Here is a 144,179-nt window from a genome sequence, read left to right as displayed (position 1 = left end):
AACACTCAAGATAAATTTGATACTGCAATTTTATATGCACAAGCTGCTGCTAAATTGTTTGAGATTAATTCTGTGTTTCAGGGGTTTCTAGTGCTGATTGGGGTGTGAGTTACAGTCCTTCACACATCTGTGCACTAAAGGACTCAACAGTGATAATGAGATGCACTTATAAATACCCTACTGGATATAAGATCATGAAAGTGTTCTGGACAAAAGGCCCAATACTACAGGGTGTTGAGCTTCTAGATCTGTCTAATGACCCTGAATACAGTCAGAGGCTTCAGTATCTGGGAGATAAACAGCAGAACTGCACCGTCAGACTGAGTCATGTGACACTGAAGGATTCACGCAAGTACTATTTCAGATTCATCACTGATAAACCTGATGGAAAATATACTGGTTATCCTGGAGTGACTCTTACTGTCATTGGTGAGATTGCATTATGTTGAATAATAATCAGTGTGTGACAGCAGCACTAGATATAATGTGTGTGTTGTGTTCAGATCTTCAGGTGGAGTCTCCTGAGAGAGTGACAGAGGGAGATTCAGTCAATCTGAGATGTAAAAGCAGCTGCGCTCTGACTGACAGAGCAACATTCATCTGGTACAGAAACTCACAGCCATTAACTGAGAGAAGAGACAGAAACAATGAACTCCTGCTGCAGTCAGTCAGAAGAGAGGATTCAGGCAGATATAGCTGTGCTGTAGACGGACACACTCACATCTCTCCTGATGTTCAGATCAATGTCATGTGTGAGTACTGTCAGAGTTTTGTCACTTCTGTTTGGGTTACATCTTGTGTTGGTGACAGAGCTCTGGCATTCCCGGTCTGTCATGCGTTGGGTATAGTCTGGTTTGTTGTGAGCACATGGCTTGTCATGTATTTCCTTGTGCCATGTGCTCTCCTGTCAATTGTCTGGCCCCTCCCATCTTGCTACCTGATTATTGATTCATTTGCCCCACCTGCCTTTCCCGTTACCCTCTTTTGTTTGCTTCCTATTTAGTCTCCCTGTGTTTGCAGTCCTGTGCTGGTTTGTTGTTTAAGTTCCCTTGTGTTTCCTGTTCCTGCTGATGCCTGTCCTGTTTTCTCCCATGGGGAGTTTTTGTTTGTAGTTTTTTATTTCTTTTGTTAATAAATATCCATTTGTTTTCTGCACTAGAGTCCTTGCTCCTTTCACCAACCCAGTCTGTGACAAGTACAGATTGACTTTTTGTTCTTTTTAAAACTAGGAGATCGTGTTTGAATTAGATGATTTAGGGTTTCAATTTTTGTCCTTTTTAGACCCTCCAAAGAGCGTCTCAGTGTCCATCAGTCCATCTGGTGTAATAGTGGAGGGAGATTCAGTGACTCTGAACTGCATCAGTGACTCAAACCCTCCTGCAGAAATCAGCTGGATTAAAAGGAGAACAATTATAGGATCAGGAAGAATCTACAGAATCTCAAAGATCAGCTCTGATGACAGTGGAAAATACAAGTGCAAGTCCACCAATGAACATGGAGAGAAATATTCTGATGCTGTGACTTTAAACGTCATGTGTGAGTTATTGATGGTTCGGTAACAGTTGTAGAAATAAGGCTGTGTTTTCCCGAAGCATTGTGAGTCTGAAGATCTGTTCTTGTTCACACTAAAACAAAAGTTTGTGCTTCTGGTACCAGAGTAACAGAGTTATTTACATTTATTTTACATTTACATTTACATTTATTCATTTAGCTGACGCTTTTATCCAAAGCGACTTACAATTGCTATATATGTCAGAGGTCGCACGCCTCTGGAGCAACTAGGGGTTAAGTGTCTTGCTCAGGGACACATTGGTGTCTCACAGTGGATTCGAACCCGGGTCTCTCACACCAAAGGCAGGTGTCTTATCCATTGCGCCACACCACCCCATTTCTCATCAATATTTCTTATTTCTTCTTTTCTGTAAGCACCACCTATTTGCATTTCATTCAGCCCATCTGCCTTTTTTCCACATCAGTATTAAAAGACATTTTGGCATGCAAAATAAGACTGAATTTTCATGCATAAGATTTGTGTTGGATTTAACAGGCCTAAAGTCAATCGTAGAGACCATTGGTACCAGTGATTTATACAATCTACCTAGGCTTACAATGCTTTGGGGAAAACAGAACAGAAAAAAAAGATTATACAATTTTGTTTTGTTAGATCCTCCCAGGAGCGTCTCAGTGTTGATAAGTGGATCTGGTGTAATAGTGGAGGGAGATTCAGTGACTCTGAACTGCATCAGTGACTCAAACCCTCCTGCTCTGAACTTCAGCTGGTTTAAAGGAGGAACGATTGTAAGATCTGGAAGAATCTTCAGCATCTCAAAGATCAGTTCGGATGACAGTGGAGAATACAAGTGCAAGTCCATCAATAAACATGGGGAGAAATACTCTCATGCTGTGACTTTAAATGTCATGTGTGAGTTAATGATCACCAGTTTATTTTTTAAAAAATTCAAAATGTATAATTTTGTAATATTTATTATGAATTTTATTTTTTGTCCTTTTTAGTCCCTCCCAGGAGCGTCTCAGTGTCCATCAGTCCATCTGGTGTAATAGTGGAGGGAGATTCAGTGACTCTGAACTGCATCAGTGACTCAAACCCTCCTGCAGAAATCAGCTGGATTAAAGAAGGAACGATTGTAGGATCTGGAAGAATCTTCAGCATTTCAAAGATCAGCTCTGGTGACAGTGGAGAATACAAGTGCAAGTCCATCAATGAACATGGAGAGAAATACTCTGATGCTGTGACTTTAAATGTCATGTGTGAGTTAATGATGGTTCAGTAAATGTGACATTAAATCCTCTAAACATTGTCAGTAATGTGATTTTTTTTCTGCTTTAGACCCGCCAAAGAATGTCTTAGTGTCTGTTTCTGGTGAAATAGTGGAGGAAGATTCAGTGACTCTGAACTGCACCAGTGACTCAAACCCTCCTGCTCTGAACTTCAGCTGGTTTAAGGAGAATGAAACCTCAGCTGTTGGATCTGGACAGAGTTTCAGTGCACTACAGAGTGGGCGCTTCTACTGTCAGGCTCACAATCAACATGGATCTCAGAGATCAGACGCTGTAACTGTCACTGTTAAAGGTAGAGCAGCTCATATACTTACATTACTCTTTCTATAGTGACTCAAATGAATCTGTTCAGACGTTTTACTCTTTTGTCTCAGTTGCAGGACGTCTGGTGATATTATACATATCCATTGGAGGAGTTTGTGGAGCTGCAGTGATCATTACGATGTTAGTGATTTGGTAAGATGTGTGTTTGTGGTACTCTCTCGTGTGTGAATGAATGACTGAGTTAGAAAGTTGTGAATTCAGTGAGACGTCATGAACTAATAAAATAATAAAATAGAGATTAAACAGCTTGTTCCTGTCACTACCACACAAAGTACAGTTTTTATGGTGACAGTCCATCATAAATATGAATATTATCAGATGTATTGTATCTTCTTCTATAAAGATGAAGATTGACATTTTGTTAATTAAAAAATTAGCACTTTATGTTTATGTTAAAAACATATTTTAGAAGGGCCTCATTAACTAATTTTCCCTGGGACCCACACACTTAAAGGGGACATATTGTGCAAAATTCACTTTTGCATGCTGTTTGGACATAAATGTGTGTTGGCAGTGTGTGTACACAACCAGCCAATAGTGATACAAATCCACTCACTCCTTTTTTATTAATCCCCATAAATCATCAGCAGTGTCTCCCAACGACCTGTTTTCAGAATGCAGCTTTAGTGACGTCACTAAAGCCACAGGCCCCGCCCACGAGTGTTGACAGACACTGCCGTTTCAACATAGACCCGCCCTGATCGAGTTCACAGCGAGTTGTACACATCCGCCATTGCTGCACTGACAAGAATGTCTCCCAAGCGTTGTAGGTGTTGTGTGGCTGGATGTATTAATCCACATAGCTCTCTCTATTTACTCCCGACATCTGAGGCAGCCGCTGAAGACGAAGTGGAATTACTTTGTTTTCAATGAAAATGCTCCCTCAACTCTACCGAAATTCGTTTATGTAACGTTACTTAGGCACTTCTTATACTGTGTTTACTCAGCTCTTACGGTGATTTTCTGGACTCAAACTGACGCTTCATCTTTTGTGTGATGTACAATAAACTTTATTAAACTCATCAGTATATGTTTGATCATCATTCAGAGCTGGTCCGAAACAGCAGACTTGTAGGCTATTAATAGTGGATACATACAAGCAGATGACAAATACGTTATAACCGTAATTAAACTACTAAACTATACCTGTTCCATCTCCATACAGCACTCTGACTCTGTAGGCATTATTCTCCGACTCTGGGTCGAAATGAACTCCGTTACTGAGAGTTTCTGATATTATCATCATTCTGTGAGATGAAATTGTCCTGAGACGGAGTGCAAGCTCATGAAGCTCCGCCCCCTGTGCCGTGCAGCAGCAGCTTATTTGCATTTAAAGGGCACACACTAAAACAGCGCGTTTTTTCTGAGCACCAAAAAGTGACAATTTAAACATTCTGTAAAAAAATATGTGTGGGTATTTTGAGCTAAAACTTCACATACACACTCTGGGGACATCAGAGATTTATTTTACATCTTGTGAAAAGGAGCATAATGTTGTTATATAGTAATTTGCCAATAGGTGTCACTGTTGTATTGCCAGTGTGTGTAAGGGTGGAATTCCTGCAGTGGTTCATGCTGCAAGAACTGCCGAATGACTAAAGAAACATTATTGGCAAGATAGTAGAAAGCTGCACATTTCTTGTCTATTACCACCCACTGCCACTTATACCAACGACGGAAATACGTGCAGTTACAATAGCTTAATATTTGTGGGAGAGCATTGCTATAGATAGTGATGATATTGTATTGCAATATGTAGCACTTCAAAGTCAATACCAAATCAAAACTAGTTAGTACATTAGTTGCAATTGAAAAGGTTTAATGACAAATTATGGTTATGGTTACACTTAAAATAGTTACAAAATATATGAGATGAGATGATGATAACTTATACTATTAATTGTACCCAGCATATATGAAAAATGTTACCAGAGAGAGAGAGAGAGAGAGAGAGAGAGAGAGAGAGAGAGAGAGAGAGAGAGAGCGAAGAGGAGGCCCCAAGAAAGGGACCCAGAGAAGAAGATAGCCAGAGCATCAAAGAGACAGAGCAACAGTAACAAACTTCCTTTATCCTTTCCTTGACCATGTGACTAAAACCCAACTGTGAGACATTCAAACTGACCAATCAGATAATTACACTTCCCCCACCGTACTAAAGGTGTGACAATTCATCGACCCCCAAAGTACAAACATTTGGCCTGCAGGCCTAGATCACTATCAGTCCCTCTGTGCCTTAGGAACTCCAAATGGTCATTGTGGTAGGAAGAGGGGGTAGAAAAACAGTCAAGCAAATATCTTTGTTCATTTAAAATATCTTGGATTATTTTCAATCCTACATGAAACTTGGTGATGGCAGAGTGGTTGACGCTCTAGGACTTGGTAACGTTAAACTAAGAATGACATTAAAAATCAGTGATGTAAAAAATGTCACAATGTTTGATGTGCTGTATGTTCCCAAGTTATCCGGGAATCTTTTCTTAGTGGGAGCTGCTGTAAAAAAAGGAAATACGGTGCAGTTCAAGAAGTCTCGCTGTTCCATCCGTTATAAAAATGGAAATCTCAGAGGAATGGGAACACAAAGATCTGATGGATTGTATCAGCTGGATGACGAGGGAAGTTCGCCCGTCTGTCACTGTGCATAAAGTGCATTAATAGCAGCCAGTTTGTGGCACCAGCGATTGGGTCACACCACTAAGTTGAAGGAACTTAAAAAACTGGTGAATGGAGTGGACCTTCCTGCTGAGAAAGAAGTTCCCTTCTGTGAAGCATGTGTGGAAGGCAAGCTGTCTAGGAAGCCACATAAGCCAGTGGGAGAGATCCGTTCCAAACATAAACTACAGTTGGTTCATAGTGACGTCTGTGGTCCCATGCAGACTGAATCTGTAGGTGGATCAAAGTACTTTGTGACTTTTATTGATGACTATATTCTAGATGTTGCAAGGTATACTTTATGAAACAGAAGAGTGGAGTTCTTTGCAAATTCAAGGAATTTGAGAAAATATTATCCAATGAGTGCGGACTGAAAATGGCAAGACTTAGAACGGATAATGCACATCCAAAGAATTTCAAGAATACTTGAAGGATCAAGGTATCCACCATGAGACAACTGTACCGCACACACCTCAGCAAAATGGTGTTGCAGAAAGAAAAAATAGGACATTAATTGAAGCAGCGAGAACCATGCTCTCTCACGCTAAATTACCAAAGTCGTACTGGGCAGAGGCTGTACTAGCGACCGCAGCTTACATACAGAACAGACTCCCCACATCTGTACTGAAACAAGTGATGCCCTACCAGAGATGGTGCGACAAACAGCCAAATGTGAGTCACATGAAAGTGTTTGGTTGAGTAGCTTATGCACATGTCCTAGACACAGAAAGAAGAAAACTGGACAAGAAGGCTGTGAAGCTTCGTTTCGTGGGATATGCCAACAATGCCAAGGGCTATCGCTTGTTCGATAAAGAAAAGAGGATTCTAATTCGTCGGGATGTGATCTTTAACAAATCAGACTTTGACTTGAAACAAGAAGTGGACATTTCTTGTTCGGAGAACGAAGTTATTGTGAAAACCGACGAGAGAACACCAGTCGATGCTACTGTCGATGAAACTGCTAGAGAAGGTGGCGGAATCAGAAAACCACCTAAGAGATATGGTTATGATGAGTTTGCCGACCTGGTGACTGTGGATCATTATGCAAGTGTTTGTTTTGTTGCAGAACCAAGCACACTGAAAGAGGCAATGATGAGTCCTAATGCAAAAGAATGGCAGGAGGCGGCTGACTTGGAACATGAATCACTGCTGGAAAATACTGCTGGAGACGTGGGATTTAGTGAAATTGCCAAAGGATCGGAAGGCCATAGGATCGAGATGGGTGTTTAAAGTATATATATATATGGAAATATATATGGAGCAACCAGAGGGATACATCAGACCAGGGGAGGAAAGTTTGGTGTGCAAGCTGAAGAAGTCAGTATATGGACTTGAAGCAGTCCCCTCTCTGCTGGAGTAAAACTTTCACAGAGTTCATGAGGAACATTGGCATCAAACAGAGTACATCAGACCCGTGTGTGTTCGTGAGATCTCGACAGGAGCTGGAGATATTAGCGGCGTATTTTGATGATCTAATTCTGATCATAGAGTCGATGGAAAGCATGGAAGAGATGAAACTCGCTCTTAAGAAGCACTACAAGATGAAGGACATGAGATAACTGTCCTACTGTATATCTTGGGGACCTCTGGCACACGACCCGACATAGCACAAGCAGTGAGCGTTGTGTAAAAGTTCAATGCAAATCCAAGTGTTGCACATCTGACTGCGGTGAAGAGAATTCTACGGTACTTGAAGGGAACACTGAAACTCACTCTCAAGTATGAGCGGTCAGAGTCTGGAACTTTGGTCGGTTTCTCAGATGCTGACTGGGCTGGAGACCAGGACGATCGTCGCTCTACAACCGGTAATGTGTTCTTACTGGGTGGAGGAGCGCTGAGTTGGCTCAGCAAGAAACAGTCAACTGTTGCTCTTTCAACAGCAGAGGCTGAGTTTGTTGCACTTAGCCAAGCAGCTCAGGAATGTGTCTGGCTAAGACGACTACTAAGTGATCTTGGAATAGATGCTACTCCTGTGGTGATCCTGGAGGACAACCAAGGAGCAATAGCAATCGCAAAGAATCCAGTTGATCATTCAAGAACCAAGCACATTGACATTTGCTACCATTACATTTGTGAATGTGTGCAGAATGGACAAATACAACTGCAGAATTGTCCCACAGATGACATGAAGGCAGATATCTTGACCAAACCATTGGTAAGACAGAAGTTTGAGTATCTTAGGAGTGAGATTGGACTCGGTTTCATTTAATTCTCTTTAGTCTGATCTTAAATTGCTAAACTGTGTTTAGTGTTAAATATGTTATGGGTGTAAAACGATTAACATGGAAAAAAAGGACTAAGAAATGTTTTTTTTTTTTGTGTGTGTGTGTGTGTGTGTGTGTGTGTTAATATAATTTACTAAGAAATGGCTTAGTCCTACTGTAAAATTAAGTGGGAGTGTTGTTAAATTGTAATTTGCCAACATCTAGTGTGTCACTACAGTTCTGTTATTCATTCTTCTTCGTTGTTTTTCCTGCTTTGTTGGATATAATAAAAAAGCATGTGAAACTTCAATAAATAATAGGTCCCCTCTAATGTAGGTTTGTCTCTGGTCGTGATGAACGTGAACTTAAGGCAAAATTTCCCATTCTTTCTTTCCACACTGACGGCTACTCAGTTAGTTATTGAATAATGAAATCTGAAGCTCACATCATTACTCCATAAATCCTGAAGATGGACCAGATTTCATCACATTCAAAGTGGCAGTGCCATGTCCTATAGAGAAATACCTTCAGTTAAAATCATATCTGTGTATTAAACATCAAATCATTTCTGAATCTTAAAACATGTAGATCAGGAGCGCTTCCCGGATTCACTTATCTTGGTAGAGGTGCTCTTTGGAAGAGGTAGAGTAGATTTTAAACAAAAGAAAAACTCCAAGGCACTCTCCTGGAATATTCAAAATGCCTTTATTTTATGGCATAGTCAAAAAAAGCATAGTTTTTTTTTTTTTTGTTTTTTTTTTTTTTGACTATGCCATAAAATAAAGGCATTTTTAATATTCCAGGAGAGTGCCTTGGAGTTTTTCTTTTGTTTAAAATCATTTCTGAATCTGATTGGTTGTAATTGTGTCAAATCACTGTCTTTAAAGGGGAATCAGGAGGATGAAAAAGAGAAATGACACACAGGAGTCTCAGGTGAGAATAATTATCAGAAGTTTACTGATCAGGGAAATGATTTGGTATCTAAATGATTGAAAGTCTGAATGTAGCAGAGACTTTTTCTAGTGAGCTGTTTATAGACGTTATTTATTTTCTCTTTATTCTGTTTTTTTCTTTAATGGCAAAGATGAATCATTACAGACCTGATCATGACAGACACAACGATTATGATATTGAATTGAGTGATCCTGTGTATGAGAATGTAACGGTAAGTGTTGCAAGTGTTTCCTACAGAAGACTAAACTCTCTTCACCTTTAGCCAAAAGGAATTAAACGCTCAATGTCAGTGTGGAAATATCTATATAGGGGAATTTAATTAACACACTCCTGTTTTTACTTTGCCTTCATTCATAAAGGCTGCTCAACTTGATGATTGTAAACCCGAACTGGACTCGCCTCTGTATGAAAATCTACTAGTAAGTAAGAATACCCACTAGATAGAGACAAAACCCAATCTATTAGCCTTTCCTCTTGACAAATGTTGTTGATACTTTTATTTAAAAGCAGTGTGTGAACAGTGTGAACATATCTATATTGACTAAGTATATGGAGATTTAAATAACACACTCCTGTTTTTACTTTGTCTTCATTCATAAAGACTGCTCAACTTGATGATTGTAAACCCGAACTGGACTCGTCTCTGTATGAAAATCTTCCAGTAAGTAAGAATACCCACTAGATAGAGACTAAACCCAATCTATTAGCCTTTCCTCTTGACAAATGTTGTTGATGCTTTTATTTAAATATTTAAATATTAATGTTTTCTCTTTCTTTCTTTCTTTCTTTCTTTCTTTCTTTCTTTCTTTCTTTCTTTCTTTCTTTCTTTTTCAGCCTAACAAGAAGAGGCTGTAGTGTTTTGGACACAGTAAATATTACAGCCATAATGCATCTCTTTGTGGGAGGAGCCCTGAATGATTGACAGGAGTGCCATGATGACGTGTGACTGAAGTAATCAGGCGATCATTTTAAAGATTGATGTGCGATAATGAAAGTAAATGGTTTACGAATTATGTATAAGTGTGTAATCACTATAGTGTGTTTTTCTTTATGCTTTTTTTATGATGTATGAATCTTACTTCATTGAGACTATTAATGTTTTAAAACTTGGGTATCCATATTGTTCATGTTTCCAATAAAAGTTAGAAAACAATAAGGCTCTAGTTGTAAAATTCCACACTTTTCTGACATTCAATAAATTAGAATAACAGCATAACAAATATTAAAGGCCATTACACTGAGATTGCAAGAGAGAGAAAAAATAGATTGAAATAGATAAGATTATTGTTTCAAGGATTACTGCTTGAGTGCTTGAGATAAAAAGTGTCTATGAATTGTATGACAAGAAGAGAAAGGCCTCTGAAGAAAGAAACAAGTCCAGAGTGTTTTTGGGAGAATATTTCACATGCTGGCATGCGCTAAAAGCACAGGTTGGGCTTCCCACTGATGCCTCAGTCGCGAAGTTTCTAATCTAATGCAAATCTTCTTTTGGAAAGTAGGCTTGTATGAGGCATGCCGACAGCAACTTGTAAACAGAGCGTGCACGAAGAGAACTAGGCTCGTGCATGCCCGTTCTCATCCTAGGGCGTCATATACTGATGCTTTTGACATTTCGTCTACATCCAACGCACATGGCACCCTTTAGCGTCAATATGAGACACAAATAGATATGGGCCAGAGGGCGCCTCTTAGCGGTCTAACTCTAACCCTACCCTAGACCTAAACCTACCCATAACCGAACAAAGCTCTGTGCGTCTCATATTGACGCTAAAGGGTGCCATGTGCGTTCGATGTAGACGAAATGTCAAAAGCGTCAGTATATGACGCCCTAGGATGAGAATGTGTTGCTTGTGCACACGTTTAATAGGCGTTCCCTTTCGGGAGCAGGTAGAGTGTTGCACATGTGTATTTTTTCAAAAAGTGGAGAGGGCGGTTCTTATCTAAAATTCGGGAAAATCCTCCACTATACCTTTAAATGACTTGCATATGATAGCATTTTTTTATCTGGGGAGTAGCAGAAACACAGCATTAATACAATTTTGTGTTGAATTTTGGAGGGAAATGGGGTGCTCCCATAACGTAGAATACAGTTACAGCAACGACCATTTGCAGCAAATTTCTGTAAATGTATGTTGGAGAGACGGCATTACATTAATATGGAAGCCCGTTTCCGCCACGTTGAGTAAAAAAAAAAAGATTCTTTAAGTCATAATAATGAGAAACTTTCTCATAATAATGACTTAACATCTCATAATAATGAGAAACTTTCTCATAATAATGACTTAACATCTCATAATAATGAGAAACTTTCTCATAATAATGAGAAACTTTCTCGTAATAATGACTTAACATCTCATAATAATGAGAAACTTTCTCGTAATTATGACTTAAACATCTCGTAATAATGAGAAACTTTCTCATAATAATGACTTAACATCTCGTAATAATGAGAAACTTTCTCATAATAATGACTTAACATCTCGTAATAATGAGAAACTTTCTCATAATAATGACTTAACATCTCGTAATAATGAGAAACTTTCTCGAAATAATGACTTAACATCTCGTAATAATGAGAAACTTTCTCATAATAATGACTTAACATCTCGTAATAATGAGAAACTTTCTCGAAATAATGACTTAACATCTCGTAATAATGAGAAACTTTCTCATAATAATGACTTAACATCTCGTAATAATGAGAAACTTTCTCGAAATAATGACTTAACATCTCGTAATAATGAGAAACTTTCTCGTAATAATGACTTAACATCTCATAATAATGAGAAACTTTCTCGTAATAATGACTTAACATCTCGTAATAATGAGAAACTTTCTCGTAATAATGACTTAACATCTCATAATAATGAGAAACTTTCTCGTAATAATGACTTATTTTCTCGCACTTCTACGCATGCGCAAAGCAGCGGAGCAGAAGGGCGTGCCACACTAGCGACATCCGCTGGTCAAAGCCGTGTAAATGCATCACAGCAAACTTGGCACGCTCTGCAAAACAGTTGTTTTCATTAAAGTCAGTTTGATTTACTAAGTGCAATCTGTAGTATCATTAAATAACATCATCAGTAGGCCTATCTTCCATACTTTTCCATGCGCACGATAAGGTGTAAAAGTGGAATGCAGAAGCAGGACGGTTACCATGGTAACGAAGGACGCCTGCTTGTGCACACCGATGGAAATTGTAAACATGAATTTACAAAACTATCAGATTAAAGTTGGAATATTACATTTATTCGTCAAGTTTAAGTGTAACACATATGTGTGTTAATATAACACGTATTTTGCAGATGCTTCTAGGATATTTGATGTGCAGGTTCATCTGGAAGATATCAATACAGAAATCACCTTTAAGATGTTTATGACTTTGGGGACATTTAAACATAAGTGGGCAGTGGAATGGGGGAAAACGCAAGGTCGAGACGTGTTTTTAAAAGCTGAACTTCTTTTCAATTTAGAACGCCGTGTCATGCGCAAGACGCTGCAGAAGAGCGAGCGCAACGTCCGTCTAGTGCGCGTTTGCCTAGAAAAGCAATGAAAAAGCGCGTTCTGTATGAACGGACCCTTACACAGATTTCCAGATGAAGTGTTCTTAAACAGATTTGGAAAGGTGTGCTGTCTTATCATCCCTCCGTCTATTTGAAATCCATGGATCACCCTTGTATTGCTGCTTGTTCATACACAAAAATACAAATGAATATTACAAATGAATAAAAGACTATCTAGTATGGAAGCCTGTCTCATATACTGATCATTTATCTTTAATGTTATTCACTGCAGAGCGTGCCAAGTTTGCTGTGATGCATTTACATGGCTTTGACCAGCGGATGTCGCTAGTGTGGCACGCCCTTCTGCTCCGCTGCTTTGCGCATGCGTAGAAGTGCGAGAAAATAAGTCATTATTATGAGAAAGTTTCTCATTATTACGAGAAAGTTTCTCATTATTACGAGATGTTAAGTCATTATTATGAGAAAGTTTCTCATTATTACGAGAAAGTTTCTCATTATTACGAGATGTTAAGTCATAATTATGAGAAAGTTTCTCATTATTACGAGATGTTAAGTCATTATTACGAGAAAGTTTCTCATTATTACGAGAAAGTTTCTCATTATTACGAGAAAGTTTCTCATTATTACGAGATGTTAAGTCATTATTATGAGAAAGTTTCTCATTATTACGAGATGTTAAGTCATTATTACGAGAAAGTTTCTCATTATTATGAGAAAGTTTCTCATTATTACGAGATGTTAAGTCATTATTACGAGAAAGTTTCTCATTATTACGAGATGTTAAGTCATAATTATGAGAAAGTTTCTCATTATTATGACTTAAAGAATCTTTATTTTTTTACTCAATGTGGCGGAAACGGGCTTCCATACATTAACATTGTGGTTAGTAAAAAAAAAAAAAAAAACCTTGAGATATGGTTACTGAGTGGAATAACTATGTTCATAACATTAACGTTAGGTTACTGTTAATGGGATTCATTTCAGTATATTTACATGTACACATACTGTACACAGTACATCGTATGCATGTATTTGTGTGTGTTCTGATGAATGGTTTGAAAGGATGTAGAGGTACATTAGCCATACTAAAATGAATCCTTTAACAGTAATGTTAATGTTATGGATCATATTTAGAAACATAGTTATTTCACTCAGTAACCATCTCTCCAGTTACACACACACACACACACACACACACACGTGTATATGTATGTATGTACGCGATAACTTGCCCAGCCCTAATATATATATATATATATATATATATATATATATATATATATATATATATATATATATATATATATATATATATATATATGCATACTCTACCAGTCAAAAGTTTTGTTTAATGTTTTTAAAATAAAATAATACAAAAAAATATATATTTAAAATGTAATTTATTCCTGTGGTCAAAGCTGAATTTTCAGCATCATTACTCCAGTCTTCAGTGTCACATGATCCTTCAGAAATCATTCTAATATGTGGATTTGATGCTCAAAAAACATTCATTATTATTATCAATATTGAAAACAGTTGTGTATTTTTTTTCAGGATTCTTTGATGAATAGGACTTTTGATCAATTTAATTAATCCTTGATGAATAAAAGTATTGATTTCTTTTATTTATTTTCCCCCAAAAACAAAATAGAAATTCCTACTGACCCCAAAAATTTTGAACGGTAGTGTGTAATGTTACAAAAGCTTTCTATTTCAGATAAATGTTGTTCTTTTGAACTTTCTATGCATCAAATAATCCTGAAATAAAAATGTAAATAACCTTTTCAACATTGAATAATAATGAGATATGTTTCTTGACCATCAAATCATCCTATTAGAGTGATTTCTGAAGGATCATGTGACACTGAAGACTGGAGTAATGATGCTGAAAATTCAGCTTTGATCTCAGGAATACATTACACTTTACTATATATTCACATAGAAAACAGCTGTTTTAAATTGTAATTATATTTTTTTATTATTATTTTTTAATCAAATAAATGCAACTTTGGTGAGCAGAAGAGACTTCTTTTAAAAACATAAAAAAATCTTACCGAGGGCTTCTGGTTGGAACATCAGCCATGACGTCGCACAGTAGAGAGCTCTCGATAGAACCTGCGAAATTCGAACAAAAGCCCCTTTTATAAAGATGATAAAATACAGTTTAACTTAGAGGACGGGGCAAGACACTACCGTGAACATTTAATTTTTTTCTGAGGCGTCTTGAGCAGTGAAATACAGTTTTATCCTCGACGATCAAGGCTTACTAACATCTAATAGTATTTAGCAAAAGATGACAGATGCAGAGATTTTGCAAGAACTGAGGCAATTTCGCCAGGAGAACAGACAGCAATTTGAGGAACTAAGAAGCGACATATCGGGTCTCAATAAAAGACTGGGAGAGGCCGAAGACCGGATCGAAAAGGCCGAAGAGCGGATACAAACCTCAGAAGACGCAGCATTGGAGAGGCTAAAGCTACATATGAGGGTAGATGAGAAGCTAACAGAAATGGAGAGCCACAGCAGACGCGTGCAAACAGAATAATATTCTGTTAACATGCTATCTTTTGTAGACAAACTTCTTCGTGAGGGCCTTCAACTGTCTGAAGAAATGCCTGATTTGCAAATTCAGAGGGCACATCGCTCGCTAGGCCTTCAGCCAGCAGCTGGTGCACCGCCTCGCTCTATTGTGGTCAAGTTTTTGAGTTTTAAAGTGAAGGAGATGCTGCTGCATAAAGCGTGGCAAATAAGAGGATTCAAGTGGAGAGACAATCATGTAAACCTCGATCATGATTATCCACCATCCATCATTGCTTAACGGAAGGAATATGCGGAAATTCTGAAGGTTCTGAAAGCTAATAATGTTAAGTTTCAAACTCTATTCCCCGCCAGGCTACGTGTGATGCACGAAGATGGAACCGGAATATACGATTCACCGACTGAAGCAGCCAAAGATCTTGTGAAAAGAGGCTACGTGATCACAACAATGCCAGCACTGCCACCGGCATCATTGACTGAACGGATAAAACAGTTGTCCTGGACCCGAGTGAATCGGCGCGCTACGAAGGCTACACACGACCCCACTCGAGACACCAGCTACAAGGAGAAGCTTCGCACATTTCGGAGGACCACCCCAGGAACGACAACGGATTAAATTGAAACGAAGTGATGTGGAAAACATCCAAGCGATTTTAGTTATTATTAAGACACGGTGGTGAGTAGATTGTGATTTTTGAATAGATGGGTTATGTAGGTAGAGCTTTCAAGATGCTGTGAACCAACAAGGACCCCCTTCATTGAACCCAGTTGAAGGGTTTTGCCTTAGAACGGCCCGTGGACCTATTAGGGTCTAAAGCAGGGGTGGGCAAACTACGGCCCGCGGGCCACATGCGGCCCGTTAGGCTGTTTAATCCAGCCCGCCGAGTATTTAAAAAAATTGTCTTAAGATCGCATTAATTTTGCCTTTTTTCTTGCAATACTTTGCCTTATATATTGCGTTGCATATATCTGACAATCGGAATATCAGATATTGCATGCATGCCATAGCTAACAAATGTAAAAAAGGAAAAATGACATAAAGGCTGATCATCATTCATTCAGTGCTGTTGTGGCTGCGGTGCGTCACGTAACAAGCAATGACGCGTCACCATGGAAACCAAACAGACAGCGACTTAAGCCAGACTGGTTGCACGTTAATGTTTTTTCCTTTTTTGGAAGCTCACAGAGAAAAAAATGTTTGGTAACCGCTTGCACACCTGAGTTTTTCCTTTGATTTGTCTGCTATTTATTTTTAGTTATTTTAAATATAAGTTATTTAGCTCCTCTGGATTTGTGGATGTATCCTGACTGATTCCGTTATCGCCCGGCTTTCGACTACGCTCGTGTCTGCCATGTAGTGCTACAGAACCCGTTTTTTTTTTTTTTCATTAAATGTTCTGATCTACCTTTGCTTTTTATGTTTTAATTTATTATTCTTAAAATAAATTTGTTTCGTTTATTTCGTTTTTTTTTCCACAAATGACTTTTGGAAGTGCAAATTGCCATGCAGTTTTGATAAAGGTGAATTAACGTAGGCCTAACCTTCTGTCATTTTTACTCTTCTAAGTGTACACTTGCAGGTATTTTGTTTCTAATTTACTGTTAGGCCCATGAAATAATAATAAGAATAAACAATATTTAAAAAGTATAGGCTATCTAACATCTGACTAATTAAAAATTAACATCAAGACATAACATGCTAAATGGGGGATATCTAACATAAAAAAAGTATTGTCAGAATGTCGTCTCTCAGTTGTTGAATTTCGCGCAGACGTTGCCACAACGTAAATGTGTTTGCTCAGCCCGATCTCATGAAAGTGCGAATACCACGAATTGTATTTGTAGTGCTTATGATACGCAAATTTCGCGTGCATATGATACGCACTTTATGGCATGTAATAGGCATGCACTCCGCACCCCTAATCCTAACCAAGGGGTTTACAGTGCAGCATATGCACGAAAAAAAAAAAAAAAAAAACCTTTTTGCCGTATAAATGGCACGAGAAATAAAATTTGTGGTATAGATACGCACTTTCATGAGATTGTGCTTCATAATCTGCTACTGGGCCGGCCCTCTGTCAAATTTTAAAACCCAGTGTGGCCCTTGAGCCAAAAAGTTTGCCCACCCCTGGTCTAAAGGGTAGACCCCTACATAGGAAGTCACCTCTTTGTCATTTTGGTATATTTTATGTTGTTCTGTATGTTCATATTTTGCGTATGTTTCTTTGTTTGTTATACTCTGCTGTTCTGCGCAGAAAAGGGAAGAGTACTGTGTCTAATTGTTCGGTTAACCATTAATACAGTCACATGTTTAATAGACCTATAAATCTTGTATCACTTTACATAAATGGCATATTTAACCCAGTTAAGAAGTCAAAAATATTTCTCCTCACATGACTCAGGTAGACGTAGAGGAGTGGCGATTTTGTTGTGCAGTGCGGTAAATTTCGAATACATATCTGAACACAAAGATAAAGAGGAGAGGTACATTATGGTAATTGGTAAAATTGAGGGAACCTTAGTGAGTCTGTTCAATGTCTATATTCCACCAGGGAGTGACTGGTCATTTTACAAACAAGTACTTGAAACATTGACAACAAAGAGTCAGGGCGTTCTAATATGTGGGGGAGATTTTAACATTAGATTAAATCCGAAAAAGGACAGTTCAAATGGCAAACCCGACACCAAAAAAATGTATAAAAAAGTAAATAATTTCATGAAAGAAGTGGGAATAGTAGATATATGGAGGGAAATTATCCCGACAGGGCGGGATTACACTCACTATTCTGGGGCGCACAATGTCTACTCCAAAATAGACTTATTCCTAATGTTTAAAAATATGTTTCGTGTGATAAATTGTGACATAGGAATAAGTGCATTCTCGGACCACAATCCGGTATATCTGTATCTTAACCTTAATGGTAAAATAAAGTCTACTCTATGGAGATTAAATAGGAATATTCTGAATGACAAGGAAATCATGAATAAATTGAAATTTGAAATTGAATCCTATCTGGAATACAATGACAATGATGCAGTCTCACCAGTTATATTATGGGATGCTTTAAAAGCAGTGCTTCATGGGGAAATTATTGCAATTTCTTTTACGGTAAAGAAATTGAAAAAACAAAAATTACTAGATCTCGAGACTAAACTTAAAGAAGTACAGAAAGAACATTCATCTTCTCTACAGGACTCAGTGAAAGTAAAAATGTTCGAAGTAAAGAAGGAGATAAAATAAATAAACACACAGGACATTCAAAAAAAGCTTCTTTTTACAAAGCAACAATATTACAATACTGGAGGGAAAGCCCTTAAACTTTTGTCATATAGATTAAGGAAACAACAGGCAGAGAGAAACATTTTCAAAATTAAACATCCCGAAACTAACCTAGAACAAATACAACAGTGTTTTGAGGAGTATTATCGGAAACTATATTCTCAGCCTCAATTAAGAAGTGCTACTGAAATTGATTCATTTTTATCTCCACTAAATTTACCTAAAGTCACAAATGACCAGAACAAGAAGCTAATCTCCAAAATTACTAAGGAAGAAATTATATCCGCAATTAAGAGATTAAAAAACGGAAAAGCCCCTGGTGCAGACGGATTCAATTCCGAATGGTATAAACTCATGTAAGATCACTTGGCACCGACATTAATGAAAGCATTTAACGGGGTACTTGAAACGAAGACTATTCCTCCATTGTGGAGAGAAGCCATCATTTATATTATCCCCAAAGAAAATAAAGACAAACTAGACTGTGGAAACTATCACCCCGTGAGTGTACTCAGTACCGATTACAAATTATTTACTTCCATATTATGTAAACGTCTCGAGGTAATGTTACCTGAACTCATACATAAAGACCAGACAGGCTTTATTAGACAGAGACAGACGCAAGACAATATTAGGAAAGCGCTTCTGATAATGAAACATGTCAGGCAATGCAAATTAGAAAAAATAAGTTTGGATGCAGAAAAAGCGTTTGATTCAGTACGATGGACATTTTTATATAAAGTAATGGATGCATTTGGCTTTCATTCTGACTTGGTTGAGACATTTTGTGCACTGTACAAAAAACCTACTGCCAGAGTTAAAATAAACGGGGATTTATCCAAATCTATTAAATTAGAAAGAGGAACCCGCCAGGGCTGTGGAGCATTGGCACTACTTTTCTCTTTGTTTATTGAACCCTTAGCCCAGTGGATTAGGCAGAGCACAGAAATTCAAGGGGTTACTTTAAAATCAGGGGAACAAAAATGTAGCGTTTATACGCCCGTATAAATATAATTAATTATTATTCATAACGGATTATTATATCAATAATTAATAATTTAATTATTTTCAGAATTTACTGTAGCAGAATCAATAGTATGATCAGTTTATCAGTTCATCCAATGAACAGAAAGCATAAACAATTATTAACTCTAGGAAATATAATATCTTCCTGGCCAAGAAAGAATAATCCCCAGCCAACAGTAAATTAAGAAATAAATCAAGGGTAAAAGCATAGGTAACTTAGATCACATTTCAAGACAATAAATTCGTAAGCACATAACACAAGTAATACTTCTCTTTTCAAATACAAACAATACTTTATTGATTATATACTAACACATAAAACTAATATCTAACACAAACACACCCACACACACACATTCATACGAGTTGCAGCAAGAAAGAGAGTGAGGAAAGAATGAGTTTTAAGAGTGAGATGATGAAATCCCAAGTTTCTATATGCACTTATAAGACATGACCTGAACGAACCATCAAACATTAATTTAACCTTTCTATCGTTTCGTAGGTTATTAAAGCTATATCAAAATACACCAGTTCAGCTTTAGAGTCTGGAGGTTACTTGCTCGTTTTGCTTTTGGGAATTCCTTTGGTCGGTGTCAACGGGGGTTTCCCGAGTTCGTTCGTTGGCTGGTGTCCCCGTGCTTGGATAGATGGGGCGGCCAGTCATGTGGTGTGAATGAAAGTCTTTGTTGAAGCTGGCTTTGCAGAAGAAACGTGGACCGAAATCTTGCTGCAAAACTTAACTTAGAACCGAGACTCACAACGGAAAATAAAGGAAAACTCAGAAAAGAAAGAAAATTGAGACGAGAGTAGTAAGAAGGCTTGAAAAAGCTGTTGAACCCGTTCTTCTGATCTTAATTTGGGTTCTTTGTCTCTTCGCGTCTACATGGTTACTGATCTGGTTTAGATCTACATCTCCCCGCTGCATTTTTGTTCTGCCCAACTTAACTAACGCTCTGCGCTGGGTTTTTAAAGGGTTTTTTAAAACAACAAAAAAAGGTTTGTTACTCCTACAAATGGGAGTTCTGACTGCAGCTTTGTTTTCAAAGTCGTAAATCATGTCTTCCCTGGGGGTGTCAGTTCTCTAGCTTTAATTGGAGACCAGATGCAACAGTTTAGGCATGATTTCTAATTATCAGAATACAAAACATTTTACACAGATTTAATTCCAGCCATCTTGCTAGTTGTGTTCGTAAGATAGCATTGATATGAAACAGTACACACTTTCATTCACACATCTAATAGTTATAACAATTACATGAATTATATGGGATCTAAGCATATTAGACAAACACACATATTGTAGACACAAAATAGAATCATATAGTTGCATGATGTTTGATTATAAGTCCATCGAGAATTGTTCTGGAATGATTTTATTTATTGTTATGGGTAAAATCTCAGTTCTCGTGGTTTGAAGAGATTTTACTCTGTGTCATTCAGAGGTCCTTACGAAAGATGGGGTCTAAGACATTCCAATCTGAGGTCATGCATATTTCCTGCTGAAAGCTGTTTTGTTCATCTCTCATGGGACCACCACTCAGTTTCAGTCAATCTCATGTTAATCTTGAGTACCTATAGAGTAGTATTGCATCCTTCATATCTCCAAAAAGTCTTTAGTTTTATTATATTTATAAAAGAAAGATAGGCTGTAGTTTTATTATATTTATAAAAGAAAGATAGGCTGTACCGAGTCTTTCCGGAAAAAAACGAGCGGCTGGAGGTGTGCCGTGTGGGCGGAGCGCCGATAGCTAACAGCACACAGGCATTTGAAGCAGTTTTACTCACCGCCTGTGGTTCCAACGCACGACCGTGAACCTTTATCGTTGGGACTGCTCCATCCTTAACCCATTTAATCCCAAATTTTTCCCAGAGATGAAATTTATGAGTTTGTGTGGTATTTGCAAGTATATTAAACAATCAATGTCAATAATGTAAAAAAAATATTTGAAAAGTCCATGAAAATAAGAGTTTTATCTCTGGTCACAATTGTGACCGGTGGTAGAACACAGGGAGTCTAAGTCTATGGGGTATATAATAAATTAAAAATCTCCAGAAATTAGTTTGAAGACAGAAATAAATTGTTGAAGTGATTTATTCGATTAACAAATAGTTAAACATTGTCTGGCCCAGTTTAAAAAATGACAAAATAGCAATCCTATGCAGCAACATGGCACAAATATTTTAATTAAATTATGATGAAATAATAAATTATAGGAAATTGCTTAGAATGCAATCATTATAAATGATGCAAAATACTTAAAATTACAAAATGAAAAGAAAAAAACGTACAGAAATAAAATAATAAATTAAAATAAACAAATTAAAATAAACAAATGATTAAAAATGAGCCTATGGTAGGAAACATGTAACAATGCCAAGGAACATGTAACAATTCATGAATAACAGGAAAGCACCACAAAAATTATCAATCAACAGTCACAACTGTGTGCTGGTGTGGAACTCATTATATATCACCTTCCTAAAGAAATAACAGTGGAATTATATATTTTTTTAAAAATCACAACTGTGTCCTGCCTACCTGTGTTTATCAGCCAGTGGGCAACACCATCAAACCTGGGTATATCAGTCACAGCAGCTGACATTGAGGATGGCCTCCCTTGTCCTTTTGGTGCAGTACCAAATATTTTCAGGAGACTTTGGGCAACTACTTGCTGAAATCCAAGGAGATCATAGTCACAATTCATGACATCTCTGTGGAACAGCCAACTGTTGACCACAGCACTGTGTAGAGTCCAGGCATGTCATGCTTGAAGTTGCATCCACCTGGAACACCAGCTTGTTCAGCCAAACCCATCACTACACTGGGCCCATGACCTAACCCAGTCTCTGGAAGACAGAGCATATCCAGCTCCAGCAGCCATATCACCCTGTAGCCCAAGAGTGGTCTCCCACTGAAGCTAAGCAAGGCTGAGGCTGGTTAGTACCTGGATGGGAGGCCTCCTGAGAAAACCAGGAGTTGGTGCTGGAGGAGGTGTTAGTGAGGCCAGCAGGGGGCGCTCACCCTGTGGTCTGTGTCGGTCCTAACACCCCAGTGTAGTGACGGGGACACTACTGCCAAAGAGCACCGTCCTTCGGATGAGAATAACGGTGCTCAGAGAGTCACTCTGGGGTCATTAAAAATCCCAGAATGTCCTTCGAAAAACAGTAGGGGTTTAACCACGGCATCCTGGCCAAATTTGCCCCTTGGCCTCTGTCCATCATGGCCTTCTAATCATCCCCATATACTGACTGGCTTCATCACTGTCTCCTCTCCACCAGTAAGCTGGTGTGATGGGCGTTCTGGTCCAATATGGCTGCCGTCGCATCATCCAAGTGGATGCTGCACATTGGTGGTGGTTGAGGAGATTCCCCCTTCCATATGTGAAGCGCTTTAAGTACCCAAGCGCTTTATAAATGTAACAAATTATTAATTATTATTATTATTATTAAGTAAATCCAAAACTTGACTTAAAGTCAGTCTGAAAGAGAGTTCATAAAAATAGCACAGAATTACATATGGGGAACATAGACTCCCTGTGTTCTACCACCGGTCACTATTGTAACCGTCTTCATTTATCTGCAGTTTCACAACAGAATAAAGCATGTATTAGCTTAATTTCAATGTGTATGTATAGGTAACCCTTTCATGATGATATGTGCAAAAAATGTATAAGCTATTCAAAAAGGAACTTAGTATTCTTACCTGTCCTTTCTGAGCTTTTATGTCATCCTTTCGTTAAGACGACAGTACCAAGAAATAAATGTGTGTGGTCACATAACCAAACAAACTAATCATGTTAGACATGCCATAAACTCTTATAGACATCTTACATTTTCATTATATATGAATATGTACTTCATAATATGAGTTACTTTTTAATTTCACACTAAAATATGCAAAGAAAAATTGTGGTCACAATTGTGACCAGTGGGATTAAATGGGTTAAGCATTAGACGATCTGCAAATCCGGCGTCGAACTGGGCCTTGTTTATAAAACCTATGCAGCGCTGCCGATGATTTCCTGTTGAAGCGCGTTGTAACGAATACGACTCTGGGTAAATTTGAATTAGCTCAAGAACCTAGGGAATTTTGGAAATATTAATAACTATGACTCATGGTCATAATTCATAAGTCGCATGTACATTTATTTTATCAATTATCGAGATTATCTTGTTCTGTGACTGGTCTGACCGACATTTAATTCGTCCAGCGAAATAAATGTAAAATCATTACAGTCAAGAAGAGATATTCACAAACTTCAAGAGTTTCATGTCCTGGCCACGGACATCAACTTCCTGAGTTTATTAATTAAAACTACTCAAGTAGTCTATATTTCGAGCTTGTAGCTTAAGATCTTTTGTTTCATTGACTTTAGAATGGTGGATTTTCAAACACAGAGGCAGTGAAAAGTATTTATGAATTTTAATAAATGCAAAACTATGATTATATGAGCTACAAATAGAAACGTACGTAAAAATGCAAACAATAAACAAACAACATATAACCAAACAATAACATAAGTGATCAGAATGAACTGAAAGAAAGAAAAAAAAAAAAAGGGGAAAAGAGAAGAGGAAGAAGGGTAACTTAATTCGCAGACCTAAGAGAGAGAGAGACCAGGAAATCAACTTTTAGGTTGATAGATAGTACTTGCGAGCTGTTGTACTCTTTCAGTGCGATGCTGGAAAAGGGGACGCGCGCGTGCGCGTGTCCGGCTGGTTTGCGTCTGGCTTCGTCTTCTGGGTCGTTTCGCAAGACGATGTAAAGGCTTACTTGAATTTAAGTTACCGAGAAAATTAGATCATTTCCCTTTTTGAGGGGAAAGGCACGGATGAGCTTAGTTGCAAAGGCAAGGCAGCTACTCGAACATGTGTTGGTCCGAGGAGAAGACTAAGGCCTTCTTCAGATGATCCTTGGAGAAGCGCTGCCGGGGAGGAGAGGAGGAGGTCAGCGGGATCGAAGAGAGAAGAGAAAGAAGAGTGGGGGTCTCTTCCTTTTAACAGACAATCTGTTTACGCCTTGTTTTGTGACAGAGCGAATCAAACTTCTAATCTGTAGCGGGAAGACGTCTTCTTTGTGTGAAGAAAAACACGCCCCCTCTTACCATATGTCTTATGAGGGAAAGGTTTCATACTTCCTCTTAAGATTGTACATACAGAATAATACGTTTTACTGTAATCTAATACATATATATATTTCCGTGAGATCACTACGATTAGAATGATACCAGACATGGTGTACGGACATGGGAATACAGATATGCATTTCTAATGTAGGATTCTGAGCATTTTAAGAGTCAATGGATTTCTATGATAGAACATAGAAAATCTCAATCTGCCATGGAAATTATACACACATAAAAATACATATGAAAAACATGGTTCTTGGATCGCCTGTGTGGAAGTGTATGGAATGTGGGCTTGCAGGAAAAGGATGAGCTGCAGCTTTGGAACCATAAAGGTTTATGACCAGGTCGAGGTCGTATTACAAGACACTATTGAGTGATTTTCTTTCAATGAACCTTCAGAAGTAAAGATTTTACTCTAGCAAGTCGTACCTCTATTATAAATTTGTAATGAATGGTAAAATGACATTTTACTATGTGGAAGTCCATATATGGAAATGTGCTTCAGTTGCATCTCGTGGTGGGTTTCTGGTTGAAAGTCCACGAGTGTGTGTGTGTGTGTGTGTGTGTGTGTGTGTGTGTGTGTGTCTTCTGGAATGTCCTGAGGCTGTAAAATCACAGGAAGTCAATACTGAACTAGGGGGGGGGTTTACAAAGGGGGATACGAGTCACATGGGTGTACCAGCCAAACTGGCGCTGGCAAATTGGTCCTCGTGGGGCAATTATTAACCAGCAAACACAAAGACGATGTGTTTTGCCATCACATGATCTACTTAATGCGAAAAGCAGATGTCATTGTTGCTACAGCGTTGATGTGCGCGGACTCGCTCTCCACTAGTCGACGTGCTCGCGGGCGAGCTTTTCCGAGAGAAATGCTCATATAAGGAGTTCCACTCTCGTCTACGTCATTAGATCCACGATCAGAAAAAAAAACAGCCGAAACTTGTACCAACCCCGAAGTAAGATTTTCGGCACAGAAATTCTCCGTTGTTCGTCCAAAATATTTTTTTAAAACTTTGGCCATGTTTAGCATGAGAATCCATCTCTTTAACACTGTAAACAACTCTGAATACATGAAACACCATTGTACCCCCCCCCCCCCCCCCCTTTAATCTCGAAACATTTCGACTTTAATCTCGAAACATTTCAACTTTAATCTAGAAATGATAGCATTTTTTTTTTCAGAATTTTTTTTTTTTTTACGTTGCGGTTCGACATTAATCTTGAAACGTTTCGACTTTAATCTCGAAATGATAGCTTTTTTTTTTCAGAATTTTTTATTTTTTACGTTACGGTTCAGGGCTTCCATAATTATCAGTTTATAAAGGGTATAATATTACTTATCAAAGTGTATATACTAACCAGAAATGTTACTAACAACTAAAAAAAATTATATAAATAAAATGTAAAAATGACACAAAATTCAATATTCTTTGGTACACCTCATCTACAGTTCAATAAAGCTATTAAAAATGTAAAATACAGCAGCAAGCAGCGATTATGAGGCAATTCACACAAGAGGCAACATTAAGAAAGCAGAGAATCAGAGCAATGATGAAGTTTAAGTGCAAAAGGTAGTAGCTTTGACAAGATATTGTATAAAACACTACACAGCTCTTTATATCTTCTCAGGCTCCTTCAGGACATCATCACACAAACAAGTTTCATAATAACATCCTATTGAGTTCATAAACTACATCATATTACTACACAATAGTAAATGGCCAACATGGGAAAGTTGGGTGTCATTCAGCTTGATATTAAACTATTGAAGTTCAAACTATTTATAGCCTAAAATATCAATTTTCCATTATCCGCCAACACTAGGTGGCGCTGTGCCGAAGCTCCTCACGTTCCCTCAGGGTAAGATGGCTGTAGAGGTGCAGGTTTGACATCAGTTTGTAGGCCAAAATCTTGGAAGCGAGTTTTAGCACTTCTGGTTTCATCGTCCCGAAGTCAATGGGTTTTTGAAATGGGTTTTGGTTAAATGGCTGAAATAAGGTCTGTGGTGAACACAAGCTCAAGACGCTTTATTCTACGACATAAAATACATCAGTATTTCCCCACTCGTGATTTATTGAAGCTGTTACTTGTCTTGAAAAAGGCGGTTGCTAACAAGTGTCTAAATGTGACGACAGAGTCAGTCGAGGAGATTAAACGTCATCAGCCGAACATGTAAACTCAGTGCTTTTACAGCATCGTTATGCTTATCATTGAGATCTTATAAACTACTCTAACTCAAACCTTCAGGGAAAATGTTTCTAGATCAAAACTGAAAGAGTTTTCGGAAGTTTAGTGATGGTGACGTTGAAGTCATGTGACCGTGATGTAGTTCGTTTATAGCCTACCTTTAGCTTTTCACTTCTGGCGACTGCATTAGGCTTCAATATTCATAAAAGTTATGTTCTTCTGAAACATGTGTGTATCATGAACTTTTGTTGATCACAGAGCTTGTTTTTTTCCCGATAATCCAGAAGCCTATGGGAAAATCCTATTGTGTTTTTGTGGAGGGAATCAGTGTGATGTGAACTGCCGGCTGGACTACAAGTGTAAGACTCTTCTTTCTTATGACGATGAACACAGGAAGAGAACTGATACTTGAGAAGTTGTTATATATTTTAATATTTTATTTTGATCTCATCATTTATATTTAATACTGTATGTCCTAGAAGAGTTGTTCACTGGAACGCTGTGTGAAACACTCATATTTTACACACTGTGTAAATGTCACAGATCCTCATTCCCTCTTATAATGAAGTGGATCATCTCTTCCTCACAGAGTAAAACTCTGCTTATATATTTAATAAAGTTTGGTGAATCATCACTGATGTCATGAAGAGCTGGATGTGGTTAGAGACACAAAAGGGGAAGGAAATATATATTTCAGTTGCTGACGCACATTGTTCTCTCAGTACGGAAGAGAACGACAGTAACGTTTGTCACACAGAATTTGGTCTTTTATTGAAGCGAAACGCTTGTCAAATTTCATCATGTTGGACGTCCTGCTGCTCTTTTCCAGCATCTGTACAGGTGAGTTTGAGACTCTCAGCTCTTTTACACAGAGTTTGACATCTTCTCTTGTTTTTCCTCTGTTATCACATGATCATCAGACTCATATGGATGATATTTGTCAGTTATTATTCTGGCCTGCTTATGTCTCTTGCTCACACATAACAGCTCTATATAATGATATTTGTGTTTTCAGCTGTTGTTGTTGGAGCTCCACAGACAATTACTGGATACAGAGGAGAGAGAGTTGACATCAGATGCTCATATAAATCTGGATATGAATCATATTCAAAGTATTTTTGTAAAGGGGAGTGTAACTATGGAATAAATAAAAACATCATGGTTAAATCAGGATCTCCAGATAAAGACGAGAGATTCTCTCTGACTGACAACACGACGACCAGAGTTTTCACCGTCACCATCACTGATCTGAGAACAGAGGATAAAGGCCAATACTGGTGTGTTGTGAGCAGGACTGTGCCTTTGATTGATGTCTATTCAGAGATGGTGTTGCTGGTTGAAGAAGGTAAGTGATTACATTTGTTAATAGCAGAAATGAACTGCATGGAGACAAGCTGAGAGTGAGAGATCAAGTCATTAATCTTGTACAACCCCAAATCCAGAAAAGTTGGATAATTTTGTAAAATGCAATACAAATGAACAATCTGTGATTTGTTAATTTTGTTTCAACTTTATTTTACTGACAAAAGTACAAATAAAAGATTTCCCATGTTCTGGTCACACTTTATATTATAGGGTCCAATTGTCACTATTAACTATGACTTGGTAGTGCGTTAAAGTGACTTTACTGGATTTCTTTGGCACAACAAGAAACAGAGTGATTAAAACAGAGATTGAATGAAAGATTGTATGTATTTTAAATGAACTTCAGTGTCAGTGTTTTAAGTTGATCTTTCCTGTGACCCTTCAGATAATAAGACCACTGAAGTTTCAACCATCAGCCCTTCTTCAGAAACACCGTCATCTTTCACTACAACAGAACTGAATCCACAATCAGGTCAGTTCCTCTGTCTGTCGCTCTTTATGACTCTTATTTCTTGAAGATTGTGCTTCTAAATGCACTTGAAGTCATTTATACTGTATATATTAGATTCCTTTGAGATTAAATGTGTTAAAGTTGTTGAAGACTGAAGGTTCAGTCCTCAGATGTTTGCTCCTGGTTATTAAAATGCACTATTTGCTTTGGATAAGAGTGTCTTTAGAATGAACATTAAAATATTTTTAGTTGAGAGTAATCAGTGTTATGCATAAAATAATATACAACTTCTGTTCATATTCACGTGATGTGAATGGTTTGTGTGTGAATGTAGAGCTTTAGAGTTTATATGTGTTCATGTTCTCACTGCATGATTCACAGTCACTGGTGTTTCTCTCTGTCAGAGAATCATCAAATAGAAACTGAAACAACAAGAACAACAACAGGAAATACTACAGTTCAACTCTATCAGACAAACATTAGTAAGAACACAAACTACACTACCCATAATGCAACTGTCTGATCACATGATCAATCTTTGAAAGGAAATTGGTTTGAACATTTGTAGAGTCATGTACTCATGTGGTTAACTTGCTTTGACATCAACCACAGACAGAAGTGTTTCCTTCTGAAGAGTTGAGGTTTACCATTGCAGTTTCACGTCGGTTGCACAATATTATATAGACTATTATTCACTAAACAGTTTAATCAGAATCAGCATTGTGTTGTTGTGTTGTACATCTGTACATTGTGTTGTTCAGATCTGGCTTCTGTTGCTGGCGGTCTGGGTTCGGTTCTGCTGGTTCTGACTCTGTGTTCTGGAACCTTCATCATCCTGAAGAAGAGGAAGAGGAAATCTGGGACAGGTAACAGTTTGTTTGTGATTATTAGTGTTATTATTTAGTTATATTTTAGTGTGTAAATTGACTTAATCTCTATTTTCATGCAGCTTTATTTCAGCAAAACATGCAGCACAATACAGAGGTGAGTGTTCAAATCTTTACCTGTAGATGATCAGACATACATGTTAAATGATTGTTTATTGATCAACAGAGAGAATTATCTACATAAACTATTCAATTATTAATGTATGTTGTTTTTCAGACTGAACGCATGTATGAGGAGATTCCAAACACAGACGTCACCGTGGTAACATCTTCATCCAATCAGATGCCTGCATCACACCACAACAACTGTACAGAAGTCTCTACTCTTTACACCACAGTAACCAATCAGCAGCCTGATTCAAACCCCAGTCACACCCACTCGACCAATCAGGTGACAGATACAGCCGGTGATTATTATGCCAATATAAAGTCTCCTAAAGCAACACAGGACAGTGGGACAGAACTGATCTACGTAACAGCAACACATCCACATAACATCTCAACAAACGAGGGTCTAACGATATATTCAGTGATCAACCATAAATGAAAAAGACTCTCAAAATTTGGTAAAATCTACATTGTTTTAATTATTATTTAATCTTTTGTCTCACTTTTATGTACAAAACACAGTTTATAAAGTGTATAATGTATAAATAAAGTTAATATATAACTTCATATATAACAAACAATAAAGAAACATGGTTTGAATGGCCGTCAATGGAGAAAGTCGTATAGTGTAGTTTCAACATCTACCAGCAGGGGTTAATGGGGTTAATATGACATCTACCAGCAGGGGTTAATGTGTTAATATGACATCTACCAGCAGGGGTTAATGGGTTAATATGACATTTACCAGCAGGGGTTAATGGGGTCAATATGACATCTACCAGCAGGGGTTAATGGACTTAATATGACATCTACCAGCAGGGGTTAATGGACTTAATATGACATCTACCAGCAGGGGTTAATGGGTTAATATGACATCTACCAGCAGGGGTTAATGGGGTTAATATGACATCTACCAGCAGGGGTTATTGGGGTTAATATGACATCTACCAGCAGGGGTTAATGGACTTAATTTGACAGCTACCAGCAGAGGTTAATGAGTTAATATGACATCTACCAGCAGGGGTTAATGGGGTTATTATGACATCTACCAGCAGGGGTTAATGGGGTTAATATGACATTATTATGCACACCTGAATACAGGTGTCCTCATTAACAATCATATATCACCTATAAATGATTATATACAAAATGAATTGTAATTATTAAGAACTTTCTTTCTCAAAATTTGGTAAAATCTACATTGTTTTAATTATTATTTAATCTTTTGTCTCACTTTTATGTACAAAACACAGTTTATAAAGTGTATAATGTATAAATAAAGTTAATATATAACTTCATATATAACAAACAATAAAGAAACATGGTTTGAATGGCCGTCAATGGAGAAAGTCGTATAGTGTAGTTTCAACATCTACCAGCAGGGGTTAATGGGGTTAATATGACATCTACCAGCAGGGGTTAATGTGTTAATATGACATCTACCAGCAGGGGTTAATGGGTTAATATGACATTTACCAGCAGGGGTTAATGGGGTCAATATGACATCTACCAGCAGGGGTTAATGGACTTAATATGACATCTACCAGCAGGGGTTAATGGACTTAATATGACATCTACCAGCAGGGGTTAATGGGTTAATATGACATCTACCAGCAGGGGTTAATGGGGTTAATATGACATCTACCAGCAGGGGTTAATGGGGTTAATATGACATCTACCAGCAGGGGTTAATGGACTTAATATGACAGCTACCAGCAGAGGTTAATGGACTTAATATGACATCTACCAGCAGGGGTTAATGGGTTAATATGACATCTACCAGCAGGGGTTAATGGGTTAATATGACATCTACCAGCAGGGGTTAATGGGGTTAATATGACATCTACCAGCAGGGGTTAATGGACTTAATTTGACAGCTACCAGCAGAGGTTAATGAGTTAATATGACATCTACCAGCAGGGGTTAATGGGTTAATATGACATCTACCAGCAGGGGTTAATGGGTTAATATGACATCTACCAGCAGGGGTTAATGGACTTAATATGACATCTACCAGCAGGGGTTAATGGGTTAATATGACATCTACCAGCAGGGGTTAATGGGTTAATATGACATCTACCAGCAGGGGTTAATGGGTTAATATGACATCTACCAGCAGGGGTTAATGGAGTTATTATGACATCTACCAGCAGGGGTTAATGGGTTAATATGACATCTACCAGCAGGGGTTAATGGGGTTAATATGACATCTAGCAGCAGGGGTTAATGGGTTAATATGACATCTACCAGCAGGGGTTATTGGGGTTAATATGACATCTACCAGCAGGGGTTAATGGACTTAATTTGACACCTACCAGCAGAGGTTAATGAGTTAATATGACATCTACCAGCAGGGGTTAATGGGGTTATTATGACATCTACCAGCAGGGGTTAATGGGGTTAATATGACATTATTATGCACACCTGAATACAGGTGTCCTCATTAATAATCATATATCACCTATAAATGATTATATACAAAATGAATTGTAATTATTAAGAACTTTCTTAGTCTGTTCATTTGTTCGGGCAGTTGCACCACCTGACATTTTGGGGGTTTAATGTTGCCTTCAGGAATTATCATAAATAGGCCTGCTAGTTTCATAGTAAAAAAAAAAATGGACATCGTAATCACAACTTCAGAAGAAACAAAACGTAAAATAATATGGATTATTAAGTGTACAAAAAATGAATTCAAACTAAGGTTTTATAGAAAAGGGGTCAGCAGGGGTTAATGGGTTAATATGACATCTACCAGCAGGGGTTAATGGGTTCTTGCTACTAAACCTCAACAACTTGTCAAGAACAGTGGTAAAATGCCCTTTGCACAATATGTAAAATAAGTATTTGATGTCCCCAGAGTGTGAAGTTTTAGGGTGGTGATGGCGCAGTGGATAAGACACATGCCTTTGGTGTGAGAGACCCGGGTTCGAATCCACTGTGAGACACCAATGTGTCCCTGAGCAAGACACTTAACCCCTAGTTGCTCCAGAGGCGTGCGACCTCTGACATGTATAGCAATTGTAAGTCGCTTTGGATAAAAGCGTCAGCTAAATGAATAAATGTAAATGTAAATGTAAGTTTTAGCTCAAAATACCCCGCAGATATTTTTATATAGCATGTTAAAATTGCCACTTTTTGAAGGTGAGCAAAAACGCACCGTTTTTGTGTCTGTCCCTTTAAATGCAAATGAGTTGCTGCTCCCGGCACAGAGGGCGGAGTTTCAATTACCTCCCCACACAGACATGCACTGAACATTTCAAAAAACGTTTAGCCTTTTATGTTCAAACCGGAGTCAGACAATGATGGAGACACTCAAGAAGAAGTGACAACATGTAGACAACATTTCTGAATGGTTAGTTGATGAATTTATGTAGCTTATGTGTAGTTATCTTCTAGTCATTGATTAGCATATTCTGTCCTGATAATGTATAAATCGTGTTCAGGGGGCGGGGTTTATGTAAATTATAGGGTTAGTGATGTCACTAACCCTGGAGGAATGCTTTGTAGTCCCTGCCAGCCGTTTGTTGTAGTCCTTAAAAAGCAATTTCTTTAAAGGTGCCCTAGAATGTGAAATTGAATTTATCTTGGCATAGTTAAATAACAAGAGTTCAGTACATGGACATGACATACAGTGAGTCTCAAACACCATAGTTTTCTCTTTCTTATTTAAATCTCGTTTTTGAAAAACACCCCTGAAAAACAGGCGAATCTCCACATAACACCGACTGTGACGCAACAGTTGGGATCATTAATATGTACGCCTCCAAAAATTTGCATATGCCAGCCCATGCTCAGTGCCAGGCGGAACTGCGCAGCCGAATCATCAGAAGTTCTGCAGGTGAAGAAACAAGCAGGAGGAGGATCATAGGGAAAATGGCAGATCTATCTATAATCTATCTATAATCGGATACCACTACAGTTTAATTCGAAGTTGTTAGTTGCTCTGTCCATTTCACCACGGACTGTTTTTCTAACCTGGAACAATATCAAGCAGCCAGGCATCTCTCGGCGTCTCAAACGGACGAAGGGGGCAATTTCAACTAACGTTATATTCCCGCAAGCGGTAAGTAGTGATTTTATTAACGATAATTTACACTGTGTTATCTAGATCCAGCGCGATATTGTTTTTTCCTCGAGAGACATCGTGGCTTGCAAACGAGCGAACGAAGTATGGCAGTTGCTCAGTGTTTGGATGTACAAATGAACACAAAAATATTTTTTTAGCTCCTTCATCCGAGCCTCTGGAGAACCAGTGGGTTATGTTAATTTCTGATGTGTAATTGTTCAAGTTCAGACAGATAATCTTTCTCTCAAAGTCGTTCAACACTGTTTATGCATCAGTAAATCGCGTTGCAGTGATAAGATCTTCATTCACGCGATCAACAGGCTGTCATCTGCTCAATGCTCATCACTGCAACCTTTTATGTGATGGGAATAGATCTAAATACTTAAAAAACTTCTCATGATTCGTTAATCCCGATAGCTGTAATAGTAAAAACGTATAAAAGCTGTAATAGTAAAAGTTTTCCAGATAGCTCTACATGTAATGCCAGATATTTCATATGCAAGCATGTCAGCCAATCACAGCAGTGGGCAACAACTCTGAAGTCTCACAGCAGACACGCCCCTTCAAACAGAGTGTTCAAATCAATGGATGAAATCAGGCTAGGAAATATGCCTTTTATTTCTAAATTATAACAAATTTTGATCTAAAAAACATACTAACATTATAAGGGCACCCCAGGAAACATTATAAAATAATAAAATAATCCATTCTACGGCACCTTTAAAAGCAAATATCTCCCTTTGCTTTGAACTTTGAGCGTTGTAACTTTGCAGATGTTGTTTATGCTCAAATAGCAACATTACACACTAACTAAAGTTAGAAAAGTGAAATCATAATCAACCATCCCTTTAAATGACTTATAATTGTGTTGTACGATGTGTGGAGATGCTGTACATGTAATAGATTTACACCAAAAGCTTTTTTTTTAAAACACAATTACACACCTAAAAGAATGGAAAGGTCAGTGTGTCTTTCATACATGCACTTAGTCTGTCGTATCAGGTGTCATTGTGACATGTCATCGTGTCATTATGAAGTCTTCAGCAGGTTAATGTTAGACTGCATCACTTTGCCATGATCTAGTTTGTTTCTGTCGCTTCAGTGATGCAATAAAGATGTAATAAAGTGGAATATTGGTTCATTTTCTCATGTTGTCCATCAGAGGTCAGTGTGGAGGGAATCAGTTGTTTTATTTTCTCAAGACTTTTCTTCAGACACAAAGGAATATGTTTATTTCCACATTTTGAATGTGGTGCAGCCAATGAAAACCATAGGCAGGCATTATGCAAATGTGTGACTGCGTTACGTATGCATGTCACAGAAGTGAGACTGGAGTTACTGACGACTCGTTTAGGTGCTTCAGAGTCGATTCTTTCTTTTGGGAGACAGTAACTTATTAATCGTGCACTTTCAACTTCAGATCTTTGCAGACCGTTTACATTCACCGACAGCTCTATTACACACTGCATGAGAGGAATATTCCAACAAGCATAATAGAGGCACTTTAACTAATTAACTGAAGTTTCCTGTGACTGTAGATCAAAGACACTGGACGTCACTGTAATCCAGAGGACAAGGACACAGAAACAACAGTGGTTTACATCAGCTGTGTTTCCTCAACCAACACCACAACACAAATCAGCTCATTTTAACTAATAAGCCTATTATATAATAAACATTCATAAACATATTAAGAACCATGAGAAATCTTCATCCTTCTCATAATTTTCATTGTTGTACTGAAATTTGGTCCTCACCAATCTCGTTTTGTCTTTTCTATTCATAATTCAGAAAGACCCAGATTCATTATGACTTGATTATGGTCTTGTTAAATGTAATTATCAGTCCTGTAGCAGTGTTATATTTGATCCTGATATGTTTACACCTGACATACAGAAATATGGATCATAGAAATAAGGTAAATGTATTCAATGTTTAAAGCTGAATCTTCATGTCATGTTTATATTCTTTAGTGTAATGGACACATTTCACCATGTTATTCTGAATTGCAAGCAAGCATACATTTTGTTTCATTATTATAATGTTGTATGTCTGTAGTTATTAATGTGTATATGGATTTGTCTGGTTAGTTTCATCTGCTCACTCCTGCTGGCTGATGTTGTAACTACAATAATCTGCAGCCAAAGAGCGTACTTCTCCATTCATGACCATCAAAAGAAGCTGCATATTCTGATAAATCATTGAAAACAACATATAAATGCCACAGATTCTTGGAGGATCTTAAAAACAACTGCTATTGAGAAGCTTTAACTAATGAATAACTTTATCATTTTAATACTAGGAGGCCTTTAGCTTCAGTTAAACGTGATGTTTGTGGCATTACTGGGCAAACAGGAAGTGAAACTACAGCCACAGGAAGAGCTTTGAGGCTTCAGCAAAACACACTACATTTCCCACAATGCAACTCTTCTCAGAGCTTATATGATGAAGAAACAGTGTTTGGCAATGAATGTTTCCTTAAAATGTTTTACCTTTTTTTCATAAGCTCTTAAAATGTTATTAACATGTTTTGAAATTGGTGTATAATAATAAAAAAAAAAGTATGCTTGTGACTATTATGATTATTCTTTTATGTTTATTTTGCAGGATTAATCCTTTCAAATATATTATTCTTGTATTAATTAATTTATGAATAATATTTTTTTGTCTATTGTATCTTTTGATATAATATACTCATATATCCTATTCAAACTAGACCTCCACTCTGACAGAGTACATGTCTACATTAGTAGTATTAACATATACCATGTGTCACTTTTGGGTTAATATTTGATTGATTTATGACCCCCTGTCACTCATGATTGACAGGTTATCCGTGTGTCAAGAAAACAGTGTCTCTGATTTACAGCGCCGAGCTGGCTGGGGTTTGCTTCCTGATTGACATGTGAATACTCACACCTCACCATATGCCAATGAAGTTTTTATGATAGGGTCTTTCGTGGTATGTCTTTTCACACCTACGTCACTAACTACACCATGGATTAAATAAGGTTAGGGGTTACTGTGTTAGACACAGAAGACATTCTGCATCTTTTCCTGTTACAATGGCTGCTCCGGGAACTCCTAAAACCCCTAGAAAGGTTATGTGTATTTCTCCAACAAGAGGACCTGTTGAAATGAGAGAGGAACTAACTTTTGCACCAAGGAAAAAGCAAAATGTTAGCTTGACAAAGTTTCTTCATGAAGACATAGCTAACGTGAAAAGTGATTTCCCATTGTCTGGTAAACGTGTGCTGAGATATGCGTTTGACAAGGTGCTACGTATTGTGAAACTCTACACTGCTGATGTTGGAGACGAATTTACATGGCATACTCCATGTCTGATTTTTCAAGACAAAGACTGGTTTCTGTTTTTCAACTACGTTTGGAGAGATTTGAACGACTGTGGTGATGATCCGTTATACGTCGCCGAGTGGGATGGATCAACTCCTAACACAAGATTTCGGGTGGTCGGGGACCACAGTAAAAAGCTACCAGACGACTGTGTTTATATTTTTTGCTGTAACGACAAGACAAAGCTCAACGTACATGCCTGGCCTATTCGAGAATCTGAGCATCACACGTGCTACGACATGAAATTTCTTTTTCAGTGGAGAGATGTTCGTATGCTTGACAATATATTTACAAGCATAAACAAGATGTTTAGATGGTGTGACATGTATGATCGTTACAGTTCTGTAAAGATGCAATTGTTTCACCCTGAGAAGGGCGTCACCGACCCCGAAGACCGCCTCTTAAGCCCACCCACATATTACAGTCATTAAAAACGCGTACGGATCGGTACAATCGCAACATTCATTCACCATGTCTCACGGATCTACACCTGTCTACTGCTACAGCAACACCCCTGAGACTGCCCCAGCGATGCCTGATGACAATGCCACACTGCTGGAACCCCACCCACAAACCTGTGACAACAGTTGGTTGGATAAATTTAGTATGGATCTAGGATATCACAACCTGACCTTCCTTACAACTCCATACGGCAACACCGGTGCCATAGCTGGAGCTGCGGCCTTAGCAGGAATTGATGACACAGACAGCTGTATCCATTCTGACGGGTTCAAAATCATAAAAGCAACTGTTGTGGTCCTTCTGGAACATGTTATCAACAAAAAGCTGAAAGAAATCTGTTTGGGGTGTGAAGTGGATCACCCCAGTCAGATTAGACATTCCTGTTTGTTTGAGCCGGACCCCTATTTCTTTGACGCCTACTTTGAGGAGCTGACACGTAATCTGGTTAGACCAGACCTTAAGCACATCGTTGCTCAAGCATTGAGTCGTTGTGGTTTAAGGGTACACCCCCAGAGGATTCAGGGGTCAGTGGATGCTATTTTACACGAACTGCGTGACGAGGTTTTCATTGTTGAGAAGCTTCGCGAAGTCAGAGAGAAAGTTGTGGACAGCGGCAGTGAACAAATTGTCTATGACGCTGTGGACAGCTGGAAAGGTATTGTCCAAGTTGACTGTTTGTGACAACAGCATGGGGAACACTTGTTTTGCAACTGGACTGGCTAAGTGTCTACTTAAACAACGTATTAGATGTGAGATGACCACCTTGTTGTATAACAACATTAATGAATGTGCCAATGTATCGGTTACTGTAAACAGGTGTGGTGTTGATGCCAAACGTTTTACAAACCTTAAGAAACAAATGTCTCTTGTAAGAAATGTGTCAAATGAATGGTCTGATATGATGCGATTATGTGTTAATGGTGGTGATACTGTTTGTGTAACCATCAAAAAAGTTTTAGACCTGATGACTGAATGTGGTAGCTTTATTAGAATAGCTGATATATTATGCTTGTGTACATATGTATCGGATCTATGTGTGGACATGTTGACAAGAAACAATCAGACTAATGTATGTGAAATTGTTGAAACACTGGTTGATTACATTCTTGAGAAAAATATTGTGATGTGTATAAAATTTCTACACTACATTGATGCTGTATGATACTTTTGTATCCTTTTAATGTTTAAGAAATAAAACCCGAACCACTTAAACCATCTGTGTTATTCTTATGTGGAGCCTGAAGTGTCAATATGTCAGAAGAAATGAAAAAGATTTATTACACACCTTCTAACCCTGGTTCTTTAGGGGGTAAAAAACGTTTAAAAGAAGGTGTTTTAAAAGAGACGGGGGTTCGTTTAACCGATAAAGAAGTTTCAGAATGGCTCGCTGGTGAGGATGCGTATACACTACACAGAAGTGCACCACTAAAATATAAAAGGAATCGGGTTTTTGTCTATGGTGTTGATATGCAGTTCCAAGCCGATCTAGTAGATATGTCAGCATATGCCAAGGTAAACGACAACAATCACTTTCTGTTGACATGCATCGATTTGTTTAGTAAGCACGCATGGACGAGGGCATTAAAAAACAAGAGTGGTGCAGAGGTCTCTAAAGCTTTTGAATCCATACTGAAAGAGGGTCGTGTGCCACAGAAATTACAAACTGATAAAGGAAAGGAGTTTTTTAACAAACACTTTCAAAACGTGACAAAAAAGTACAATATTAACCATTTTGCAACAGACACAGAATTAAAGGCTTGTGTTATCGAGCGGTTTAATAGAACCTTAAAAGGAAGAATGTGGAGATATTTAACAGCTATAAACTCCAAACGCTACATCGACATACTTCAAGACATTACACAAGGATACAATGTGAGCTATCACAGAAGCATTAAGATGAGACCGATTGATGTGAGAAAAGAAAACGAATCTGTGGTGCTACATAACTTGTATGGAGATACCAAACCTTACAATGTTAACCGCATATTTAAATACAAGATCGGTGACGTGGTTCGAATTTCTAAAGTCAGAGGTCCGTTTGCAAAAGGGTATGAGGAAAACTACACACAAGAGTATTTTACTGTATCAGCGTGTATTCCACGAGACCCCCCTGTTTACAGATTGAGTGATTATGATGGGGATGTTATCAACGGTGTTTTTTATGCTGAAGAATTGCAAAAAATATTTGTCAGTAAAAACAAGACATTTAAAGTTGAAAAGATTTTGGATAAGAAGACGAAGGGTCGCAAAACATTAGTACTGGTACAGTGGCTCGGATGGCCTGCAAAATTTGCGTCATGGATCGATCAGAAAGAATTAGTCGACGTACAGGTGCCATAAAAACAAAGGACAAACACAGACTGTCTGCAGTTGTATAAAAAAACAGACATGGCAGAGGGTGGTTTTTATGTCACACTACCATGCAATGCTTCACGGTCTGTATACCCTGATAATACAATCTCTAATTATAGAACAAGGATGGCTACTCCTATAAATATAAAAGGAGAATGGGAGGTGGGCCTTGTTCAAATCGAATATCCTAGAAGTTGGTACACATTTAACAGCAAAGATGCCGTTTTTGAGATAAACATCGAACCCATCACTGTCGACGACGAAAAAAACACTAACAACATACGCCGTGGTGTAGATGTGAAGAAGACCGAATTATCGAGACTACGCATACCGATAAAAACAGGTTATTACGACAAGGTCCCATCCGTTGTTAGTGTGATAAATGATTTACTAGCCCCTCATGGATCATTCGGTTACGATGTTGTAAAAAACAAAGTATTTCTGAAAGCAAAACCTAACATTTCAATAACCTTCCATGGAAAACTAGCTATTATTTTAGGGTTGAAACCAGGTGTCCCGATAGGAGATTCTATGCGACAAAAAACAAACCCTGGAAAAACTAATTTTGAAAAGGATATTGTAACATATGCAATGCACCAGGCAGACATACACGGTGGCTTCTATACCACCGTGTACAACAAGCGTGTTTTGCTACCTGACCTAACTACATTACCATATGGCTACTGACAACGTTTTTGGTCATCGAGGGGTGGTAGACACAGCTGGATTCGATTTCAGATTGGATCACCCATTTTCTTGTGTATTAAGTGGTCCTTCTAACTCAGGAAAAACATTTTTTGTAAAAATGTTGTTGGAAAATGCTAAAAGTGTCATTTCAAAAAATGTTGAAAACATTGTATACATTTATAATTGTTGGCAACCTTTATATGACGAGTTGTTGAAACTGTATGATATTAAATTTATTGAAGGTATCCCCCAGACTCTGAATGATGATCATTTGTTTCCCCCCGACAAGAATAATTTTGTTATTTTAGATGATGTGATGCAGGATGCTAGTAACAATTCTGAAATCCAACGTTTATTCACGATGTATGTACACCACAAAAACCTGAGTGCATTGTATATTGTACAAAACTTGTTTTCTCAAGGTAAATCCAGCAGGACCATCAGTTTGAACACCAATTATCTGGTGCTGTTCAAAAACCCCAGAGACAATACACAAATTAATGTATTAGCACGCCAAATGTACCCCCGAAACACAAAATTTTTTATGGAGTGTTATGAAAATGCGACCAGCATGCCTTTCGGGTACCTTTTGATTGACTTTAAAGCAAAAACACCAGAGCAGTACCGTCTCAGAACAGACATTCTGTCACAATATCCAGTTGTGTACGTTCAGAAAAGAAAACATTGACATTGTTAGACGGAATTTGAAAATGTCTGCAAGACTTTTAAGAAACCTGCCTCTTTTAAAACTGTTATTAAAAGCTACACCTAAACAAAGACGTGTTATTTTAGAGGCTGCTGCAGACGAACTCATTGTGACGTTGTGTGAAGTAGCTCTTAACGTAGTCCATGGAAATATTCCACTATCACCACAACAATATCAGAAACTAAAGAGAAAAAGAAACGAGATCAAAATCGTTGCAGATAAAAAGGTTGGCGTTAGACGTAAAAGACGGTTAATCAATCAACAAGGCGGATTTCTATTACCTTTGTTAAGCGTTGCAATTCCCTTTATAACCAGTTTAATTACATCTAAATAAGCTGGTGATGGAGTATGCCGAGAAGATGTTTTTAATCCCGCAACACCAGTTGGATAAACTGAAATCCTCTAACACCCGCGATTCTATACATCATGTTGTGGAGAACGATTTGGATACGACTATAAGAAATATATTGCAAAGGTCTGACATAGATCACCACGAAAAAGCTAAGATGTACACCACTGTTTTACAGAGGTTTTTAACACTCGCTAGACTGGGGGATAGGGAATCTTCCACATTAACATTAAGTCTTCCACAGCCTGACAGCCTTGTAAAAGAAGGTCCACACCCAACAGACAGCGTTACAGCCCACGATGGTTTAGATGATTTTGCAGATGAGGTTTTAAAAAATATTCCACAGAGGAGTGTGAAAAATGTCCGTTACATTTTAGATAAAATGTCTAAAACTAAAGATATTACGTCGTGGACTGAGTCGGGGGAGTTTGTGTTCAAAGGCAGAACAATCCCCGGTTCACACATGCTTGACCTTGTTAAAAGCATCACAGCTCCGCATAAGATTGCTGATGAGCGGAGACCAGGCGGATGGCACGAGTTTCTGGAGGCTTTTGCTAATTTAAATCTGCCATACTCTGTGGTACCAAACCAGTATGTCAGACAAGCAATTAACTCATTCAAAACCAAATCGACCCCTACTGTAGCCGATTTACCTAAGAAGAGTAAAAAACGGAAAGTGCATCTGAGCACACCGATACATTCAAAACACCCAGAAGACATCTTGTTCAATTCACCCAGTCTAGACCAGAGTCGATGGTTAAGTTTTTAATCCCCCAGTTTGTGTGTAGCCTATTGCGTTCTCTGTTTTTTTTGTTGCTGTTTTGTTTTGAGAACTTATGTGTTATGAATTACATGTATTGTTGAATATGTAGTGTGTATGTGTAATAAAAAAGAGTTTAAAGAAATATCTGTTTCTCGAGTATCTTTATTTAAAGATATTAAGCATGATACATGTACATTGCACCCAATTGCACACACTGAATACATTTGAAAACATTGTCATTACATGGAACATGTTTTAGTTTTTTCACAAATGTTGACACCATTTTATCATTTTTAATTAAATCATTTGTATACAATTTCAACACATAATCATAATCATATCCCTTTGACATGTGGTAGAGAAAGAACACACAGTGTTGACCACACGTGTCTGATGAAAAATCTTGGACTTGCACAGTGGAATGTAGTACTTTACTAGAATTGTGATTTAAAAAGTCTTTGATAACAGGGTGAAAGCCTTGGTAATCTGGTTTATTACCAAAACTATCGAAAAAACAACCTACTCTATCAGCATTTATGTAGATTGCCAACCAATGTTGGCCTGGGAGTCCTGATGGATCTGTATTGATTAAAACCATTGATGGTAATGTTCTTAAAGGGGTTTTCGGTAGATAGTCACACGGTAGTACTCCAAGAAAATAAGTATTGCACGAAATCTTATCCATGACCCCCGTAAGTTGTACTGTGTTCATTTTAACGCCTTAATAGTAATCAACAAGTACCTGTCGTCGATTTGACACTTCAATTATGCTGTCAAATAATGCGTAAACAATTAAGTTAACAGTCTGTGGTAGTGGTTGTCTAAAGCGCGCTTCTAGTCTTATATTGCCGCTTTTGATAAGTGATACATGCTGGCTGCACTCCTCGTCTGGTGTAAAATTGAACGAGTAGAGTGTATAGCCATGCAGAAAATCCTCCCTATCGATACTCAGAGCCTGGTTTTTAAGATGCTTTCCTGAAGCCAGCGCCAACTGGTAAAACTCCCGCACTGCAGAACCATTTTCATATTCAGGCTGTAGAGGCTTCGAGGGGTATTGTTGACCATCCAGATAAATAGCTAAAAATTCTAAATCGTAGTTTTTAAAGGCAAAAGGGTTTTTATTATATGCCCCGACAAATGCATCATTATCAACCATCGCTAGAACCAGAGATTTTGGTAAATGCCCTAAGAATAAGTTCTCTTGATTACAGACCCGGGAACCGGCTGGTAATGAAAAGCTTTTCAAACACACCCTGTCGATGGGATACTTGGCTGTGGTTGAGAGTAGGGCTTGCGCATGACCCAGTCTCACAGCTGGTGACACTGTCACTTTTTTCACAAATAGCGACGCTGTCTGGATGTTCAGTTTGTAGGCTCTGTCATTGCTCCTCATCAGACAGAACTCGTCTTTACCCCTTGTCATTCTAATTTTAAGGTCCAATCCATTGAGTAAAAGTTTATCTTGAAAGAAGATGTCACTGTGAACTGGCGCAAGTAGTTCGACCACGTTACTAGCGTTGGTGAAGGCTGCTCTCTTTGTCAGACCGCTATTTTCTCCGGCGGGGTCCGACACATCCATATGCCCCGCCTTGTCTTTGTAAAAGAGTCCCGCTGAGAAAAGTGTTTCAAGGGTGTCTTTACCATAATTAGTAAGACACTCTATCATACAGCGGTATGGGTATGTGCTAGAACTCTGTGAAATGAGTCGATCTCCAAGTGATACGTCCACTTGTGAAAAAATTGTGGCTCCCGGATAGTTAACAAGCCCCACGGGGTCTCCGTCTGCAATATCCGTTCCATCTGCATAAGTGATTTTGACACGCATAAACAACAATGTGTTGTTTAGATCCACGTAATCCTCTCCATTCCCCGCAATAAAAAATTCCAGAGGGGATGTGTCAGATATTGCTGATAATGGTGGTATTTCTATATAAGTGTTTTTTTCAATAGCGGTTTGAGTCAGTGGTACAGTAAACAGATCCAGTTCGGTTTTTAAACACTCTTCTGACATGTTGTGAAGTAACGCCATGATCTAAAATATTGTTTTAACAGAACTCCTTGATCTTTTTGAAGCACTGCTCTTAGCTGTCTCCTTGCGCTTGCGTTTTACAACTGATGTTTTCTTGGGGGGCTGTTTTGTTTTCTTCTGCTTCTGGCCACTCCTCCGCACACCCGGAGGCCTAGGTACGCTTCTGCGTGCCATCACCATTAACCCGGATCCGTCTTGAGTATCGTGATTGTTATTAAAAGATCGTGATAACGTATTACTAACAACGTCACTTAGTATGTTTTTCGCTGCTGATTTAAGATGTGGCTTGGCTATGCTAAATCCTCGTCTTAGTAGTGGTATAGCCATTCTAAAGAGACCCCTAAAAAGACCACCCAAACCAGCGCCATACATAACTCCGCCTCCTGCATACCCCGGAAGTCCATTTCCCGCTTGATTCTGGTAATAGGCCACATAACGCATGGGATCAACATTGTGATTGTTGAAATACACCATTTTAATGAAATTTTTTTACTGGCCTAAAGTGTAGTTTAATGCACACTTTCCCGTAAGAAAAAGGGATGTAGTGATTTTGATCGTCCTTCACTTCTATAGCAATATCTGTGATGACCGATTTGTTGACAGATGCGTAGTGGGGTTTGTCGTATCGAACACTGACTGTGTTATTGTTATCCCCTGTTATTTGTACGCACTCCAGGAGTGGTACGAAGGCATCACCTACTGACTGGTATCTGATAATATCTGTGTATATATAAAGAGTATAGAAGCCACCGTGTATGTCTGCCTGGTGCATTGCATATGTTACAATATCCTTTTCAAAATTAGTTTTTCCAGGGTTTGTTTTTTGTCGCATAGAATCTCCTATCGGGACACCTGGTTTCAACCCTAAAATAATAGCTAGTTTTCCATGGAAGGTTATTGAAATGTTAGGTTTTGCTTTCAGAAATACTTTGTTTTTTACAACATCGTAACCGAATGATCCATGAGGGGCTAGTAAATCATTTATCACACTAACAACGGATGGGACCTTGTCGTAATAACCTGTTTTTATCGGTATGCGTAGTCTCGATAATTCGGTCTTCTTCACATCTACACCACGGCGTATGTTGTTAGTGTTTTTTTCGTCGTCGACAGTGATGGGTTCGATGTTTATCTCAAAAACGGCATCTTTGCTGTTAAATGTGTACCAACTTCTAGGATATTCGATTTGAACAAGGCCCACCTCCCATTCTCCTTTTATATTTATAGGAGTAGCCATCCTTGTTCTATAATTAGAGATTGTATTATCAGGGTATACAGACCGTGAAGCATTGCATGGTAGTGTGACATAAAAACCACCCTCTGCCATGTCTGTTTTTTTATACAACTGCAGACAGTCTGTGTTTGTCCTTTGTTTTTATGGCACCTGTACGTCGACTAATTCTTTCTGATCGATCCATGACGCAAATTTTGCAGGCCATCCGAGCCACTGTACCAGTACTAATGTTTTGCGACCCTTCGTCTTCTTATCCAAAATCTTTTCAACTTTAAATGTCTTGTTTTTACTGACAAATATTTTTTGCAATTCTTCAGCATAAAAAACACCGTTGATAACATCCCCATCATAATCACTCAATCTGTAAACAGGGGGGTCTCGTGGAATACACGCTGATACAGTAAAATACTCTTGTGTGTAGTTTTCCTCATACCCTTTTGCAAACGGACCTCTGACTTTAGAAATTCGAACCACGTCACCGATCTTGTATTTAAATATGCGGTTAACATTGTAAGGTTTGGTATCTCCATACAAGTTATGTAGCACCACAGATTCGTTTTCTTTTCTCACATCAATCGGTCTCATCTTAATGCTTCTGTGATAGCTCACATTGTATCCTTGTGTAATGTCTTGAAGTATGTCGATGTAGCGTTTGGAGTTTATAGCTGTTAAATATCTCCACATTCTTCCTTTTAAGGTTCTATTAAACCGCTCGATAACACAAGCCTTTAATTCTGTGTCTGTTGCAAAATGGTTAATATTGTACTTTTTTGTCACGTTTTGAAAGTGTTTGTTAAAAAACTCCTTTCCTTTATCAGTTTGTAATTTCTGTGGCACACGACCCTCTTTCAGTATGGATTCAAAAGCTTTAGAGACCTCTGCACCACTCTTGTTTTTTAATGCCCTCGTCCATGCGTGCTTACTAAACAAATCGATGCATGTCAACAGAAAGTGATTGTTGTCGTTTACCTTGGCATATGCTGACATATCTACTAGATCGGCTTGGAACTGCATATCAACACCATAGACAAAAACCCGATTCCTTTTATATTTTAGTGGTGCACTTCTGTGTAGTGTATACGCATCCTCACCAGCGAGCCATTCTGAAACTTCTTTATCGGTTAAACGAACCCCCGTCTCTTTTAAAACACCTTCTTTTAAACGTTTTTTACCCCCTAAAGAACCAGGGTTAGAAGGTGTGTAATAAATCTTTTTCATTTCTTCTGACATATTGACACTTCAGGCTCCACATAAGAATAACACAGATGGTTTAAGTGGTTCGGGTTTTATTTCTTAAACATTAAAAGGATACAAAAGTATCATACAGCATCAATGTAGTGTAGAAATTTTATACACATCACAATATTTTTCTCAAGAATGTAATCAACCAGTGTTTCAACAATTTCACATACATTAGTCTGATTGTTTCTTGTCAACATGTCCACACATAGATCCGATACATATGTACACAAGCATAATATATCAGCTATTCTAATAAAGCTACCACATTCAGTCATCAGGTCTAAAACTTTTTTGATGGTTACACAAACAGTATCACCACCATTAACACATAATCGCATCATATCAGACCATTCATTTGACACATTTCTTACAAGAGACATTTGTTTCTTAAGGTTTGTAAAACGTTTGGCATCAACACCACACCTGTTTACAGTAACCGATACATTGGCACATTCATTAATGTTGTTATACAACAAGGTGGTCATCTCACATCTAATACGTTGTTTAAGTAGACACTTAGCCAGTCCAGTTGCAAAACAAGTGTTCCCCATGCTGTTGTCACAAACAGTCAACTTGGACAATACCTTTCCAGCTGTCCACAGCGTCATAGACAATTTGTTCACTGCCGCTGTCCACAACTTTCTCTCTGACTTCGCGAAGCTTCTCAACAATGAAAACCTCGTCACGCAGTTCGTGTAAAATAGCATCCACTGACCCCTGAATCCTCTGGGGGTGTACCCTTAAACCACAACGACTCAATGCTTGAGCAACGATGTGCTTAAGGTCTGGTCTAACCAGATTACGTGTCAGCTCCTCAAAGTAGGCGTCAAAGAAATAGGGGTCCGGCTCAAACAAACAGGAATGTCTAATCTGACTGGGGTGATCCACTTCACACCCCAAACAGATTTCTTTCAGCTTTTTGTTGATAACATGTTCCAGAAGGACCACAACAGTTGCTTTTATGATTTTGAACCCGTCAGAACGGATACAGCTGTCTGTGTCATCAATTCCTGCTAAGGCCGCAGCTCCAGCTATGGCACCGGTGTTGCCGTATGGAGTTGTAAGGAAGGTCAGGTTGTGATATCCTAGATCCATACAAAATTTATCCAACCAACTGTTGTCACAGGTTTGTGGGTGGGGTTCCAGCAGTGTGGCATTGTCATCAGGCATCGCTGGGGCAGTCTCAGGGGTGTTGCTGTAGCAGTAGACAGGTGTAGATCCGTGAGACATGGTGAATGAATGTTGCGATTGTACCGATCCGTACGCGTTTTTAATGACTGTAATATGTGGGTGGGCTTAAGAGGCGGTCTTCGGGGTCGGTGACGCCCTTCTCAGGGTGAAACAATTGCATCTTTACAGAACTGTAACGATCATACATGTCACACCATCTAAACATCTTGTTTATGCTTGTAAATATATTGTCAAGCATACGAACATCTCTCCACTGAAAAAGAAATTTCATGTCGTAGCACGTGTGATGCTCAGATTCTCGAATAGGCCAGGCATGTACGTTGAGCTTTGTCTTGTCGTTACAGCAAAAAATATAAACACAGTCGTCTGGTAGCTTTTTACTGTGGTCCCCGACCACCCGAAATCTTGTGTTAGGAGTTGATCCATCCCACTCGGCGACGTATAACGGATCATCACCACAGTCGTTCAAATCTCTCCAAACGTAGTTGAAAAACAGAAACCAGTCTTTGTCTTGAAAAATCAGACATGGAGTATGCCATGTAAATTCGTCTCCAACATCAGCAGTGTAGAGTTTCACAATACGTAGCACCTTGTCAAACGCATATCTCAGCACACGTTTACCAGACAATGGGAAATCACTTTTCACGTTAGCTATGTCTTCATGAAGAAACTTTGTCAAGCTAACATTTTGCTTTTTCCTTGGTGCAAAAGTTAGTTCCTCTCTCATTTCAACAGGTCCTCTTGTTGGAGAAATACACATAACCTTTCTAGGGGTTTTAGGAGTTCCCGGAGCAGCCATTGTAACAGGAAAAGATGCAGAATGTCTTCTGTGTCTAACACAGTAACCCCTAACCTTATTTAATCCATGGTGTAGTTAGTGACGTAGGTGTGAAAAGACATACCACGAAAGACCCTATCATAAAAACTTCATTGGCATATGGTGAGGTGTGAGTATTCACATGTCAATCAGGAAGCAAACCCCAGCCAGCTCGGCGCTGTAAATCAGAGACACTGTTTTCTTGACACACGGATAACCTGTCAATCATGAGTGACAGGGGGTCATAAATCAATCAAATATTAACCCAAAAGTGACACATGGTATATGTTAATACTACTTACATTCTGCTGTCACTTCTCTAAAAAGTGAGACATGTTCCCCTGCAAAGTCTGGTATCTGGTGTAATATTAGCTGTCGCATGAGTTTAGCAGAAAGCCCAGACATTATGAAAATACTTATTTGGCTCTCGCTGCTTCTATAGTGTTAAAACCACAATGTTGAGCTACGCTTGCAGAATATAAAACCAAGAGGCCAGAGCTGATTCTTAGAATATTTTTTTTTGGCATGATTAAAATACTCTTCCTGATCTGATCTGAACTTTGGTATACATATTAGCAAAGCTCATGCATTGCTCTGCTCTTCCATCTTAAAGACAGAACAGAAACAGATTGTGGTTGATGAATTCACAGTTCATTTCCTGGTCAAAACTGAGAGGCGTTTTCACATCTAACGCCACATGGAAACACAGACACACAGTCAGTGAACAGTATAAGTTTGACTCTGATCACGTGAGATGAGAAACAAGCGTATTATTTTCTCTCCACATATAGATGAGAGCAGTATTATTGCTGTTTGAGTTTCAGAGAGTCGTGTGAGGAACTACTGAGAGTTTCAGACTGATTTTCTGAACTGAACTGATGAAGAAATGAAGTTTCCACTGATAGTTTGTGTGTTTCTGCTGACGGGTAAGAGCTGAAGATCTCTACTAAAAGTGTTTATTATCTAACATTATGGTGTATGTTATCAGTGTACATGAGTAAAGCAGTGTGTGTGTGTGTGTGTGTGTGTGTGTGTGTGTGTGTGTGTGCAGTGAGCAGTTCACTGTCTGAGGGCATTACAGTGAGAGGAACAGAGGGACGACGAGTGATCATTACGTGCCCTTATACAGAAAGATATAAAGAATATTTCAAATACTTCTACAGAGGACCTTCCAAAAAGAGGGACCTTATATTACAAACTGATGGAAGAAAGACTGTATATATCAGTGGCAGATTCTCACTGAAGGATAATCCTCAGACCAGATCATTTACAGTGACCATCAGTAACCTGAAGATGGAAGATGCTGGACCGTACGAATGTGGAGCTGGAGCTGAACACTACCAACAAATCCAGCTAAATGTGATCAGAGGTGCCTGATATTCAACACTTAAATCTGCAGTCTGAAACTGTTGGCGCTCTAGAGGTTAATAAACTGCTGCGTCTGAAGAACATTGAGCCGGAGCTCCTTCTCTCTGTTTGTGTCTATACATTTAGGACATTTTGAACACATAAAATAGTTACGGACTGCAGCTTTAACACACACTCTGCTTCATCACTCATGTTTATAGTTTTATGAATATATGTATTATGGTGTGACGCTCTTCTTCATTTCTCAGCTCCAGAGACAACGACACGTGTCCAGATCTCAACATCCAGCATTAGTCCGTATAGCAGCACTGAACACACCAGCACAGGTACACACACACACACACACACACACACACACACACACACACACACACACACACACACACACACACACACACACACACACACACACACACACACACACACACACAAAGTTTTCGGTTAAGGGGCATGGTTTATATATATATATATATATATATATATATATATATATATATATATATATATATATATATATAAACTATATTTCTACGAAATGTTTTGTTTTCCTCAAATTCTGTATTGGGAATTTTCTAGTAATCAAATGAAGACATAAAAATTTAATTGACCTTTAATATGAAATTTAACTTTATACTGTTATACTTAAACTGTTCAAATTACAGCATAGAAAAAAAGTGTGATTATTCCTTAAAAAAATATTTTTTTTTTGATAATTATTAGTGTTAGTATTATTATTAAATTGAGATATCTAAATTCTACTGTACAACAGTAATATATTATCAACTTAAACCAAACGTTTATTTTGATGGGTTTTGCGAGTTTGCGTGTGTTAATGATATAATGATAGTTTTTCTTAAATGAAACTGTAAAATGCTGTAATAAGCTGATGAGCTTCAGTGACTCTCAAAGCGGCTCTGGAATTGAAGTTCATGCATTCATGTTCTCATATAGTGAGACTGCAAAGGGTTAAAAACACCGCAAGCATCATGCGTGCTTCAGTGTGTGTGTGTGTAAGGTAAATAAAACCGAGGGTCTGCGCCACTCATTCACACAGAGACACGCAGAACATGCATGATTTGTATTTAAATAGTCTTACTCTCGCGCCCAGATGCATTTTCAGGTAAGAAATTTGACACCGATTTATTTAATGTGAATCGGTACTCAGTATTACTGACGTAATTCCTCCGGTGCCATTAAAAGTACAGAGTTCAGAACCCAACCCTACACAGTGGTCTCAAGTCATTGCTCTTCAGACATAGAGTTTTTGACTATAAAATGCAGACCATTCTGCAGAATTTACAACTATCATCATTACATCAGTACACATCCCACCCAGTGCAAACAGTAAGGAGGCCCTGAACGTGCTCTACCGCTCCATCAGTGATCTGCAAAACGAACATCTGGAGGGTGTTTTCGTTGTGGCAGAGGACTTTAACCAGGCTAAAATGAAGACAGTTCTCCCTCATTTCCATCAGTATGTGGATTTTGCTACCAGGGGTATGAACAGACTGGATTTAGCCTACACTAACACCAAGAAGGCATTTGAGGAAGTCTCCCGCCCCCACATCGGCTCCACTTCTCTGTGATGCTAATTCCTGCATACAGGCCACTGCTTATCAGGAAAAACCTACAGTGAAGCAGGCGAGGGTCTGGCCTGAGGGTGCTATGTCAGCATTACAGGACCGCTTTGACTGCACTGATTGGGATACACATCAATGTGGAGGAGTGTGCTGCGCCTGTGTCCACATATATTCAGTAGTGCATGGAGGATGCATGTGTCACCAAGAATATCACCACACGAGCCAACCCTGGATGACCAGCGAGGTAGGTGCAATGCTAAAGGCACGAAAGGCTGCGTTCAAAGCTGGTCACATGGTGGAGCTCAGAACAGCTGGAGCCAACCTGAACCGTGCCATTAGGGCTGAAGAACATGCCCATAGCCAGAAAATACAGGGTTTCTTCCGCGACCCTACGAACACCAAGCACATGTGGCAGGGTATGTAGACTCCACCACCCTGTGAGGACAACACATGCTTTCTCAACAAACTCAACACATATTTTGGACGGTTTGAAGCACTAAACACCACTCCTGTGAGAAAAAGTGTTCCTCATGACAACATCCCAGGACGGGTGCTTAAGGAATGCGCTGATCAGCTGGATCCTGTCCTCATAGACATCTTCAACACCTCGCTGAATCAGGCTGTTGTTCCATCATGCTTCAAGACTGCTGCCATAATACCAGTGCCCACAAAATTCACAATATCATTCCTCAATGATTATCGTCCTGTTGCACTCACTTCTATAATGATGAAGTGCTTCGAGAGGCTGGTAAAGTACCATATCATCTCAAAACTCCCCTCCACATTTGACCCCTCACTCTCAGAGAAAAACACACAAAAGCTATTACTGCAGCAGTACCTTTTCAAAAGGTACACCTTTGTAGCTAAAGAGTGCATAAGGTATACATATTGGTACCAAAAGTGTAAATATTAGTACCTAAATGGTACATATTTGAACCTTTTTGAAGGGTACCGTCCCATTGACAGCTTTTGTACCTTTATTTCTGAGAGTGTTTCCAGTTTGCTTACCGCCCCAATCGCTCCACAAGAGCTCATTTCCTCTACTCTTTTGTAGCCTGGCCCATCTAGAGGACAACACTCACGTGCGAATGCTGTTTGTGGACTTTATTCCCCCCATATTTCTGGTTATGAACAGGCCTACAGGGAGGAGGTGAGACAGCTTGTGGACTGGTGCAACAGAAACAACGTGCTCCTGAATGTCGACAAAAAGAAGGAGATCATTGTTGACTTCAGGAGAAAGCAACACATCCACACACCACTCCTCATCAACGACACTGCGGTGGAATTAGTCAGTAGCACCAAGTTCCTGGGGGTGCAGATCACAGAGAGTTTGACATGGTGCCTCAAAACTGCCTCTCTTTTAAAGAGAGCTCAGCAGCATCTATACTTTTTGTGCCGTCCCTCCCATCCTCAGCACTTTCTACAAAGGCACTATAGAGAATGTACTGACCAGCTGCATCTCTGTCTGGTTTGGGGACTGCAAACCTCAGCCTGGAAGTCTGTACGGAGAGTGGCGAGGACAGCAGAAAAGATCATCGGCTCTTCACTGCACTCAAACACTGTCTGACCCGGCCAAAAACATTTTAAAGGGTTAGTTCGCCCATTTAAGACATGAAGTTGTATGCAATCCTTACCAGCACTATAGTGCATACACACTGACCCACTCTGTGGTCACCTCCCTGGTCAGAGTTCTGGCCGCTCGAAGTTTTTCAAGAAAGTATTCCCGGTTAGTTTCCGGGGCCTCAAAACTGTGCGTTTTTACGTGAAAAAATTATATGCGTTTCAAAGCTTGATTAATTTACATCACAAAAAACACTCCGGGCAAAATTCATACCTCAGTTTTAATCGGCACTATTTTCTTTCCATTTCTATCAATCCGCGCTGCTGTCAACGTCAACAGTGTGCACGTTCCGATGTGCCGGGATCACCGTTCAGATTCGCAACACATTTTTCTCAGTAAATATATTTCCAAAGGTGCTAGTGACATGAAATTTTCACCAGATGTTGATAACAACCCAAGGAATCAGTACATACAAAGAAACCAAAACAAATAACCTCAGGAATTAAGTTATGTGTAATAATGTGAAATGACACAGGGAAAAAGTATTGAACACATGAAGAAAGGGAGGTGCAAAAAGGCATGGAAAGCCAAGACAACAGCTTAAAACTATTAGTAATTAAAAAGCAATCCAGCCCCCTGTCCGTGGAAATTAATAACAGCTGGTTCAGTCCTAACGGATGGCCTACAAAAAGGTCTCATTGTCAAGGTGTCACACAAGACACATCTCATGATGGGTAAAAGCAAAGAGCTGTCTCAAGACCTTCGCAACCTAATTGTTCCAACACATAATGATGGCATTGGTTATAGGTGCCATTCTAAGCTTCTGAATGGTCCAGTGAGCACTGTTGGGGCCATAATACGGAAGTGGAAAGACAATCATTTCACCATAAATTTGCCTCGACCAGGTGCTCCTCGCAAGATTTCTGATAGAGGAGTGAAAAGAATAATCAGAAGTTTATTTTGTTGTTTAGGTTGTGATGTTCCTCAACACATTAATCAAATGTACAACAACTGAATGTTTGACGTGTCATTTTACAGACAGTGTTTTCTTTAGCACTTTCTTTGTTCTGCAGTTTCTAAGACATAGTGACATGAGCATTCATAGTGACATGAGCACAGCATTTCTTTATGTGGGATTTATTGACAGAGACTTTTATCCAAAGTGACACTGTATCGTTTCAGATCATAAAGTGTCTTCTAAATGAGCACTAATACAATCTGATTATCAGTAATGAGTTATTTGAACAGAAAACACAACATTTGTTCGTATGCAGCAATAGCAAACAATGTTATGAGTGTGTTTGTCTATTATTGTTATTTTGTTACTCAGATCTGGCGACCCTGACTCTGAAACAGACCAGGATCACTTCACACAATTTAAAAAAGAAATAAAGAACTGCCGCCCTGTTTCACTTCTGTGCTCTGATTTAATAACATGTTTGTCCAGCCAATTCACCTGTGCAGTCCTGAACGTGCATCTCAGAACTGTTTCTATGGAAATCTGAGCTTACAGTGACATGATTACCAATTTGGAACTTCTATTTAAAAGGCAGGACTTCCATTACTAGAGCCGCCATATGTGAAAAAGGCCTCAAGCGTTACTCTGACAGGACTGATTTCCTCTTCCTCTTGGGTGTGATGTCTCTCAGCGTCTCTCCATCGCTTATGAAGGTCACGTGATCACACTGTGATGCTGAAGTCTCACTTACTAAAGAGGAAACGGTATTTTTAGAGACGTGATGCATTCAAGAAGAACAAGGCTGCTGAAAAAATAAATGCTTTGAAGTTCTCATGATAAAAACATTCAGATTAATCAATTCTGTTTCTGTTTTAAGTTCTTCGTTTATTTAACTTCCAGATTGATATTAATAAATCAGTAAACTGGAGGTTCATCAAATGCACAGCTGGTGATGTTATCGATGAAATGTGTGTTTTGACGTCACTGCTACTGCAATACCTTCCAGTGTTTTACAAGCTAGGATAGTTGGTCTGCATGTTCAAATTAAAGAAAAATTATTCAAGCAATTATTTTCTGTTTCCTGAGAACAGTTTACTTGTCATTACTATCTATATGCAACAGATTAAATATAGATATTCCCAAGTTTGAAGACATTATAACATGAGCATCTTTATGGACTGATGTAAAGTTTCTCTCAGTTTAATGTTTATGCCTTTAGTCTAATGTTGTCTGTTAAAACTCTTCCTCTGCTCGATCTGCACTAGGTGAGGTGTCATAAGCTCATGTGAAAGTATAAGGTGTTAATCACGTGTCATTCAGAGTGTGAAAACACCAATACTGGTTTCATCCTGATCATTTGAAGTGCTGTCACTGGTCACGGGTGTTGGTGAAACGGGTAAGAGCTTGATTTTATAACTGTTCTGTTAAATATCTTAAGTGTGGGGGATTTATGGGAGATTGGTTGGGGCTAGTTGTCACAGGGATGTGTCTCAGTAACTATATGGTTTAAAATCAAAAGTCCAATAGCACAATGTTTTCTCTAGCAGTGTTTTGTATGTTGGTGAAAAACACCTTAAAACTTTAATATTTTATCAACAAGAAACTGTATAATACAGGCTGACTATTTAATGAAAGCTGCTGTCAATCAAAAGGGGACGGGGAAAGGCTTTAGACAGTTCCGTACTCAAGCAGTGCAAACATGATGGTTGCTGTCATTTTCTTGCATAAATAAAAGTATTTCATTGATTTCTGTTTGACTTTAACCCTCTGGGGTCTGAGGTGTTTTCTGGGCCCTGGAGGTGTTCTGACATGCTCTGACATTTCTGGTTATTTCTGTTACTTATGATATTTTCATGGCTAAAGTCTGATTACACTGTATTCAGCACAAACTCTGCTACAATAATATATCAGCAGCATTTATGTAAAAGTTTGTAGTTTTGAGATAATAACATTTATGCGTGGTTTGTGAAAAAAACAAAAAACAATTGTCACTGAAATAAGGCCATGAAACCCATACTGATTATTTCTTCATAAGACTTTTGAAAATTGTATCACGTAGCCTAGAATATTTGCTCCAAAACTATGTGAAAATCACCCTGACTGCTCATTCAGATAAGACAATATATTGATTTAAGATTTCTAAGACGTGTTTTGTGTTAGAAAGCTTTATTCGAAGGGGCGGATCACCTCATTAATATGTAAGGTTTTCTCACATGAGAAAGACAAAGGCACTCCCTAATGGCCCTATTAGGAGCTATCAGGCCCTGTCATTCTGAGCAACCTTGCACAAAGAATGAGGAGATTTAAAAAAAGAATGGCTTTTAGATTGTGTTGAATTTATTTACAACACAACATAATCCAGAGATACACAAATGACAAAAAACACATTATTTAACACACTGAACTAAAGACAGAGACTTGAACTGTCACACACCTTTGTGCCATTCCTGAAACATAGTACATACCTTTCATTTCCATGGTGTTTGATTTTTCACTTTAGCATGTTCATGTATGGAGACTTATGTGAATGTTGAAGTCAGCAGGACTTATTCAGTGACATCTTGTTCCTCTAAAAACAACAACAAAACAGCTGTGAACATGCTGATATCAAGAGAAACTATGCTGCACAATTTGGGGAATACATTATAGATTTTTCAGGTTAAAATAGCTTTTTAAAATGTACAGAATACACACACACACACACACACACATATACATATATATATATATATATATATATATATATATATATATATATATATTGTAATAATATTAGCTCAAAGGGGAAATATTAATAATAATCCATAATTACCAATTATGATTAATTATTAATATTTGGGTCAGTTAATTAGATTAACTTTGAGGTAAGCCAAATTAATGTTACAATCAATTAATCAGTTCCAACGAACTCTTTGATTATTAATTTATTCTAAGGAAAATGTATTGTTCATGGTCACTGAAAAATAATTATTCCTTATGTACAGCAATTAGCATGTAGCAAGATCAAAATCGTAAAAGGGACTTTGTATGCAAACAGAGGATCAGAAACCAAATTCATAATTGTGCACGTTTTATTAACTCTTCGGAGTCTTGGGCTATTTTGGCCGTTTTTGAGTACTTTTTATTTTTTTTTATTTTGCGACATAAACAAATGTTTACCATACCAATGTTTGGTATTGTTTTTTTCAGCACAACATCACCTATATGAACAGACAATTATTTTTTCACTTTTATGTACTGTATCAACATACTGGACCCAAAATCACACAAAAAACACAAAATCCGAATAGAAAAATTATATTTTTTTTACTACAAAAAACACAAACATGCTCAATGAAGCATTTTAAAAGGTTTAAAATGTAAACACAAGTTGTAAATGTCAACATATACAGGTAAAATTCAGATATAATCAAGCTATATACAAAAAAAATATGATTTACAAAAAAAAAAGCGAGTGTAGCCATAGGCTTTTTTCCCTCTTTTTAGCTTTGCCACTTTTTAAAAGTTTATGCACACAATTATACAGAGAGCTATATTTAAGGCCTTGCATTCCCAGAGTATGAGGGTTCCCATTTAGTGCAAATACAACATAAAAAAGGTCAAATTGAGATAAAATCTAACTATATACAGCAAAAAGCAGGTGTGGCAATAGGCGTTTTTTTCTTTTCTTTTTTGCTTAGAAACTCTACAAAACACTTCATGTACAATTACACAGACAGCTACATTACAGGGCTTTCCTTCCTTGAGTAATAGGGGTTCCTAAAAAGTGCAAATATACTATACAAAAGGTAAAATGAACACAAAATCAAATACAACTATTTACAACGAATATCAGGTGAGTTTTTTTTTTTATCTGTGCCACTCCTCAAAACAGTTTCTGTCAACAATGAGACTAAAGACATTCGCTTCATTTTCCGTCCACAAAAAACTACCTAAACTACCTAAACTATCTACACTACTCCTAAACTACTCTCAAAATCTATTCAAACTTTTCCAAAAACTAGCAATAATCTCTCTCTCTCTCTCTTTCTATATATATGTCTCTCTGTCTACTCCGTCAATCTCCCGACTTCCGCGGGCGCCTTTCAATTTCACTTCTTTGCTCAGTTGGCTCCTCCTCCACTCCCTAAAATGTGCAGCCTGAAGAGCAGAGTCAGCAGATTCACACATTTTTCTCCGTTTTGTTTTATGACAAAAACCGACGAAGTTATGAGAATAAATGCAACGCCTGTCGCATCCCATCTTGCGTTCCTTTATGAACGCGTCAATATTTTCAATATTTTTTTATATAAAGTTTAAATTATCATATCTCCGTTTTTACTTGGTCTATCAACACAAAACAAAAAGTAAAATAGAGTTTCAAGCCAGCACTTTCGACAGAAGTGGACAGCAGCGCTCAACGTGACTTTGTTTTTATGCTTCGACGTCTTAAACTGGTCATGTGATTTGATCACGCCGGCGTGATCGGCGACTCGGAAGAGTTAACTAAATCACAAACATAACTAACACTAAACAAACATAAATACATTCATACATCCATACATACATGCATAGGTAAAGGGGTGAGTGATGTGGAACCGGAAACAGGAAATAGAACTATGGAATACAATCTATTTCAGTATGGAAAGAAATGAAAAAAACCATCAGCTTATTTCATAGCAATCTCATCAAAGAATACTTGCATGGCAGTTGCAATCGTGGAAAATTCTTTGAGTGGATGAAGATTGGATTCGTTGATGGGTCTATGGCCTTGAAGAAAAGCATGGTGGCTTCGAGCACATGGCTGTTGTGAGTCGAAGCCTGCTGTCCTGGCTTGAAGACCAGGAGTGGATCGTTGAGTCAGTGATGGTAAAGTTGCAGTTGTTTTCTAGATTGAAGAAAAGTCTGACTCCCTTTTTGGAGTATGAAAGCATGGCAGGCATTGCTCAGGCCTGTTTGGGCCCAGGGAGCTGGGCACAAGTGGGGGGGGGGGAAGGATCCAGCCCCTCCCCCAGTAACAGCAGAAGCTGCCTTGTTGTCGGATGAGAAGCGTTGAGAAGAGAGCGCGGTCACTGTGGTCAGTCTCTAATAAAGCCTGAGAATGGCCACCCCTCTCTGGGTTTGCTGTACCAATGAGAAGGGTGGACTGTCTGGCGGGAGTTTCTTCTGTCACCAGGATTTACAAGCCTTTGTCTTAACCCTCTGAGGTCGGCAAACGCGCCGGCGCGTTTTGCTGGATTTTCTCCACATTGTAGCACTATAAACTTAAATTACTCCGTCATTTATGGTCATACAGAAAAAAGAAATATAAAAAAAGAATCTGTGGTATTTCTACTTTTGTATGTGTCCACTTACAATCAAATCAAAACATTGTGCTTTTGTAAAATAAAGAAAATAAACAGGGTGTGCGTTCTGCCTCTCCGTCGCGGTGAACTTTTTTTTCTTGAGCACGTCTATAAACTGAAACAAAACTCAGCGAATACTTGTCACACATTTATGAGCCATACACCTTTATAAACATTTAAGTGTGTACTTTTAAATGATCGGGTTCAAAACGAAAACAAATATTTTCTGTTTAAGTAATTTGTATAAAACCAACAAGATGTCCAGCTTCTCAAACGCTTGCTCATTACAGTTAATTTGGCCACGCCCACTCGCGCAAAAGATATTCACATGCAAATCTCCACATGGAACGCGAACGCGCTCGTTACCTCAACAACAAAACACCAAAACACTTCACTTCACTTTTCGTCGAGTTTGAAAGACGCGCCTGAGCTTACATTGGATTTAGGCTACCTCAGAAGAAGAAGAACGCAATTTGAAGACAAGAAAGATTTAAGGTAAGAAATTCTTACATGTTTGTTATTGTTGCATAAATGTCACGTTGCAGTTGAACTGTTGCTAGATATATGGGGAATATTATAATATTTAGACCCGTGTTTACTGTTAGGCCTACTGTGTTTGTGGATATCTGGTCAAACGTAGATATGTATATGGTAACCATACTGTTTTATATTTGAGCGCGATCGCGTTTGAATGTATCAGATTTTGCAGCGCGATCGCGTTTGAATGTATCATTTGAAAATTTGAAAAGCAAAACACACCAAACGGCTTCATGTTTTTACTATTATCTCATTTCATATCATCATAACGAATGGAAACATTTGAAGTAACATGATAATCAATATATTTTTCTCTAGCTTGGTTGTTACTGAAATATTTTTATTATTATTTTACCCAGCACTGCGCATAGCCTATGCCTACAAGGCACAACAAACCTGGTGTTCATTTACTATATATTGTTGGAAACATTTGTGTGTGTGTGTGTGTGTGTGTGTGTGTGTGTGTGTGTATTTTGTGAACTTTAAAAAGCAATTTTAACCAGAAAAATCTAATATTTATTTCCAAAATCGTGCAGACCTTTCTCTTGATATCAGTATGTTCACTTTTTTTTCAGGGCCCAGATGAGTCCTGCCGACTTCAACATTCACATGAGTCTCTGGAACATGAACATGGTAAAGTGAAAATCAAACACCTTGGAAATTGAAGGTATGTACAATGTTTTTAGGAATGGCACAAAGGTCTCTGTCTTTCAATAAGTGCTTTTTTGCCATTTGTTGTGTCTATTTGGATTATGTTGTGTAAATAAATCCAAACAATTTAAAAGCCATTCTTTTTTAAATCTCCTCATTTACAGTATTGTGCAAGGTTGCTCAGAATGATGGGCCCTGATAAGCTCCTAATAGGGCCATTAGGGAGGTTCTTTGTCTTTCTCAGGTGAGAAAAGCCTTACATATTAATGAGGTGATCCGCCCCTTCGCATAAGGCTTATTCACACAAAACACGTCGTAAAAATTTTAAATCAATATATTGTCTTCTCTGAATGAGCAGTCAGGGTGATTTTCACATAGTTTTGCAGCAAATATTCTAGGCTACGTCATACAATTTTCAAAAGTCTTGTGAAGAAATAATCAGTAGGGGTTTCATGGCCTTATTTCAGTGAGAATTTTTTTTTGTATTTTCACAAACCACGCATAAATGTCATTATCTCAAAACTACAAACTTTTACATACATGCTGTTGATATATTATTGTAGCAGAGTTTGTGCTGAATACAGTGTAATTAGACTTTAGCCATGAAAATGTCACAAGTAAATGAAATAACCAGAAATGTCAGAGCATGTCAGAACACCTCCAGGGCCCAGAAAACAGCTCAGACCTCAGAGGGTTAAGCGTGCTCACTCGGACTGGCATGCTGGATTGGTGTTTAATGACACTACTAAGGAAGATTCTTAGTAATTCTAATGTGTTGCACAGCTATTGGCATATCATGTACACAATCATTTCGATCTTCAAAGTACCAATTTATCGAGACCAAACATGGTTACATAGACAGTTGGTCCTGTAATAACTACATAGTATCAAAGAGATCATAGTATCAACAGAATTATTAAAAGACAAAACACACAACAGTAAATCATTCTCAAAATGTTCTGGAATGCCTGTTCATTTCATGTCAGTCAGTTCATCAATAAATGAATTCAGGAGAGTTTGTTCTGATATCTGTGGCAGAGTTAGTTACTTGTTAGCATTCCTGAGAGTCATAAAACATCCTATCTGATCGCGGCCATGGCAACCAGGCCCCTTTCGCCCCGCCATGGGGGGTTGGGACCCTGCTCTCGGATGGAAGTTTTAAAGATTTGTGTGTGCCTATGGCAAATAATTGTGTCTGATTTGTCTCAGTCGCTACAGATTCCCCCCCTTTCGGTCGTTGTTGTCCCTCTCAAGGACAACCACGAACGATGTTGAAAGTGCAGAAAGATCAGACACACCTCTGTCATACAAGGCTGGAAGGCCATGGTGGCCTCTGGTTGCTGGTGTTTCCTGGAGCGGTGGTCGTTCCACCAGGTGTTGTAGACAGTAGCCAAGTACAGGTCTTTGAGTTGGTGCAGCAGGTGCCGAGGCAGCAGGTGCCTTGACAGGGTGTCACCGGTCATTCTGAAGTTAATTAGTTTCGGGGCAGGTGTTTGCCTGTGGTTGCAGGAAGGGGTTAGGGCTCTATGTAGCATAGAGAGGTTTTCAGGCCGACCTAGTGCTGGTGGCAGGAGGTCAGAAGGTAGTCTGAAGAATTGAAGTGTTGCTCCGTCCTTATGGCGGTGCTGATGTGAGCTTGCCTAAGCTGGGGTAGGCAAGGAGTCAGAGGCTTGTACTTTACAGGACTCCTCGGGTGAGTCCTGTTCAGGGAGCTGGTTTGCGTGTGTCAGCAGCTCCTGTAGCTCTGAGTCAGGTGTATCCAGCTGTCCTTGTGGAGCCTCCGATTGACACCTGTGTGAATGGTGTGGAGGAGGATGTTGTCGTTGACAGCCTATGGTCATCCTGTGGTGTTTGCAGGTGGAGGGTGCTGTCCTCCATGGCTTCTCCAAGAGCTTGACTGTTACCTGGGTTACCTGGACAGTTCTGCGCTGGTGCTGGGCATGCTCAGTCCAGCTGCGTTGAATCTGGTTTGAAACTCAGTCTCTAGCTGGTGTGTGAGGCTTTGAGCACAGGTCCGCTCCTTGTGGGACGCTGTGATCTTTATAGAAGGTTGTGTACCTTCTGTTTCCCACCCAAAAGGTGGGGTAAGGAGATGATACTCTTGATCAGTTTGGTGAGGCTATAACTCTGGCTTGGGTCATGGGTCGTTGGTCCTCTTCTCTCAAGGTTCAGTCACGTTTGGCTCTGGTGCTGTAGGATGTCAGCAGCCTTGGTGGAACAGTGTTCCTTGTGAGGGCTTGTCAGTTCTTTCGGTCTCCTGTCTGGTTAGGGTCAGATTGAACAGAGGATCTGCGACATTTTTGACACCCTAGTGGCGAGAGGCTAATGCATGACCTTAAAGAGTTCAGAGCTAAGGTTTGATAGGTTAGCTAGGTATGTAGCATAAAGCTAGGTGTTTATGTGTAGCTTGTCAAGTGTGTCTTGTATCCTTATCATCTTAGCTGTGGGTGTTAGTGTTAGTAGACCTTTTTTTTGAAAAGGGCATAAGCCAAGAGGAAATAAATGACTTAAGATGGTTCTTATGGCTAAATTATTTCTCTGGACTTAACTGGTTGTTCACAACGGGCTTGGCGAAGTGAATGATAGTAGAAAAAAGGACAGTTTTCCTATTCAGATTATGCTTATTATCAATCCTCAGGACTATAGTTATGCCCTAGTAATCGTTGAGATTACTTGTTTTGCAGGGTCATAAAAATGAGTGCACTTGTTGAAAATAAACAAAATCACAAATAAAGGTGTCTCTGGTTCCTTTCTGGGCCCTATGGGGACTGGAACCACATTAGAACAAGAGGGGAAATGTAAATAAATCAAATAAATGAAAGAATAGACAAGTGAATAGCTGACAGCTATTATCAAAGTAAAATAATAAAAAGGACTTAAATAAGTGATAAAAACAGCAGGAATCATCTGAAATTGGGAATAATCAATAGCACGAGTGGCTAAACTTTGCACTGTGCACAGCACAAGCTGTAGAAAAAGGCTTCAAGTAAATGATGCTAACCGCTAACTGTAGCAGTTATTATTTAGCTTGGTCTAAGCTGAACAGACGCTAGGTTAGGTTGGCTTAGCCATCTAGGCTGATTTGTTTACAATATGACGTTATGCGTTTGCACTTCCTGTGACAAGTCGTTGTCAAGGAAACCATGTCAGAGCAATTCAACAGTCTATGACAAATGTCTGTACATTTGAAATGAGTCATACATGTTTAAACAAGTTAAAATGTGGCGCCTATACTTTGAGTCTTTCCAAAACTTGATGTTACATTCAGTAAAATGCAAATGTGGTTTGGCATTTGAAACTTTTACTTGTGTAATGCTTCTCTTTACTTTAAACAACTTCTTCTACTTGTTTAAAAAGTGAGGAAATGGATTTGGTGTAAGTTAAAGCTTGTCTAAGCATACAAGGTTACGTCCATCTCATGCATAAATATTGACTTTCAGCGAGTGAAACAATCTTGATCACTAAGTAGCTCTGCTTGTAGATGCAGCCCAAAATCTAGATGAATTACATCAATCTAACAATAATTTGTAAGGACTTTACATTGTAGAAAGGAGGGGACATCACCCAAGTCTACGTGTATATAACACTGTACTGAGATTTCTTCGTCCGAACAGATTAAACAATGCTGCACTTTGGATTTCTCCAGTCAAGGCAGAATAATAAATACCGGCACAGCATGCCGCTGAGTTGAGCTTCCTTTGTCAAACAGACTTAAGCTTTAATGCTGAAATTGCCGATACTAGTTAAAAATCTATGACTTTTTATTCTTAGTAGAGATGTCGATTACAGCTATCGTTTTATCTGCACTTAAACAAGCCAGTAACTAGTGATCAAAGTGCGTATCGCAGGTTGTATCCTATTTGGATTGCAATGATCAAATGTCTGTATGGTTCGAAAGCAGTGCATAGTCTGTTGGCACGTTGGGCTTACGTATGCATTCAAGATTTTCTTTAAGTCAGTAAAATTCTAATTTTACTAATGCCGCTTCCTGCTTCTTTTGAGCACACATTTTCATCTACTTTAAAAGTCCTATGTCCTATGCTGACTATGAACTTTGTAGCAGCGGTTTGCATTATGGTCGGGCTGTGTGTCTTCTGATCTTTGCAGTTCAGAGTCAGTGGGGTTTATGAACCATTTCTGATGAGGCCTCGTGTGTTAAAGGCATTCTGCGTCAGGTCACACATTGTTGAGTGGGCATTGCATGGAGCTGCCAGGAATGGTGACTAACTGGTTTTGGAGAAAAAGGTTCTTGGAGCATCGCTTCATGTGTCGTTTCAGGGTTTGTCTGAATTAAACCTTTTCCTCTGCGCCTGCAGAGGCTCTCAGGACACTGGCGGGTGACTGTCGAGCCAAGGGTTTGACTCCTCCCCCCCTTTGTACAGGGCTGGGGGAGCTTATGCGGCTGATGTGAAGTTTAGCTTTAGCAAACTTTAGAAGTTTATGTGAAGTCCATTTGCAGGTGGTTGGACTGTTTCAGTTCTGTTCAGGGTCACATTCTGTTTGTCTATAATGTTGCAGCATTGTTGAGTCAGTGTTTGGACTTCAGCTCTGACTGGACACTGATGGCTTTAGTGTCTCTCTTTGAGCTCAACCAGTTTTTTAAGTTCATTTACCTCCTGTTTAAGGCCTGAGGGAGCGTGGCTAAGGAGAAGATGATGCTGGTCAGCTCTTGGTGACTCAGGCTGGGTGTCAGACGTCCGCTTTCGTTGTCGTCTAACGGTTCCCTTCTCTGCCTCGGCAGGTCGTTGTCTGCTTCAGGCTGGAGGATGTCGAGGACGTGGCTCTGCCGGTTTCCAGGTGGTTCTGGTGGGTGGCAGGGCTGGATGTCTGAGGCCTACTGGCATACTTTGTGGGAACACAAGAGAGGAGTGACAAAGGCCAATGCAAGTTTCTACAGAGGTGGCTCTGTGGGCCATTAAATTTTGTGTTGGTGAGCACACAACAAAAGGGTTTTGAATATTCAAGTTGATGTGCTTTAAGCAGCATCGACTGATGACTGGCCTTGTACATGTCCTAAAACTATTACTCAAAACTGATGGTTCTTTTCACGTTTTACTACGAGAGTAGCAAATAGAGAAAAACAAAATAGAAACAATAGAAATCCGAAAGGGAAGGGAAGGTGTGTTCTACCTATTTAAGTTTAGCTAGGAGACATAGGTAAACAGGTGTCACGTATGGGTTAAGCTGCTGTTAGACGAAGCTAGCAGGGACACATCAAACATCAGACAAAAAGGTCAAAAGAAGAAGAAACAGCGGGAAGTGTCTCCCGTTCTGTCTTTTGCCTACTGTGCGTTTACGTTAACCATACTTCATGTACTTAACTTGGTGCTAAGGAGTGAGGAGGGTTAAAGCACAGACAGGGGTTAGGATTCTAATGACCTGGGTCGTTACAGAAACAACAGATGCTATAATTACTGTAATCCTATAGAGAGAGGGAAGATGTCGATAGGAAGTACCTAAGATAAGGTATAAGTAAAGGTAGAATGTCCTTATAGCTCAAACACCAAAGGAAAGGGAAACAATTGATTTAGTTAAATCTCAAATTTAGTTAAACTTTATTTAGCTGAATATGGAAATTCAGGCTGAAATAAAGTAAGTAAATAAATTGAATAAAATCAAAATCAAAAGTAAACAGGGATTGTCCTCATAGCCCTGGTAACTAAAAGGGAAATTGAATAAGCAAATTGATTGAATTAAATCTCAAATTTAATTAAATTCAACTTAACTGAATAGGAATATTCAGGCTCATCAGGTGTAAATACACAAAATAAAATAGGGGTAGACTTAAGTCGAAATAAATGAAACACAAATAAAACCAAGGTATCTGGGTTTCAACTAAAGTGAAACCAAAAAGGGGGGGTCGAGAGAGAGAGAGAGAGAGAGAGAGAGAGACAGAAATAGAGAGAGGGCGGAGTAGTTTAAACCGCCTATGATACGTGCTTCGTGAAGCTCGGAAACCGGTGTGAATCATTTGTCTCAAATCAGTGATTCTGAGCATGTATCAGACTGTTAAAGTCACAGGATTTCAGTAAACGGGCTTTGTTGCGCGTCATAGATATTTAGAAATTATTCTAAATTTCAACGGTTCGTGAAACAATGTGTATTTGATTTCTATGTGATCTTGTATCACTTTATAGATTCGTACACATTTAATGACGCATTTGATAAAAGGAAGAGGCGAATTTAATAGTCTCTTTCATAAACGAGCCCTACAGTTTATTAAATTATTGTGCCTTGAAAGACACCTCATAGTATTAGATAGTTTGTGCGTTGCTATAACATGCTTACACCTTTGATCAAACCTTTGCGATTGGTTTGTTAAAGGTGTTTCATTACGCTGAGTTCTCTACACTTACACTGTTCTGACCAGCAGGGGTCGCCAAAGAGGGCACTTCAAAACAAAGAATCATTTGTGATGCAATTGACTCCTTTGATTCAAAGCTTTGAGAAGCTTTGACTCTTGTGTTCAAAACACTACCCCTTTGTTTCAAGGGCCAAGGTCCAAAGTCTGTAGTCTTTGGTTTAAAGGTTACACTTTACGCTCGCACGTGTCTAAGTTTTAGTCAGTGCTAAAAGCTATCACTCGAGGTAAAGGGGCTTGTATGCACGTAGGGTTGCTAGCGAGCTGGCTTTGGCTACGCGCATTCACTTGTTTACACAAGGGGTCTGTGAGATTGGTGCTGTTCTTCACGTAAACAGAAGTGCCTGCTCGCACTTCAGACACACTGCCAACCAGCAACACAAGTCGAACGGAGCAGCGTTCGCATTGTGCTGAAGGTTTGCACTGAGTCAGAGATTGTCTAGTTTAGACACATGACGTTGCATGTAAGTGATTCTTTCACAAATCAAACAGCACCGTTCTTTCACAGACAATGGCAAATTCCTAGTTAGCTAGGCTAGAATTTATACCACTAAATCGACGCGATTGTTTCATATGTGCGGTTTAGCAGTTTAATGTGAATACAATGACGTGACGAATAATAATAAGGCCTTAAATCGGTGAGGAGGAACATCGCTCAAACACCTTAAAAATTGCTGAAAATGGGGATTTCTTCGCCCATCTCAGACTAATTTGTTCTGGTACCATCTATACGTGCGGCTAATCTGAGATTTCTTCGTCAGAGAAGGCTTACGATCACTTTAGAACTGAAATTAGGGTTGCTTCGCTAATATCAGGAACCATTTATACGCGCGGCTAATCTGAGATTTCTTCGTCAGAGAAGGCGTACGCACGATTTATATCTGAAGTTAGGATTTCTTCGCTAAAATCAGAAGTTTCTTATTGTACGATTTAAACATGCATAGTAGCATTGAGAAAATTTCTGCCATTCGTAGGAAGGCATATTCAAGCAATAGTTTTGCTGATTTTATCAGAAACTTGTACGTGCATGTATGAGATGTTAATAAAAACTTATGGGACAACATATGATTGATTAATGTCTGCTTGCATACAATGTTTAATACAATGCCCGCATTCTCCACCATATGTAATAATATTAGCTCAAAGGGGAAATATTAATAATAATCCATAATTACCAATTATGATTAATTATTAATATTTGGGTCAGTTAATTAGATTAACTTTGAGGTAAGCCAAATTAATGTTACAATCAATTAATCAGTTCCAACGAACTCTTTGATTATTAATTTATTCTAAGGAAAATGTATTGTTCATGGTCACTGAAAAATAATTATTCCTTATGTACAGCAATTAGCATGTAGCAAGATCAAAATCGATCAAAATTCATAATTGTGCACAAGTTTTATTAACTAAATCACAAACATAACTAACACTAAACAAACATAAATACATTCATAGGTAAAGGGGTGAGTGATGTGGAACCGGAAACAGGAAATAGAACTATGGAATACGATCTATTTCAGTATGGAAAGAAATGAAAAAAACCATCAGCTTATTTCATAGCAATCTCATCAAAGAATACTTGCATGGCAGTTGCAATCGTGGAAAATTCTTTGAGTGGATGAAGATTGGATTCGTTGATGGGTCTATGGCCTTGAAGAAAAGCATGGTGGCTTCGAGCACATGGCTGTTGTGAGTCGAAGCCTGCTGTCCTGGCTTGAAGACCAGGAGTGGATCGTTGAGTCAGTGATGGTAAAGTTGCAGTTGTTTTCTAGATTGAAGAAAAGTCTGACTCCCTTTTTGGAGTATGAAAGCATGGCAGGCATTGCTCAGGCCTGTTTGGGCCCAGGGAGCTGGGCACAAGTGGCGGGGGAAGGGGTCCAGCCCCTCCCCCAGTAACAGCAGAAGCTGCCTTGTTGTCGGATGAGAAGCGTTGAGAAGAGAGAGCGGTCACTGTGGTCAGTCTCTAATAAAGCCTGAGAATGGCCACCCCTCTCTGGGTTTGCTGTACCAATGAGAAGGGTGGACTGTCTGGCGGGAGTTTCTTCTGTCACCAGGATTTACAAGCCTTTGTCTTAAGCGTGCTCACTCGGACTGGCATGCTGGATTGGTGTTTAATGACACTACTAAGGAAGATTCTTAGTAATTCTAATGTGTTGCACAGCTATTGGCATATCATGTACACAATCATTTCGATCTTCAAAGTACCAATTTATCGAGACCAAACATGGTTACATAGACAGTTGGTCCTGTAATAACTACATAGTATCAAAGAGATCATAGTATCAACAGAATTATTAAAAGACAAAACACACAACAGTAAATCATTCTCAAAATGTTCTGGAATGCCTGTTCATTTCATGTCAGTCAGTTCATCAATAAATGAATTCAGGAGAGTTTGTTCTGATATCTGTGGCAGAGTTAGTTACTTGTTAGCATTCCTGAGAGTCATAAAACATCCTATCTGATCGCGGCCATGGCAACCAGGCCCCTTTCGCCCCGCCTGGGGGGTTGGGACCCTGCTCTCGGATGGAAGTTTTAAAGATTTGTGTGTGCCTATGGCAAATAATTGTGTCTGATTTGTCTCAGTCGCTACAATATATATATACTAGCCTACTTTTACCATGCTGTGTTTTATTATAGAATATAAAAACATCCTCGTGTCGAACATGTATACAAGCACTGAAAGCTTGCCTACCATTCTAGTTCACATTTCATGTTTCTGTCTATATATACATGTACATATATGACATTAGGCTTAGTTCATGTTTTTACTCCAAACTCATTTCATAACATACATTTTAATCTGGCACGACCAGTTTAACATGTCTTACCTTAAAAATCTTCTCATCTTCAAATCGCGTTCTTCTGAGGTAAATCCGAGGTAAATTCAAGGTAAACAGCACAGCACAGCACAGCTTACAGTCTTCCAACTCGATGAAAGCAGAGAAGAGTAAGTTACGAAGTCTCTGCTTCTTTGTTTTGAGGTGATGAGGGCGTTTACAGGTCTGCGTTTCTCCGCATGGATCATTTGCATGTCAATCGCTCGTGCGCGCGTGGGTGTGGTCACATTATAGTTAATTAGGACGCGTTTGAGAAACTGTACATGCCGCTGCTTTCGTATGGATTACTTAAAAATATAATATTTGTTTTTTATATAATTTACATACTTTACAAATAGAGATTCCAAGCGTTGTATAGACATGCGTTTCAAGTCTGTGAGACAAACATTCGCTGAGTTACAGGTCATTTTCTGTCGCGTTTCAGAATGAGTTTCACATTGAGAGAGACGGCAGAACGCGCATCATGTTTATTTTCTTTGTTTTACGAAAAACACAACATTTTGTTTTTATTATGAGTGTACACAAATAAAAGAAGACATTTAACAGCTTTGAATGATGTACAACACAAGTATGTAAAATCAAAATCAACAGAGTATTTTGCACTGATATAAAAAAAAACGAGCAGATCGCTCGTGCGCGTGCGCCCTTAATGCCGCCGGCGTGATTGCCGACCTCAGGGGGTTAAGCTAAGAACTAGAGCGTATTTCTCTTTTAGTTCTCTGTTCAATCTCAAAATAGATGGTGCTCAGTTTTCATAAGAAAAGGAAGATGAGGTCACTGATGCTACATTAGGTAACCCACACACTTGTACATGTGCATGCACAGCTATAGTCAAGATACAGGGGGTTTATGTTGAGCTAGTGTCTTCATCTGTAGGTCCAAGAATAGGCTGAGGCTAGTGCTAATATTAGTTTAAAATAAATCAAAAACAAACACGTGTTCTCTGAGCTTACATATATTTCTCAGTAGATCAAAGTAGCATAAAGTCTGCTCTGGAACAGACACAGCGCACGAGTCCTCAGCCCACTCACTCTCAGAATCTCCCAGTTTTCCAGTGGCTTTTATCCGGTCTCTCCATGCCAATTACTGCAACAATACACAGATGTTTATCATTATGCACATGGCCTGTTTATTCACCGCTTGTCTCCAGTCTCTTGCTTTGTTCAAATACCCACACTTGTGGTCTTGGCTACTTGAGAGCGCATGCACGCGACAGAAAGTAAGTGCCTAATACTGTCCCATGACTTAAAAATGCCAAAGTGCAGTGCCCTTAATGCACACTAAACCCACACTATCTCAAATACCACTTCGGAGTATTCAAGGCTAAGAGTATCCCATCATGCATTATGTTCGGGAACTCATGTGCCCGGAAATCGCGAGATGTCGAGGAAAACATTCCACTGTAATTTAAATGAATTTGATAAATATAATTTGGAATTAAAAATATAAAGTGTTGCAAATTTTATTGGTGCAAATGTGGCAATCTGGATTTCAAAGGTTTACTAAAATGCCACCCCGGAAATGGTCCGGGGACCCAGTCACACACTGTAAAGCACACAGATTCGCAGTGGCTGAGTCAGATATCAAACAATGGATAAACGGTTCACAGATTTTTTTCAATACTTCGCACAATAGAATACAAACTGGTATCTTTTTAGTATACAAACATTAAAAAAGGGGGAAATGCATCAATCATGGAGCACGATACACAGACACACATACACACTTTACCACTTCAGAATTGGGGAGTTCGTCTTGCCTATCCAATCAACACAGCAGCTACTTGTGTTCTCACACCACACCAAATTCAACCGCTGTGAACACTGCAGATCAATAGCCGAACCACCACCACACACACTAACTCTGGCTAATCTGGAACCCCAATTCTGAGTGGGAGAGAAGACAATGAGATACAAACAAACACACAAATACACATTCCATGTAATGGTCTATCAATTACACTTGTCACATGCTGCCAGAAGAATCGGTTTATCAAAATGATGCAATCGTTCACTGGCTGATACTAGTTAACTCTGTCAGCCCAGCGCCGTCCTATAAAAATGTATTCTCACACTACAATACAATACTCAAAAGCACATTCACAAACAACCGACATTCAAAGGGACACAATATACCCACAATAGTAGTGACAAAGAAAATCAGTAGCTTCTCGCCACTGTAAGTCACTCAGTCTCAACGTCAATTCTGGAGAAGACTAAGTTTAGATACGTCACTGCGACTGTGAACACGCTATCTTTCCAGTATAGTCAAGGAGACCCTTGTTCATGGAAATGAGATCGTCAAACAATTAGAGTAAATGTACAAATAAGCAAAAAATGCGTCGTTCCGGTCGTCGAGGAGACCCTCGTTCGCTAAAAGGAGATCGTCAAGTAATTAGAGTAAAAGTACAGATCTGCAGTAAATGCGTCATTCCAGTAAAAGGCAAAGGGATGGTCGAAGACAGCTTGCAGAGGAGAATCCAACTCCGTTCCGAAGCACTCCAGCTTGAATAATGACTACCAGCTGCAGGCAATCCTAAATTCACAGGACCAGCAATGGGTCGCATAAAGCCCAACAGCGCCCACGAAGCCTGCCGCAACACCTGGCCTCCCGTGTCACTGTTAAAATATAATACACATTTCAATTTAAGAAATCACTGTCCTGTGAACCTAACATTAAAGTAAGTGTAACATACCTGCATATGGCAACTCACACCGCCCAGTGCACTCGATAGCGTGCCAATTATGGCCTCACATTGACAAATAGTTGTTCGACATGTCTAACGTACTCCTCAGTCACACTGTTAAATCAGATGAGTCTCAAATTACCCTTACACACAAAACGTTCATGAAGAGAATGCCACTAGTAGCTCTTACCTCCTGGACAAACACGGCGCGCCTGAAATGACGTCACTCCCAGGACTCAGAAAGACCCGCTTAGTGAGATGTCAATCTCATCTTTTATACTCATTGAACGTACCGTATCCGCCCCTAATCACTACTGTAATTGATCACATCACCACACAAAGATGAGTATGGTATGTGTAGGCCTTATTTGTACAACATTTGCAACTGTTTTTATCACTTAATTACACTCTAAAAGGTTTAATATGATTTCCTAAATTTTTTTGGTGAAACATTGTTACACTCAAAAAAATGTAAAATTTTAAAGCTGTGAAATCAATGAAATATACTGTATGATTTGAATAAATGCAAGTAAAAAATTAATTAATTAATATAAATTAATAATTTTAGTTTGAGTACAGTAACTGCATCTGGTATATTAACGATTAAAATTGAGTAGAAATAATTTAACATTTAAAAAAAAAACAATATTTATGAGTAGGCTAATATTAACTGTTTTTATTTATGAGTATTATTAGCTTTTTATTTCCTCTAAAACTTTGTAAATAGAATTCCATACAACAACCAGTATACATGACATTGGCCTATGTCGATGAGTACAGCAATACAGCATATTTTACAGCGTTTTAACATGTATACAATATTACCTACATTTAAACTCATTTAACAAACATTTTAGAAGTAAAAATGAAACATTTAAACATTCAGGTAGCCTAATTCAAGTGTAATCAACCAGTCGGTTATCCAGTTTCCACCGGATCAGCGCTGGATCTCGTTCTCTGCGGGTGAACTTCTAACTTCAGACCGCCGTCCTGCGTTTCACTCATAGCCGAAAGATACTGCGAGCGACTGACTCCATAACCAGCCAATAAACAAACAGTGACAGCTGTGAGGACATTTTAGCATCCAAATTAATTATATTCATTATAATTAGGAATAAAGTTGTGTTTTTTTAAGCAAAGAGTTTCAAACATGCGTAAAGACAGGCACGACTGTTGTTCAGATGTCGAATTACGCCTCTGTATGTTGTTTTGCATTAAATAAAATGATTTAAAGCACAGTAATGATTTTATAGATAAAATAAAACATACACAAACCTGAATTTCACAGAGGAAATGCACCAAGGGTGGGGGAGGGGTGCAGTGTTTTAATTGAGTAAACTTACTCAATTTATTAATAGTGTGTTAAATATACTAATAATATTAATTTGAATTAAGTAATATTTTTGTTTCTTGAAACAGATCAGTTTAATTCTGCATCCTCAAATATTTTTTATATAAATTTCACAAATATATTAAGAGTATTATAAATAAATAATTTGTTAATTAAATACCAAATTCTTTTAGTCCAATTCAATTCAATTCAAATTTATTTGTATAGCGCTTTTCACAATACATATTGTTTCAAAGCAGCTTTACAGAAAGTGCATTTCAGAAATGTACATAGAGAAATACAGTTAGTTAATCATGTATTGATTTAGGGCATAAACATATCGCCAGCGTCGAGTCGTCTCTTCACAGGCGCCGAGTCGTCTCTGCACGGGTGTTGGAGAATCTGTAGTTTCCATGAGAGGCTGGATACAAACTGGAGCTGACGATCTGTATTTACCTCGGGACTAGCGTCCCGAGATAACAACAGAAAAGCATATGGGAAATAATTAGCGTAGCTGCTGTTAGTAATATTAATGCATTCAATCTGATTCAAATGTAGTATAAAAGGAAAGTATTATGTGAATGCTTGGCTAAAGAGATGCGTCTTTAATCTAGTTTTAAACTGGGACAGCGAGTCTGAGCCTCGAACAATATCAGGAAGGCTATTCCAGAGTTTAGGAGCTAAATGTGAAAACGCCCTCCCTCCTTTAGTGGACTTAGATATCCTAGGAATGACCAGAAGCCTCGAATTAAGTGATCTTAACACTAGAAGTCCCAGAGATTTGTAACCCTCCTTTAGCCAAGTGGATGCTAACTGGTTAGTCTTTTGGCTATCATTAGCATCAATTCATGTGTAAATGTGGTCATTACCTGAGCAATCTGCAGGGGGGTTGGGGGTGTGTGTGTGAATGGTTGCTGGTGGCTTGTTTGTATGTGTGGGGGAGGGAGGGCTGCTAAAAGCAGAGAACTTGATTGACCATGTCTCACATTGGCATGTAGGGTCTTGCCCAGGTGTAAACAGGTATGAATTAGCACATCTAATGAGAGGTAATTCCTTTTGTGCTGAGATGGATAAAATCTCACTGCACATAGCCTACTACTTCAGTGCCCTCAAGAATTCTGTGGTGTACGAACCTCCTCTCCAAGAAAAGAAAATGCAGACAAGACTCACCACTCAGCAGGCCTTGGAAATTATCCTGAGTGAAGTAAACCCTTGTGACTCAGATGGAGAAGACATAGAACTTCAGCCGGATTCGGACTCAGAGCTGTCTGATCTGTCTTCAGGTTAAGTTTCATTTCATATTATTTCCTATTTCATTTCAAACCAGTAAGTGGAAAACACCAAAAAAGCAGAGTGGAGTGACATAAATATTTACTCTGCCTTTTTTGTATTGTCCACTTTTTTGTTTGTACTACTTAGCAGACATTCACTGCCATCTGAAGTGCAAAACATTATTAGTTGTTTCCTTGCTTTAGTTGTATCTTTTTATTTAGGAAGATATTTCAGACATTATTCCGATACAGAGAAGGAGATACTGGAATTATTATTAGTATCTATGCATGCATTTGTGATATCATTTGACTTTTCCATTGCTCACAATTTGAATTTGTTCACACTGCAGATGAGGAGACTGCTCCTCAACCAAAAAAGAGAGCCCGTTTGGGGACTGACCTGACAGAGACAGCGAAAGATGGCACAGTGTGGCGTGAAGAACAGGTGGGGACGCGTCTCCCTTTCACCCCAATAAAAGCGTACGCTGCAGATGGAGAGCCAACGGCTAAGGCCAGGAAAAGTATCTCGAGTCGCCTTCAGAGCTTCCTGTGTTTCATCACTCTTGACATGCTTCATAGCATTCAAGAATGGACTATTCAACATGCACAGGAAACGGAGCATGTTCATTGGTTCATGGCCCTCCCTGAACTAATGGCATTTATTGCAATTGTCATCTTGCGGGGGCTTACCAAGGTTCCATCACTACGTGACTGCTGGTCAGCAAACCTGGGAAACCCACATATCATTGGAACAATGCCGCGAAACCGCTTCCAAGACATCATGCGACACCTACGCTTTGATGACAGGTCCACCCGGAGTGATCGAGCAAAGACTGATAAGTTTGCTGCAATTTCCAGTGTGTGGGGATCATTTGTCACCAATTGCATCACGTCCTACAACCCTGGTCTACATATCACCGTTGATGAACAGCTTTTCCCGTCAAAGACTCGCTGCTGTTTCCTGCAGTATATTGCAACTAAACCTGACAAGTTTGGGATCAAGTTTTGGGTGGCTTGCGACCTAAAATCCAAGTACATTTGTAATGTCCTCCCATATCTTGGCAAGGACCCTAGTCGTCCCAGTGGAGAGAGACTGTCTGAAAATGTAGTGATGAGGCTGATGGAACCATTCCTAGACAAGGGCAGAAATGTTACCACGGACAATTTCTTCACATCGCTGTCACTTGCGCATAAACTTCTTAGCCGGAAAACCACCATCCTCGGCACAGTCAACAAGATTCGCCGGGAAATCCCTCAATCCGCTAGACACACAGATCGCAATGAATTCACCACTCAGGTATGTTGCAGGTCTTTTGTGGTTCTATGTTTATGTGTTTCTAATTTTTAGAATCAACACCGCCAAGTGTGTCATTGTGTGTAAAAGTGCTAGGAAAATAACAATTTATCTTATTTATTAGGTGTTTTCAACCACTGCTGCTACGCTGACGGCATATGCGCCCAAACGGAAGAAGACCGTCTACATTCTTAGCAGCATACACAGCGTGATTCAGACTGATAATACCACCAAAAGGAAGCCAAACACGGTCACCCTTTACAACACCACAAAGTGCGGCGTGGATGTGATGGACCAGATGGTGCGGGAGTACGCTGTCCGCACAGGGACACGGCGCTGGCCAGTTGCCGTGTTCTATAACATGATTGACATGGCAGCACTGAATGCACATGTGCTGTATCAAGCATGCACCGGAAGGCAGGAAAGACGGGTGGACTTCCTGCTGGAGCTTGCAAGAGAGTTGGCTAACTCTCATATGTGTGCGAAGAAGGCAAGAAAAGAACAATTGCTTCGGACACAACCCTCCACACCTAGCCCTGGAAAAAGAGCCATGTGTCAGGTCAAACACCAATGCAAGAACAATCATGCCACTGTGCGATGTGTTCACTGCTACAGATACACATGTGGTAAATGCAGACGGGAGATACCATGGCAGTGCCAGGATTGTGAGTGATTGCTGGAATGTACTCACTCACTTTTTAATATTATTTGTAAATATGTGTACAAATGGTTGGTTTCTTTTTTATTTTATTGTGTACTGTTTTTATCAATAAATCTCAGCAACAAAGGAAAAAAAAAACATGTGTGTTGATTTCTCCCTAAGATGGCAAAGTGAAACACAAGTTTCCTTGAAGTGGCTCAGCATGGCCCCACATCGTTTACATAACAAAAGCAACCGTTCACAGGTGATTAAGGATATTAGCCTAAAGCCTTCCAGCCCATCGGCTGTCCTGCGGGTTTTATAGGTAGAAAAGCCAAATGGCTGCTCTCTGGGACTTCTAGTGTTAAAGAGCGCGATGGATTGTAGGGCGATAGAAGATCCATTAAATACACGGGAGCTAAACCATTTAGGGCTTTATAAGTCAGTAGCAATACTTTGTAATTGATACGGAACTTTATAGGTAACCAATGTAGAGACGACAGAATTGGTGGTATATGGTCAAATTTTCTTGATCTAGTAAGAACTCTAGCGGCGGCATTTTGGACTAACTGTAGCTTGTTTATTGAGGATGCAGGACAACCAGCTAATAAAGCATTACAGTAATCTAGTCTCGAGGTCATGAATGCATGAACTAACTTTTCTGCATCAGAAACAGATAGCATATTACGTAGCTTAGCAATGTTTCTAAGGTGGAAAAAGGCTGTTCTTGTAACATGTTCAAAAGACAAGTTGCGGTCTAATATAACACCCAGGTCTTTTACTGTAGAGGATAAAGTAACAGGACACCCTTCTAAATTAAAGTTGTATTGTAAGAGATTTTGTGGGCAGTTTTTTGGACTAATAAGTAATACCTCCGTTTTATCTGAATTTAATAGCAGAAAATTGCATGTCATCCAGTATTTTATATCTTTAACACACTCTGTTAATTTAGATAATTTATTGTTTTCATCTGGTCGTGATGAAATATATAATTGAGTGTCATCAGCATAACAGTGGAAATTAATTCCATGTTTTCTTATAATATTACCAAGTGGTAGCATATATATTGAGAATAGCAGAGGGCCTAACACAGATCCTTGCGGTACACCGTAGTTTACTGACGTTATCTTCGATTTTTCCCCATTTACGCAGACAAAATGGTAACGGTCTGATAAGTACGATCTAAACCAGTTTAATGCCTGTCCCTGAACACCAGTGTAGTTTTGTAGTCGGTCTAAGAGTATTTTGTGATCTATAGTGTCGAACGCAGCACTAAGATCGAGTAAAACTAGTATTGAGATAAAGCCTTGGTCAGAAGCTATAAGTAAATCATTTGTAATTTTAACGAGCGCAGTTTCTGTGCTATGATGCGGTCTGAATCCTGACTGAAATTTTTCATAGATATCATTTTCTTGCAAGAAAGAGCCCAGTTGAGCGGACACCACTTTTTCTAGAATTTTAGACATAAATGGAAGATTTGAAATGGGTCTGTAATTTGCTAGATTATTATGATCTAATTGTGGTTTCTTAATGAGAGGTTTTATAACTGCCAACTTGAATATTCTTGGAACATAACGCCTCGGTTACGACTGTAACCTCGGTTCCCTGAAGAGGGAACGAGCGTTGCGTCGAGAATGACGCTATGGGGAACGCTTTGCGTGATGACGTCTTGAAGCACATGTAAAATCAGTCCAATGGTGTGGCGGAACGTCAGAGGCGGGTGACGTCACGTACCAGGAAGCTATAAAAGCCGGCCTGAAACAGAAAACGAAAGCTTCGTAAAAGTCTGAAGTCGAGCTGACAGGCATGAAGGAGATATGGCAAGGCGACGCAACACTCGTTCCCTCTTCAGGGAACCGAGGTTACAGTCGTAACCGAGGCGTTCCCTTTCAAGGGAACTCCCGTTGCGTCGAGAATGACGCTATGGGGAACGTCTATACCAACGCCTCCATAGCTACGAATGTCTGTCCTGTGTGTAATCTGGAGAGCAGCACTAGGAAGACAAAACATGAGACCCTGGAGCAGAGTCTAGATCCAGAGAGTAAAACCTGACGAAAGTGTGCGGTGAGGACCAGCCTGCCGCATCACAGACGTCCTGTAAAGAAACTCCTGAAATAAGGGCCTTAGAGGCCGCCATACTCCTCGTCGAGTGCGACCGGACAGCCAAAGGAGAAGGCTGCCCAGCCGCTTCATAAGCAAGTGAGATAGCCTCGACCACCCACTTGCTCATCCTTTGCTTAGACACTGGACCTCCTTTGTTAGGGGACCCAAAGCACACAAATAATTGATCACTTTTTCGCCACAGGGCAGCTCTGTGGACATATGCGTCTAACGCCCGCACAGGGCAAAGCAAATTATTAGCCTCCTGGTCCGCATTTTGAAAGGGAGGAGGACAGAAGGCCTGCAGAACAATAGGTCTGACCACATTAGTGGGGACCTTGGGGATATAGCCCGGTCTCGGATGAAGAAATGCTTTGATCATACCCAGAGCAAACTCCAAGCATGACGGAGCAACCGACAACGCTTGGAGATCCCCTATTCTCTTGAGAGAGGAAATAGCAAGAAGGAAAAGAGCTTTCAGCGTTAAAAACTTCTCAGGAACCTCCTCAATTGGCTCAAAGGGGGCCAGGGACAAGCCTTGTAACGCAATGGACAAGTCCCATGGTGGCACCCTAGAGCGAACTGCAGGCCTCAGCCTCCAAGTGCCACGAAGGAAACGAGATATCAAAGGGTCTTTCCCCACAGACATTCCACCCAAAGGAATGTGGTAAGCACCTATGGCCGCCACATAAACCTTTAAAGTGGACGGGGTTAGACCTGCTGTGAACCGGTCCTGCAGGAACTCCAGCACTGTACCAATTGGGCAGTTAACTGGGTCCAACCGACGGTCACTACACCAAGAAGTGAAGACTCTCCACTTCAGGGCATAAAGTTTCCTCGTGGAGGGAGCTCTGGACTGTAGAATGGTCTCAACAACCTCAGTTGAGAGACCTGACTCTATGAGCTGGGCCCCCTCAGAGGCCAAGCCCACAGGTTCCACAGTTCTGGGCGGGGGTGAAATATTGAGCCCCCTGCCTGGGACAGAAGGTCTCTCCTGACGGGTAACTCCAGAGGATGCCCGTCGAGGAGGGAGACCAGATCGGGAAACCATACTCTGCCCGGCCAACGCGGGGCTATAAGAAGCAGGCAAACCCGGTCCCTGCGAACTCTCTCCAGAACTCCCGGGAGCAGAGCAACTGGGGGAAAGGCGTACAGACGTAGCCTCGGCCACGTCTGAACCATAGCATCCAGTCCCAGAGGAGCTGGATGCGTGAGGGAGAACCAAAGTGGACAGTGAGACGTCTCTCGAGACGCAAACAGATCCACTTGTGCTTGGCCGAACTCCCTCCATATAAGCTCCACCACCTCGGGGTGGAGCCTCCATTCCCCGGGCCTCGGCCCCTGCCTCGACAGAGTGTCTGCTCCTATATTCTGGACCCCGGGGATGTAAGCTGCCCTGAGTGACAGTAACTTCCCCTGGGACCACAAGAGGATATGGCGTGCCATGTTGGATAACGGGCGCGAGCGCAAACCCCCTTGGTGGTTGATATAGGCGACTACCGACGTGTTGTCCGTATGTACTAGCACATGGTGTCCCCTGAGATCTGTGATAAAGCTCCTCAGAGCCCGGAAGACAGCTAACATCTCTAGGCGATTGATATGCCAGGAACGATGATGGTCTTCCCACAGACCTTGAGCTGAGCGACCCTCCAGGATCGCTCCCCAACCCGTGAGGGAAGCATCCGTCGTTAGCAGTTTGCGACGACAAGGAGCTCCCAACACTGGGCCCTGGGACAGGAACCAAGGTTTCTTCCACATAACCAGGGCACGTAAGCATCGCCGCGTGACCCTGATTGTGCGAAATGGGTTGCCCCTCGGGGAAAACCCCCTGGTCCTGAGCCACCACTGCAGGGGCCTCATGTGTAGCAGTCCAAAAGGTATCACGTTGGAAGCTGCTGCCATGAGACCCAACAGTCTCTTGAACTGTTTGACAGTGAGTAGCTGGCCTAGCTTTACACTTTTCACGGCTGCAAGGATGGACTCTATACGTGGCGGTGACAGGCGCGCCTGCATCGACACTGAATCCCAAACTACGCCTAAAAAAGTGGTCCTCTGGAGTGGAGAAAGCACACTCTTCTTGGCGTTCAGCCGTAACCCCAACTCTTTCATGTGGGCGAGAACAACATCTCGATGTTGAACCGCCAACTGATGCGACTGAGCTAAAATCAACCAATCGTCGATGTAGTTCATGATGCGAATACCCTGGAGGCGCAGCGGCGCCAGAGCAGCATCCATGCATTTGGTGAAAGTGCGGGGTGATAAAGCTAGGCCGAATGGAAGAACACGATATTGGTATGCTTTGCCCCCGAAAGCAAACCTCAGGAACTTCCAATGACACGGACGGATGGAAATATGGAAATATGCGTCCTTGAGGTCTATCGTGACAAACCAGTCCTCGGACCTGATCTGTGGCACGATCTGTCTCAATGTTAACATTTTGAACTTGAGCTGCATGACTGACTCGTTCAGAACTCGAAGATCTAAAATGGGACGCAATCCCCCGTCCTTTTTCGGAACTATGAAATACCGGCTGTAAAACCCGGTTTCCCTGTTGGAGGGAGGTACATATTCTATGGCCCCTTTCTCTAACAGAGTGTTTACTTCCTGTTCCATAACCAGAGCCTGCTCGGGGCCCACCACTGTGGGCAGGACCCCCATAAACCGAGGTGGGCGTTTTTTTAATTGTATCTGATACTCTTTTTCCACGGTCTGCAGGACCCAACGAGAAACATTCGACAGTAGCTTCCACGCTGTCAAAGATTCTACTAGAGGTACCAGCCTCTCGAGACTGGTTTCTGGATTTCGTTGTTGTTGAGTAGTCAATTCGTCGCCCTGTAACGGCGCACCGGCAGGGAACGACCGAACAGACTGCTCTAACACCCTCCTCGGAGGGGGCGGGCATCCCGAGGCCACTACGTTTCCGGGTGGTCCTTGAGATATGTGCTCGCCGGAGACCGCTGCGCCCTGTAACACCTGAGGCGGCAGGGTTGGCAGAACGGTCCCCTGAGGGTACCGAAGAGAGACGGGCACCGTAAAAAGAGGTGTTAACCGCTCTGCTTCGGGGGGGACTACCCTCATTTGTCCTGAGCCCTCGGACGTCAGGATTTCTTCCCAGCAGCCTTCTTGGCGGTAATAACGGTCCGCAGATCCGCTCTACCCCTCGAAGACTGCTGGGTTTGAGCGCGCCCTCCGTGTCCCCGAGATTTTTGTGGGGGAGCACGGGAGGACACACTCTGTTTCTGAGTGGCACGGTGCTCAGCGCTCTTTTTAGAGGAGTGAGGCTGCTCCCGCTCAGCAGCCTCATAGAAAGAACGGCGGGGGAGAAGTTTTTGGAGAGCAGCTGCTTGCTTAGCAGCTTCTTGTGATTTTGCTACTGCAACGTTAACTGCATCGCCAAACAAACCAACAGTGGAGACCGGAGCATCTAAGAGGACATGCTTTTCTTTATCCTTGATATCACTTAGATTGAGCCACAGATGCCTCTCAGTGGCCACCAGGGCTGCCATAGACCGCCCGATAGATTTAGCGGTCTCCTTGGTGGCCCTGAGAGACAGATCTGTGGCTCTGCGTAGTTCGACCACCGTGTCAGGACCAACTCCCCCGCCCTCCTCTAAATCCCCCAATAATTCAGCCTGATAGGCTTGCATGATTGACATCGTATGCAGACACGCTGCGGCTTGACCAGCGGCTGCATATGATTTATGAACCAGGGAAGATGTCACTTTAACTGGCTTAGAGGGGAGTGTAGGAGCCTTCAGGGAAGATGCCGTTGCTGGAGAGAGATAGCCCGCAAGCGTCTCTTCCACCTTCGGCATCTCCCCATAACCATACTCTTTATATTTATATATTGAGGAGTAGTGTGATGTTTGTGGTGTATAAACTCTGTAAGACACTGGTTTCCCCCACGATCTCGACACCTCGGTGTGGAGATCGGGGAAAAACGGGAGGCTCCTGCGCTGGGGCTGCGCACGAGATGGCAGGAAGCGTTCGTCGAGCTTGCTTTTCGAACGAACGTCCTGCCTATCCTCTGGCCACTCAATTGAACGTCTGTCAACAGCTCTAGTAATAACATCAAGCAATTCTTCAAACGCATGAGACTGAGGTGGCGAATCCTCAGACTCAGCATCAATACTCACAACATCCAACTCCTCAGAGCTGGAAAGTTGCAGTACTGGTGCCTCCATCGGGGGGCAAGAAACCGCCGCGCGTGCTTCCACACCCTGATGAGAGGCACTGGATCTGTCAGTAAGAGGCTGAGATAAGGCAGAGCCCGTCTCAACATCCACTGACAGATCCATTTGCGAACCCCAGGTCTGAGATCGCCGCCGAGCCTCAGCCGCGGCGGGACCCGAGCCCTGGGGAACGTGGTCGGGATTGAACCGAGCCAAACGGGATCGGAGCGTACGCAATGGAAGCGCACAGCAATGCACACAGTCACCACCCTCGAGTGCTGACTGGGCATGCTCCTCTCCCAAACAAACAACACAAAGAGTGTGTGTGTCACCTCCCGTTAAATAACGCGGGCAGGGATGGACACACACTCGATACTGCTGCTTGCTCGCCATAACTGAATAAATATATATATATATATAGACAGACAACACCAAATAACAAGGACAGATTTCAACACAGAGCGCAACTGAAGACTCAGAAAGCTTTCGTTTTCTGTTTCAGGCCGGCTTTTATAGCTTCCTGGTACGTGACGTCACCCGCCTCTGACGTTCCGCCACACCATTGGACTGATTTTACATGTGCTTCAAGACGTCATCACGCAAAGCGTTCCCCATAGCGTCATTCTCGACTAGGGTTGGGTATTGGTTAGGTTTTATCCGATACCAGTACCTACTCGGTATTTTTCAAACGGTTCCGGTGCTTAAACGGTTCTTGAAACGGTACTTAAGAAAACTAAACCGCACACACTTTATCAAAAAAATAATACCTCTGTGTGTGTGTGTGTGTGTGTGTGTGTGTGTGTGTGTGATTTTCTGAAAAAGATTTTCTGATTTCTGATTAAATTAAAAATTGTGCCCTTTAAAAGGCTACTGATGTAGCACAAAACACTTGAGTTAAGATCAAAATTTTGTCTTCTCATATTATGACTTTTACAAAACAGAGAAATATCTGACACTGAGCAGAAATATTTAACACACAGTATAGCCATATAAATATACTTGATATTGATATACTTCATACTTGATATTCAAGATTTGCAGTTGGCATTAAAATACTAGACTTACCCCGAAGAGGAACACTGGCAGCTGAACTTGAACTTTAGTCAAGGGTGTCAGAGGTTTTGGGTTCTAATCCGCATTCGTAGTTTTTTATTTTTTTATTTATTTATTTTTTAAACCGATTATGCTCATCAGTGGTTGTATATCAAGCAGGGACACTTTGTGTCCATTATATTTTGAGATTTCACCAGAACGAATAGATATGAGGCGCCGTCTAGGGCTTAAATCAAACTTCATTCACGCACATATGAAACCCTTGCATACACATGTACTAGGTAGTCACACATACATGTATACTACTGAATGCTCAAACTAATACATATGAAATGCACAACTTCTAAAGTCGCTCACGCACACACACGCAAACTCTACACACACGAGACGCGCGGAACTCTCCGCGCACATACTCATCTGAGACGCGAGCACACATACACACACACACACACAAACTCTCCGCGCACATACTCATCTGAGATGCGAGCACGCACACACAAACTCTCCGCGCACATAATCATATAGACGGCGCCTCATAAATAGATCGATCTCCGCAACGTATTGAAGCGCGCGTCCGAGTGAAGCCAAGTGTGTGCGCGAGCCAAGAGAAAACACTGTATCCGCGCCACTGATCGCAGCGGCAACGAGCACTTTGATCACTTGATTTAAAAAACACATTTCAGCGCTAGATCTCTTATTTAACAAACGAACTAAATGAATGCTCTGCTGGTTAACTGGAGATGTTTTATTATTGGATCATTCGTGCCGCGAGATGTTTTATAGGGGGCGGTAAAAAACGTCAGGCACCGAAATCAGGCACCGAAAGTTTCGTTCTTATTCGGTCTGGTTACTACCGTTTACGTCGGAACCGGTTCCCTATTGGAACCGAGTTTCGGTACCCAACCCTATTCTCGACGCAACGGGAGTTCCCTTGAAAGGGAACCTAAGGATAAAGACGAGTTAATAATATTGAGAAGAGGCTCTTCCACTACAGGTAACACTTGTTTCAGTAGTTTAGTTGGTATTGGATCTAATAAACACGTTGTTGGTTTAGATGCAATGATAAGTTTATTTAGCTCTTCCTTTCCTATAGTTGCAAAGCGCTGTAATTGTTCTTGCGGGGTGATAATTGAGGCTGAATCATAAGACACCATTAAAGATTGTACATTTACAATTGTGTTTCTGATGCTTTCTATTTTCTCAGTGAAGAAATTCATAAAATCACACTGTAACGGAATATTTTGCTCCGGGAACGTCTGTTTATTTGTTAGTCTAGCCACGGTGTTAAATAAAAACCTAGGATTATTTTGGTTATTTTCTATTAATTTGTGGAGATGCTCAGCCCTGGCCGCTTTTAGGGCCTTTTTATAACGTGACATACTGTCTTTCCAAGCGATTCTGAAGACCTCTAAATTAGTTTGTTTCCATTTACGCTCTAAATTACGAGTTTCTCTCTTTAGAACATGCGTAGCACTGTTGTACCATGGTGCTTTAGTTTTCTCTCTAACCTTTTTTAATCTAATTGGTGCAACGATGTCTAATGTTCTAGAGAGAATGGTGCTCATAGTGCTAGTGAGTTCTTCTAGTTCATCTGTTTGTTTGGGTTCACTGAGCAGCTGAGATAGATCAGATAAGCTATTTGAGAAATTATCTATAGTTGTTGGAAGGATTGTTCTGCCTGGTCGATAACGTGGCGCAACATGACAAATTTCAGCGGTACGTAATATGCAAGTGACCATGTAATGGTCAGTGACTTCATCACTTTGCGGTATAATATCTATATCGGTTGGATTGGTTCCATGTGATATAATTAAATCTAGCGTATGATTAAGACGATGAGTGGGACCAGTTACGTTTTGCTTGACCCCAAAGGAGTTTAATAAATCTGTAAATGCAGCCCCTAACGCATCATTTGAATTATCTACGTGTATGTTAAAATCTCCAACAATTAATGCTTTATCGACATTGACCAAAAGATCTGAGAGAAAGTCTGCAAACTCTTTTAGGAAATCAGCATAAGGCCCTGGCGGTCTATATACGGTAGCCAAGGCTAAAGATAACAGGGATTTCTTTCTTACATCTAAGAGAGTAACATTTAGCACAATTACTTCAAACGAATTAAACCTGTGACCTGTTTTCTGAGTAACAGTAAGAATATCTTTATAGATTAGCAACACCACCGCCACGACCAATCAGACGGGGCTCATGCTTGTAACAGTATCCAGGAGGTGTAGACTCATTAAGACCGAAATAATCATTTGTTTAAGCCAGGTTTCAGTAAGGCAAAGTACATCGAAACTATTATCTGTGACCATTTCATTTACAATAACCGCCTTAGGTGTAAGCGATCTGATGTTTAAAAGACCTAGCTTTATAAATTGTTTTTGTTCACTAATATTGAGATTTTCTGGTTTAATCACAATTAGATTTTTCCTAGATCCTGCAGTAGATTTATTATTTGATCTCACTAAACGAGGAATAGACACAGTTTCAATATAATGTTCTACATTGGTACTTATATCAATTAAGTTTGGACAGCAAAGAGTGTGATTTGGACTTTGACTTACTAGTCATATGGTGTGTAGCGTCTTGGAGATGTTGTCCGACAGAAGAGCCGCTCCGATTCTGCTGGGGTGAAGGCCATCAGCACGGAAGAGCCTAGGTCGCTCCCAGAACAGATTCCAATAGTAAAAAAATCTTAACTGTAAACTTATCTTAACTGTTGGATTTTTAGTCAGTTATTTTAGTATGTTTAACTCAAACAACCAAGTAAACGATTTTCAGAGATTTTTATTAAGTTAATAAAGTTAAATATTACTGTAATATTACGGTACGGTACGGTACTGTACTATTATTTAGAGTGTAGAAGCACCACAATTTTAAATTTGTGTCTTCTGTTAGTTACATATCAACTACTGAACAGACATGTAGACGTTTATTTTAAAATGCAAAGTATTAAAAGTATAATAAATAAAAGCTCTGTAAACACTCGGGCCAAATAGAGGAAATACGTCATGCAAGTAGACAAGTGGTCAAGTGCAAAGACCACAAGTGTGGATAAGTGTGGGTATTTAGACAAGGCAGATCTCTCCCACTGTAGACTTCACTGAACCACGCCCCCTGACACATATATCATATATTTGATAAAACTTTTAATGCAATGAGAATATGAAAAACTAAATGTGTAACAGTGAGACCAAAACGACAAGACATTAAGCTGAAAAATAAGCCACTGTACATTTGTTGTAGGTGTTGATAGTGACATCAGTCAGAATGGCTCCTCCTCTTCCTCTGATCGTTCTTCTCATGATTCATGGTTAGTCAATGCAACACTTCAGAAACACTCAAGATAAATTTGATACTGCAATTTTATATGCACAAGCTGCTGCTAAATTGTTTGAGATGAATTCTGTGTTTCAGGGGTTTCTAGTGCTGATTGGGGTGTGAGTTACAGTCCTTCACACATCTGTGCACTAAAGGACTCAACAGTGATAATGAGATGCACTTATAAATACCCTACTGGATATAAGATCATGAAAGTGTTCTGGACAAAAGGCCCAATACTACAGGGTGTTGAGCTTCTAGATCTGTCTAATGACCCTGAATACAGTCAGAGGCTTCAGTATCTGGGAGATAAACAGCAGAACTGCACCGTCAGACTGAGTCATGTGACACTGAAGGATTCACGCAAGTACTATTTCAGATTCATCACTGATAAACCTGATGGAAAATATACTGGTTATCCTGGAGTGACTCTTACTGTCATTGGTGAGTTTGGTGAGGTTTATCTCTTCTTCTGTGCATTATGTTGAATAATAATCAGTGTATGACAGCAGCACTAGATATAATGTGTGTGTTGTGTTCAGATCTTCAGGTGGAGTCTCCTGAGAGAGTGACAGAGGGAGATTCAGTCACTCTGAGATGTAAAAGCAGCTGCGCTCTGGCTGACAGAGCAACATTCATCTGGTACAGAAACTCACAGCCATTAACTGAGAGAAGAGACAGAAACAATGAACTCCTGCTGCAGTCAGTCAGAAGAGAGGATTCAGGCAGATATAGCTGTGCTGTAGACGGACACACTCACATCTCTCCTAAGGTTCAGCTCAATGTCATGTGTGAGTACTGTCAGAGTTTTGTCACTTCTGTTTGGGTTACATCTTGTGTTGGTGACAGAGCTCTGGCATTCCCGGTCTGTCATGCGTTGGGTATAGTCTGGTTTGTTGTGAGCACATGGCTTGTCATGTATTTCCTTGTGCCATGTGCTCTCCTGTCAATTGTCTAGCCCCTCCCATCTTGCTACCTGATTATTGATTCATTTGCCCCACCTGCCTTTCCCGTTACCCTCTTTTGTTTGCTTCCTATTTAGTCTCCCTGTGTTTGCAGTCCTGTGCTGGTGTGTTGTCTAAGTTCCCTTGTGTTTCCTGTTCCTGCTGATGCCTGTCCTGTTTTCTCCCATGGGGAGTTTTTGTTTGTAGTTTTTTATTTCTTTTGTTAATAAATATCCATTTGTTTTCTGCACTAGAGTCCTTGCTCCTTTCACCAACCCAGTCTGTGACAAGTACAGATTGACTTTTTGTTCTTTTTAAAACTAGGAGATCGTGTTTGAATTAGATGATTTAGGGTTTCAATTTTTGTCCTTTTTAGACCCTCCAAAGAGCGTCTCAGTGTCCATCAGTCCATCTGGTGTAATAGTGGAGGGAGATTCAGTGACTCTGAACTGCATCAGTGACTCAAACCCTCCTGCAGAAATCAGCTGGATTAAAAGGAGAACAATTATAGGATCAGGAAGAATCTACAGAATCTCAAAGATCAGCTCTGATGACAGTGGAAAATACAAGTGCAAGTCCACCAATGAACATGGAGAGAAATATTCTGATGCTGTGACTTTAAACGTCATGTGTGAGTTATTGATGGTTCGGTAACAGTTGTAGAAATAAGGCTGTGTTTTCCCGAAGCATTGTGAGTCTGAAGATCTGTTCTTGTTCACACTAAAACAAAAGTTTGTGCTTCTGGTACCAGAGTAACAGAGTTATTTCTTATTTCTTCTTTTCTGTAAGCACCACCTATTTGCATTTCATTCAGCCCATCTGCCTTTTTTCCACATCAGTATTAAAAGACATTTTGGCATGCAAAATAAGACTGAATTTTCATGCATAAGATTTGTGTTGGATTTAACAGGCCTAAAGTCAATCGTAGAGACCATTGGTACCAGTGATTTATACAATCTACCTAGGCTTACAATGCTTTGGGGAAAACAGAACAGAAAAAAAAGATTATACAATTTTGTTTTGTTAGATCCTCCCAGGAGCGTCTCAGTGTTGATAAGTGGATCTGGTGTAATAGTGGAGGGAGATTCAGTGACTCTGAACTGCATCAGTGACTCAAACCCTCCTGCTCTGAACTTCAGCTGGTTTAAAGGAGGAACGATTGTAAGATCTGGAAGAATCTTCAGCATCTCAAAGATCAGTTCGGATGACAGTGGAGAATACAAGTGCAAGTCCATCAATAAACATGGGGAGAAATACTCTCATGCTGTGACTTTAAATGTCATGTGTGAGTTAATGATCACCAGTTTATTTTTTAAAAAATTCAAAATGTATAATTTTGTAATATTTATTATGAATTTTATTTTTTGTCCTTTTTAGTCCCTCCCAGGAGCGTCTCAGTGTCCATCAGTCCATCTGGTGTAATAGTGGAGGGAGATTCAGTGACTCTGAACTGCATCAGTGACTCAAACCCTCCTGCAGAAATCAGCTGGATTAAAGGAGGAACGATTGTAGGATCTGGAAGAATCTACAGCATCTCAAAGATCAGCTCTGATGACAGTGGAGAATACAAGTGCAAGTCCATCAATGAACATGGAGAGAAATACTCTGATGCTGTGACTTTAAATGTCATGTGTGAGTTAATGATGGTTCAGTAAATGTGACATTAAATCCTCTAAACATTGTCAGTAATGTGATTTTTTTTCTGCTTTAGACCCGCCAAAGAATGTCTTAGTGTCTGTTTCTGGTGAAATAGTGGAGGAAGATTCAGTGACTCTGAACTGCACCAGTGACTCAAACCCTCCTGCTCTGAACTTCAGCTGGTTTAAGGAGAATGAAACCTCAGCTGTTGGATCTGGACAGAGTTTCAGTGCACTACAGAGTGGACGCTTCTACTGTCAGGCTCACAATCAACATGGATCTCAGAGATCAGACGCTGTAACTGTCACTGTTAAAGGTAGAGCAGCTCATATACTTACATTACTCTTTCTATAGTGACTCAAATGAATCTGTTCAGACGTTTTACTCTTTTGTCTCAGTTGCAGGACGTCTGGTGATATTATACATATCCATTGGAGGGGTTTGTGGAGCTGCAGTGATCATTACGATGTTAGTGATTTGGTAAGATGTGTGTTTGTGGTACTCTCTCGTGTGTGAATGAATGACTGAGTTAGAAAGTTGTGAATTCAGTGAGACGTCATGAACTAATAAAATAATAAAATAGAGATTAAACAGCTTGTTCCTGTCACTACCACACAAAGTACAGTTTTTATGGTGACAGTCCATCATAAATATGAAGATTATCAGATGTATTGTATCTTCTTCTATAAAGATGAAGATTGACATTTTGTTAATTAAAAAATTAGCACTTTATGTTTATGTTAAAAACATATTTTAGAAGGGCCTCATTAACTAATTTTCCCTGGGACCCACACACTTAAAGGGGACATATTGTGCAAAATTCACTTTTGCATGCTGTTTGGACATAAATGTGTGTTGGCAGTGTGTGTATACAACCAGCCAATAGTGATACAAATCCACTCACTCCTTTTTTATTAATCCCCATAAATCATCAGCAGTGTCTCCCAACAACCTGTTTTCAGAATGCAGCTTTAGTGACGTCACTAAAGCCACAGGCCCCGCCCACGAGTGTTGACAGACACTGCCGTTTCAACATAGACCCGCCCTGATCGAGTTCACAGCGAGTTGTACACATCCGCCATTGCTGCACTGACAAGAATGTCTCCCAAGCGTTGTAGGTGTTGTGTGGCTGGATGTATTAATCCACATAGCTCTCTCTATTTACTCCCGACATCTGAGGCAGCCGCTGAAGACGAGGTGGAATTACTTTGTTTTCAATGAAAATGCTCCCTCAACTCTACCGAAATTCGTTTATGTAACGTTACTTAGGCACTTCTTATACTGTGTTTACTCAGCTCTTACGGTGATTTTCTGGACTCAAACTGACGCTTCATCTTTTGTGTGATGTACAATAAACTTTATTAAACTCATCAGTATATGTTTGATCATCATTCAGAGCTGGTCCGAAACAGCAGACTTGTAGGCTATTAATAGTGGATACATACAAGCAGATGACAAATACGTTATAACCGTAATTAAACTACTAAACTATACCTGTTCCATCTCCATACAGCACTCTGACTCTGTAGGCATTATTCTCCGACTCTGGGTCGAAATGAACTCCGTTACTGAGAGTTTCTGATATTATCATCATTCTGTGAGATGAAATTGTCCTGAGACGGAGTGCAAGCTCATGAAGCTCCGCCCCCTGTGCCGTGCAGCAGCAGCTTATTTGCATTTAAAGGGCACACACTAAAACAGCGCGTTTTTTCTGAGCACCAAAAAGTGACAATTTAAACATTCTGTAAAAAAATATGTGTGGGTATTTTGAGCTAAAACTTCACATACACACTCTGGGGACATCAGAGATTTATTTTACATCTTGTGAAAAGGAGCATAATGTTGTTATATAGTAATTTGCCAATAGGTGTCACTGTTGTATTGCCAGTGTGTGTAAGGGTGGAATTCCTGCAGTGGTTCATGCTGCAAGAACTGCCGAATGACTAAAGAAACATTATTGGCAAGATAGTAGAAAGCTGCACATTTCTTGTCTATTACCACCCACTGCCACTTATACCAACGACGGAAATAAGTGCAGTTACAATAGCTTAATATTTGTGGGAGAGCATTGCTATAGATAGTGATGATATTGTATTGCAATATGTAGCACTTCAAAGTCAATACCAAATCAAAACTAGTTAGTACATTAGTTGCAATTGAAAAGGTTTAATGACAAATTATGGTTATGGTTACACTTAAAATAGTTACAAAATATATGAGATGAGATGATGATAACTTATACTATTAATTGTACCCAGCATATATGAAAAATGTTACCAGAGAGAGAGAGAGAGAGAGAGAGAGAGAGAGAGAGAGAGAGAGAGAGAGAGAGAGCGCGCGAAGAGGAGGCCCCAAGAAAGGGACCCAGAGAAGAAGATAGCCAGAGCATCAAAGAGACAGAGCAACAGTAACAAACTTCCTTTATCCTTTCCTTGACCATGTGACTAAAACCCAACTGTGAGACATTCAAACTGACCAATCAGATATTACACTTCCACCACTGTACTAAAGGTGTGACAATTCATCGACCCCCAAAGTACAAACATTTGGCCTGCAGGCCTAGATCACTATCAGTCCCTCTGTGCCTTAGGAACTCCAAATGGTCATTGTGGTAGGAAGAGGGGGTAGAAAAACAGTCAAGCAAATATCTTTGTTCATTTAAAATATCTTGGATTATTTTCAATCCTACATGAAACTTGGTGATGGCAGAGTGGTTGACGCTCTAGGACTTGGTAACGTTAAACTAAGAATGACATTAAAAATCAGTGATGTAAAAAATGTCACAATGTTTGATGTGCTGTATGTTCCCAAGTTATCCGGGAATCTTTTCTTAGTGGGAGCTGCTGTAAAAAAAGGAAATACGGTGCAGTTCAAGAAGTCTCGCTGTTCCATCCGTTATAAAAATGTTAATCTTGAGGAATGGGAACACAAAGATCTGATGGATTGTATCAGCTGGATGACGAGGGAAGTTCGCCCGTCTGTCACTGTGCATCAAGTGCATTAATAGCAGCCAGTTTGTGGCACCAGCGACTGGGTCACACCACTAAGTTGAAGGAACTTAAAAAACTGGTGAATGGAGTGGACCTTCCTGCTGAGAAAGAAGTTCCCTTCTGTGAAGCATGTGTAGAAGGCAAGCTGTCTAGGAAGCCACATAAGCCAGTGGGAGAGATCCGTTCCAAACATAAACTACAGTTGGTTCATAGTGACGTCTGTGGTCCCATGCAGACTGAATCTGTAGGTGGATCAAAGTACTTTGTGACTTTTATTGATGACTATTCTAGATGTTGCAAGGTATACTTTATGAAACAGAAGAGTGAAGTTCTTTGCAAATTCAAGGAATTTGAGAAAATATTATCCAATGAGTGCGGACTGAAAATGGTAAGACTAAGAACGGATAATGCACATCCAAAGAATTTCAAGAATACTTGAAGGATCAAGGTATCCACCATGAGACAACTGTACCTCACACACCTCAGCAAAATGGTGTTGCAGAAAGGAAAAAATAGGACATTAATTGAAGCAGCGAGAACCATGCTCTCTCACGCTAAATTACCAAAGTCGTACTGGGCAGATGCTGTACTAGCGACCGCAGCTTACATACAGAACAGACTCCCCACATCTGTACTGAAACAAGTGATGCCCTACCAGAGATGGTGCGACAAACAGCCAAATGTGAGTCACATGAAAGTGTTTGGTTGCGTAGCTTATGCACATGTCCTAGACACAGAAAGAAGAAAACTGGGCAATAAGACTGTGAAGCTTCGTTTCGTGGGATATGCCAACAATGCCAAGGGCTATCGCTTGTTCGATGAAGAAAAAAAGAAGATTTTAATTCGTCGGGATGTGATCTTCAACAAATCAGACTTTGACTTGAAACAAGAAGTGGACATTTCTTGTTCGGAGAACGAAGTTAACGTGAAAACCGACGAGAGAACACCAGTCGATGCTACTGTCGATGAAACTGCTAGAGAAGGTGGCGGAATCAGAAAACCACCTAAGAGATATGGTTATGATGAGTTTGCCGACCTGGTGACTGTGGATCATTATGCAAGTGTTTGTTTTGTTGCAGAACCAAGCACTCTGAAAGAGGCAATGATGAGTCCTAATGCAAAAGAATGGCAGGAGGCGGCTGACTTGGAACATGAATCACTGCTGGAAAATAAGAAGTGGGATTTAGTGAAATTGCCAAAGGATCGGAAGGCCATAGGATCGACATGGGTGTTTAAAGTCAAGCATCATAGTGACGGACGAGTGGAGAGATACAAGTGCAGACTTGTTGCTAAGGGTTACTCACAGAAGTATGGTGCCGACTACGATGAAACCTTTTCACCCGTGGTACGTTTTAGCTCAATTCGTAGGTTGTCCTTCGCTGTCCAGAATAACATGCATGTGCATCAGATGGATGTGGTAACCGCATTTCTAAATGGACACCTGGATGAGGAAATATATATGGAGCAACCAGAGGAACAAGCGGAAGAAGTCAATATATGGACTGAAGCAGTCCCCTCGCTGCTGGAGTAAAACTTTCACAGAGTTCATGAAGAACATTGGCTTCAAACAGAGTACATCAGACCCGTGTGTGTTCGTGAGCTCTCGACAGGAGCTGGAGATATTAGCGGCGTATTTTGATGATCTAATTCTGATCACAGAGTCGATGGAAAGCATCAAAAGTATGGTATGCATGAGGCAAATCCCGTTGCAACTCCAGCTGATGTAAATGTAAAGCTAAAAAGGAACGATGGTGTCAGCAAGCCTGTGAACCCAAGTACTTACCAGTCTATGGTAGGTAGCCTACCGTATGCTGCGATGGCCACACGACCCGACATAGCACAAGCAGTGAGCGTTGTGTCAAAGTTCAATGCAAATCCAAGTGTTGCACATCTGACTGCGGTGAAGAGAATTCTACGGTACTTGAAGGGAACACTGAAACTCACTCTCAAGTATGAGCGGTCAGAGTCTGGAACTTTGGTCGGTTTCTCAGATGCTGACTGGGCTGGAGACCAGGACGATCGTCGCTCTACAACCGGTAATGTGTTCTTACTGGGTGGAGGAGCGGTGAGTTAGCTCAGCAAGAAACAGTCAACTGTTGCTCTTTCAACAGCAGAGGCTGAGTTTGTTGCACTTAGCCAAGCAGCTCAGGAATGTGTCTGGCTAAGACGACTACTAAGTGATCTTGGAATGGATGCTACTCCTGTGGTGATCCTGGAGGACAACCAAGGAGCAATAGCAATCACAAAGAATCCAGTTGATCATTCAAGAACCAAGCACATTGACATTCGCTACCATTACATTTGTGAATGTGTGCAGAATGGACAAATACAACTGCAGAATTGTCCCACAGATGACATGAAGGCAGATATCTTGACCAAGCCATTGGTGAGACAGAAGTTTGAGTATCTTAGGAGTGAGATTGGACTCTGTTTCATTTAATTCTCTTTAGTCTGATCTTAAATGGCTAAACTGTGTTTTTTTGTGTGTGTGTGTTAATATAATTTACTAAGAAATGGCTTAGTCCTACTGTAAAATTAAGTGGGAGTGTTGTTATATCGTAATTTGCCAATATCTAGTGTGTCACTACAGTTCTGTTATTCATTATTCTTCGTTGTTTTTCCTGCTTTGTTGGATATAATAAAAAAGCATGTGAAACTTCAATAAATAATAGGTCCCCTCTAATGTAGGTTCGTTTCTGGTCGTGATGAACGTGAACTTAAGGCAAAATTTCCCATTCTTTCTTTCCACACTGACGGCTACTCAGTTAGTTATTGAATAATGAAATCTGAAGCTCAAATCATTACTCCATAAATCCTGAAGATGGACCAGATTTCATCACATTCAAAGTGGCAGTGCCATGTCCTATAGAGAAATACCTTCAGTTAAAATCATATCTGTGTATTAAACATCAAATCATTTCTGAATCTTAAAACATGTAGATCAGGAGCGCTTCCCGGATTCACTTATCTTGGTAGAGGTGCTCTTTGGAAGAGGTAGAGTAGATTTTAAACAAAAGAAAAACTCCAAGGCACTCTCCTGGAATATTCAAAATGCCTTTATTTTATGGCATAGTCAAAAAAAGCATAGTTTTTTTTTTTTTTTTTTTTGACTATGCCATAAAATAAAGGCATTTTTAATATTCCAGGAGAGTGCCTTGGAGTTTTTCTTTTGTTTAAAATCATTTCTGAATCTGATTGGTTGTAATTGTGTCAAATCACTGTCTTTAAAGGGGAATCAGGAGGATGAAAAAGAGAAATGACACACAGGAGTCTCAGGTGAGAATAATTATCAGAAGTTTACTGATCAGGGAAATGATTTGGTATCTAAATGATTGAAAGTCTGAATGTAGCAGAGACTTTTTCTAGTGAGTTGTTTATAGACGTTATTTATTTTCTCTTTATTCTGTTTTTTTCTTTAATGGCAAAGATGAATCATTACAGACCTGATCATGACAGATGCAATGCTTATGATGTTGAATTGAGTGAACCTGTGTATGAGAATGTAACGGTAAGTGTTTCCTACAGTAGACTAAACTCTCTTCACCTTTAGCCAAAAGGAATTAAACGCTCAATGTCAGTGTGGAAATATCTATATTGACTAAGTATAGGGGAATTTAATTAACACACTCCTGTTTTTACTTTGCCTTCATTCATAAAGGCTGCTCAACTTGATGATTGTAAACCCGAACTGGACTCGCCTCTGTATGAAAATCTACTAGTAAGTAAAAATACCCACTAGATAGAGACAAAACCCAATCTATTAGCCTTTCCTCTTGACAAATGTTGTTGATACTTTTATTTAAAAGCAGTGTGTGAACAGTGTGAACATATCTATATTGACTAAGTATATGGAGATTTAAATAACACACTCCTGTTTTTACTTTGTCTTCATTCATAAAGACTGCTCAACTTGATGATTGTAAACCCGAACTGGACTCGTCTCTGTATGAAAATCTTCCAGTAAGTAAGAATACCCACTAGATAGAGACTAAACCCAATCTATTAGCCTTTCCTCTTGACAAATGTTGTTGATGCTTTTATTTAAATATTTAAATATTAATGTTTTCTCTTTCTTTCTTTCTTTCTTTCTTTCTTTCTTTCTTTCTTTTTCAGCCTAACAAGAAGAGGCTGTAGTGTTTTGGACACAGTAAATATTACAGCCTTTATGCATCTCTTTGTGGGAGGAGCCCTGAATGATTGACAGGAGTGCCATGATGACGTGTGACTGAAGTAATCAGGCGATCATTTTAAAGATTGATGTGCGATAATGAAAGTAAATGGTTTACGAATTATGTATAAGTGTGTAATCACTATAGTGTGTTTTTCTTTATGCTTTTTTTATGATGTATGAATCTTACTTCATTGAGACTATTAATGTTTTAAAACTTGGGTATCCATATTGTTCATGTTTCCAATAAAAGTTAGAAAACAATAAGGCTCTAGTTGTAAAATTCCACACTTTTCTGACATTCAATAAATTAGAATAACAGCATAACAAATATTAAAGGCCATTACACTGAGATTGCAAGAGAGAGAAAAAATAGATTGAAATAGATAAGATTATTGTTTCAAGGATTACTGCTTGAGTGCTTGAGATAAAAAGTGTCTATGAATTGTATGACAAGAAGAGAAAGGCCTCTGAAGAAAGAAACAAGTCCAGAGTGTTTTTGGGAGAATATTTCACATGCTGGCATGCGCTAAAAGCACAGGTTGGGCTTCCCACTGATGCCTCAGTCGCGAAGTTTCTAATCTAATGCAAATCTTCTTTTGGAAAGTAGGCTTGTATGAGGCATGCCGACAGCAACTTGTAAACAGAGCGTGCACGAAGAGAACTAGGCTCGTGCATGCCCGTTCTCATCCTAGGGCGTCATATACTGATGCTTTTGACATTTCGTCTACATCCAACGCACATGGCACCCTTTAGCGTCAATATGAGACACAAATAGATATGGGCCAGAGGGCGCCTCTTAGCGGTCTAACTCTAACCCTACCCTAGACCTAAACCTACCCATAACCGAACAAAGCTCTGTGCGTCTCATATTGACGCTAAAGGGTGCCATGTGCGTTCGATGTAGACGAAATGTCAAAAGCGTCAGTATATGACGCCCTAGGATGAGAATGTGTTGCTTGTGCACACGTTTAATAGGCGTTCCCTTTCGGGAGCAGGTAGAGTGTTGCACATGTGTATTTTTTCAAAAAGTGGAGAGGGCGGTTCTTATCTAAAATTCGGGAAAATCCTCCACTATACCTTTAAATGACTTGCATATGATAGCATTTTTTTATCTGGGGAGTAGCAGAAACACAGCATTAATACAATTTTGTGTTGAATTTTGGAGGGAAATGGGGTGCTCCCATAACGTAGAATACAGTTACAGCAACGACCATTTGCAGCAAATTTCTGTAAATGTATGTTGGAGAGACGGCATTACATTAACATTGTGGTTAGTAAAAAAAAAAAAAAAAAACTTGAGATATGGTTACTGAGTGGAATAACTATGTTCATAACATTAACGTTAGGTTACTGTTAATGGGATTCATTTCAGTATATTTACATGTACACATACTGTACACAGTACATCGTATGCATGTATTTGTGTGTGTTCTGATGAATGGTTTGAAAGGATGTAGAGGTACATTAGCCATACTAAAATGAATCCTTTAACAGTAATGTTAATGTTATGGATCATATTTAGAAACATAGTTATTTCACTCAGTAACCATCTCTCCAGTTACACACACACACACACACACACACACACACACGTGTATATGTATGTATGTACGCGATAACTTGCCCAGCCCTAATATATATATATATATATATATATATATATATATATATATATATATATATATGCATACTCTACCAGTCAAAAGTTTTGTTTAATGTTTTTAAAATAAAATAATACAAAAAAATATATATTTAAAACGTAATTTATTCCTGTGGTCAAAGCTGAATTTTCAGCATCATTACTCCAGTCTTCAGTGTCACATGATCCTTCAGAAATCATTCTAATATGTGGATTTGATGCTCAAAAAACATTCATTATTATTATCAATATTGAAAACAGTTGTGTATTTTTTTTCAGGATTCTTTGATGAATAGGACTTTTGATCAATTTAATTAATCCTTGATGAATAAAAGTATTGATTTCTTTTATTTATTTTCCCCCAAAAACAAAATAGAAATTCCTACTGACCCCAAAAATTTTGAACGGTAGTGTGTAATGTTACAAAAGCTTTCTATTTCAGATAAATGTTGTTCTTTTGAACTTTCTATGCATCAAATAATCCTGAAATAAAAATGTAAATAACCTTTTCAACATTGAATAATAATGAGATATGTTTCTTGACCATCAAATCATCATATTAGAGTGATTTCTGAAGGATCATGTGACACTGAAGACTGGAGTAATGATGCTGAAAATTCAGCTTTGATCTCAGGAATACATTACACTTTACTATATATTCACATAGAAAACAGCTGTTTTAAATTGTAATTATATTTTTTTATTATTATTTTTTAATCAAATAAATGCAACTTTGGTGAGCAGAAGAGACTTCTTTTAAAAACATAAAAAAATCTTACCGAGGGCTTCTGGTTGGAACATCAGCCATGACGGTCGCACAGTAGAGAGCTCTCGATAGAACCTGCGAAATTCGAACAAAAGCCCCTTTTATAAAGATGATAAAATACAGTTTAACTTAGAGGACGGGGCAAGACACTACCGTGAACATTTAATTTTTTTCTGAGGCGTCTTGAGCAGTGAAATACAGTTTTATCCTCGACGATCAAGGCTTACTAACATCTAATAGTATTTAGCAAAAGATGACAGATGCAGAGATTTTGCAAGAACTGAGGCAATTTCGCCAGGAGAACAGACAGCAATTTGAGGAACTAAGAAGCGACATATCGGGTCTCAATAAAAGACTGGGAGAGGCCGAAGACCGGATCGAAAAGGCCGAAGAGCGGATACAAACCTCAGAAGACGCAGCATTGGAGAGGCTAAAGCTACATATGAGGGTAGATGAGAAGCTAACAGAAATGGAGAGCCACAGCAGACGCGTGCAAACAGAATAATATTCTGTTAACATGCTATCTTTTGTAGACAAACTTCTTCGTGAGGGCCTTCAACTGTCTGAAGAAATGCCTGATTTGCAAATTCAGAGGGCACATCGCTCGCTAGGCCTTCAGCCAGCAGCTGGTGCACCGCCTCGCTCTATTGTGGTCAAGTTTTTGAGTTTTAAAGTGAAGGAGATGCTGCAGCATAAAGCGTGGCAAATAAGAGGATTCAAGTGGAGAGACAATCATGTAAACCTCGATCATGATTATCCACCATCCATCATTGCTTAACGGAAGGAATATGCGGAAATTCTGAAGGTTCTGAAAGCTAATAATGTTAAGTTTCAAACGCTATTCCCCGCCAGGCTACGTGTGATGCACGAAGATGGAACCGGAATATACGATTCACCGACTGAAGCAGCCAAAGATCTTGTGAAAAGAGGCTACGTGATCACAACAATGCCAGCACTGCCACCGGCATCATTGACTGAACGGATAAAACAGTTGTCCTGGACCCGAGTGAATCGGCGCGCTACGAAGGCTACACACGACCCCACTCGAGACACCAGCTACAAGGAGAAGCTTCGCACATTTCGGAGGACCACCCCAGGAACGACAACGGATTAAATTGAAACGAAGTGATGTGGAAAACATCCAAGCGATTTTAGTTATTATTAAGACACGGTGGTGAGTAGATTGTGATTTTTGAATAGATGGGTTATGTAGGTAGAGCTTTCAAGATGCTGTGAACCAACAAGGACCCCCTTCATTGAACCCAGTTGAAGGGTTTTGCCTTAGAACGGCCCGTGGACCTATTAGGGTCTAAAGCAGGGGTGGGCAAACTACGGCCCGCGGGCCACATGCGGCCCGTTAGGCTGTTTAATCCAGCCCGCCGAGTATTTAAAAAAATTGTCTTAAGATCGCATTAATTTTGCCTTTTTTCTTGCAATACTTTGCCTTATATATTGCGTTGCATATATCTGACAATCGGAATATCAGATATTGCATGCATGCCATAGCTAACAAATGTAAAAAAGGAAAAATGACATAAAGGCTGATCATCATTCATTCAGTGCTGTTGTGGCTGCGGTGCGTCACGTAACAAGCAATGACGCGTCACCATGGAAACCAAACAGACAGCGACTTAAGCCAGACTGGTTGCACGTTAATGTTTTTTCCTTTTTTGGAAGCTCACAGAGAAAAAAATGTTTGGTAACCGCTTGCACACCTGAGTTTTTCCTTTGATTTGTCTGCTATTTATTTTTAGTTATTTTAAATATAAGTTATTTAGCTCCTCTGGATTTGTGGATGTATCCTGACTGATTCCGTTATCGCCCGGCTTTCGACTACGCTCGTGTCTGCCATGTAGTGCTACAGAACCCGTTTTTTTTTTTTTCATTAAATGTTCTGATCTACCTTTGCTTTTTATGTTTTAATTTATTATTCTTAAAATAAATTTGTTTCGTTTATTTCGGTTTTTTTTTCCACAAATGACTTTTGGAAGTGCAAATTGCCATGCAGTTTTGATAAAGGTGAATTAACGTAGGCCTAACCTTCTGTCATTTTTACTCTTCTAAGTGTACACTTGCAGGTATTTTGTTTCTAATTTACTGTTAGGCCCATGAAATAATAATAAGAATAAACAATATTTAAAAAGTATAGGCTATCTAACATCTGACTAATTAAAAATTAACATCAAGACATAACATGCTAAATGGGGGATATCTAACATAAAAAAAGTATTGTCAGAATGTCGTCTCTCAGTTGTTGAATTTCGCGCAGACGTTGCCACAACGTAAATGTGTTTGCTCAGCCCGATCTCATGAAAGTGCGAATACCACGAATTGTATTTGTAGTGCTTATGATACGCAAATTTCGCGTGCATATGATACGCACTTTATGGCATGTAATAGGCATGCACTCCGCACCCCTAATCCTAACCAAGGGGTTTACAGTGCAGCATATGCACGAAAAAAAAAAAAAAAAAAACCTTTTTGCCGTATAAATGGCACGAGAAATAAAATTTGTGGTATAGATACGCACTTTCATGAGATTGTGCTTCATAATCTGCTACTGGGCCGGCCCTCTGTCAAATTTTAAAACCCAGTGTGGCCCTTGAGCCAAAAAGTTTGCCCACCCCTGGTCTAAAGGGTAGACCCCTACATAGGAAGTCACCTCTTTGTCATTTTGGTATATTTTATGTTGTTCTGTATGTTCATATTTTGCGTATGTTTCTTTGTTTGTTATACTCTGCTGTTCTGCGCAGAAAAGGGAAGAGTACTGTGTCTAATTGTTCGGTTAACCATTAATACAGTCACATGTTTAATAGACCTATAAATCTTGTATCACTTTACATAAATGGCATATTTAACCCAGTTAAGAAGTCAAAAATATTTCTCCTCACATGACTCAGGTAGACGTAGAGGAGTGGCGATTTTGTTGTGCAGTGCGGTAAATTTCGAATACATATCTGAACACAAAGATAAAGAGGAGAGGTACATTATGGTAATTGGTAAAATTGAGGGAACCTTAGTGAGTCTGTTCAATGTCTATATTCCACCAGGGAGTGACTGGTCATTTTACAAACAAGTACTTGAAACATTGACAACAAAGAGTCAGGGCGTTCTAATATGTGGGGGAGATTTTAACATTAGATTAAATCCGAAAAAGGACAGTTCAAATGGCAAACCCGACACCAAAAAAATGTATAAAAAAGTAAATAATTTCATGAAAGAAGTGGGAATAGTAGATATATGGAGGGAAATTATCCCGACAGGGCGGGATTACACTCACTATTCTGGGGCGCACAATGTCTACTCCAAAATAGACTTATTCCTAATGTTTAAAAATATGTTTCGTGTGATAAATTGTGACATAGGAATAAGTGCATTCTCGGACCACAATCCGGTATATCTGTATCTTAACCTTAATGGTAAAATAAAGTCTACTCTATGGAGATTAAATAGGAATATTCTGAATGACAAGGAAATCATGAATAAATTGAAATTTGAAATTGAATCCTATCTGGAATACAATGACAATGATGCAGTCTCACCAGTTATATTATGGGATGCTTTAAAAGCAGTGCTTCATGGGGAAATTATTGCAATTTCTTTTACGGTAAAGAAATTGAAAAAACAAAAATTACTAGATCTCGAGACTAAACTTAAAGAAGTACAGAAAGAACATTCATCTTCTCTACAGGACTCAGTGAAAGTAAAAATGTTCGAAGTAAAGAAGGAGATAAAATAAATAAACACACAGGACATTCAAAAAAAGCTTCTTTTTACAAAGCAACAATATTACAATACTGGAGGGAAAGCCCTTAAACTTTTGTCATATAGATTAAGGAAACAACAGGCAGAGAGAAACATTTTCAAAATTAAACATCCCGAAACTAACCTAGAACAAATACAACAGTGTTTTGAGGAGTATTATCGGAAACTATATTCTCAGCCTCAATTAAGAAGTGCTACTGAAATTGATTCATTTTTATCTCCACTAAATTTACCTAAAGTCACAAATGACCAGAACAAGAAGCTAATCTCCAAAATTACTAAGGAAGAAATTATATCCGCAATTAAGAGATTAAAAAACGGAAAAGCCCCTGGTGCAGACGGATTCAATTCCGAATGGTATAAACTCATGTAAGATCACTTGGCACCGACATTAATGAAAGCATTTAACGGGGTACTTGAAACGAAGACTATTCCTCCATTGTGGAGAGAAGCCATCATTTATATTATCCCCAAAGAAAATAAAGACAAACTAGACTGTGGAAACTATCACCCCGTGAGTGTACTCAGTACCGATTACAAATTATTTACTTCCATATTATGTAAACGTCTCGAGGTAATGTTACCTGAACTCATACATAAAGACCAGACAGGCTTTATTAGACAGAGACAGACGCAAGACAATATTAGGAAAGCGCTTCTGATAATGAAACATGTCAGGCAATGCAAATTAGAAAAAATAAGTTTGGATGCAGAAAAAGCGTTTGATTCAGTACGATGGACATTTTTATATAAAGTAATGGATGCATTTGGCTTTCATTCTGACTTGGTTGAGACATTTTGTGCACTGTACAAAAAACCTACTGCCAGAGTTAAAATAAACGGGGATTTATCCAAATCTATTAAATTAGAAAGAGGAACCCGCCAGGGCTGTGGAGCATTGGCACTACTTTTCTCTTTGTTTATTGAACCCTTAGCCCAGTGGATTAGGCAGAGCACAGAAATTCAAGGGGTTACTTTAAAATCAGGGGAACAAAAATGTAGCGTTTATACGCCCGTATAAATATAATTAATTATTATTGATAACGGATTATTATATCAATAATTAATAATTTAATTATTTTCAGAATTTACTGTAGCAGAATCAATAGTATGATCAGTTTATCAGTTCATCCAATGAACAGAAAGCATAAACAATTATTAACTCTAGGAAATATAATATCTTCCTGGCCAAGAAAGAATAATCCCCAGCCAACAGTAAATTAAGAAATAAATCAAGGGTAAAAGCATAGGTAACTTAGATCACATTTCAAGACAATAAATTCGTAAGCACATAACACAAGTAATACTTCTCTTTTCAAATACAAACAATACTTTATTGATTATATACTAACACATAAAACTAATATCTAACACAAACACACCCACACACACACATTCATACGAGTTGCAGCAAGAAAGAGAGTGAGGAAAGAATGAGTTTTAAGAGTGAGATGATGAAATCCCAAGTTTCTATATGCACTTATAAGACATGACCTGAACGAACCATCAAACATTAATTTAACCTTTCTATCGTTTCGTAGGTTATTAAAGCGATATCAAAATACACCAGTTCAGCTTTAGAGTCTGGAGGTTACTTGCTCGTTTTGCTTTTGGGAATTCCTTTGGTCGGTGTCAACGGGGGTTTCCCGAGTTCGTTCGTTGGCTGGTGTCCCCGTGCTTGGATAGATGGGGCGGCCAGTCATGTGGTGTGAATGAAAGTCTTTGTTGAAGCTGGCTTTGCAGAAGAAACGTGGACCGAAATCTTGCTGCAAAACTTAACTTAGAACCGAGACTCACAACGGAAAATAAAGGAAAACTCAGAAAAGAAAGAAAATTGAGACGAGAGTAGTAAGAAGGCTTGAAAAAGCTGTTGAACCCGTTCTTCTGATCTTAATTTGGGTTCTTTGTCTCTTCGCGTCTACATGGTTACTTGTCTGATTTAGATCTTCATCTCCCGCTGCATTTTTGTTCTGCCCAACTTAACTAACGCTCTGCGCTGGGTTTTTAAAGGGTTTTTTAAAACAAAAAAAAGGTTTGTTACTCCTACAAATGGGAGTTCTGACTGCAGCTTTGTTTTCAAAGTCGTAAATCATGTCTTCCCTGGGGGTGTCAGTTCTCTAGCTTTAATTGGAGACCAGATGCAACAGTTTAGGCATGATTTCTAATTATCAGAATACGAAACATTTTACACAGATTTAATTCCAGCCATCTTGCTAGTTGTGTTCGTAAGATAGCATTGATATGAAACAGTACACACTTTCATTCACACATCTAATAGTTATAACAATTACATGAATTATATGGAATCTAAGCATATTAGACAAACACACATATTGTAGACACAAAATAGAATCATATAGTTGCATGATGTTTGATTATAAGTCCATCGAGAATTGTTCTGGAATGATTTTATTTATTGTTATGGGTAAAATCTCAGTTCTCGTGGTTTGAAGAGATTTTACTCTGTGTCATTCAGAGGTCCTTACGAAAGATGGGGTCTAAGACATTCCAATCTGAGGTCATGCATATTTCCTGCTGAAAGCTGTTTTGTTCATCTCTCATGGGACCTTGGTCTCGGTCATTCTCTTAACCAATCAGTGTTCGGCAACAAAGCTAGCATTGACCAGTTATTTCGTTAGTGCTGGGGGGCTCTTTTGAATAGCCAGACTGGTGGCGCCTGGACCCCATGACAAGATTGATGAGGATGCGAAGTCCTGACCAAATCTGCCCCTTTGTTCGGCGGGATGTGGAAAGTTTGAATTAATCTTCTGGAAGAAGATTAGTTTGTGTTTGGTTCATCCTCGCAGTCGCTACAGTCCTAAAACAAATGGTAATGCCATGTTGGTAGATTAGCACCTGTAGAATTTCCTTTTGTTGAAAGCCCAGATAAAAGTAAAAAGCTACTATTATGTTTAGATCCATGTCAAAAGCAGTTCGACTTCATGAGCGCAGGTCTTTACTAAAAAAAATATTACGACTTTATTCTCGTAATGTTTCGACTTTAAAGGGGGGGTGAAACACTCAGTTTCAGTCAATCTCATGTTAATCTTGAGTACCTATAGAGTAGTATTGCATCCTACATATCTCCAAAAATATCTTCATCTCTCAGACACTAGGGGCCCTATCTTGCACCCAGCGCAATTGACTTTGTACAGCGACGCATGTATCATTCCTATTTTGCACCCGCGCAAAGCGCGTTTTTTCCTCCACAGAAGCACGTCGCTAAACTAGGGAATGAACTTGCGCTCCCTGGGCGGTTCAGCGCAAAAAAGGAGGCGTGTTCCAGCGCAAACGTTCCTTCATGCTATTTTGCAGGTTTAGAAAACAGTTGCGCCACTAACCAGGAAAAAATGGTTTAAAGTCAGTGGCGCGTTGCGCATGTTATTCATATGCTATTTTAAGGGCGCATGCTTGGCCATAATCAATGTAGCGTGTGCACAACGCGCATACACTTTGATTCTCTAATCTACACAGAAGCAGCAGTTTTCATTTTTGCAAATTATACATTATTACGATAGATAGATAGATAGATAGATATACAATTTATTATAAAAGCATACATCTAGCTTACACATTTACCCAAATTATCATACGCCTTTTTAACCGAAGTTAATTTGGGTGGGTTTCTCCATCCCCAACGTCCCTGACGAGAGCGTTGCTCTCCTCGGCTGTGAACCGCTCCTGGCGCGCGCCTGGCAAATCCGCCGTTATAATAGGAATCCGCTTTTGAACAAGCGCGCCTGCTCTTAAAGGGAATGTGAGATGACGCTCTGATTGGTTTATTTCACGTTACGCCCAAACCACACCTATGAATAATGAAGCTACTTCAGACCAACCCATTTTAGATTTGCGCCTGGCGCAAGAGTCATTTATCCCGCCGGGAAAATAGCAACAGCGCCAAGACCCGCCCACAAAGTTACTTGCGCTTTGCGCTTTGACACTTGCGTTTCAGATCGTTAAAATAGGGCCCTATGTCTTTAGTTTTATTATATTTATAAAAGAAAGATAGGCTGTACCGAGTCTTTCCGGAAAAAAACGAGCGGCTGGAGGCGTGCCGTGTGGGCGGAGCGCCGATAGCTAACAACACACAGGCATTTGAAGCAGTTTTACTCACCGCCTGCGGTTCCAACGCACGACCGTGAACCTTTATCGTTGGGACTGGTCCATCCTTAAGCATTAGACGATCTGCAAATCCGGCGTCGAACTGGGCCTTGTTTATAAAACCTATGCAGCGCTGCCGATGATTTCCTGTTGAAGCGCGTTGATGTGCGCGGTCTCGCTCTCCTCTGGTCGACGTGTGCGCGGGCGCGCTTTTCCGAGAGAAATGCTCATATAAGGAGTTCCACTCTCGTCTACGTCATTAGATCCACGATCGAAAAAAAACAGCCAAAACTTGTACCAACCCGGAAGTAAGATTTTCGGCACAGAAATTCTCCGTTGTTCGTCCAAAATATTGTTTTAAAACTTTGGCCATGTTTAGCATGAGAATCCATCTCTTTAACACTGTAAACAACTCTGAATACATGAAACACCATTGTACCCCCCCCTTTAATCTCGAAACATTTCGACTTTAATCTCGAAACATTTCGACTTTAATCTCGAAACATTTCAACTTTAATCTAGAAATGATAGCATTTTTTTTTTCAGATTTTTTTTTTTTTTTTTACGTTGCGGTTCGACTTTAATCTCGAAACGTTTCGACTTTAATCTCGAAATGATAGCTTTTTTTTCAGAATTTTTTTTTTTTTACGTTACGGTTCAGGGCTTCCGTAAATATCAGTTTATATAGTGTATAATATTACTTATCAAAGTGTATATACTAACCAGAAATGTTACTAACAACTAAAAATAATTATATAAATAAAATGTAAAAATGACACAAAATTCAATATTCTTTGGTACACCTTATCTACAGTTCAATAAAGCTATTAAAATGTGAAATACAGTAGCAACCAGCGATGATGAGGCAATTCACACAAGAGGCAAAATTAAGAAAGCAGAGAATCAGAGCAATGATGAAGTTTAAGTGCAAAAGGCAGTAGCTTTGACAAGATATTGTATAAAACACTACACAGCTCTTTATATCTTCTCAGGCTCCTTCAGGACAAGGTCACACAAACCAAGTTTCATAATAATATCATTTGAGTTCATAAAATACATCATATTACTACAAAATAGTAAATGGCCAACATGGGAAAGTTGGGTGTCGTTCAGCTTGATATTAAACTATTGAAGGTCAAACTATTTATAGGCTAAAATATCAATTTTCCATTATCCGCCAACACTAGGTGGCGCTGTGCCGAAACTCCTCACGTTCCCTCAGGGTAAGATGGCTGTAGAGGTGCAGGTTTGACATCAGTTTGTTGGACAAATCTTGGAAGCGAGTTGCATTTTAGCACTTTTGGTTTCATCGTCCCGAAGTCAATGGGTTTTTGAAATGGGTTTTGGTTAAATGGCTGAAATAAGGTCTGTGGTGAACACAAGCTCAAGACACGCTTTATTCTACGACATAAAATACATCAGTATTTCCCCACTCGTGATTTATTGAAGCTGTTACTTGTCTTGAAAAAGGCGGTTGCTAACAAGTGTCTAAATGTGACGACAGAGTCAGTCGAGGAGATTAAACGTCATCAGCCGAACATGTAAACTCAGTGCTTTTACAGCATCGATATGCTTATCATTGAGATCTTATAAACTACTCTAACTCAAACCTTCAGGGAAAATGTTTCTAGATCAAAACTGAAAGAGTTTTCGGAAGTTTAGTGATGGTGACGTTAAAGTCATGTGACCGTGATGTAGTTCATTTATAGTCTACCTTTAGCTTTTAACTTCTGGCGACTGCATTTAGGCTTCAATATTCATAAAAGTTGTGTTCATCTGCAACACGTGTGTATCATGAACTTTTGTCGCTGTTTTTTGCGATAATCCAGAAGCCTATGGGAAAATCCTATTGTGTTTTTGTGGAGGGAATCAGTGTGATGTGAACTGCCGGCTGGACTACAAGTGTAAGACTCTTCTTTCTTATGACGATGAACACAGGAAGAGAACTGATACTGGAGAAGTTGTACTGTACTAAAATAAAAACACTGCTTATATATTTAATAAAGTTTGGTGAATCATCACTGATGTCATGTAGAGCTGGATGTGGTTAGAGAGACAGAAGGGGAAGGAAATATATATTTCAGTCGCTGACACACATTGTTCTCTCAGTACGGAAGAGAACGACAGTAACGTTTGTCACACAGAGTTTGGTCTTTTATTTCAGCGAAACGCTTGTCAAATTTCATCATGTTGGACGTCCTGCTGCTCTTTTCCAGCATCTGTACAGGTGAGTTTGAGACTCTCAGCTCTTTTACACAGAGTTTGACATCTTCTCTTGTTTTTCCTCTGTTATCACATGATCATCAGACTCATATGGATGATATTTGTCAGTTATTATTCTGGCCTGCTTATGTCTCTTGCTCACACATAACAGCTCTATATAATGATATTTGTGTTTTCAGCTGTTGTTGTTGGAGCTCCACAGACAATAACTGGATACAGAGGAGAGAGAGTTGAGATCAGATGCTCATATAAATCTGGATATGAATCATATTCAAAGTATTTTTGTAAAGGGGAGTGTTACTATGGATTTAAAAATATCATGGTTAAATCAGGATCTCGAGCTAAAGACAAGAGATTCTCTCTGACTGACAACACGACGGCCAGAGTTTTCACCATCACCATCACTGATCTGAGAACAGAGGATAAAGGCAAATACTGGTGTGGTGTGGAGGGGATTATTTTTGATGACTATTCAAAGATTTTGTTGCTGGTTGAAGAAGGTAAGTGATTACATTTGTTAATAGCAGAAATGAACTGCATGGAAACAAGCTGAGAGTGAGAGATCAAGTCATTAATCTTGTACAACCCCAGAGCCAGAAAAGTTGGATAATTTTGTAAAATGCAATACAAATGAAGAATCTGTGATTTGTTAATTCTGTTTTAACTTTATTTAACTGACAAAAGTACAAAGAAAATGTTTTCCATGTTTTGGTCACACTTTATATTAGGGTCCAATTGTCACTATAACTATGACTTGGTAGTGTGTTACAGTGACTTTACTGGATATCTTTGGCACAAGAAGAAACAGAGTGATTAAAACAGAGATTGAATGAAAGATTGTATGTATTTTAAATGAACTTCAGTGTCAGTGTTTTAAGTTGATCTTTCCTGTGACCCTTCAGGTAAAAAGACCACTGAAGTTTCAACCATCAGCCCTTCTTCAGAAACACCGTCATCTTTCAGTACAACAGAACTGAATCCACAATCAGGTCAGTTCCTCTGTCTGTCGCTCTTTATGACTCTTATTTCTTGAAGATTGTGCTTCTAAATGTACTTGAAGTCATTTATATATATTAGATGATTCCTTTGAGATTAAATGTGTTAAAGTTGTTGAAGACTGAAGGTTCAGTCCTCAGATGTTTGCTCCCGGTTATTAAAATGTACAAATTGCTTTGGATAAGAGTGTCTTTAGAATGAACATTAAAATATTCTCAGTTGAAAGTAATCAGTGTAAATTAACATTTGTTCATATTCACATGGTGTGAATGGTTTGTGTGTGAATGTAGAGCTTTAGAGTTTATATGTGTTCATGTTCTCACTGCATGATTCACAGTCACTGGTGTTTCTCTCTGTCAGAGACTCATCAAACAGAAACTGAAACAACAAGAACAACAACAGGAAATACTACAGTTCAACTCTATCTGACAAACACTTGTAAGAAGACAAACTACACTACCCATAATGCAACTCTCTGATCACATGCTTTGAACATTTGTAGAGGCACATACTCGTGTGGTTAACTTGCTTTGACATCAACCACAGACAGAAGCATTTCATTCTGAAGAGTTGAGGTTTACCATTGCAGTTTCATTTCAGTTACACAATATTGTACTATAATACAAATTATTTATATAAATGATAAGAATGTTATTGTTCACTTAACAGTAATATCAGAATCAGCATTGTGTTTTATACAATATAATATGTTCAGATCTGGCTTCTGTTGCTGGCGGTCTGGGTTCAGTTCTGCTGGTTCTGACTCTGTGTTCTGGAACCTTCATCATCCTGAAGAAGAGGAAGAGGAAATCTGGGACAGGTAACAGTTTGTTTGTGATTATTAGTGTTATTATTTAGTTCTATTTTAGTGTGTAAATTGACTTAATCTCTATTTTCATGCAGCTTTATTTCAGCAGAACATGCAGCACAATACAGAGGTGTGTGTTCAAATCTTTACCTGTAGAAGATCAGACATACATGTTCAATGATTGATTATTGATCAGCAGAGAGTATTATCTACATAAACTATTCAATTATTAATGTATGTTGTTTTTCAGACTGAACACATGTATGAGGAGATTCCAAACACAGACGTCACCGTGGTAACATCTTCATCCAATCAGACGCCAGCATCACACCACAACAACTGTACAGAAGTCTCTACTCTTTACGCCACAGTAACCAATCGCCAGCCTGATTCAAACCCCAGTCACATCCACTCGACCAATCAGGTGACAGATACAGCCGGTGATTATTATGCCAAAATAAATTCTCCTAAAGCAACACAGGACAGCGGGACAGAACTGATCTACGTAACAGCAACACATCCAGAAAAAATCTCAACACATCCACAAAACCTCTCAACAAACGAGGGTCTAACGATATATTCAGTGATCAACCATAAATGAAAAAGACTCTCAAAATTTGGTAAAATCTACATTGTTTTAATTATTATTTAATCTTTTGTCTCACTTTTATGTACAAAACACAGTTTATAAAGTGTATAATGTATAAATAAAGTTAATATATAACTTCATATATAACAAACAATAAAGAAACATTGTTTGAATGGCCGTCAATGGAGACAGTCGTATAGTGTAGTTTCAACATCTACCAGCAGGGGTTAATGGGTTAATATGACATCTACCAGCAGGGGTTAATGGGGTTAATATGACATCTACCAGCAGGGGTTAATGTGTTAATATGACATCTACCAGCAGGGGTTAATGGAGTTAATATGACATCTACCAGCAGGGGTTAATGGGTTAATATGACATCTACCAGCAGGGGTTAATGGGGTTAATATGACATCTACCAGCAGGGGTTAATGGACTTAATATGACATCTACCAGCAGGGGTTAATGGGGTAATATGACATCTACCAGCAGGGGTTAATGGGGTTAATATGACAGCTACCAGCAGGGGTTAATGGGTTAATATGACATCTACCAGCAGGGGTTAAGGGGTTAATATGACATCTACCAGCAGGGGTTAATGGACTTAATTTGACAGCTACCAGCAGGGGTTAAGGGGTTAATATGACATCTACCAGCAGGGGTTAATGGGTTAATATGACATCTACCTGCAGGGGTTAATGGGTTAATATGACATCTACCAGCAGGGGTTAAGGGGTTAATATGACATCTACCAGCAGGGGTTAAGGGGTTAATATGACATCTACCAGCAGGGGTTAATGGACTTAATATGACATCTACCAGCAGAGGTTAATGGACTTAATATGACATCTACCAGCAGGGGTTAATGGGTTAATATGACATCTACCAGCAGGGGTTAATGGGGTTAATATGACATCTACCAGCAGGGGTTAATTGACTTAATTTGACAGCTACCAGCAGAGGTTAATGAGTTAATATGACATCTACCAGCAGGGGTTAATGGGGTTATTATGACATCTACCAGCAGGGGTTAATGGGGTTAATATGACATTATTATGCACACCTGAATACAGGTGTCCTCATTAACAATCATATATCACCTATAAATGATTATATACAAAAGGAATTGTAATTATTAAGAACTTTCTTAGTCTGTTCATTTGTTCGGGCAGTTGCACCACCTGACATTTTGGGGGTTTAATGCTGCCTTCAGGAATTATCATAAATAGGCCTGCTAGTTTCATAGTAAAAAAAAAAAAGGACATCGTAATCACGACTTCAGAAGAAACAAAACGTAAAATAATATGGATTATTAAGTGTACAAAAAATGAATTCAAACTAAGGTTTTATAGAAAAGGGGTCAGCAGGGGTCAGCAGGGGTTAATGGGTTAACATGACATCTACCAGCAGGGGTTAATGGGTTCTTGCTACTAAACCTCAACAACTTGTCAAGAACAGTGGTAAAATGCCCTTTGCACAATATGTAAAATAAGTATTTGATGTCCCCAGAGTGTGTATGTAAAGTTTTAGCTCTAAATACCCCACAGATAGTTTTATATAGCATGTTAAAATTGCCACTTTTTGAAGGTGAGCAAAAACGCACCGTTTTTGTGTCTGTCCCTTTAAATGCAAATGAGTTGCTGCTCCCGGCACAGAGGGCGGAGTTTCAATTACCTCCCCACACAGACATGCACTGAACATTTCAAAAAACTTTTAGCCTTTTATGTTCAAACCGGAGTCAGACAATGATGGACACACTCAAGAAGAAGTGACAACATGTAGACATTTCTGAATGGTTAGTTGATGAATTTATGTAGCTTATGTGTAGTTATCTTCTAGTCATTGATTAGCATATTCTGTCCTGATAATGTATAAATCGTGTTCAGGGGGCGGGGTTTATGTAAATTCTAGGGTTAGTGATGTCACTAACCCAGGAGGAATGCTTTGTAGTCCCTGCCAGCTGTTTGTTGTAGTCCTTAAAAAGCAATTTCTTTAAAAGCAAATATCTCCCTTTGCTTTGAACTTTGAGCGTTGTAACTTTGCAGATGTTGTTTATGCTCAAACTGCAACATTACACACTAACTAAAGTTAGAAAAGTGAAATCATAATCATCCCTTTAAATGACTTATAATTGTGTTGTACGATGTGTGGAGATGCTGTACATGTAATAGATTTACACCAAAAGCTTTTTTTTTAAAACACAATTACACACCTAAAAGAATGGAAAGGTCAGTGTGTCTTTCATACATGCGCTTAGTCTGTCGTATCAGGTGTCATTGTGACATGTCATCGTGTCATTATGAAGTCTTCAGCAGGTTAACGTTAGACTGCATCACTTTGTCATGATCTAGTTTGTTTCTGTCACCTCAGTGATGCAATAAGGATGTATTAAAGTGGAATATTGGTTCATTTTCTCATGTTGTCCATCAGAGGTCAGTGTGGAGGGAATCAGTTGTTTTATTTTCTCAAGACTTTTCTTCAGACACAAAGGAATATGTTCATTTCCACATTTTGAATGTGGTGCAGCCAATGAAAACCATAGGCAGGCATTATGCAAATGTGTGACTGCGTTACGTATGCATGTCACAGAAGTGAGACTGGAGTTACTGACGACTCGTTTAGGTGCTTCAGAGTCGATTCTTTCTTTTGGGAGACAGTAACTTATTTATCGTGCACTTTCGACTTCAGATCTTTGCAGACCGTTTACATTCACCGACAGCTCTATTACACACTGCATGAGAGCAATATTCGAACAAGCATAATAGAGGCACTTTAACTAATTAACTGAAGTTTCCTGTGACTGTAGATCAAAGACACTGGACGTCACTGTAATCCAGAGGACAAGGACACAGAAACAACAGTGGTTTACATCAGCTGTGTTTCCTCAACCAACACCACAACACAAATGAGCTCATTTTAACTAATAAGCCTATTATATAATAAACATTCATAAACATATTAAGAACCACGAGAAATCTTCATCCTTCTCATAATTTCCATTGTTGTACTGAAATTGGGTCCTCACCAATCTCGTTTTGTCTTTTCTATTCATAATTCAGAAAGACCAGATTCATTATGACTTGATTATGGTCTTGTTAAATGTAATTATCAGTCCTGTAGCAGTGTTATATTTGATCCTGATATGTTTACAGCTGACATACAGAAATATGGATCATAGAAATAAGGTAAATGTATTCAATGTTTAAAGCTGAATCTTCATGTTTATATTCTTTAGTGTAATGGACACATTTAACCATGTTATTCTGAATTGCAAGTAAGCATACATTTTGTTTCATTATTATTATTATTTTGTATGTCTGTAGTTATTAATGTGTATATGGATTTGTCTGGTTAGTTTCATCTGCTCACTCCTGCTGGCTGATGTTGTAACTACAATAATCTGCAGCCAAAGAGCGTTCTTCTCCATTCATGACCATCAAAAGAAGCTGCATATTCTGATAAATCATTGAAAACAGGAAGTGAAACTACAGCCACAGGAAGAGCTTTGAGGCTTCAGCTAAACACACTACATTTCCACAATGCAACTCTTCTCAGAGCTTATATGATGGAGAAACAGTGTTTGGCAATGATTGTTTCTTTAAAATGTTTTACTTTTTTTTTTTTTCATAAGCACTTAACATGTAATTAACATGTTTTGAAATTGGTGTATAATAAAAAAATAAAAGTATGCTTGTGACTATTATGATTATTCTTTTATGGTTATTTTGCAGGATTAATCCTTTCAAATATATTATTCTTGTATTAATTAATTTATGAATAATATTTTTTGTCTATTGTATATTTTGATATAATATACTCATATATCCTATTCAAACCAGACCTCCGCTCTGACAGAGTACATGTCTACATTCTGCTGTCACTTCTCTAAAAAGTGAGACATGTTCTCCTGCAAAGTCTGGTATCTGGTGTAATATTAGCTGTCGCATGAGTTTAGCAGAAAGTCCAGACATTATGAAAATACTTATTTGGCTCTCGCTGCTTCTATAGTGTTAAAACCACAATGTTTAGATACGCTTGCAGAATATGAAACCAAGAGGCCAGAGCTGATTCTTAGAATATATATTTTTGACATGATTAAAATACTCTTCCTGATCTCTCTCACTTCTTCTCTTCATTTGCTCTCCTGGCTACATTATTTTACTCACAGATATTTGGTTATGGACTTGTTTAATGTTTCTTTGTTACTCATTATTAAAATCTGATTATTGCTTACAAATTGAATTTAAAAACAATGTATAAAAAGAACAACAGAAAGCACTCAAACATATTAAAGACAGAACAGAAACAGAGAGGACAGGAAACAGGTTGTGATTCGTGAATTCAGAATTAATTTCCTGGTCAAAACTGAGAAGCGTTTTCACATCTAACGCCTCATGGAAACACAGACACACAGTCAGTGAACAGTATGAGTTTGACTCTCAACACGTGAGACGAGAAACAAGCGTATTATTTCACTCTCCACATTTAGATGAGAGCAGTATTATTGCTGTTTGAGTTTCAGAGAGTCGTGTGAGGAACTACTGAGAGTTTCAGACTGATTTTCTGAACTGAACTGATGAAGAAATGAAGTTTCCACTGATAGTTTGTGTGTTTCTGCTGACGGGTAAGAGCTGAAGATCTCTACTAAAAGTGTTTATTATCTTACATTATGGTGTATGTTATCAGTGTACATGAGTAAAGCAGTGTGTGTGTGTGTGTGTGTGTAGTGAACAGTTCACTGTCTAAGGGCATTACAGTGAGAGGAACAGAGGGACGAGGAGTGATCATTACGTGCCCTTATCTAGAAGGATATAAAGAATATTTCAAATACTTCTACAGAGGAGTTTACAAAAAGAGGGACCTTATACTACAAACTGATGGAAGAAAGACTGTATATATCAGTGGCAGATTCTCACTGAAGGATAATCCTCAGACCAGTTCATTTACAGTGACCATCAGTAACCTGAAGATGGAAGATGCTGGACCGTACGGATGTAGAGCTGGAGCTGAACACTACCAACAAATCCAGCTAAATGTGATCAGAGGTGCCTGATATTCATTATTGAACAACAATCTGCTTCATCATTCATGTTTATGCTTCATGCTGTGGTTAATGATTGTGTTATTAATATTTGTTTAATTTGAATGGCTTGACGTCTCTTCTTCATTTCTCAGCTCCAGAGACAACGACACAGGTCCAGATCTCAACAACCAGTCTGTATACAAACAGCAGCACTGAACACACCAGCACAGGTACATACACACACACACACACACACATACACACACACACACACACACACACACACACACACTCACTCACTCACTCACTCACTCACACACTCACACTCACTCACTCACTCACTCACTCACACACACAGACACACACAATCTACTTCATCACTCATGTTTATAGTTTTATGAATATATGTATTATGGTGTGACGGCTCTTCTTCATTTCTCAGCTCCAGAGACAACGACACGTGTCCAGATCTCAACATCCAGCATTAGTCCGTATAGCAGCACTGAACACACCAGCACAGGTACATACACACACACACACGAACACACACACACACAAGTTTTCGGTTAAGGGGCATGGTTTGCGCTTAACTGGTTTGGGGAAAAGAGTCACGCTTGATACAGTGGTTGGGTCCGGTATACGATACCTGAGATTTGGTGCCGGTACACAACAATACCTTTTTTCGGTAATTTAGACCTCAATAACTGTGAAGAAACTAATTCATCTGTAGAAGTGTTATTGACATTATGCCAGAGCTGCCTTGGTCACAGCGACCATAATGACATAATGATAGAGTCTGCCCTCGTCTGTGATGCTTGAATATTAATAAAAACAACAATTTTAGTTATAAAAACAAAATATTTCTATAAAATGTTTTGATTTCCTCAAATTCTGTGTTGGGAATTTTCTAGTAATCAAAGTAATCAAGTAATCATTTTCTAGTAATCAATAAGCTGATGAGCTTCAGTGACTCTCAGAGCGGCTCTGAAATTGAAGTTCATGCATTCATGTTCTCATATAGTGAGACTGCAGAGGCTGAAAAACACTGCAAGCATCATGCGTGCTTTAGCCAGGCTAAAATGAAGACAGTTCTCCCTCATTTCCATCAGTATGTGGATTTTGCTACCAGGGGCATGAATAGACTGGATCTCACAGTAAATTCCCCGGTATTAAAGGGGTGGTTCGGGATTTTTGACATCGGACCTCATTTTTAAGTCAGCCTGGTTGTTATTCATCGGTGGAGACATTTTTTTTTTTAAATTATCCAGTCCTTATATTTGGATAGTTAGCTGATGCTAGGCTAGCGCGAGTCAATGGTAGATGTTAGCCAGCCATTAAAAAACGTTTTACCCACTCCACAGTGCACCAAACGCAAATCAATTATAACATTAGACTATCGATGCAAATGTCCGTTGAGAGAATAATGTTAGAAATCAAACTTACCTTTCATCACATGGCATTAGTTATAATTTGTTCCCTGTAATCATAAGCCTTGTCTACAGCAGCAGCGGAGTGATATTGATTCCCTAGGCAACCGAGTGAGCCGGTACACACATGTACTACACACACTGTAGTGCGCTTCTGTTCTGTTTACTTTTTGCCACATTACTAACCGGAGCAAAGTAAAATTCCGCAGCTGCTGAGAAACTAGTTCCTTTGGGATCATTGAGATGAAAGGTAAGTTTGGTTTCTAACATTATTCTCTCAACGGACATTTGCATCGATAGTCTAGTGTTATAATTGATTTGCGTTTGGTGCACTGTGGAGTGGGTAAAACGTTTTTTAATGGCTGGCTAACATCTACCATTGACTCGCGCTAGCCTAGCATCGGCTAACTATGGAAGCTTGTTTCCGCCACAAAAAAAAAAAAAAAAAAAAGATAATTGCGACTTTTTATCTCACAATTGCGAGTTTACATCTCGCAATTCTGACTTTATTTCTCAGAATTGCGAGATATAAAGTCAGAATTGCGTGAAATAAAGTCAGAATTCTGAGATATAAAGTCAGAATTGCGAGATATAAAGTCGCAATTGCGTCTTATAAAGTCAGTATTCTGACTTTTTTTCTCGCAATTGCGACTTTATATCTCAGAATTCTGACTTTATATCTCATAATTCTGACTTTATATCACGCAATTCTGACTTTATAACACATAATTGCGAGTTTATATCTCGCAATTCTGACATCTTTTCTCAGAATTGTGAGATATAAAGTCCAATTCTAAGGGGGGAAAAAAAAAGACAGACTTTTTTTTTTTTACCTTAGAATAGTTTATATCTCACAATTCTGACTTTATAACACGCAATTGCGACTTTATATCTCCCAATTGCGTGATATAAAGTCAGAATTCTGAGATATAAAGTCAGAATTCTGAGATATAAAGTCGCAATTGCGAGAAAAAAAGTCAGAATTCTGACTTTATAACACGCAATTGTGACTTTATTTCACGCAATTCTGACTTTATATCTCAGAATTCTGACTTTATATCTCAGAATTCTGACTTTATATCTCAGAATTCTGACTTTATTTCACGCAATTCTGACTTTATATCTCGCAATTCTGAGAAATAAAGTCAGAATTGCGAGATGTAAACTCGCAATTGTGAGATAAAAAGTCGCAATTATCTTTTATTTTTTTTATTTTGTGGCGGAAACAAGCTTCCATAGCTAACTATCCAAATATAAGGACTGGATAATTTAAAAAAAAAAATGTCTCCACTGATGAATAACAACCAGGCTGACTTAAGCAAATTATTTAAGACACACACAGACATCAAGAATTAGCATATGAATCTCAACAATGGTGACATGCTTCCTGCAGCAATGCATGCTGGGAGCCACCATGTTATAAAACCAAAGGTTCCCAGCATCCATTGCAGCATGAAGCATGTCACCATTGTTGTGATTCATAAGCTGATTCTTGATGTTAGTGTGTGTGTTTTCAGTTTATTTTTTCGCAATGTATTTAGAAGTAAAAATTCAGAATGTTTGATCTTTGGAAAAAAATATATATTGATGGTAAAAATCTGCTAATAACATGTTACCTCTTTTGGTCAGTTATGATATTTGTCAAACTTTTTTTTTTTTTTTATGTTGATGAAACATATTATATCTTAGTTTATGGTTTCCTTTGCAACAAATTATGTGTTTCAGTGAACACTGTTACAAAGACAACAACTAACATAAAAATATATATAAATTGTCAAACCACCCAAAGAGGGAACACCGATCACCATAATGATGATCACGCATTTTAATCAAAAAAAATGTTCATTCTCAAAAATATCTTCTGTAGATGAATGACAGAAATAAAGTCAAACTGGTTTGTAATAAGAGCGATTTCATGTATTTTCAGTTGATTTCATCTAAAGCTGTGTCCGGAAGTCAGTTGTAGTTCTTTTGTTTCTCTTTTCTTCAGTGATTCTGCTTGTTATCATCAGGTGTCTTCAATAATCCAACAATCATCACTCAATTAATTATTTCATTATCTCATTAACTCTAACACTGCTTCAGTGTTACTTTTAACACCCTGCTGGTGGTTCCCATATGAACACAGAGCGGTATTAATTTAACACCGGGGAATTTACTGTGTAGCCTACACTAACACCAAGAAGGCATTTGAGGAAGTCCCCCGCCCCCACATCGGCTCCACTTCTCTGTGATGCTAATTCCTGCATACAGGCCACTGCTTATCAGGAAAAACCTACAGTGAAGCAGGCGAGGGTCTGGCCTGAGGGTGCTATGTCAGCATTACAGGACCGCTCTGACTGCACTGATTGGGATACAAATCAATGCGGAGGAGTGTGCTGCGCCTGTGTCCACATATATTCAGTAGTGCATGGAGGATGCATGTGTCACCAAGAGCATCAACACATGAGCCAATCAGAAGCCCTGGATGACCAGCGAGGTAGGTGCAATGCTGAAGGCACATGGCTGCGTTCAAAGCTGGTCACATGGTGGAGCTCAGAACAGCTGGAGCCAACCTGAACTGTGCCATTAGGGCTGAAGAACATGCCCATAGCCAGAAAATACAGGGTTTCTTCCTCGACCCTACGAACACCAAGCGCATGTGGCAGGGTATGCAGACTCCACCACCCTGTGAGGACAACACACGCTTTCTCAACAAACTCAACACATATTTTGGACGGTTTGAAGCACTAAACACCACTCCTGTGAGAAAAAGTGTTCCTCATGACAACATCCCAGGACGGGTGCTTAAGGAATGCGCTGATCAGCTGGATCCTGTCCTCATAGACATCTTCAACACCTCGCTGAATCAGGCTGTTGTTCCATCATGCTTCAAGACTGCTGCCATAATACCAGTGCCCACAAAATTCACAATTACATTCCTCAGTGATTATCGTCCTGTTGCACTCACTTCTATAATGATGAAGTGCTTCGAGAGGCTGGTAAAGTACCATATCATCTCAAAACTCCCCTCCACTCTCAGAAAAAACACACACAAAAGCTATCACTGGGGCGGTACCTTTTCAAAAGGTACACCTTTGTACCTAAAGAGTGCATACTCAAAAGGTATACATATTGGTACCAAAAGTGTAAATATTAGTACCTAAATGGTACATATTTGAACCTTTTTGAAGGGTACCGTCCTAGTGACAGCTTTTGTACCCTTATGAGTGTTTCCAGTTTGCTTACCGCCCCAATCGCTCCACAACGCCATTTCCTCTCTGCTCCTTTGTAGCCTGGCCCATCTGGAGGAGAACACTCATGTGCGAATGCTGTTTGTGGACTTAAGCTTGGCATTCAACACGATCATCCCACAGAATCTGCTAAGTAAACTGGGACCCCTGTGCCTTAGCACCCCCCTGTGTAACTGGCTATTGGACTTTATAACAGACAGACTTCAGGCTGTAAGGGTTGGAAATAACATCTCCAGTGTCATCTCCCTGAACACCGGCTATCGAGTCCATTACTGTTCACCATGATGCCAGGTTCAGCACGAACCACTTGTAGTGAAACAGAGACGGATACAATTGCAAGTAAAAGAATGTTTAATGAAGATGGTCAAAGATACACAGGTCGGGGAAACAAACACTCAGATGGCGAGATGACGCAGGGACTTCAGTGGGCAACCCGGTGATGGTGTGCGGTGAAGGCGTGCTCAGGAACCAGGAACAATAAACAATCCAGACAGCGTGAAACACGACGAAGCGGGTCCACGAAGACAGTAATCCACACGAGGAGATGAGAGCAGTACACAGGGAACAGGACACGACACCGGGGAAGCCACAACGATCTGACAACATGAGATGGGAATTACTGCACATATAAAGGGAACGGGGATTGAACACAGCTGGCGACAATAATTAACACAATGAGTAACCACACCCACACAGACACACACACACACATCAGAAATGAGACAGCCGATTCATGAACCGTGACACCACTTCACGAGTTCACACTTACAAATAATCATATCAGAGAAAAGTTCCCAGATATACCCTGAACCCAGAGTATTCCCCCCATATTTCTGGTTATGAACAGGCCTACAGGGAGGAGGTGAGACAGCTTGTGGACTGGTGCGACACAAACAACCTGTCCACAAGCTCTCCTGAAGTCAACAATGATCTTCTTCATTTTGTCGACATTCAGGAGAAAGCAACACATCCACACACCACTCCTCATCAACGACACTGCGGTGGAATTAGTCAGTAGCACCAAGTTCCTGGGGGAGCAGATCACAGAGAGTTTTACATGGAGCCTCAACACTGCCTCTCTTTTAAAGAGAGCTCAGCAGCATCTATACTTTTTGTGCCGGATGAGAAGAGCACACCTTCCCCCTCCCATCCTCAGCACTTTCTACCAAGGCACTATAGAGAATGTACTGACCAGCTGCATCTCTGTCTGGTTTGGGGACTGCAAACCTCAGCCTGGAAGTCTGTACGGAGAGTGGTGAGGACAGCAGAAAAGATCATCGGCACTTCACTGCACTCAAACGCTGTCCGACCCGGCCAAAAACATTTTAAAAGAGACCCCACCCATCCTCATCATGGACTGTTTTTCTGCTGCCCTCTGTCAAGAGGTTTCTCAGCATTCGGGGCAGAACAGCCAGATAATGCAACAGCTTTTTCCCACAAACTCTCAGACTCCTGAACTCAAAAAAACCCTTAACCACTATATCTCACTGAATCCTCTGCTGTGAGCCTCATGTGAACTGGACCGGGTTATTACAATTATAGTATTTATTTATTATGTGGAATAACTATTTATATGACACCACTTAACAAGGGCAAACGGTTGGATTTACATGCCGCCAATTATCATGTGCAACATCATTATTTTTATGCTGCTGTCAAACTCTTTTTAGTGTTATATTTGAATGCACGTTGTAGCATTTTTTTATTTTATTTTTATATTTTATGAGCCAGTGGAATGGAATTTTGTTCATATGTGCACTCTAAATTTACAGTTGAATGACAATTAAAAAGCTATCTACAGCTCTTCTTCATTTCTCAGCTCCAGAGACGACAACACGTGTCCAGATCTCAACATCCAGCATAAGTCTGAATACAAACAGCAGCACTGAACACACCAGCACAGGTACACACACGCGCACACACACACACACACACACACACACACACACACACACACACACACTGCACCCGCTGACATCTGCACTCATGTACAGTTACTGTGATTATACTGAATAAAGAGATAAAGCTTCTATACACAATTTTAATGATGCATTCATGAATTTCATCAAAGTTTCAAAGTTTCAGTTTCTGTGAAATACAAACCAAAATTGTATTTAGAGGTTGTGATGTTCTTGTGATGACAGAAAACACATAATTTGTTCAGCAATAGCAAACAATGTAAAGTGTGTGTTTGTCTATTATTATTATGTGTTATTATATCACTGCATGAGTGACACATTCACAGTCACTGGTGTTTCTCTCTGTCAGAGACTCATCAAACAGAAACTGAAACAACAAGAACAACAACAGGAAATACTACAGTTCAACTCTATCAGACAAACACTAGTAAGCACACAAACTACACTACCCATAATGCAACTCTCTGATCACATGATCAATCTTTGAAAGGAAATTGATTTGAACATTTGTGGAGACACATTTTATCCACTGTATAAATATGAATGATGCACATATCAGATTTCATGTGGTTAATTTGGTTTGACATCAACCGTAAAGAGAAGTGTTTTCTTCTGTAGAGTTGAGGTTTACCATTGCAGTTTCACTTCAGTTACACAATATAACAACTGGATATTTACAATATTACAATATTCCTAATGGTACAATAATCAAAGGAATTTATATTAGTTATTAGAATGTTATTGTTGATTTTCCAGTATAATCAGAATCAGTTTGTGTTTCATCATGTAAATATCATGTGTTTAGCGTTGCCTTCAGATCTGGCTTCTGTTGCTGGCGGTCTGGGTTCGGTTCTGCTGGTTCTGACTCTGTGTTGTGGATCCTTCATCATCCTGAAGAAGAGGAAGAGGAAATCTGGGACAGGTAACAGTTTGTTTGTGAGTATTTTTATTATTATATTCTTGTTTTTGTGTGTGAATTGACTTTTCTCTGGTTTTATAAAGCTTTATTTCAGCAAAACATGCAGCACAATACAGAGGTGAGTGTTCAAATCTTTACCTGTAGAAGATCAGACAGACATGTTAAATGATTGTTTATTGATCTACAGAGTGGTTAATCTATGTAAACTAGTAAATTATTGATGTATGTGTTGTTTTTCAGACTGACCACATATATGAAGAGATTCTAAACACAGATGTCGTCATGGTAACATCTTCAACCAATTTTATGCCTGCATCTTCAACCAATCAGACCCCTGCATCTTCATCCAATCAGACGCCTGCATCACACCTCAACACCCGCCCAAAAGTCTCTACTGTTTACGCCACAGTAACCAATCAGCAGCCTGATTCAAACCCCAGTCACACCCACTCGACCAATCAGGTGACAGATACAGCCGGTGATTATTATGTCAAAATAAAGTCTCCTGAAGCAACACAGGACAGCGGGACAGAACTGATCTACGTAACAGCAACACATCCACAAAACATCTCAACAAACGAGGGTCCGATATATTCAGTGATCAATGATAAATGAAAAAGAATGTCCGAATTTGGTAAAAAAATTACACACTTTTCTGTACAAAACACATTTTTATCAGTATTCTTCTGTATGTAATATTGTTCACAAGGAAAGTTACTAACAATTAAAAAAAAGGGAAAGAATGAAAAATTTCATTAAATTCAGTGTTATTTGTACTTAGTAAAAAAATAAAATAAAAAAATCCTAAAAGCAGTGAACATGACTATATGTGGTTCTTTTATATCAAATTTGACAATGAGTTATGTGAAACTGGTTTAATATATTAAAAAGTTTTTAAAAGTAGGCTATTGTGTTTATCATTAGATTCTGTAAGACCCAAAGAACACAAAGAGGTAAGATTTATAGCATCAAACAAAATTCACAAAGGTTATAAGCATATTTGTACATTTGATCATCTTTTGACCACTAGGTGGTGATAATCCCAATCTTATTAGGCTCCTCGGTGCTAATGACACATATCATGTTTCGTAACCATATGCTGTTTCTTTCATAAAATACAGCATATTTCTACAAAATTCTAAATGGCCGACATGAGAAATTTGGGTTTCATTCAGCTCGATATGCCACACCGTGAATGTAAAGAGATCAGTCTTATGGTTTTTGGTCAAACTATTCTGAAGTTATAGGCAAAAAATATAAATGTTTCATTATTTGGCAACACTAGGTGGCGCTGTGCCGAAACTCCTCCTTAGGGTGTGACGGCTATTAAGTGCAGAGATACAGCCTCACATCCACTGTGGCAAACTCGCCATCAAATTTGTTGAAGCGTCCTACAAGTACGGTCTGGTCTATCAAAAGATTTTAATAACTTTTTGCCATCACGGTCTGAAGACGATCTGGGCTAATTGACTTTATACATTGGACCACCTGTCTCCAGAAATTTAAGAAAAAGCAGGATTGTCGGAGCCAATATCCTCTTCCGATCTCATTCCTCTCTCTACACCCCATGATGTCCTGTCTGATATATACTTTCCTGTCCAATAAAGCCATAAAATGGCCACAAAAATGACTTAAAAGAAAAAGGGTTTCAGAAAATTCAAAATGACAGAAAATTTTTCATGACCGAATTTTGTTTCTAACCCTTATATTTCAGTGCTATTAGCATAAACATAAGCACAACTTTGATAAGATAGTGGCACTGAAGGGTTTGAGTTAGAGATTTCACATGTGGATAATGTTCAGAGCGTCCTCTATCTGTGTGCCAAATTTTATATTTATTTTTTATATTAAACTTTCATATGAACGGTTCTATGGGCCGCCATAGACTCAAGAGCAGAACAGATACAGCCGGTGATTATTATGCCAATATAAAGTCTCCTGAAGCAACACAGGACAGACAGAACTGATCTACGTAACAGCAACACATAAAATCACACGTAAGTTAAACTCTAGTGTTACTAAAAAAAAAGATATGTTGCTAACAACAAAAAACATATATATAAATGCAAAAAAGTAAAAAAAAAGTAAAAAAAAAAAAAAAGGTGTGAACTTCAATATTTTATATGCAAGTCGCCATTTTGGCTCCAGTTCACACATACATGCACTGCCATCGAGATAACTCCAGTAGCAAATGTACATTTAACTCACTTAAACTTTATCATCCAATTACAATCAACATATAAAAACATCCCTAAACTCTTTTCACATGAGTATTTTCTCTCATTTCACTTCAAATTCCCATATTTGTCACTTGTGTGTAATCTGATATTTGACTCATTACTACTGCATGCGTATTGGTAAAACTAACAGTCTTTCTTAGTAACCTACCAAAAATCAACATATACATGTTTGAAACACAGTGTTTAACATCAGTTTTGACCAGTTTTTGAATCGTTTTTGCTCACCTGTAGAATGATAAAAGAAACGCTGTGAGACAGGAGTACTGGCTGTAGATTTAAAAAGAGATTGTCTGTTTGTAGCCTACTTTTAGAGATGATTTGGCCACCTTTTGAAATGAACTAGTGAAGGTAAGAATTAGGATTAAAACTCAAAAGAAACTGAGACCAGTTACAAAACCTAAACATATACAAATAATAACCTTATCTTAGTTTTGATTTTGATAAAAAATGACATTCATATAATGAACCTAAGTATTGTGCTGTTAGATCAGTATATAAGCAAAGCATCTGCTGTTTGTCAGAGTAAATGAGCTCTTTTATGATGTCCTGTAGAGCTGATGTGGTTAGAGATACAGAAGAGGAAGGAAATGTTCATAGTAGTTGCTGACACACATTGATCACTCAGTACGGAAGAGAACGACAGTAACGTTTGTCACACAGAATTTGGTCTTTTATTTCAGCGAAACGCTTGTCAAATTTCATCATGTTGGACGTCCTGCTGCTCTTTTCCAGCATCTGTACAGGTGAGTTTGAGACTCTCAGCTCTTTTACACAGAGTTTGACATCTTCTCTTGTTTTTCCTCTGTTATCACATGATCATCAGACTCATATGGATGATATTTGTCAGTTATTATTCTGGCCTGCTTATGTCTCTTGCTCACACATAACAGCTCTATATAATGATATTTGTGTTTTCAGCTGTTGTTGTTGGAGCTCCACAGACAATTACTGGATACAGAGGAGAGAGAGTTGACATCAGATGCTCATATGAATCTGGATTTGAATCATATTCAAAGTATTTTTGTAAAGGGGAGTGTAACTATGGAAATAAAAACATCATGGTTGAATCAGGATCTCCAGCTAAAGACGAGAGATTGTCTCTGACTGACGACACGACGGCCAGAGTTTTCACCGTCACCATCACTGATCTGAGAACAGAGGATGAAGGCCAATACTGGTGTGGTGTGAGCTGGACTTTCCCTTGGACCGATGGCTATTCAGAGATTTTGTTGCTGGTTAAAATGGGTAAGTGATTATATTTATAAAAAGGGTTATATTTATTAGAAGTGTACCTGTAGTAGAAATGAACTAAAGGTACAGGAAAATTGGTCATCAAATAAAATAAGGCCACAATATGTTTTCAAAGCAGCTTCACAGTAATAAACAGGGAAATAACAGTTTCATTGTTGCAAAGTTAATACATTATAAAAATCACTTATAATGCAGCTCTACAGAAGACAATATAACAAATTATTGTTTATTTATTTTAAGTTGGATTAAGTGTCAGTGTTTTAGAAACATTGACTTTAAGTTGATCTTTCCTGTCATCCATCAGATAATAAGACCACTGAGGTTTCAACTATAAGCTCTTTTACAAACACAACATCATCATATTTCAGTACAACAGATCTGAATCTACAATCCACCAGCATGAATCACACAGATCATACCATCTCATCAGGTCAGATCATCTGTCTGCCACTCTTTATGACTCTTATTTCTTGAGGATTTGAGTGTGATGCCTCTATATATCAGTTTAAAGTACATTAAATGTGTGTTACAGGTCACGGCTCTGATTCAGGGTCTGTCATCTATATCTGTGTTGGGTTAGTCTTCATCATGGTGATCATCTTCCTCATGGCGCTGATGGTGTTGTGTAGAAAGAGAAGCAAGAAATCACCAAGAGTTACACAATCAGGACTTTCCCAGCACGGTTAGATTTAGATGCATGTTTCTCTGGAAACTAAACAAACACATTTACTTACATCTGCTCTCTAAATGGAGATTTCCCATAGACATCTATTGCTTTCATATATATGTAACGGAGGCCAGCTAGTAGTCGCTGTGCGAGTAAACCTCACTCCTCTGATCTCAATACGTGCTCTAGCGACAGCGCCTGACTCTCACACCAGAGACCCGGGTTTGAGGCCCGCACAGAGCGGGGCGAGTAGGGCCTGGGTGGAGGGGTCACATATAGCTAGTTATAAATACTATGTGAGCAGTGAAAACTATGCCGGAGTTTTTTAAGAAACTTTGTATAAATCAGGGTTTAAATGAAGGAATCATGTCTTCATCTGGTTGACCTTGTGGAAAAGATGTTGACAGTCAGTCATTGAGCTTATCTAAAGACGCAGGTACACACACATCTCTTTCTAATGTTTGCTGTTTGAATGTAACTTTATTTCTCCTCTTGTTTTGACAGTCGCCGTTGGGCTTTTGCCTTTGAATACAAGAGCAGAAATCACTGCAGGGGTGAGTGTTTATGGTGATGAAGATGTGTCACGTGTCAATGCTTGTTTGGACTTCAGTTTGTGTTTTGATTTGTTCCTGTTTTCCTTTGTTCTTTTCCCGCCTGTCCTTCATTGCTATGGTTACTGTCATTATCAGTTCAGTTGTATCACCTGTTTAGTCAATCATCGTCATCTGTATCACCTGTGTTCTGTTAATCAGTGTAATCTGTGTTTGTAGTTAAGTTCTGTCTATTCTGTCAGTCTTCGTCTGATCTCCGTTATATTTAGTGTGTGTTACCTGTTCTGCTGTCCTGTGTTTAATCCTCGTTTCTGTCTGCCTTCCTGCAACCATCGATGATGATGATGATGATGATGATGATGATGATGATGATCTTATATCTGTGAGCTCTTGAAAACACCAGCTGTAATGTCAGTGCTGGTAAAAGCTGATTGGTGCTCATTGGTTTGGTGCTGCTGACTCTGAACATCTCTCTCCTGCTCACCAGCATCTAAAACTCAACATGTATCTGCTAGTGATAACAAATAATGGTTCAATGTTCAGATGTGTAAGGGTTTGGAAGATAACATGAGTTTTTTTGCAGGACATTGACTGGAGTGACCATAATTATCAGGAAATCAGCGAGTTCCAGTGCAAGAACAGAGACACTATCTACACTACAGCAGAAAGTCCAGATGATCCAATGATCTACTCCACTGCAGATAATCCAGATTCAACAGATGAACCGGTTTCAACGATTTACTCCACTGCAGATAAACCAGATTCAACAGATGAACCGGTTTCAACGATTTACTCCACTGCAGATAAACCAGATTCAACAGATGAACCGGATTCAATGATCTACTCCACAGCAGATAAACCAGATTCAACAGATGAACCGGTTTCAACGATTTACTCCACTGCAGATAAACCAGATTAAACAGAAGATGAACCGGATTCAACGATCCACTGCAGATAAACCAGATTCAACAGTGGATAAACCAGATTCAACGATTTACTCCACTGCAAATAAACCAGATTCAACAGAAGATGAACTGGATTCAACTATTTACTCCACTGCAGTTAAACCAGATTCAACAGATGAACCGGTTTCAACGATTTACTCCACTGCAGATAAACCAGATTCAACAGATGAACCGGTTTCAACGATTTACTCCACTGCAGATAAACCAGATTCAACAGATGAACCGGATTCAATGATCTACTCCACAGCAGATAAACCAGATTCAACAGATGAACCGGTTTCAACGATTTACTCCACTGCAGATAAACCAGATTAAACAGAAGATGAACCGGATTCAACGATCCACTGCAGATAAACCAGATTCAACAGTGGATAAACCAGATTCAACGATTTACTCCACTGCAAATAAACCAGATTCAACAGAAGATGAACTGGATTCAACTATTTACTCCACTGCAGTTAAACCAGATTCAACAGATGAACCGGTTTCAACGATTTACTCCACTGCAGTTAAACCAGATTCAACAGATGAATCGGATTCAACGATTTACTCCACTGCAGATAATCCAGATTCAACAGATGAACCAGATTCAACGATTTACTCCACTGCAGATAAACCAGATTAAACAGAAGATGAACCGGATTCAACGATCCACTGCAGATAAACCAGATTCAACAGTGGATAAACCAGATTCAACGATTTACTCCACTGCAAATAAACCAGATTCAACAGAAGATGAACTGGATTCAACTATTTACTCCACTGCAGTTAAACCATATTCAACAGATGAACCGGTTTCAACGATTTACTCCACTGCAGATAAACCAGATTCAACAGAAGATGAACCGGATTCAAGGATTTACTCCACTGCAGATAAACCAGATTCAACAGATGAACTGGATTCAACGATTTACTCCACTGCAGATAAACCAGATTCAACAGATGAATCGGATTCAACGATTTACTCCACTGCAGATAAACCAGATTCAACAGAAGATGAACCGGATTCAAGGATTTACTCCACTGCAGATAAACCAGATTCAACAGATGAACCAGATTCAACGATTTACTCCACTGCAGATAAACCAGATTCAACAGATGAATCGGATTCAACGATTTACTCCACTGCAGATAATCCAGATTCAACAGATGAACCAGATTCAACGATTTACTCCACTGCAGATAAACCAGATTAAACAGAAGATGAACCGGATTCAACGATCCACTGCAGATAAACCAGATTCAACAGTGGATAAACCAGATTCAACGATTTACTCCACTGCAAATAAACCAGATTCAACAGAAGATGAACTGGATTCAACTATTTACTCCACTGCAGTTAAACCAGATTCAACAGATGAACCGGTTTCAACGATTTACTCCACTGCAGATAAACCAGATTCAACAGAAGATGAACCGGATTCAACGATTTACTCCACTGCAGATAAACCAGATTCAACAGATGAACCAGATTCAACGATTTACTCCACTGCAGATAATCCAGATTCAACAGATGAATCGGATTCAACGATTTACTCCACTGCAGATAATCCAGATTCAACAGATGAACCGGATTCAACGATTTACTCCACTGCAGATAATCCAGATTCAACAGATGAACCGGTTTCAACGATTTACTCCACTGCAGATAAACCAGATTCAACAGATGAACCGGTTTCAACGATTTACTCCACTGCAGATAAACCAGATTCAACAGAAGAACCAGATTCAACGATTTACTCCACTGCAGATAAACCAGATTAAACTGTAGATGAACCGGATTCAACAATCCACTGCAGATAAACCAGATTCAACAGTGGATAAACCAGATGATCCGATGATCTTCTCAACAGCAAAGAGACCGTAATGACATTTTTACTGACAGTGTCTCAGAGCAGCTTCATGAAGTGGAAGTTTAGCCCACAATGCAACAGTGACAGGACAAAAAAAAAACCCTTATTTGAAGAAGAAACTTCTGGCTAGATCTGGGTTTAAAAGAGGAGTCATGCCCTCATCTGCTTAATTTTGTGGAACAGAAGCTGACTGTTAATCACTGGAGTAACCAAAAGACGCTCTTCAGCATTCGTTGATCGATTATAATGTTCAGAGAAAGTTTACAGTTTTTTTGCAAGTTTTGTGTTATATTATGGGTGCTATTTGTGTATTATTTGTTTATTTATTTGAAATGCAGGCATTGGAATTAAACAGTTGTGTTTATGGTCAGGCTGCTGAAATGACATAAAGGAAGAAATGCTTTGACTAATTAAAGGTGCTCTAAGCGATGTTGGGTGACATCACTTCTTGTTGATGATCGAAGTATTGTCAAACAAAATGGAGGCTAGCTCGACCCTGCCTCCTCCTCATCCCGTCCCCTCCCCCTCCCTTCCGTACTTTTCCGATGTAAATTCGGGACTTTGCGCGTTCCTTCTTCCTTTTCCCTCTTCTTTGCTATTTGTTCATCGGAACGTCGTCTCTTTGGTCGTGTGTCGGCCATATCAAAATTCAAGAGAATATAATTCTAACGTTAGCCGTTTTTTAGGACATCTCTCCTCTAGCTAACTTCCCTCTTCATGCTTCTCTCTCCTCCACTCCACTCCCCCTTTCATGTGCATGCGCACTAACCCCCACCCCCACCCCCAAATCATTCTTGTCGGTTATTGGCTGGAACAATGTTTGTTATGTTTCGTGGTCCAGGCTGGGCCAGTTTGTTTTTCTTGCCGTTTGTGGAGCCTGTGGTGTCTACAGAGACCGCGTTTTTTTTACAGTGTGTTCAGGGGACAGACAGCTAGCGGATGGTGAGGAGATGTTTGCTGGATGTGACAAAAAATGTTTCGGCCTAAAAAATATGTGACATCGCTTAGAGCACCTTTAATTGAAAAGCAGAGCGGGAAACAGACATGAAAATAAATATAAACAAGTAAAGAGCTTCCCAGCGTTGTGACGAATGGCTCATCTGTGTATAACAGGATCCTGATTAAAATCATAATGAGGTGAACCCATGTTTTAGTTGAGAGTAATCAGTGTCATAATAGAATAACTTCTGTTCATATTCACATAATGTGAATGGTTTGTGTGTGAATGTAGTGTAGTGGGACGTATTGTGGCGCTGTAATTAGACTAATGTGCTTGGGGTAGTGCAGGTCCAATTACGAGCAGGGTGGGACAGTATAAAAGAACATGTAGTCACCTCCTGCGTGTGCTTGGCATTTGAGCGTCGCGTCATTGCCCGTGGGACCGCCCCTTGTTTCTGCAGCGTTTCCGCTTTGAGGTAGGTGTGTTTGAGCTAGGTCGTAAAAACAGATGTGGGATTTTTGTGTAAACGCTTGTTTTGTTTACAGCTGCGTGGATGGCCTGCGGCTGTTGGCGGCTCCGGCTCTCACGTTACATGCCTCTTGCAGTCCCGTGTCTCATATGCCCAGATAGCAAAATCTTCCGGGCCTTTTCTGGATTCTTCTGGCATTTGTTTGGTTTGTGTTCGATGTTGGCAAATGGATGGCAACCCTGAAGGGTTCCGGAATCGGTGGTGGCGCAGCAGGAGGTGGTGGAGGCAAGGGCATTATTTTATGGCTCTCTTCTGGCAAATATGAAACATGCCAGATTTAACGTATTTTTCAGTTGCTGGTGTGGGGGTGATTGTGAAATGACTTAAACAAGTATTTCCTCTCCAGTTTTATTAGAAGATATATATATATATATATATATATATATATATATATATAATGTATACACTGTTAGCAATTGATGTAATTTTTACAATAAATTTTACAACAACATATTGTATTCATGTTTTTATTGTAAATGCAAATTCATGATGGGAAATTTATGGACAGTCCTGTCATTTTATTGTAACTAACTACACTGTAGACCAGGGATGGGCAACTTCGGTCCTGGAGGGCCACTGTCCTACAGAGTTTAGCTCCAACCCTGAAAAAATCACCTGCCTGCAATTTTCTAGTAATCCTGAGGACCTTGATTAGCTTGTTCAGGTGTGTTTGATTAGGGTTGAAGCTAAACTCTGTAGGACAGTGGCCCTCCAGGACCGAAGTTGCCCATCCCTGCTGTAGACGCATTATTTTACAGGCACCGCATAGCATTGTGGGATAGCTGCTGTTTGAATTTTGAAATTGTGCGGCCAACGGTAACGTTACCCGAGAATCAACATTTTTGGAAGAAGAACACATCTCAGGTATGAAACGTTAACATGAAATCTATTATATAAGTATATGGATATATTAATACCGTTGATATGAGTGAGTGCTGCTTCGTGATTGTTTCGTTTGGTATATTTCAGTGACATTAGCTTCAGTGACGTTCGCCCCGAGTCGACTAAAAACAACAACCTGAACTGACCGCGGTGAAATGCCGTCTTCTTTCTCAATCCACACGGAAAAGGAACTACATGCAGGTGTAAAGGTACGAGATATTGACAATTTTTCGTTTGGTATATTTCAGTGACATTAGCTAGACACGTTAGATGAGATCCCTATAACGTTAGCTCAATTCGCCCCGACTCGACTCGCTCACTCCCGGTAAACAACCTAAACTGACCCCGGTGAAGTGGCGGCGTCTTCAGTCCATAAGGAAAAAGGTAAGTTACCACATCAGGTACAAGACAATATATATTCACGATGGAAACACAAACATGGTGAGTATAATCGAGTCGAGCTGAGCTTGTAACGTAACGTTAATGGAAAACCACCACAATGACGATAGCTCAAATAACGTTAGCCCAGAATGTAAAAATAGTAACGTTAGCCCGGTAGCAGTAAGCTTCCTTAGCTCAGGTTATTATTGCATTGATTGCACTTGCTACCGGACAGGCTATTGTAATGTTATTAGCTGCTAGGACTTCTGTTTTGCTGTCTTGTAATCGGGCGTCTTGAAGTCGTGATGGTTTGCACACTAGCATAAACGTAAGTTATAGCTTGTAGATTTTACGGTCACTGAATAACGTTAACTTACAGAATTAAATGAAGATACCAGGATTTTAATTTAATTAATATTTAAAATAACGAGATTGAAATATGGGCTTTAATTAAATGACAATGTTGGTATCTTCATTTAATTCTGTAAGTTAACTAACGTTATATAGTTAACTGTGATAAAAGCTGAATATAGCATCTGGTATGTTCAGATGTTATAACTTTACTTTGTGCTTGGCCAACCAGTCCAGGGTGAAAAAGCACATGTAAGCTATCTTTATCTAAAATAAACTGCGCGTGCGCAACTTAAACCAACCAGCATCATCATTAAATATTTTTTCGGATCCTGGGGTCTGTTGAAAGGCTTTCAGAGCTCTCTTTGTCTTCAGAGAAGGCAGCACATTATCAGTAGTATTAAAATCAAGTTAACCATTTTGTTTGTCTCAAATTATATGTGGCTGCCTGGCAGACTGTATGGAATATTAAAATAATAAATAATAGATTTGTAATTGGTATTTGTTGTGTAATACATTTGGTAATGTTTACATTTTTTATTCCCTAACCCTCTGCCACAGCTGCTGATATCCAGAGAGAGACCCTACAAGGCACACCTTGCTTAATTGTACAAGGTAAATTCTTCCCTAAATGAAAATTACCCAATGATTTACTTACCTCCAAGCCATTCTTTCAGACAAATACAATCTGAGTTATAAAAAAATAAAAAAAACCTGACACTTCCCAGCTTGATAATGGCAGTGGATCAGTTTGAAGCTCAAAGTGCATCTATCCATCATAAAAGTGCTCCACACGGCTCTGAGGGGTTAAAATAGGCCTCCTGAAGTGAAGAGTTTGTGTAAGAAAAATATCCATATTTTAACACATCACAAAGTAAAATTCTAGCTTATGGCCGAATGGTCATGCAGTCTACTTGCATTCAAAGTGCAACTTACGCAACTCATGACGTCAGAACTAGCGTAGTGTGTCATGGCGTAGTAAATATCAGCAGTATGTTGCATAAGTTGCGCTTTAGAGTAAAATCTGTATGTTATTGTTCTTTTGGCCGGAAGCTAGTAATTTTACTTCATGTAAGAAAAATATTAATATTTAAACCTTTACAAACTCATTGCTTTGCTTCAGAAGGCCTTTATTAACCCCTCAGAGCTGTGTGAAGTACTTTTATGATGGATAGACTTTTGAGCTTCAAACTGATGTTGCAATCCACTGCCATTATAAAGCTCGGAAGCATCAGGTTGTTTATTAATATAACTCCGCTTGTAAATATATTGTGAATTTTATCCGTTTCAGGTCAGGATTTCTTTTTCAAATGGTTAAAATGTGCATTAAAAAGTTGGATGGAGACCCAGCTATTACTGTTAAGTGTCTGTTTCAAAAAACATTTTGAAGTGTGGTTAAGGTATTTAGCAGATGCTTTTGTCCAAAGCGTCATTCGATATACAGTGCATACATGCATACATTGGGTCTCATTCATGAAACATTCGTAAATATACGAGTAAATATGTGAGTGATTTGCGCGTAAAGAGACATTCCCGAAAATTCTTCTCCTGATTCACAAATACTTTGTAAATGTCAGATTTGATAGTGAAATGTGTGTGTGGGTTAATGAATTCCAATCAGTCGTAAATGGGACGCGCGTGCACGCTCATTCTTAATTACCATAAATCCCGCCCATTAAAACCGACTGACAACTAAATATGGGCATCATATTATGACACGAAACGAAGGATTTCAACGTGTCTTCTCAAAAGCGAATGAAAATGAGAAATTTCTTGGATGCAGAAATTGATGTTTTATTATCAGAAGTTCATTCAAAACGCCACATTTTATTTTCAATTGTACATAGTGGCGTATCAGGTCCTAAAAAAAAGAAGGATTTTTTATGTAATACCTAAATGCTTTAGGTAAAAATGCTTGGCAGCATACAGATGCAGTTATTGGAGTTTCATCTGTTAATCGAACAGTCCCAGAAGAAGTGAAAAGAAAATGGTTCGACATGAAGCTTGACTGCAACACTTGTAACTTGCGGACTTGTTAAAAAAAAAAAAAAAAAAAAAAAAAAAAAAAAGATTAAACAGCTTGAATATAAAAAATTAAAAAAAAAAAAAAAAGACTTGCGGACTTGTGTTCCGTTTGCAGATGCTATTACTGTCTCTCGTAATAAAAGTAAAAAGAAAACCCGTATGTAATTACTATATAATATTTTTTCAAAATGCTGTGTAAATATGTACCCGATTACGGTGAAATAAAAGGCAGCCTTATTAATGAGCAAAACGTTCAAAAATTAATGAGTGAACTCGACAATCGATTACTGTGGACTTCGACCGAAAACAGGATGTAAATACAGGTATGAGCGCTGGCTAAATAAACCATTTTTATCCATATCTTTCACATCTACTGCAGTCAGATTCACCGCGTTCACTCTGAAGGAATCACTCATATGGCTGTGCACTTGTAATGACACATCAAGGATGTTAAGAGGCTAAAAGCAGGTTTAAAACTTGCCCCATTGAAGTCAACAGGGTGCAAATTTTAAAAAGAGGATAACTCGGTGTAGGCAACACCATTTTTGTCGTTGTTCTCTGTATTGACAGCACTCCAAATTTAAAAAAAAAATAGCTCAATGTTAAAATTGACCGGAGTTCTCCTTTAACTTAAAGGCCTAAATTAAATTTAAGTTTAAATGGCTTTGCCTGTCTTTACTTTGTCTTTAATTCTTATATTAAAACTCTGAAACCTGCCATGATATCTTTATTTGTTTACCAGTTCCGGCAAGATGGCGGACTGAGTAGTCAAGCTGTTTCGTGCTCTCACAAAATTTCCCAAGTTAGTTTAGTTTGACAAGTTTTTTTTCCACCTCCACCTGCTAATACACATACCCAAAGTTGTAGTGCCGATATGGAAGAACATTGTTACGAAATGGAAATAGCTGTAGGTTCGAGCAAAAGGGAGAGAGGTGCTGATTCTGATCCACCCACACCGAGTAAACCCCAAAAAGGGAAAAAGTCTAAAAAACCAACTGAGAGTGAGGAAAACGAGGTGCCCAACTCGGCTATTCTGGATGCGATTAAAGCCCTTGGAACTAAGGTAGATTTACAGCACGAAGAATTAAGCACGCAAATGAAGCAGCACAGTGCGATGATTGCAAGCGTTGCTAAGTCCGTCCAAATAAATGCGCAGGAGTTACGAGAATGCAAAGACAAAATGAAAATGATGGAGAAACAAATTGAAAATTTGTCCGAAGTCAATAATGATCTGAAAATTCGTGTGCTGGAAGAGGAAAGATACAAGAGAAGATGGTGTCTTCGCATAAAAGGTCTCAAGGAGAACTCAAACGAGCGCATAAGAGAGGATGTGATTCAACTTCTGGGCAAGATAACGCCTGAGTTTGCTTCTACTATGGAAGAGGCTGTGGATGTCGTGCATCGGGTGGGAAGAAAGGAGACTGGTCGTTCGAGAGAGGTGATCATTCTTTTTACCCGCAGATTGGTGCGGGACGAAGTATGGAAGAGAACCAAGTCGTCATCGGTGTGCAAAGAAGCTGGCATCCGTTTTGCCGAAGACCTGACGAAAGAAGATAGACTATTGAGACGCGAATTATGGCCAAGAATCGAACAAGCCAGAAAGGAAGGCAAGGCAGCTGGGTTTAGAGGTCCATTTGGATATATCGAGGGTAAACGTATCTCTTAAAAAGGGTATTGACTACTTCTCTTTGATATGAGGTGAGGTGGGGTGATAAAGGAATGGGACTCTGTTTTTTTCTATCCCACAAACTCTACACGTAGTCTACATCTTTATTTGGATTTAAATTTTTAGTTTTTGTATTCAATTTTAAGTTTTATCTGTTTCATTGTTCATGTTCGCGTTAAAATCTGATATCTCATTTTCTTCTTTAAATTGTAGGGGTTTAAAGGACTCAGTTAAGAGGAAGGCAATTTTCTTATTTTGCAAAAGTCAAAAATCACATTGTTTTTTTCTGCAAGAAACACATTCAGAGTTGTCAGATGTTACCTTTTGGAAAAAGCAGTGGGGGGATGATATGATTTTTAGTCACGGTTCAAATCGGTCTGCAGGGGTCGCTATATGCATGAATAAATGCCCAGGCAAGATTATTACTCACAAGGCTGATGTTAATGGCCATTGGCTTGCAGTGGTCCTACACTTGGACGCAATATTTTTCATTTTAGTTAATGTGTATGGATATAATGTCCAAACCCAGAATAAAGGTCTGTTGGAGACAATAACAAATGTCATAAGTGACCTAAAAACTAGTTACCCTACAGATTATATTTTAATCGGCGGCGATTTCAACATGGCACCAGATGAATACATGGATAGACAACCGTCTAAATTTGATATTTCTCATGTTAACAGTATTATTCAAAATTTCTGCTTATCCAATGTTTTAATTGATATTTGGAGAAACTTAAACCCCACTGCCAGACACTTTTCATGGTTCAAACCGAATGCCACTTCTAAGTCGAGAATTGATTATTGGCTCGGATCTGAATCTCTTTCAAATAATGCGACTAAATGCAATATTTCAGGTGCCCCCTTAACAGATCATTGTGTGATTAACTTAATCTTAGAACAAAGAAATAAATCTTGTAATACTAGAGGCTATTGGAAATTCAATGCAGACTTGCTGAATCATATTGATTTTTGTACATACATTAAAAAAATAATTGCTGAATTTAAAGTAAAAAAGATGCCAAGTGGTATTAAATGGGAATTCTTAAAACATAAATTAAGAGAATATTCAATGACCTTTAGGAAAAATATGATGAAAAAGAAACGTAAAAAAGAAATCCAGTTAATACAAGAGATTAATAAATGCTGTTGTCAACCTAACATGTCAGATGAAGATAAAGAAAAACTTATTAAGCTTCATTCCATTCTAGATGAATTCTATATTAAAAAGGCAAAAGGGGCATATGTGAGATCCAGAGCTAAGTGGCTGGAAGAGGGGGAAAAAAATAGCTCATACTTCATTAATTTGGAGAAAAGACGACAAGAGAAAAATTCGATCAGTAGTTTAATAGTGGACCAAGTAGAACAATTAAATCATAACTTAATAGTAAAAGAGGTGTTTAAATTTTACTCCAAATTGTATTCCTCTTCTTTTTCCTCTGTTAATTCTAATTCTTTTTTTCAGATGATAAAAAATAATATACCGTCTATTGATAGTGTATTTAAAGAACTATGCGATTCAGACATAACCATACAAGAGCTTGATGCGGCGATTAAACAGAGTAAACCTGGTAAATCACCGGGTCCTGATGGGTTAACCACAGATTTTTATAAGTTTTTTTGGGATGACCTAAAATATCTTTTATTTGAAGCCTTACAAGAGTGTATTAATAATATTGAATTATTGCCAACTATGAAACAAGGGCTTATCATTTTGATACCTAAGCCAGGAAAGGATAAGAGGATATTAGATAATTTACGCCCCATAACACTACTAAATACTGATTACAAACTGTTTACTAAAGCACTGGCTTCCAGATTAAAAACAGGAATATCACAAATTATTAGTGTTACCCAATCAGGTTTCTTAAAGAATAGGTCAATTCATAATAATATCAGGTTAGTTTTTGATTTGATTGAATATGGTCATTTAATTGAAGAAGATGGTTTAATTTTATTTCTGGATTTCTATAAGGCCTTTGACATGGTGGAGCATTCTTTTATTTTTCAAACTCTTAAACATTTTGGTTTTGGTCCTAAATTTATTAGTATTGTTGGAATGCTTTATAAAAACATAAACAGTTCTGTAGTTCTTACTCAAGGTACATGTCCAAGATTTGAGGTTAGAAGAGGCATCAGGCAAGGATGTGGATGTTCACCTTTATTATTTATAATGGTAGCAGAAATGTTGTCTATTTTACTCAAAATGGGAACCATATCTGGCATTGATTTTGAAGGTAATAATTTTATTGTCAGTCAATTTGCTGATGACACTACTCTTTTTTTAAGAAATGAACAGCAAATACCCCTAGCACTTCAGTTAATCAAGTTTTTTTCAGAAGCTTCAGGTTTAAAGCTAAATATGTCAAAATGTGAGTTATTGGCCATTCACGATCATCCTAATGTAACATTATACAATATCCCAGTTAAAAATGAAATTAAATATTTAGGTATCTGGTTATCTAAGAGGAGGGATAATTTAGAACAGTTAAATTTTGATAAAACTTTGGATAATTGTAAATTAATTATGAATACTTGGCTGCAGAGAGACATAACAATTTTTGGAAGAATTTTATTGACAAAAATAGAGAATCTTTCTAGATTCATCTATCCATGTTTCTCTTTAGCAGTTTCTGCAAAAAAGATAAAGGCAGTTAACAAATTAAACTTTGATTTCATATGGAAAATGAAGAGTCATTATATACGTAAAAGTGATATGATTAAAAATTATGAAGAAGGTGGTCTTAAAACGATTGACTTTGATATTATGAATGGGGTCATTAAACTTAGATGGTTGCAGTCTTTCATTAATGATAAGTCCTCCTTCTGGTTTGAGATTCCTTCTATCGTATTCAACAAATGTGGTGGCATAAGTTTTCTGCTGCAATGTGACTTTGAACTTTCCAAACTCCCTGTAAAACTTTCTGCTTTCCATCAACAAGTATTATTATACTGGAAATTGATTTTCAAGCATAATTTTAGCCCTCATAATATGTCAATCTGGAACAACAGATGTATAACTGTGAACAGAAAATCTTTGTTTATTGATGAGTGGTGGCAGAAAGGCATATGGTCACTAACACATGTATTGGACAATGTTGGTAATATACTGAGCCATATTGCTTTTTGTGGTAAGTACAATATAAGCTGCTCCTCTAAAATGTATGAAAAAATTATCAAGAATATTCCATTACCGATGCTTAAATTAGTAAGTGAACATTTGAAATATTCAAGGATAATACCTAAACTACAAGAACTTATTATAGAAAATGTAAGCTTTCTTGACAGAAAATGTTCTAACAAATTCTTAAGAGACTGTTTAGTACATCAATGTTTCCCAGGACCGGTATTAAGAAATTATATTTTTCGTCATTATGAGAAGAAAGAAGTGTGTAAAATTAGGACCAATTTTCTTTCATTTCCTGTTAATCCTAAATGTAAAGAGGTGCACTTTAAAATTCTGAATCATATATATCCAACAAAAGAATTTTTAAGAATGAGATTTAATGTTGGGGATTCAAATTTATGTCAAATATGTAAGGTAGAGATAGAAACGGTTGAACACTTGTTTTTTCAGTGCATTTTGGTAAACAAATTTTGGAATGATGCATTGAGATGGATGCAACAAAGAATACCTGTAAGGTTGATATTGTCGTGGGAATTTGTTAAGTTTGGACTATTAATAAAGGATAAAAAGATATCTTTTGTAACTAATAATGTGTTGCTTCTGTTGAAATTTTATATACACAAATGTAAATTTTTCAAAATCCCTCCAAGATTATTGGTTTTTAAGGAGGAATTTAGAGTATATTTGGAGACCGTGAGAAGGATGAAAAGTCCTAAAGCAATGTATTTGTACTCCTTATTGGAAGATTTTGATTTTATAAAATGAATAATGTCTTACTCCCCTACTTTATATATTTATTTGTTCTTCTATTTTTTTTTTATTTTTTTTTTTATTTTTTTTTTATTTTATTGTTATTATTACTATTATGTTTTACCTTGGCTTCAATTTACTTAACCTGCTGATGGGAATCATATGTATATTGTGTTGTAATATTTGTATGTACGCTCAGGTTTGTTTGTAAAATATGAAACTACGAATGCCTTTTTGTTAATGTTCTATAAATATGTCAATAAAAAAAAAAAAAAAATTCTAAAAAAAAAAAAAAAAAAAAAAAATCTTTATTTGTTTGTTTCTAGAAGCCATTCGGAGAAATCCTGGATACAGAGAATCCACGAACCAGGAGGTGGAGCAATGGTTGAGGCGTTGGTTGTATTTGGCTGGCGATCGAGAGGGGGGTAGGAGGAGGAGAAGCACAGTCCTCCACCACCAGCCACCCACCAACACATAACACATAACCTTCAGTCTACAACTCTCTACCCCTGCACCACCAACCCCACCACCAGTCACTTTCAGGCGAAACCTGCGCTCACTTTCCCCCTCCCATCTTTCCTCTGCCGTCTCATCTTCTCTTCCCCCACCCTCACAATTCTCATCTCTGGATGTGAATACCGCAACGGATACCCTATGTTCCACTCTAACCTCTTCTCTAGACATTATCTGCCCTCTCTCCTCCAGGCCAGCACGCGCCACTCCCTCTAACCCCTGGTTATCTGAGGTTCTTAGGGAACACCGGACCGAACTCAGGGCAGCGGAGAGGAAATGGCACAAATCAAAAGACGCATCTGACCTGAGTACGTATCAATCTCTCCTCTCTTCCTTTTCTGTTGATGTTCATGCTGCAAAATCTTCATACTTCCACAACAAGATCAACAACTCCTCCAACACACGATTACTCTTCAAGACATTCAACTCTCTCCTCTGTCCACCTCCACCACCACCCGCCGCCTCCTTAACTGCTGACGATTTTGCGATCTTCTTCACCAACAAAACAACATCTATCAGCAGTCAGTTCTCAGCTCCACACACACAGGAACCCAGACCGACCCCTTCCACAGCCAACATCCCTCTGCCCTCCTTTTCTCCACTA

At 39.1% G+C, this 144,179-nt stretch overlaps 6 protein-coding genes across 8 annotated transcripts in view; all 6 read left to right on the top strand.

Annotated features, from left to right (window-relative positions):
- Positions 1–10,076, top strand: part of LOC307148933 (B-cell receptor CD22-like) — a gene marked incomplete at its 5' end in the record, with an annotated part of 28,625 nt that extends 18,549 nt beyond the window's left edge. The window contains 12 exons of the mRNA XM_079854879.1: positions 82–429; positions 504–752; positions 1,282–1,536; positions 2,165–2,422; positions 2,515–2,769; positions 2,849–3,091; positions 3,174–3,255; positions 8,864–8,909; positions 9,061–9,141; positions 9,290–9,349; positions 9,532–9,591; positions 9,765–10,076. Coding sequence (XP_079711005.1) covers positions 82–429; positions 504–752; positions 1,282–1,536; positions 2,165–2,422; positions 2,515–2,769; positions 2,849–3,091; positions 3,174–3,255; positions 8,864–8,909; positions 9,061–9,141; positions 9,290–9,349; positions 9,532–9,591; positions 9,765–9,785 — 1,958 coding nt within the window. The 3' untranslated portion in view covers positions 9,786–10,076. The remainder of the gene's footprint in view (positions 1–81; positions 430–503; positions 753–1,281; positions 1,537–2,164; positions 2,423–2,514; positions 2,770–2,848; positions 3,092–3,173; positions 3,256–8,863; positions 8,910–9,060; positions 9,142–9,289; positions 9,350–9,531; positions 9,592–9,764) is intronic.
- Positions 10,077–27,328: 17,252 nt separating this feature from the next.
- On the top strand, positions 27,329–30,769 carry LOC307148831 (uncharacterized protein). Of its 2 annotated transcripts, none has more exons than XM_079854702.1 (7): positions 27,329–27,454; positions 27,630–27,959; positions 28,365–28,451; positions 28,850–28,912; positions 29,192–29,296; positions 29,380–29,414; positions 29,535–30,769. In XM_079854702.1, the coding sequence occupies exons 1-7, from the start codon at positions 27,415–27,417 to the stop codon at positions 29,862–29,864; spliced, it is 990 nt and encodes a 329-aa protein (XP_079710828.1). In that variant the 5' UTR covers positions 27,329–27,414; the 3' UTR covers positions 29,865–30,769. The 2 variants fall into 2 exon arrangements, with proteins under 2 accessions (XP_079710828.1, XP_079710827.1); XM_079854701.1 differs by having other exon boundaries at positions 28,835–28,912.
- Positions 30,770–49,871: 19,102 nt separating this feature from the next.
- LOC307151430 (uncharacterized protein) lies at positions 49,872–125,518 on the top strand. Of its 2 annotated transcripts, XM_079859444.1 has the most exons (8): positions 49,872–50,049; positions 50,297–50,374; positions 117,829–117,906; positions 123,866–123,949; positions 124,315–124,392; positions 124,771–124,887; positions 124,968–125,002; positions 125,125–125,518. In XM_079859444.1, the coding sequence occupies exons 1-8, from the start codon at positions 49,974–49,976 to the stop codon at positions 125,497–125,499; spliced, it is 921 nt and encodes a 306-aa protein (XP_079715570.1). In that variant the 5' UTR covers positions 49,872–49,973; the 3' UTR covers positions 125,500–125,518. The 2 variants fall into 2 exon arrangements, with proteins under 2 accessions (XP_079715570.1, XP_079715571.1); XM_079859445.1 differs by lacking the exons at positions 49,872–50,049; positions 50,297–50,374 and adding an exon at positions 117,299–117,408.
- On the top strand, positions 54,751–97,730 carry LOC307151365 (B-cell receptor CD22-like). The gene is made up of 14 exons (XM_079859350.1): positions 54,751–55,543; positions 87,659–87,725; positions 87,830–88,177; positions 88,276–88,524; positions 89,054–89,308; positions 89,705–89,962; positions 90,055–90,309; positions 90,389–90,631; positions 90,714–90,795; positions 96,536–96,581; positions 96,733–96,813; positions 96,964–97,023; positions 97,206–97,265; positions 97,419–97,730. The coding sequence occupies exons 2-14, from the start codon at positions 87,683–87,685 to the stop codon at positions 97,437–97,439; spliced, it is 2,001 nt and encodes a 666-aa protein (XP_079715476.1). The 5' UTR covers positions 54,751–55,543; positions 87,659–87,682; the 3' UTR covers positions 97,440–97,730.
- Positions 109,837–112,540, top strand: LOC307151386 (uncharacterized protein). Its single transcript, XM_079859386.1, has 7 exons — positions 109,837–109,974; positions 110,150–110,470; positions 110,873–110,959; positions 111,327–111,404; positions 111,682–111,786; positions 111,870–111,904; positions 112,025–112,540. The coding sequence occupies exons 1-7, from the start codon at positions 109,935–109,937 to the stop codon at positions 112,373–112,375; spliced, it is 1,017 nt and encodes a 338-aa protein (XP_079715512.1). The 5' UTR covers positions 109,837–109,934; the 3' UTR covers positions 112,376–112,540.
- A 2,244-nt stretch (positions 125,519–127,762) lies between the features above and the next one.
- Positions 127,763–130,512, top strand: LOC307148924 (uncharacterized protein; the record flags this gene model as incomplete). Its single annotated transcript, XM_079854868.1, has 6 exons — positions 127,763–127,867; positions 128,043–128,369; positions 128,680–128,805; positions 128,908–129,057; positions 129,547–129,596; positions 130,177–130,512. Exons 1-6 carry the CDS (start codon positions 127,828–127,830, stop codon positions 130,510–130,512), a joined length of 1,029 nt encoding a protein of 342 aa, XP_079710994.1. The 5' UTR covers positions 127,763–127,827.
- Positions 130,513–144,179: the final 13,667 nt, after the last annotated feature.

The sequence above is a fragment of the Squalius cephalus genome (assembly GCF_949319135.1).
Source record: "Squalius cephalus genome assembly, chromosome: 2".
Lineage (NCBI taxonomy): Eukaryota > Metazoa > Chordata > Actinopteri > Cypriniformes > Leuciscidae > Squalius > Squalius cephalus.
Note: the sequence above shows the minus strand (reverse complement) of the source record. Positions and strands in the feature narration are given on the sequence as shown.

Bases quoted from the DNA above. Each gene is read 5' to 3' on its own strand.
- LOC307151365 (XM_079859350.1), top strand. From the start codon at position 87,683: ATGGCTCCTCCTCTTCCTCTGATCGTTCTTCTCATGATTCATG. The intron at 90,632-90,713 runs GTAGAGCAGCTC...CTTTTGTCTCAG, and splicing joins TGTAACTGTCACTGTTAAAG to TTGCAGGACGTCTGGTGATA. The intron at 97,024-97,205 runs GTAAGTAAAAAT...TCATTCATAAAG, and splicing joins CTCTGTATGAAAATCTACTA to ACTGCTCAACTTGATGATTG.
- LOC307151386 (XM_079859386.1), top strand. From the start codon at position 109,935: ATGTTGGACGTCCTGCTGCTCTTTTCCAGCATCTGTACAG. The intron at 111,787-111,869 runs GTAACAGTTTGT...ATTTTCATGCAG, and splicing joins GAAGAGGAAATCTGGGACAG to CTTTATTTCAGCAGAACATG. The intron at 111,905-112,024 runs GTGTGTGTTCAA...GTTGTTTTTCAG, and splicing joins ACATGCAGCACAATACAGAG to ACTGAACACATGTATGAGGA.
- LOC307148831 (XM_079854701.1), top strand. From the start codon at position 27,415: ATGTTGGACGTCCTGCTGCTCTTTTCCAGCATCTGTACAG. The intron at 28,913-29,191 runs GTAAGAACACAA...TGTGTTGTTCAG, and splicing joins ACTCTATCAGACAAACATTA to ATCTGGCTTCTGTTGCTGGC. The intron at 29,297-29,379 runs GTAACAGTTTGT...ATTTTCATGCAG, and splicing joins GAAGAGGAAATCTGGGACAG to CTTTATTTCAGCAAAACATG.
- LOC307151430 (XM_079859444.1), top strand. From the start codon at position 49,974: ATGGAAGATGCTGGACCGTACGAATGTGGAGCTGGAGCTGAACACTAC. The intron at 117,907-123,865 runs GTACATACACAC...TTCATTTCTCAG, and splicing joins CACTGAACACACCAGCACAG to CTCCAGAGACGACAACACGT. The intron at 124,393-124,770 runs GTAAGCACACAA...TCATGTGTTTAG, and splicing joins ACTCTATCAGACAAACACTA to CGTTGCCTTCAGATCTGGCT.